This window comes from Ochotona curzoniae, unplaced genomic scaffold (assembly GCF_017591425.1).
Source record: "Ochotona curzoniae isolate NIBS_2020 unplaced genomic scaffold, NIBS_Ocur_1.0 scaffold_3890, whole genome shotgun sequence".
Taxonomy (NCBI): domain Eukaryota; kingdom Metazoa; phylum Chordata; class Mammalia; order Lagomorpha; family Ochotonidae; genus Ochotona; species Ochotona curzoniae.
Window position 1 is genome coordinate 29,173,431 of NW_024467115.1, and position 144,179 is coordinate 29,317,609.

Genomic DNA, 144,179 nt, shown 5'->3' on the forward strand with positions numbered 1-144,179 from the left:
GACTTTCAAAAGTCTCTTTTTAGAGGTAACAAAAAGAACAGAAAGAGGTCAAGGACAGAGGGTATAGACAGAAGGCCTGTCTAGATGGTGACCATATCATACAGCATAGTTGTAGTGGTGGGACAGAGGCAGAGAAGCTGGCCAGGCAGTAATTTGGGGAAGACAGAGAGGGTGGCACCCTTGAGGAAGGACCCTAGTCTAGAACACGCAGGGTGTGGGGGATAGCCTGGCCACAGGGGTCCTGAGATGAACTTGTGGGCACAGGGAAGAGAGGTCTCAAAATGTTGCAGGTTGGAGTACTACAAGGCTCTCCGGGGTCTTTTGTTCAGCAGGCCCCGAGACCACCAAGGGGTGAGATAACAGTATTCTTCTGCAGCAGAAACACTGGAGACAAATGGGTAGTTGAACGAAGTCCCACAAGCTTATGTAGAGTAGGAAAAGGGGGCAGGCAGAAGGGTGGTTCCGACAACACTTCCACCCAGCAATGACATTGTGACAGGCTAGTAAGTAAGTCTATCTGGGCCCTCCAGAGAAGTTATAAGTCAGGAAGCACAGGACCTGGTTCTCAGGGCAAACTCATTACCTGCTGAAAGCAGGATGAATGTAACATTTGACTTCCTAGAGTTGTTTGCCAAGGAAGTGCTCGCACAATTTCTTCAATAGCAGAGAAGAGACTTAGGTCCAGCCCATCACTCTTGCTGCATGCCCAATGAACAGGTCATATTGGGGTCTCAGTTACAGAGATTCCTGTTAGGGGTTCCCCCAGGGACGTGGTGTGCCATGTGCCTATGGCCTCCCACACCGGCTAGGCAGGCAGAGATCCAGGAGCAATCTCCCACATAAGGCCAGTACAACATTGGGTAGACTGAGAGGTGAAGATCTTGAGGGCAGGTTAGGGAACATTTGAACAGATCCTGGGGCAGCCAATGGGTGCTTGTTATAGGCTTGCAGCTTTTAAAGCTGAAGCATCCTGGGCTATGGCTATAGGGCTGCGGAAACATGGAAGGAATGTCTAGCATTATGTTAAACCAGGGAGCAATAGGATCACATTCTGAGAGGGCACAAAGACAAGCCAGGGGCCTATGGGAGAAATGCAGGACAGAGAGGATGGATCTGAGACTCAGATAAACATGGTATCATCCAGGGATACTTGTTGACTACACATGATGGCCAGGAAGAAGGTATGTGACTTCTGGACTGAGCAAGAAGTGATGAGGGCCAGTTTTGGCAAAAGTGATACAGGAAATGAGGTGTGTTCAGTCTGGGAGGGTCTTAGATTATTTCTGCTGCTGCAATGAAGTAGCACAGAGTGGGTAACATGTGGAGAATAGAAACCAGTTTTCCCCCAGTTCTAGAGGTTGGGAAGTTCAAGATCAAGGTGCTGGCAACCAGTATCTGCTGAGGGGCCTTCTTGCTTCACCCACACAGAGGAAGAGGTGGTACGTCAAAAACGGCCTCAAAACAGGGAGGGAAGTAGCTCCCTGGAACCTGCTTGGAAGAGCCCGGCCCTTGTGAGTTAAATCCTCTATCTCCTAAAGACCATCTCTTAGTACCCTCACATTGACGATCTAGTTTCAACAGAAGAGTTTTGAAGAACTCATTCAGACTGCACTCTGAACTTTTTTCAAAACATGTATTTGTTTTTATTAGAAAAGCAGATTTACAGAGAGAAGTAGAGACAGAGAGACATCTTCTGTCTGCTGGTTCACTCCCCGAGTGGACACAATGGCTGGAGCTAAGTCTGTCTAAAGCCAGGAGCCAGGAGCTTCTTTGGGGTCTCCCACGAGGGTGCAGGGTCCCAAGACTTTGGACCATCCTTTACTGATTTCCTAGGCTACAGGCAGGGAGCTGGATGGAAAACAAAGCAGCTAGGATACCAAATGGCATCCAATTGGGTCTTGATGCTTAAGGAAAAGGATTGGCCAATTGAACCATTGTGCCAGGCCCTGAACTTGGAACTTTCGAGGTTGTGGCAAAGCATCCAAGGGGACATGCCCATGAATGTTTGGATGTATGTGCTTTCCATCACTTGTTGGGCCTTGTCAGTGGATGAGAGCAGTAAGTAAATGTGGAGCAGGATGTTTTCCCCTTGTCCTCTGCCTATCTCTGAAGGCAGGATTGCTATTGGCTATGATTCTTCTGGGATATGGCTGGTACTGGCTGTCAGGCTTGGAATCATTGCATATAGCAGTAGGTGCTATCCTGGGAGCCCTCTTGCCAGTTATCCATTGGGTTCTCAGAACAAGATATGAGATAAGCAGTAGATGGTCCACAAAGGGGTTCAATAATTTGTCCCTGTCACCCTGGGTTATGGGGCAGACACTGGATCCAATCTAGACAACTGGAATCCAGGTCCATGTTGATGATGCTGCAATGTACTTGCTCTCAAGTTGAGGAGCTACGAATTCCTTCTTTCTGTTCTGTGCCTGCCAACTTCCTCACCAGCTCCAGAGGAGCTGCAGAGACAGCCAACATGAGTCTGAATGTCCTGAAAAGTTATTTTCAGTATTTTTGAAAATACTTTGCAGTATTGTGCACAAGTATTTTAAGAATCTTGCAATCATGGATTGCACTCCTTTAATGGGTTGGAAAATCAGCATAGCTGGTTATGATCTGCATTCTTTAAACATGATAAACAGAAGAGGAAGTATCTGAGTACAGTACACAGTTACGTGTGAAACACTGGATGATATTTGGATCACAATATAAGATCCATTTATTCTTAAAACATCTGACAGGAAGACAAATAGAGGCAGATATCTCCCATCTATTGGATCACTCTCCAAATGTCCACAATGGTCAGGACTAGAGCCAAGAGCTGGGAATGAAATCTAAGTATCACATTAGCATGGCAGGAACCCACACACATGAACCCTCACTGTTGCCTCTTAGGGTCTGCACTGGCAGGATCTGGAGTCAGTAGGTTCAGCCAGTACATATACCTTTTTTTTTTTAGTATTTATTTTTATTGGAAAGTATGATATAGAAAGAGGAGAAGAGACAGAGAGGAAGATCTTCCATCTGCTGGTTCACTCCCCAAGTGGACACAATGGTTGGAGCTAAGCCTCTCTAAAGCCAGGAACCAGGAGCCTCCTCTGGGTCTCCCATATGGGTGCAGGGTCCCAAGGCTTTGGGCCATCCTCAAATGCTTTCTCAGGCCACAAGCAGGGAGATGGATAGGAAGGGGGGCCACCAGGACATGAACTGGTGCCCATATGGGATCCTGGTACGTGCAAGGCAAGGACTTTAGCCACCAGGCTACTGTGCCAGGTCTGAACCCCAGTATTTCTATGGGACTCACAGATGTCTTAACTGCTGGGTTACATGTCTGCTCCACAAGATATACTTGCTACTGTGGTAAGAAAAATGTTTCAGGAAACACTGGACCAGAACATTCCTTACTGTGCTGGCCATCCATAGCCAGACAGGATTCACTGTGCTGTTTACGCCCTGATGAATTGATAAGGATGTGCATTTGTGCATTTCACACTCATAGTTGCCTTGTGCACTGGTACTAAATATGGGGTGCAACCTGGCTCAGAGATCTGCTCAAAGGTCTGAGGAGACCATGGCGGTGGGTTGTATTTGAAGCTGAGGAAGACGCACACAGGCCAAATCCCAATCTTACACAAGATAAGCCACAGAAAACTCACACAGATAATACTTCTCCAAGGACATCTGCCTAGGATTCCGTGTCCAACCTTGGATGGGTACCACCCTTGGTAATAACGCTTGTAACCAAGGACTATTGTTTCAGAGCAGCTCATGTCATCTCCCTGTTTGGCCTTTCCAAGCTTTCTCTTTGGAAACCTCCAAGTGCAGCTATATACACTAAACTCCATTACTCCAAACTAAACTCATCTTGCAGAATATGTACGTTTGTATATGTGTGCACGCGTATGCTATTCAGGCCGACAGAAACAACAGCGCTGTGAGTAGGTGTGGGAGCTTCCTACCTAGAGGCAGGGATCTGGAAAAAGCAATTCACAAAACCCACTGCAGTGCAACAGATAAATAAGTGGGAGGAAAGTTGGGAGGGTGTCAGCACTGGGAGTCAAGAGAGAAGTTTGCAAAGCTGGCAAAAGTTTAAAATCATGCTCTTTGCCAAAACCGCATGGGTTTGATATTTTTGTTTTTATTTTCCTCAATTTTTTTTTTTATTTCTTCACTGACTCATGGGTTATACAACAGCAGCATTTTAAGAAGGCTTTTCTTTTTCATTTCTTCAGTGACGCATTGGTCATTCAGTAGCATGTCATTTAAATTCATGTTGTTGTAATTTTCGTATTTTTATCCCTTTTTAAAATTTTGTTTTATGGCTTTGCATTCAGGGGAATGTATAGTAACTATGTAATAGGAACTATCATATCCAGATGTGAGGATACAATGCAGTATGCATCTCTACTTCCAAATCAAAGATGAACTCACAATGAAATTATTAAGTATATCTTGAAAATGGGGGATGGACTGTCTACCATTGTCCATATGTACAATGTCAGGATAAACTTAAAAGAGCAGAATGACTGACTTAGGACTGTTTATGAAGGACTATACTACTGTAATAATATGCAGGGAATCAGTGGGGAGGAGGGGACTTGGGGATGGTGGAAAGGAAATCCCAGAGCCTATGGAACTGTATCATTAAAAAATAGATAATAAAATAAAACCTTAAAAGAATCATCGAATGTAGCAGAAGGTCAAGTTAGATAGAAGCTGAAATGCCTGCAGGACCTTAAGAAACAGGATGAGGTCAAGGAGTGATGACCAGCCTGCTGAGGGCTGAGTGATGAGCAAAAGAGACAGCAAAGTGGACGGAGGCTTGGCAGCCAAATGGAGGCTGAGAGGTCATGGACTAGAACAGGAGTAGCTTCTTTGAGAAACCAAGTTGAACCTAATTTTACAGAAAAAGACAAAATACAAGTTGGGTTTACTGGAAGAAGCAGGGATATTTAGTATTTATTAAAAGCCATGATAAAGTTATGGATTTTTTCTTTTTATCTTGCATCCTGTCTGAACAGTTAGATAAGAAATTCTGGTAATTACAGAGACTTGTGGCAATGTGTTGCTGCTCTGGGTGTTAATGCAAGCAGAGATGAGGTATCTTGTGCAGCTATGATTCTAAATGGTAAAGCCTGGTCCAATAAAAATCAAAATTCAGAATAAAGAATTTATTTAACCTGCACATTTGGGGGGATGGACCAATGGATGGGAAAAACAACCGAGAATTAGAAGGGGAAAAACTGTACTAAGCCACTGTAGGCTGTTCTGCTGAACTCTTCTACAAAGCACAGAGATAACGATCTGTATTCTGAACGCTGGAAACGGTGTGGGTAGTTGGTAGAATCCCAAAGGACAGGTCCTATTTCTTTGTGCTGAAAACTAGATTTGAAATTACTTTGTATTTGTTTGTTTGGTTTATCAAATCATTGACAGCATTTAGATCTTGACACATAGGACTCTAAGTAAGAATATGAAAGTCAGGTTTGTGGCCAGAGGTTGTAGTTATAAAGGCAGCTTACCAGGTGTTGCATAATGATAGACATCTAGTCATTAATGAGTAAGAAAATTTGCATTTACGCAAAAGGATTTATGCATTAGTTAATTGTTTAGGGAGGGGGCAGTGGTGAAGGAGGCCCTGGGACTAAGTGAGTCAGCCATCTTATCTGACAATCTCTGGGTATAGTGATGGGATTCAGGACAAAGGGTCTATATAAATCCTAAAAAGTAAATTCTTTCCCCAAGCTGGGAGCAGGTGAAAAATGCCTAGTTAAGAAAACACAAACCTGTTAAGAAAACACAAATCTGTGACAAAAAAAAAAGTGTCAAGGAAACTTTCTTGGCTGCTCTCACAGCAGGAAGGAGCAGCCTTAAGGTTACACCTCTTGTTTGGCATTCTAGAAAAGTCCCCAGACTATCTTCAACCCACTCAGAGCTGTTCACTGTTTTTGAGTCAGCATCATTTTTTAAAAACTTGCCTAACAGGTTGAAAATAAAAACATCTGCTTTGAACAAACATGTGTATTGATCTGGTAAAAGAGAACTAACCTTGGTTAGTTTTCCTGAGTTTGTATATTCGCTTTGGCTAAGTGAATTCCTAAATTAAAGTCTTCAAGTTTGGAAATTTGCAGCAACAGTTTTTCTACTGTCTGTCAAGATTTGAACATTGAGGTTTTGTTTTAAGATTTATTCTTTTCTATTGGAGAGGCAGATATAGACAAAGAAGGAGACACAGAGAGAAAGATCTCCTCTCCACCAGTTCACCCCCAAGCAGCCACAATGGCTGCAGCTGAGCTGATCTGAAGCCAGGCACCAAGAGACTCTCCCAGGTCTCCCACGCGGGCCACAGGCAGGGAGCTGGATGAGAAGTGGACCAGCTGGGATTAGAAGTGGTGCCTACATGGCATCCCCATGCATGCAAGGTCAGCACCCTTGTCACTAGGCCGCTAGGCCACTGCACCAGTCCTGGACATTAAGTTTTAATTATTCAGACATGGAATGAAGTGTGTGTGAGTGTGTGTGTGTGTGCGCGTGCTGGGGAGGGGATGCATAGAGGAACTTTCAGGCCCTTTCAATCCTACTTGCACGTCAAGGTGACCTCTTCGGGCCTCTGAAGGTTAATCTACTCCTAGAAGGAGACTAAGTTACTCACCAGCTGTTTTCTGCAAGTCGGATGCAGCATCTTTTAAAGCTGGCATTTCTGAAGTTGGAAGTAAAAGCTGAGTACAAAAAAAAAAAAAAGTACAAAGGAAAAAAAAATCCTCTGCAGCAAGGACAAAATTAACACAAGAATTTCTCTGAAGGAACTTTGTGAATTTTCATTACTTCTTTGAAGTTATTCTTGGATGACTGAATTCATTGTCCAAACTCAAAAGCAACTGAGTTGGAATATCCCACTCTTTGCCATACTGCAGGATCACACAATGTTTCAGAACAGTCCTATCGCCGCTCCCAGAGCCAGGAGGCCAAGATTTGATCTGGTTTGTCCCTCATTGCTAAAATGTTAGCTGTTTTTGACTGAAGCTCTCCCAGCAAATGCAGTTGTGTAGCTGATGCTAGCCAACCTCCAGGAACCGCAGCTGGGGAGACACAAGCCTACTCCCTGTGCTGTGTACAGGGACCCTCTCACCTCTTCCCCCTGCAGACTGAGCTCCATCCTGTTGAGACACTCACCCTCTTGGCCCAAGGTTCAGGCTTGAAGCTGACCTACCTTACAGGGCAGATGGGGTGAGGCAGCTGTGGAGAACGGTCACCTGTTCCTAGAGGCCCATCACAGTCATTTGTCTTCTGAAGGACAGCTGGCCTCACCCAACGCCACCCCTTTCTCATTATCGCAGTGGTCAGCGGGCAGCATCAACCACCTTACTTCCTGAAGTCCTCCCTCCATCCTTCCAGCCGGCTCTTCCTGGCCTGGCTTGTCTTTGGGAAGAGCGTTGGGCATCGGGCCACTGTGGGAAAATCCCTACTTAGGATCTGGCTGGAAAACTCCAAACCTGGGTGAAGGAACCCCGGGGAACCAGTTGAAGTTCCCCAGAGGAGACTGTTGGTTACATCTTTCATTTCCCCATTGTAGTTGTCAATCTGGAATTCCACTCACTGCTGGGAAACCTGAGTAGCTGCCAGATTTTTGAATGTTCATAAAATTGCTCACCTGTATCTGAACCTTTTTGTAGCTTATTTCAGGTGCCTGAACAACAACATATTGTTACGGAGAATGGAAATGTGTGTCTCCCTGGGATTGAGTGTGCATACACACACACACACACACACACACACACACACACACACACACACACACACACACACACATCCACCCCCACACAGTCCCCTTCCACCTCTTTGCCCTACATCTTATAATCAGCTCATTCATTTGTAACTCCTCGGTGGCTGATGTTTAAAGGAGTCCGCTAAAGCGCGGCTTTCCCGGGAGGGATTAAGAGGCCGTTTAGAAATGTTGTTGCCAGAGGAAAGCTGGCAGTCAGAGCGTACAGGTCCGGAGACAGGAGGCCGCCCCGCGGCACCGACCCCACCCCTTCATAGAAATGTAGACTATCTCGTTGTCCTCTCAGCCCCAGCGCCGCGCGACCCCCCAGGCATCTGCTATTCGGCTGCAGAACCGTCTTAAGATTCCTGCGTGTCTCCACGCTCCGTGGCTCGGCGAGCAGAAACTCCAGTCTGCAATGATTTCTCGAGCATGCCGACAGCACACAGCGTCTAGCCAATTTTTCTCGCCATCCGAGAGCGCAAGTGGCACCCACCCGGAGCCAAGGGGAGTCTCTGTTTGGAGTCTTGGGGAGGGGCGGGAACCCCAGTCCCGGGTGGGGCGAGCAACCTGCCACGTCGGCTCCTCCCCGGTCTCCTTCTCCCGCAGACCCTCGCCAGAGGCATCCGGGCAGGAGCAGTGCGTTTCGTGCGCTCAGGTGGCCACAGGCAAAGCCGATTCCCATTTCTCCAAGAGGCGAGGCCACCGACTCCAGCGCCGGGGACCATCTCTGGGCACTCGAAGCTGGCCAGTGCCCTCCCGGGCAATACACAGGCTAACACCGGTTTCTACGTGCCGGGCCACCGCGGGCGATCCCCACACGGGAGCAGGCGCGGGAACCCTCCTCCCGGGCCAGGAGGGCGAGGGTCCCCGACTGTGTCTTTAAGCCCAGCGCTCCCCGCCCCTCCTCCTGGCCCGCCCCGCTCCCGCCCTCGCGGTCCCTGCCGCCCTCCCCGCGGAGCGTGGCTGCCGGGCGTGCGCGACGCGCAGAGCAAGTGCCGCTGAGCCCTCCGCATGCTGCTGCCCGGCCCGAGGTGGTAGAGGCGCCCGCGCGCTCTGCCCTCTGCTTCTGGGCCACACTGGGCTCCGGCGCGGGGCCATGTCGCTGGTGACTGGCAGCAGCGAACCGGCCGGCGGCGCCGGCGGCGGCAGTGGCGGCGGCGCGCGGGTTTTCTTCCAGAGTCCCCGGGGTGGCGCCGGTGGCAGCCCGGGATCCAGCAGCGGCTCCGGCTCCTCCCGGGAGGACTCGGCGCCCCTGGCCTCGGCCGCTGCTGCTGGGCAAATTAAGGAGCAGCAGCAGCAGCAGAGGCGGCACCAGCAGGGAAAAGTGACAGTGAAATACGACCGCAAGGAGCTTCGCAAGCGGCTGGTGCTGGAGGAGTGGATCGTGGAGCAGCTAGGTCAGCTGTACGGCTGCGAGGTACCTGGGCGCTGGGCCGGGAGGGTCGGGACTACGCTCGCCCTCCGCGCCCGTACGAGAATCCACCGGGACCCCGCGCCCCGCGTGCGCACCGCTCTGACTCCCTCGGGCACCGAGCGCCTGGAGTGAGGCGCGGCGTGTGCTTTCTCCCCGTGGTGCCCAGTGACACCGGTTGTAGCGGCTTGGACTCGCTGCTGCTTGGGTTCAATTGCCCCGGTGCAGGGGAACTGGGAGCCCCTTAATGGCTGGGGGCTGGTTTGGTCCAGAGAAGGGCTTTGTTTGGGAACGCCCGGTCACTTCTCGGCTTCTGGCAGCTATGACCAAGTGGGTTTCCCAGCGGCCCCGTCCAGTTGTGTCCCAGGCACCGACGGGAGACGGCAGCGAACAGCGCTTACTGCAGGGCTCCGGGTTTTGGAAAGAAGGAGTAGGGAAGGGGCTCAGTGGAAAGGAGAGGTTCTGGGAATCTCACGAATCCCTTCGTTTCTAGAATCAACTTCAAAATCACGAGATGATCCATTTTCCCTTTTCCAGCCAGCCCCTACTCCAGTGCCCATCGCTCGTCCCTGCATTTCCAAGGCTGGATATGTCGGACTTGGTTACATCAGTTCTCTCTCCAAGCGCAGCTATCCACGTAGATGGCACAAAAGGAGCCTTGGGCTTCCTCCCAGAGTGCCTGGGTGGGAGGCAGGCAGCCCTGCGGGCGGTGCTCGGCGCCAACCAGACCGCCCACAGTTCCAGGTCAGGGTTCTAGGCAGCTCGGACTGCCGTGGACACATTCCGTGGAGGGAGATCTGTGAAGAACAAGCTGCCACAAACATGCTGGGAAAATGAGGCGAAACAGTCTCCCAAGGGAGTCTTTAATAACAGCACTTGTAATTGAGCTGCACGCTCCACTCTTCTCAAGGGGTGGAGTTTAGAAAGGCTGGAAGCAAGAAGAGGGATTCATGAAGAAGGATGTGGCTTTTTGGTGAAAGCTAGGTTTATTTTCCTGCTACTGATGGCTGCTCAGCAAGATGAAAGCCACAGGAACGCACTGGCTTTCCCTAAACCTGGTTCTAGGCGTTGGGTATTTCACACGTTTTATAGCCTGTTGTGAATATGGATCTGGCTGAATGGTCTCATTGCAAAGGGAAAATGTATTCTCATTGCTGACTACTGATGAATGATTATGATACAGTGAAACCTGGCTGTATGACTAATGAGCTTGTAAGAGTGTTTCTCCAGTTCGCTCTCACAAAAAGCCAATTTAATTGCATAAGTAAAAGCTGGCAGAAAAATAGGAAGTGTTCATGGGATTTTTATAGGAAGTTGGCAAAACTCTGTGAGAACTCAGTTATATTTGATTTAGACAGGATTACTGTTGGGTGAATGGATGTGTTCTGTCTTGCTTCTATAGACTTCACATAATTTTTCTTTATTTTTTGATGATCTTTATACTCCATTTTGGGTTTGGAGAAGATCTGAGTTAATAGAAAAGCTATTGTTGAAATCAACAGTACACCAGCCTTATTCATTTAATGGGACACCAATAAGAAGTAGCTTGGGAAACTGGACATGATGGTACCCACTTAGTGAGGTGGCAAATGACATTTTCTAAGAATTCTTTAGAGTAATGGGGAGGGGGTGGAGGTTTGAATGTTCACTATGTTGAACACAAGGGATTAGGGTGAATGTGACCTTGAATCTTTCCCATGTACTTGGCTTCTCCAGTTATAGACCTTCAAGTCAAGGCAAAGACAGCCATATGTTTGAGAGAGAGACTGTGTTAAAGTCACACAAGATGCTGTATGCTGCCTGCTTGCTATTAACATATGGCAGGTATTTCTTCTCAAGTTGTCTGTTCAGTCCCTGTGCCTTGCTGCAAGTTTGTAATTACTGTGCTGGTGTGATGACCTCTGTTTAGTACTAGAGAAATGGAAGGACTAGTAGGGAACCAAGGAAAGGACATCCCTTCCCTTTTGTTTCTCTGCTGATAGAGTTCTGCTTCCATCCTGTCTTCTTGCCTGTTGGATTTGTCTTCCCGATTCTTTCTTGTTGAGTTGGAGTAGTTGTGAAACACTTTTTTAATTCACAAGGACCTGTACTGAGCAGGGCAGTGATTCCATGACTTGATCTTTTCAGAATGGAAAATTATTCCCTTTTGGAGTGGCTAAAAGCAAGTGTTTGCATTGAGAAATGAATGGGGAAGAAGAAAGGCACAAACTCACCTGGCTGAGTGAGGTCTTGTCTAGAAGTCTGTGGAGGCCAACTTTGGAAGATAGCATGATAGACCACATTTGTGAGATGTGAATTATGTGTCAGGTGCTGTTGTGGCACTGTGGGTGTATCATTTCCTTCATCTTCCCAACAACCCCACAAAGAGGGTCCTCTTATTGTTCTGATATTACCAGTGCAGACATTAGCACTGAGCGAGTGGCTTATGGTGGAGCTCTGAATCCAGGCAGTGTGTCCCTACCTCCACACTCTGACTACCAGGCTGCCTGTAGTTTTGCAAGTTTCCTTACAAGGGAACTAATGGAGGCTCACACCAGATCTGTCTCAGTTCTTGAAGCTTACAGATGAAGCCAACAGGCAGCTAGAATTTGTGCTGTCCATCCACCTCGACAACTGCATCTTCATAATGAAGGTTGGAATTTTGAGTTCTTGTACTTCCAAGACCTTTGAGTTAAAATGCAATTGGGAGAGCCTTTGGGTTCTCTTCCCTTGGTACAATTCCACCTGGTGAGGGATGTTACAGCCTTGGGTGTGGCCAATTGTAGTACACGAATTCCACCTGGCAATGGGCATCATTTTCATGGGCACGGCCAGTTGTGGTACACGAGACCCACCTGGTGAAAGATGTAGTGTCTATGGGCATGGCCAATCATGGTACATGTTTTCTGTTGCTCACATCAGATCAGATCAGACTGGGGAGATGCTTGCTCATCCCTGGCTGCTTGGCATTTGATGAGTGGCCCCATTTGAGCCCAGCAGGTCTTCAGGAAGATGGAGTGTATATGCCAGTGTGCTAAGGGGGCTGGTTTTTAGATTTTATCTCCACTTCAGGAATTGGAAGGATTTGGAAGATAAGGGGCTGGCACTAAGGTATAGGATAAGCCACTACCTGTGCTGCTGACATTCCGTATGGATGCTGGTTCAAGTCCTGGGTGTTCCACTTCCAACCCAACTCCTGCTAATGTGCCTGGGAAAGCAGCAGAAGGTGTCCCTTATGCCCCTGCATCCATTGGGAGAAAATGCTCCAGGATCCTGGCTTTGGACAAGCCGAGCTCCAGCCACTGCAGCCATTTGTGGAATGATTCAGTGGATGGAAGAGTTCTTTCTGTCTCTCCTGTCTCTATCTGTAAATGATTGAAGTAAATGATACAAAGTTTTTAAAGAGAATTGGAGAACAACACAAAAGTGAAACGATTAGCAGAGGGACATAATCTATTGTTAGCTAAATGAAAGCACACACTTGAGAGTGTGAGGAGTATTCCAGGATGATCTGTGCGCAGCAGCATTGGGGCCATTCCTTCATGTGATCTAGAACACATATGGATGGTGTCTGGGGCAAGGTTTAATTGAATATTCATGGAGAGTGGTGCAAGGATTGAGAACTGCTCATTGCCTTGTCCTTTTTTGGAAGTGTTGGAAGCATGATGACTTCAGGTGTGTTATGGGCGTAGGAGTGCCAGTCATGGCAACTTTGATGTAATATTACAGTTAGGCTGTTGGTCATCATGGAAGCTGGGGGCAAGAGCAGCCATGCAGCACCCTTTCTCCTAGTGATAGTTCCACATGGAGGTTTTGTAGAACCTGTGGTTTTGCACAGTATGAAAAAGGTGATGGTGTTTATGGGAGGGGAGTTGGCTGGAATAAGCGGAGTTGTAGGAGGGGCAGAAGACTTCAGCTCTTGCCAGGTAACTGCTTGCCTGTATCAGCAATGGCCACTCTTCTGCAAGAGGCTAAGTGGCACTGGTAAATATCACGTTGTAAAGCGTCTGTACATGTTCCAATTAGATTTGAAAATGATTAGCTCTATGTTTGTGTTCTTTTCCCTTTCAGCTTCTCATGGGAAAGCTTGTTCAGGTAATGCAGTTTTCACCTTTTCATCTAGGAACCTGGCTCTAATGGAACAGTTGGGTTAAATCGACACTGACATTCTGGCTGTTTTAAAACATTTCCATGCCTCTTCCTCACCCTAATAGCTTTTCAGAGAGTTTGATATCTGGCATTGTGTTGATTCTGACAAGTGTTGCAAGATGACTTCCTGGATAAGCCATATTAATTGTTTTCAATCTTGCCCAAAATCAAGATAGCATCTGGGGGCCGGCATGGTAGCCTAGTGACTAAAGTCCTTGCCTTACATGGCCAGATCCCAAATGAGCACCAGTTCATGTCCCAGCTGCTCCACTTCCCATCCAGCTCCCTGCTTGTGGCCTGGGCAAGCAGTTGAGGATGGCGCAAAGCCTTAGGATCCTATACCCATGTGGGAGTCCTGGAAGAAGTTCCTGGCTCCTAGCTTTGGATTGGCTGAGCTCTGGCCGTTGTGGCCACTTGGGACGTGAACTAGTAGATGAAAGGTCTTTCTTTCTGTCTCTCCTTCTCTATAAATCTGACTTTCCAATAAAAATAAACAAATCTTAAAAAAAAAAAGATAACCTCTGTACTTCCAGGTTTGCCATTTGGTTTGCTTTGGAAACAAAAGCATATTGCTAGGCATACATTATCAAAATGTCAGTGGTAGTCCACACTTAAACTGACTTGCTATGTTTTCCTGACTGCCTGTCCAGTGAGGCAGTCTTCCCATTTGGTGCAGGTGTCTGTTGTATAAAAAGTGGCTTCTGGCTTATTTAGCCTGTGCCTCTTCCCTAAGTCCTCAGTATCTCCGTTCCGTAAGGCAGTGGTTTGTGAGAGTTTCTGATGGTGACACAGAAGGAGAGCCCTTGAGGATTGCTGCCTGGGACATACATAGAAACGTGGATGCTGTATAGATAGGTGCATGAGCTTCCCCTTAATGTTCCTATGAGAAATTCAGTAGTGATCTACAGTATGAATTCATTGCTGTGCACAACAACATTCTACTCTTACTTGCTCTTCCAGAGTGCTGGTTGTGATTCTCTGAATTGATTTCATAACACGTTTATGAGTTATGACCTGCAATTTAGAAAAATACTAAGAGGGAAGAGCCCAAGCATATGTAGCAGAATTAGCTGTCATCGACTGGGTATTTTGCACCAAAGGACTTCAGAAGGGCTGTAAAAAATGTAATTAAAATATAAGCTTACCTTGGTGGAAAAAAAAAGAAATATGTGTATAGTTTTTTCTTCTTCTTTTTTAAAGATTTATTTTTATTAGACAGTCAGATATACAGAGAGGAGGAGGAAGATCTTCCGTCCAATGGTTCACTCTCCAACGGGCTGCAACGGCCAGAGCTGAGCCAATCCGAAGCCAGGTAACCTTAGCCTCTTCTGGGTCTCCCATATGAGTGTGGAATCCCAAGGCTTTGGGCCTTCTTTGACTGCTTTACCAAGCCATAGGCAGAGGGCTTGATGGGAAGTGGGGCCACCGGAATTAGAACCAACGTCCATATGGGATCCTGGCATGTGTGAGGTGAGGACTTTAGCTGCTGGCTAGGTTATTGCGCTGGGCCCTGTGTATAGCTTTTTTTTCTAAAGGAGATTTATTTATTTTTACTTGAAGAGCAGAATTGTAACAACAGAAGAAGAGACAGAAAGAGCTCGTTCCCTCACTGGTTTGCTCCCCAAATAGCCACAATTACCAGAGCTGGGCTGATCTGAAGCTAGGAGCCAGGAACTCCCTCTGGGTCTTTCACATGCATGCCAGGACCCAAGCACCCAGGGTGTCCTCCACTGTTCTCCCATGTAAGTAGCAGGGAGCTGAATCAGAAATAGAACAACCAGGACTTGAACTAACATCCACGTGGGGTGCCAGCATGACAGGTGGAGGTTTAACTTGCTGTGCCATGGCACTGGTCCCCATATGTGTATTTTAATACTATACGTTTTTTATGAACCTTTGACTATGTTGTTCACAGGGACACTGTTGTTGCTTTAGTTCTTGGACCTGGGAGAGGTCCCTAATTTTAAGTTCATGTCCTTGGTTTGGATACAGTTTCCCATGTTAAGGCTTCCAAAAAGCCTGCTTTGCCACCCCGTCATGACCTCAACTGGAAAGTAGGAACTGCTACTGCTGAGTATCCAGTAGTCTGTCATTTTGGGGATACCCATGTGTTTGGATATTTAACAACAGATTTTTAAACAAAACTGCTCTTTAAAAAAAGCTCCACAAATTCAGCCTGCAAAGAACCAAGGAATACATTAAGTATGCTAAAATCTGCGGAGGAAAGAATTCTAAACTGCCGAAAGAAGAAAATGTGTCAAACGCACATGAATCACTGGAACAGCGATTAGGGTGGTTTGAAGTGGGAAAGTGGTTAAGAATCTGAGCTTTGAGCCTGGATTTATACAGTGGCCCTAATACTTAGCAGGTGTTTCAGATTAGGCCATTTCCTTAGCTTCTCTGGGCTTCACTTCATTCATGTGTGTGTAAGCATCCTGGGACCTTGTGGCATGATGTAGGTGTTTGGCAGAGTGGTTTTGATAGCGTTTTAGATGCCCATGTCCCATACAGGAGTGCCTAGGTTAGAGTCCTAGCACCATTTCAAATTCCAGCCTCTTGCTAATACAGATCCTTGGAGGCAGCAGGCATCAATAGTTAGGTCTGTGCCGCTTACACAGGAGACCAGGATTGCACTGCTTGAGCCTAGCCCAGCACCAGCTCTTGCAGTTTTTTGGGAAGTTAACCAGTGGATGGAAGAACTCTGTGTGGTTGCCTTTCCAATAGAAGCAGATACTAATCGGAGAACTAACTGGTAAGCTCTGACCTCCAGTACCTAGAGTGGACTGCACATGTGCTCAGTGTGAATGGAGCCATAATTGACCATTCACTTCCACGATGTCAGCAGAGAGAAGGAGAGATACGAAACAAGGTCTTCACCTCTCCTGAGTGCTAGAATTTGGGAAAGGTTGTGTGGGCCCTTGAGACCAGAGCTGTTGGTAAGTATTGGAAAGTGAATGTGGAAAGTGAATGTGGGAAAATTACAAATGCTCTAAAGTATGCCTGTTTTTCGTAGTCTTTAACATCGCAGATGTTTAGATGGATTTTCATATGTGTGTTGAAAAGTGATACCTTCACAATTTGAAGACAGAAGCTGTGTTAATTTCCTTGACATTTACTTTCTAGTCTTCAGACATTGAGTGTTTGTTGGAATGGAATCTTCAGAAAATGTCTAAAAATTCATTGATATATTAGTAGTTGGTGGTGTTGCCTTATCAAAGACATGGCTAGAAAAAAAATGGCTACATAATTATTCTCTTATGCCAGCGCTTATCTGGTTCAACCCTATACCTGGCTTTTCAGAACACCTCCAGCTGGTGTCCTGACTGCTTCACCTGTCCTGCCCAGCTCCATGCCTTGTCCAGGTCCTCACTTCCTGTCACTGTGTTCCTTTCTTGGCTATATTGCTTACCTTCTTCATTCCTGTCTTCCCTGACAATTCGACATGCACATAAGTTGAAGATTTTCTCTTCTGCTCCAAACCCACTACCAGGAGCAGGCTAAGCAGTGTGGAGTGCCTGCGTTCCATGTTGAAGTTGCTTGGGTTGGCATCCCACCACTGTACTTTTGATCTAACGTTCTGTTAATGTGCCTGGGAGGCAGAAAAGGTGGTTCAAGTACTCAGCTTCCTGCTGCTCACATGAGTGACCTGAATGGAGTTTCTGGTTTCTGGCTTAAGCCTGGCCCAGTCTGGGCTATTGTGGGCATGTTTGGGAATGAACCAGTAGATCCTCTCTCTCTCTCTCTCTCTCTCTCTCTCTTTCTCTCTCTCTCTCTCTCTTTGTGTGTGTGTGTCCCTGCTTCTCTGTTGATTTGCCTTTAAAATAAGTAAGGTTTTTTTTAATAAATAAATAAGTTTTATAAATAAAATAAGTAAGTTTTAAAAAACAAACAACAAAATAAAGCTTCCTCTTCCTCTCTGCAGGGTCCCCTGGCTACCACCCTATTCTCCATCCCTTACTGTTTTCCCCACAGGTCTTTGTCCTACTTGCATAGTTTGAACTCTGTAATTCACATCATGTTATGTCATTCATGTTTTATTTTACTTGTTGGAAAGTACACCTCCTTTCATTGTCTTAATTGGACCACAGGAGAATGAGCTCAGAGCCAGTGTTTCCCAGGTCCGTCTTTGGCCCCTGCTCTGCATGCTTTCTTTGCCTTCCTGGATGTCCTTCCTGGGTGCTGTCACTCTTCTCTGGGTGTCAGTTGCCGTCCCTGTGCTGACATCTCCGAAGTCGGTATTTTTAGCTCCAGGCTGTCTCCTTAGTGCCAAGCGTATTCAGGCAGCGTTGAAATGGACACCTCCACTTAGCTACCCCAGGGGCACCTCGCTGTCAACTGGACTGTGAGTTCCTTGCTTTCTCTTGGCTCTCTGCGTGGCAGCCACTCCCGGCTACAGTTGCTCCAGCAAAAGCTTCCATGGCATCCTTATCTCTTGCCCGCCACACCCAGTAACCTCTGAATCTTGCTGGTGCTTGTTCTTCCCTGCAGTCTGACTCTGGCTTCTCAGGCCCATGGCTTTGGCCAGCACCTTGTCACTGCTTTCTGTGTTAGAGCAGTGGCTGCTTGAGCCAAGTTTCACTGGAATGACTAGTATTGGTGTCCTCTACTATTGCTCCTGTCAGCCCTGCAGCTTCTGCCACTGCCACAGCTCCCGTACCAGGGCCGGATGGCTGACACATCTTCTCATGTGCCCTTTGAAGGGAGCGGAATTGTTTTGTTTTATAGGGGAAGAAATTGAGATCAGTGAAGTTCCTTCTTGTTTTTGTCCACAGTCACACAGATTCCCCAAATCACTGAGCTATCATGTGCCGGCTGCTGCGGCAGCTACACTTAATAAGCTCTTACTGCACACCGTATGCTTTGTGAGTTACCTGGCGTGGCCCTGCAAGGTGGTAATGACTTGGTTTACGACTCTGGTGTTTGAGTTGAGACCTCCTTTTGTTTTCACTTCCAGCTTCTTCTCCCCATGGGTCTTTAGGAAAGCCACTGTCCATGCCACCACCTGTATTTTCTCAAACTTAACAGAGTCTTATTATCCCTCAGCCTCTGCCCCAGCTATGGGAGGGAGCACAAACACCTTGGCAGGTGGCCTGGGGCTGTGCTCTGCCACATCTCTAGGTGTGATTGTCCTCTCCCTACTCCTTCGGTTCTCAGTTGAGCTCCTATACATGTCATCAGGAGCCCCTCTTGCCAGCACCATATCACCACCTCTGCTGTCTACCTCTTACCTGTTTTCCTAGGTGGCATAGGGCGGGATCTCCTCTGGAACGCCTTTCTGTTCTGTCCCTTGTCATCAATCTGACCCACCAGCCTTTTTGCCGTCCTTTCCCCTGTCCTCCCAACAGCAGAATCTTGTGTATCTTTGCTGCCCTGGTGACCATCACACACTTGGCTGCACCCACGTGTTCCTGCTGTGGACTGAATGGTTTTCATCTGTCCCCTAGTCCCTGTTCCTAGGTCAAAACTCTAACCTTCCAGGTGATGATTTGGAGCAAGGCTTCGGGGAAGTGATCTGCGTTAGATAGGGTCGGGAATATGGAGACTCTGTGATGGGATTGCTAACCTTCTAAGATGATGAAGAGGCCAGAGCTTCCTCAGCTGTAGGGAGATACAGCAGGAAGACTACCCCCTGTACATCAAGGAGAGTGCTGGTGCCAGAACTTGACCCTGATCTGGTTGGCTCTCTGAACTTGCACTTCTAACCTATGAGTAGTGGATGCTGGTCTGTGGTGTTCTTCTATAGCAACCCTGCTAGACAAGGTGGTCCTTTACCTATCAAGAGAATAAGGCAGAGACTGACCATGATGGACAGTGAGTGGACCAGAAGGTTTGCAGATGTGCAGTTCAGAAATGCTGAGCTGTGTTGGTGTAATCTGGCTCTGCCTGTTTTGGAACCTTGCCCCCTCACTTGTGGATTTCAAGTTGCATTGCTTTTCTGTGCTCAGAAGGTGCAATTCTGCAGTCCTTGGAACCTGCAGTAAATATGTATAGAATAAGTCAGGAATGCGGAGATGCTAAAAGTCTTCCCAGGAAGGAGCTGCAGGTCCCTGTGATTTTTGTCATTCTGAGTTTTCAGCAGGTACATGAATTCTAGTTTATGTAGCCAGGAATTGGCTCACTGCTTTGGGAGTGGAAATGTTGGCATGTGCTTGGAAGTGATCAGTGTTTTCCACTTGTAGATGAGTTGCAGAGTGACAGGTTCGCACACGTCCTAGTAGAATGGGGAGTGAGAGCCCAGGCTCCCGCCTCTGCTTTAAAGTCCAGGACTATGCATTCTCACTAGGGTTTTCTTGGTCAGCACTGACATTGTGGAGATCTCTTCCCCGGTGTAAAAGCTCGGATAAAAAAAGGAGACCATATGTGGACTAGTTGCTAAAGCTTCACTTTAGAGTTGAGGCTACGTGATCAAACAGGGACTTGTCCTGTGTGAAAGACTCCTTATTAGGGCAGGCTGCAAGGAACTGTGGAGGGTAGGAAAGATCGCCCATTCACACGATAGATAGTGACAGAAGGGAGAGAAGAAGACATCATCATTTTGAACTGTGCCAGGGCCTGAAGGAGTCTCTGTGATTGAAAGCTCTTTGAGGACAGAGCTCCACATGGAGCTCTTCACGAAGTTTGGAAAATCTCTGTTGTGAACAAAGTATGCTTAGATTTCAAAAAAACTTTGCATCTACATAAGCTCTTTTTTTAAAAAAAAGTCGTTTTCACGAAGCTCTGGGAAGTGCCTTTTCTCATGTCTTGTTCGTGGTTCTGTCAGTCATGTTATCTGTGTTCTGTTACCCAAAGTGAGGACAGGATCGGTTCACTGATGCTATCCTGTCAGTGGTTAGAAACCATTGTCCTTCCTTTTCACTGCAAGTCAGTTCTAGAGAGAAAGTCATCCTTCGCTTGCTGAACCTGGGGGCTGAGAATGGCAGGGCAGGATGGATGGTAAGCTGGGGGAGCCATCTTGGCATCTCTGTGGTCAGGTGCCCTGGCTGTTCCCCGTGGGAAGCAGTGGGAAGGGCCCTCGCCCCATGAACGTGCTCTCACTGGGGCTGCTGCTTCCCCGCTGGGTCTCCTTGGCCAGTCCCTTTCCTCTCAGGCCTCTGTCCACTGGTGTTTCTTCCTCATCTGAACAAACATGGGGAGGTTTGGGACTTTGCAGTCACACACATTAGAGATTTTGTGATGCAGTCGGCACAACAGAGAGAGAGGGAGATTTGTTTCTGAGAGTGATGCTGAAAGCAACAGTTCAAGTGCCTTTCCAGGCAAACCCAAGATGAGAAAGAGACTGGTGCTTCAGAGGGGTGTGTAGTTCACACAGCCTGCTTCTTGCAGCTAGAGTCAAAGTGTGGATACTCTCTGCAGGGTGAGATGTTTTATGGGGTGTTGTTCCTCTAGGTCCCAGGAAAGTAAAATTAGTTGGAGAAGCTTTTTTTTTTTTTTTTTTTTTTAAATCATCTTTTCCCCTCTACAAGCTGTCCCTGATTGTTGGCCTAAATTTAACTCTGACAGTACTGATACTCATAGTCACTTGTCTGCTACGTCTTCTGTATTTAATTGGACTAACCTTTAAGAAAATCTGGCAATATCTAACTTTGTTGTTGGCCTGTAACTTTTGATATTGGCTGCTGGGTGGGGGTACCAGGGGGCTTTTTGCTTTTAATGATCCTTTGTCTTAGCTGCCCCTGTGGGCTGATGGTATTGTCTAATTTGAGGAAGGTTTGTGTCCAAGCATAAAATGAGTATCAGATGGGGAGGATCATAGTGAGCTTATGGAATAAAATTAAGAAAGGCAAAACACAAATTAGCCTGAATAAAAGCATGAATAAATCCATATTAAACAAATTAATTTTTGCTGGGGAATTTGTTCCTGGAATGTTACTTTATAATTAGTTTCAGAGCTAACATGACAGACTAACAAAAATTCTAAAAGATATTTTATAGATAGTACTGATAGGAAGTGGAAAGCAGGATTTATTGTTTTTATTACACTTATTTGATACAGAAGAAGAATCATAAGACCTTCTTAGATAATTCCATTCAACTTATGCAGCCACTATGAACAGGAGCTACTTCAGTAGTTATTTAAGATAAGGAAATGGGGGCTGATGGGCTAGAGTAGGAAAAGCTTCCACCTGTTATCTTGGGTGGGGTTGCATCTGGGCATCTGTTTTTGTCCTAGGTGCCCCACTTCTGGACTAGCTCCCTGCCGATGTGCCTGGACCCCTGTGCCCACATGGAAGACCTGGCAGAATGTCCTGGCCCAACCTCCATCATTGTAGCCATTTGGGGAGGAAACCAACAGATGGGAGATCTTTCTCTGTCATTCCCTCTCTGTCTGTAATTCTGCCTTTCAAACCAATGAATCTTTTTTTTTTTTTTTTCCCAAAAAGGAAGAAATTAAGGGATAGAAGGGCTCAGTAACATTCCCCTGGTCTAAAGAAGAAGAAAAAGAAGACAGAACTGTCAGCATCAGTTTTGCTTTCGTTCCTTGATCATTTCCATGTTTGTTTACACATTTGGTTCATCCACGAGGCAGGGCTTCTCTGTATCTTTCCTGCATTTTCAAGTGCAAGTGTAAGTGGAAAATGCATATCATGAAAAAGCTATGCATGGCTTTCCAGCATAATTTGTTGCACTAAAGTAGACTCATGTAATTCCATTTTCCATGTGTATTTTGAAGAACCCTGGTATGGCTAATTTTATCAAACCATTTGCAGGATTCGGCCATTTCTCTAGAAAATGCCACATCCCTTAGCTCTCAAGTGTCCATCATGGTGTGTGTGTGGCTCATCCTTGTGACTGCCTGTTTGCAAGAGCTGTTAGTCACAGAGCCCCAGCGCCCCAAGCACCCCTTGCTCTGTGCTCAGTCACCTTTAAGGCTGAAAGGTAGATGCTCAGTGGGCAGAAGTTGTGGGATACAGAGTGTGCATTTTATCCTATGTAATTGAAAGTAGCAGATATTACCTTTAACATGATAAAGACATAATACTGCTTCTCAAAAAATGGTGGAAAACTGGTAACGTATTTGTGCTCCAGCTGCTATAGCTGGTTGGAGCTGAATGTCTACCAGATCTTCCCTGTTTCAATCACATATAAGCTACCTTACTCCTCTCTGCTAATACTAATGGAGTCACATCTTTTTTCAGGTGAGGAGGTCAGATGTTCAGTTCTGAGGTTGGACAATGTGGCTCTTCTGGTTTGTTCTATGCTCCATGGAACAATGATAATTACTCAACTGGTTGTGCTGCTGTCTGCCACAGGGTGTGGCAGCTCTCTGACAAGTCAAAAGCAAATGAGTCATTGATTTGGTGTTAAAACATGATTATGCTTGCTATAATGAAAACACCCTACAAATATTACAACCCCAAAAAACAACTTGTACTATTTCTGGGAGGCAAGTGCCTTTTGTTAAGCTAAAATATTCCATTTCTTCATCAAGCCCCAGATGGTGCAGCATTTAGCAATCTGATGCTAGCAGCATTTTCTAGGGGTGGGTGTTTAGCTGATGACATCCTGTCTGTATTTGGATAAACATCACCTACACTGGCCTAAGACAACATCTCCCTTTGGCTGCCATCCTGCCCTTGACCTCTGTAGAGAGCTGGCTGGTTGGCTGCAGTCTGAGTGAGTCAGCCAGAGGCTGAGTTTGCTCTTTACTCCCCTCAAAGTGAGTTTGGTTCCCATTGACAGCTTCCTACAAACCATGGAGGAGGACTAAGCATGAAATACTGAAGGTATCAAATATTTACTAAAATGGAATTGAAATTCTTGCACTGGCCATTATAGCTAAGGTATTGGCCCAGCCTTGACTAGACTCCAGGATTGCAAGACAAGAGCAGGGTGGGCGTGGATCTGACTTTCTCCTCAGAAACCCAGATCCCTGTCTTCTCTGCTCTAGTCCCAGTTTAAAAATCAAAATCCCAGGGGCAAGCATGTGGTAGAGAGGGTAACACTGCTCCCTGCAATGCCAGCATCCTATATGGGTGCCAGATTCCACTTCTGACCCGGTTCTCTGATAATGCTCCTGGAAAAGCAGTAGAAGGTGGCCAAAGTGCTGGGACCCCTGCACCTATGTGGGAGACTTAACTCCTGGCTCAGGGCTGTCCCAACTCTGGCCATTGTGACCACCATTATTATTATTTTCCATTATACAGTTCTGTAGGCATAGGGCTTCCCCCCATCCTTTCTTTTCCTCCCTTCCCTCTTCTCCACTCTTCCCCTGTACTTTACAATAATACAGTCCTACAGTTGCAGTCATGATTCCAACATTCTGCTATTTACATATGACATGACACTGTAGCTATAAGCAATGGTAGAGAATTTAGTACCTTGTTGTCAAGGTGTATTTAACCATTTGAAAGTGAACCAGCGGGTGATTCTGTCTCTCTTTCTCTGTGACTCTTATTTTCAAGTAAAAAAATGTTTTATGGAATTAATTGACATAGTATTGGGTACTACACAATACAGTGTAAGCAACAATAAAAAAAAATGTTTTAAAAAGAAAGAGAGAGAAATGTTTCCACACTTAAAAAAAAAAACCACCCAGAGTTTCTAAACACGGCTTCTTATTGATGGTGGGAAACACATTGCCTCATTTCAGGGCTTCCAGTTGGTTGGTCACAAGTTCCTTGCACGTACTATATGCACCACGAGAGAGAACTGCTTCATAAGATAGAGGTTCACATTTCTCAAGGGCAAGTTGTTTGCTCTGCCCAGCAAGATGGAACCGGCTGCCCTGCCCACTGCCTACCATATTCCCAGAGTGATTATCAGTCGTCATCCTTGACTAAGTTTAATTTCCATTTTTAAATGATCCATCCCTCCCAGGGATGTTTTGAGGATTTATAATATTTGCAAGAGAAGTCCAGGATGTTTATAAAAGCACTGTTAGCAATTTGTACCATCTTTTTCAAAACAAATTCTGCATTGTGAACACATATATTCAAATTCAAGGTGTAGTATTTTTAGTGAATTTCAGCCTTTATTGCTATTTTTGCTCCTAGATCGAGTTTTATGGATATAGAGTGATTTAGTTAATACTGCAGAATGAAGTCTCCCTGTTGGTTTGCTGCAAGAGGATTATCTCCTATAGCATGAATCACAACATTTGAATTAAATGAAAATAGATGAGGCCCGTGTTGAGGGACAGCAATTTATGCTGGCAATGGCAATGGTGATGCCAATGTCCATTATTAGAGCTCTGGTTTGATTCCTGGCTGCCCCTCTTCCAATCCAGCTCCATGTTACTGCTCCTGGAAAGACAAGACAGTCCAGCACCTCCAGTGGTGCTATCCATGTGGGAGACCTGCATGAGTTCCAGGCTCTGGGCTCCAGCCTGGCCAAGCCCTGACTGTTCATGGCCACCTGGGGAGTGAACCAGCGGATGGAAGATCCCTGTTTGTCTCTCCACCTTTTGGATAAACACACCTAACCATAGCAGTAAGAGATGGGCTGCATTGCATTTAAGAATCTCCTTTTCTTAAACTGCCTCTTCTATTTGTCCAGGAAAAAAGATTGCAATCATATGTGAGAAATATTACTTGTGCCTTTTTAGTGTCATGCTCTCCCCTGCTGCCTGTGAGGGTGTGCATTCGCAGGAAGCTGGAATAGGAGGCAGAGCTGAGACTCAGACCCAAGCCCTCTAGCAGGGAAAGCGGGCAGCCCAAGTGTTGTGCCAAGTACTTGCCCTGAAACGTTTTTTTTACATGATTTTAGATGTACAAAAAAGGGCAGGGAGCGCAGGTCCCATATTCTCTGAAACTGGTTTGCTTACATCTCATCATTCTTGAGACATTTTTGTCACACTGGGTGAGCCATATTGATGTATTACTGTTATGAAGCCCATGCTTTCGTCATGCTTCTTAGGTTTTCCAGGTGTCTGTTCTAGAATGCCATCCAGGATACCACATCACCATGGCTCAGGCCACGGTGGCCACCTGGGGAGTGAACCAGCGGATGGAAAATCTGTGTCTTTCCCCCATCTCTCTGGAACTCTGCCTTTCAACTCATTAGCTAGCTAAATAAGAAAAATTTTTTTAAGAAAGAAAATGATTAATATAAAGATGTGAAACTGAACAGGAAGAGCCTCTCTGGAAGCTCCTTGCCTTTGAACCTGGACCTGCTCTTGCTTTTTAAATGAGTTTAGTTAAAGTGAAGACTACAGGGCAAGACCCCAACCAGGCCAAGAAAACTGAGAATAGAAAGAAATCTGAGACAAAATCATGAGTGGGAGTATTTTCTGAAAATATCCCTCTCCCATAAAACTCATAAATATTGAACATTCAACATGAGAAGTCCATAATGTTTCTTGAATTGAACCTACCATGTGGCTACCTTCTAGATGAAGAAATGGACCCACTGGTGTTGGCATACAGGACTCCCCCATGCCTTTGTTAGCTCCTGCCCACATTTCGGCTGTTTTCAAAACTTTTATGTCTGTTTCTTTTGCTCCACTTTAGGTGTGTGAGATCCATGTAAGCGTGTCTACGTCTTGGTGTTATTGCAGGATGTTGACTTTTTTTCACTTGAGTTGCCACAGACTATTCCTGCAATGAATATAGCTGAGTGATGTTTTTTTTTTCTTAAAGATTTACTATATTTATTTGAAAGGCAGAATTACAAAGAGAATTTTTCTTTCTGCTGGCTCACTTCCCAGATTGCTGCAATGGCTAGGACTGAATTAGGCTAAAGTCAGGTGCCTGAAACTTCTGGGTCTCCCGTGTGGGTGCAGGGGCCCATTGCTTTTTCAGGCACATTAGCAGGGAGCCGGGTTGGAAGTGCAGTGCCTGGGACATGAAGCTGCACCTACATGGGGTGCTGGTGTTTCGGACAGTAGCTTTACCAGCTACACAAGAGTGCTGGCTCCCAAGTTTTTGTTTGTTTGTTTTTTCATTTGTTCTGCTTTAAATGGAATTTAGGATATTTTCTATTTGGACTATTCTGAATTAAGGTGCATATGAAGCAGTTACCTGCAACCCCATGTTAATAAAAACACAATGAATATTGTGATGACTGGATAAAGAAAATGTTTCATCTTTAATACCTGTAAACCACTTGAAATTCATGCGTGTGTGGTATAATGTAGGAATTAAGGTTAATTTTATTTTTTCCTACTTGACCATCACTAGAAACATTGCTATGAAAAGAACATGCTTTTCCACTGCATTGTGGTCACTTATCTGGGCACACCATGGTGTCCCCTCAAAATTCACTTGTTGAAATCTTAACCTCTAGGGTGATGGTATTAGGAGGCTGAACTTGTAGGAGATAATTAGATCATGAAGCTGGAGCCCCTCTTGGCTTGGATTAGTGCCCTGGTAAAGACATGGGAGAGAGCCTGTTTCTGTTCTCCAGCCTGTGAAATTGCAGTGAGAAGGTTCCATCTGTGCTAACGAGCCTCAGCATCTGTTGGTGCTTCCCGACCTGTAAAATGCCAGCTAAGAAGTTTCTGTTTTGGAGGCCTGGGGTCCATGGTATTCTTCCCCACTGCTCTGGGCTGAGCGGGCCAGGACCTCCTGTTTGCGTGGGTCTGTGTAGAAGCTGGCTATGTTCTGGAGTTGATCGAGTTCTTCCTGCCTTGCCTGCATGCGTCCATGTCCTCTTCCATCTCCCTGGCCAGGCATTTCTAAATGGTCAATAAATACTGGCTGGTTGAAGCACAGGTCTGGACTTGCCCTGAAGCAAGGGTATTTTGAAGTCTCTAGTCTTGGGGTCTTAAGAAAAAATACATTTTATTGTAGGGAAGACTTGCTGGCTAGTTAATTGTACTGCTTCCACAGGTCTGAGTGTGTTTCTGGACAGTCCTGCTGGCCAAAGCCTTTGGGGGCAGGCCCATGGGTGGAACTGACTGAATCTATTCTAGGGGCCAGCTGGCTACCCGCTAAATCTATTATTGATATGCCTGCTGTGTGTGAGGCATAAAGAGGGGCTGAAGTCATGGGATCCTTTCTGTAGTCTCTATTCACAATTTTAGATCATTGGTTATTTCCTTCTTTGCAAATTAAACACTGAGTGCCAGGGTGGTAATTTTGGGAATTTTATTTGGGGGATAGATTTATTCTATTATAGTTATTTACAATGTTTTTATGTAACAGGGCTGAGTAAACACGTAACAGGCCTAAGAATTAGAGCTTTTATGTTGCTACCAGATTATTTTAAAACAAATAAAACCCTAGAACAGAGATTTTCTTTTAAAAAATTAAGCGCGGTATTTCATACAGTGAATTTGGCAAGCAGTTAAGTACTTTTCTTGTCTTCAAAATTTAGTGCCAGATCAAAGACCAAGTTCAGAGAAAGTGGGAACGGAGTTTCAGACAGTTAATGTGTGTTCTGTGTACATGAGTCCGTACCATTTCACTAGGACGTGCTCTGAGTGGGTGACGAGCAGGGTGCTGCCGTTGCTCCTGGGAACTGCCCACAGGGGTGCGGCTTCCCTCACAGCCACAGTTCTGTGCAGTTAGACCAGGCTCTGGACTAAACATCATGAGGACTCTGTGTTCCCTCCTCCCTCCAGGAGTGAAAGTCCCCACACATGAACTGTTTCAAGATGGAGCTGCTGGTTTCATTTGCTCCAGAGCCTTTTATGGGCACCATGAGAGGCAGCCAGGGCTTTAGGAAAGGAGTTGGAATGGGCAGAGAACCAAGTCTGGTGCTGTTGGCTAAGACAAACAAGATTTGCTTTCATATTTAATGAACGTCATTTTCACTTGTTTTGTTTTTAGTTTGTTAGTTATTTTATGTAGTTAATGAAACCTCTCCTACCTGGAAGTCATTGATTCTATTACCTTATTTATATGGAATACAGTGATGAACCGAAAGAAAGCAGAATTTAAACAAATTTTTTGTTTGTTTGTTTCAAAGGAAGAGTTAGAAAGATAACACCCTCTAGCTCTGTCCACTGGTGTACTTCCCAAATGTTTGCAGTGACCTGAGCTGGGCTGAGGCCAAAGCCAGGAGCTGGAAGCTCATGTAGGTCTCCCCTGTGGGCATCAAGAACCCGGTCAGCAGAGCCCTCATTGCTGCTTTCCAGGGTGTGCATTAGCAGGGAGCTGGAATGGGAACTGGAGTCAGGTCACAGAATGCATGCATTTTGACCTCCAGGATGTGTCTCTGCTGCAGAAAGAATCATTCTGAGAAATTAAGAGATCTCGGGAGTTATGTTCTGTTTGTCAGGAGAGCGTTAGCTGCTCGTGTAAAGCTTGCCCTTACTGTGGCCACAATGCCGAGAAGGGTGGTTTCTTGGCTTCATGGCTGACTGTGATTTGGAAGCAACTCATGGGCTGCTAGATGTAAGTGCTGCAAGAACGTGTAGATGTGACAGCTGACAGCCTGACGGTGGAAAGGAAACAGAATCTATAAAAAGCTCCGAAGACTGCAGCCCTCTCGCATGTACAAAGTGGGGAGAGCTGAACTTATGGCCCAGGCCTGGGAGAACACTTGTAATACAGTGCAATGGCACATGTGATCCGTTGGTCACAAGGGAGATCTGAGTTACACTGCAGAAGGCAAGCACCCAAGCAAACCATTGGAGTGAGTTTATAGAAAGAGTTTAAATGATCATCTGGGATAGTGTGCTGATGTGAAACCACTACTTTCCTCATGATGCTAAATACATCAAAGTATCCCCATCGTCTGGGTCATTCCCCAGATGGCCATAGTGGCCAGGGCCTGGTCAGGCTGAAGCCAGGATACTGGATCTCCTGGTAGGTGAGAGAAACCCAAACACTTGGACCATCTTCTGCTGCCTTCTCAGATGCACTGGCTGGAAGCTGGATTGAAAGTAGAGCAGCAGGGACTCAAACCAGAACTCTGATACATGGGAAGTCAGCATAGCAAGCAGCAGCTTAACTCTCTGCATCACAGCACAGGCCCCCTCACTTCGTTCTCTTACCCGGTGGGATGGATGCTACCGTAGCTCCCTGTCTCCTCACCCCACCCCTAATCCAGAGTTTTGCTTTCCTATGGATACATTGTCCCAATGTCAGCTGTGGTCCAAAAGCATTATATATGAAATACCAGACAAATAATTCATACATTTTAAATGGTGTGCCACTCTGAGTGTAATGATGAAATCTGCTGTACCTAGACCCAAATGCACATGGAAGACATGCCAACTAGCCTGTTCAGATCATCAGAGGATATTGAGGTCTTGTCAGAGGATGGAAAGCAAAATAAGTTGGACAACTTTCCTGGCCAACTTGTAAGTGTCTGTGGATGCACTAAGGTGGATTTTCTCAACCCTAGTGCAATGAGGCCTACATCCCAGAATTGTTAAAACCACTCAAGTGACACCCTCAGAGCATTCTTGCTCATATCGGGGTGTCTGAGGCGTCATTAAATGACTGCCCCCATCACCAATTATTGCTGTTGTAGTTTGTCAGAAAGGAATGGTCCTGTCCGCTTAACCTACCTGAGGAGTACAAAAGAAAAGAAAATAACAAAGATTTATCTCACCCATTTTATTCACACCTCCTAATTAGAGGCTTACATGAGTACACATCCCTCTCAACTATGTAATCAGTATTAAAAAAAAATTTAAAAAGAAAAAACCCTGCTGTCCCACCCTATCCTGCCTGGGTGTGAATCACCCTTTTGTTCAGGATATCTGTGCTGTATATACCATTCACCTGCTGGTCATTTCCCAGCCATCCTGGCCCAATATGGAGTAATTCTGTTCAGGTATCCCCCTGTCACTTAATGATGGCCTTCAAACACAATATGCAGAGGCAGCAATGCATAAAGGAAAGCAGATTCACAGTGCTACTATGGTATCGCTGCCAGACAGAGAAATCAGAGTATACTTAAGGTCTGGTATTTTCCACACTTTCCTGATCTCAGGCGTTCACTGGGAGTTTTGTTGTTCCCAGCAGGGGGACTGTTGCAGAGTTCTAGAGAGATCACACTGGACCCAAGTGTAGGATGTTAGGAGAAGTCTTTATTTCCCAAGCTTGGTGATAGCAGCTCCCACTCCACTCCAGGAGCCACTGTGCTGATCACCAAAGTCAGGGGTCATTAAGCTCTCATCCTCCAGTCAGATTAAGAGCCACTCAGTACAAGCAAAGTTTTAGACAGGAAGGGAGTTACCGGAGCCCAAAGTTACATCTAACTAACCTAAGGTGGCACAACGGGAGGCAGGAGGGGCCATGTGTGTGGAATCTCGGAAGTAATATCTGCACTGTTGGTTGTTCTGAATGGTGGGGAAGGAGGGGCCGGGTACACGTCTCACACCTTCAATTAACTCCGTTTCCGCGCCCTGTCTGCTGTCAGTTAACCTGACAGGTGGGTGCGTGCCATCAGTGGTGGCACCCCATTACAGGACAACACTATTTCTAGTTCTTTAAGAATGGTAACTGGTTAGGAAAAGATTCAGTGCTTGCTCGGAGCCATAGAGGAAGTTGTTGAGTCCTAAGGGTTTCCCCTGTGGACTGCATCTCTGCCAGGAGAGGTCACAGGTGAACCCAAAAGCGGCTTTTTTTTTTTTTTGATGGGAGGCGGGGTGTGAAGTCATAATGGACACTTTTTTAAGATTTATTTTTTAAATTATTTTTATTGGAGAGTCAGATATACAGAGGAGAGACAAAGATCTTCTGTCCGTTGATTCACTCCCCAGATGGCCGCGAGGGCAGGAGCTGAACTGATCCAAAGTCAGGAGCTGTTATGGGGTACAGCCAGCGATAGCCAGCACCCCTTGGCATTTGGGCAAATGGAATGTGGCTATGCCCCCTCACTCTCCGTTCATAGCGTGGTGGAGTCTGTGAAGCTAATTGTGTACTCACAAGGAGTTCCTGAAGAGGGGGCTAACAGCACTGAAATGTTAATTATATCCTTCGTGGGGAGTACGCAGTGCCTCGGGACCTTCCCTTCCTCCTTCCTGCTAAGACATTGTACTGTGTACCTTTCAAACTAATTGGAAGGTGAGGGCTTAAAAACCCCTGGCTTCTGCCATGCGGTGCGGTATAGTTCCTGGAATGTAGCGGGAGCTGCTGTTCCCAGGCCTGGGCAATTAAGACTTCTCCGGAACATCCTACAGCTGAGTCTGGTGTGATCTCTCTCGCACTCTGCAACAGAGCCAGGACTCTTCCGGGTCTCCCATGTGGGTGCAGGATCCCAAGGCTTTGGGCTATACTCGACTGCTTTCCCAGACTACAAGCAGGGAGCTGGATGGGAGTCGGAGCTGCCAGCGCAAGAAATGGTACCCTATGGGATCCTTGCGCATGCCAGGTGAGGACTTTATTCACTAGGCTACTGTGCCATGCCCATATTGGTTACTTTTTGAAGGCCTGCACTTTGATAAGCTGATTGTATCTTCAGAGAGAGTTCATTAACATTGTGAGTCTCTTAAGCACCTTTTGCTTTTTATGACTGGTTAGTAATATCCTTTGTAGATTATTGCTTCAGCAATAAAAAGCACAAATAAAGGCAAATCCCTTAGTGTGGAACTAACATTTATCTCTGAATGAAAGGAAGTGTTTGTGACATTTTCCTGGTTCAGGTTGCTTCTGGACAGCATCTAAATTAGGGAATTCAACTCAATTTTCCCCTTGATTGAATGTCCCAGCACCAAAGCCACAACAGGAAGCTTTGTTTCTGTTTCTTTCTGACTTAAAAAGGTTGACTCAGTTCAGGGCTCTGTGAAGTTGTGGTGGTGGTGGTCGATGGGGATGCTCTTGTTTGCCTTCTCTGCAGGCATTGTTCTTAGAGTCAGTCCTGATCTGCATCCTTCCTCCCGTCATTGATGTCCTGCTGGATTAGGGCAGGGATCTTGTTATTGCCTTCAGATAGTCTGCACTCAAACAAGTCTCCTTTGCATTATAGGAGTGAGACTATTGTGTTAAGCTTTCACTGGGAGTGGGGCCTGTGCCCTCGCTCCAGGTGGTTAGGCTAGACTGGCAACTTGGATTGGAGAATCCTGCTCCGGGTGGTGGATGGGATGGGACAGGGAGATAGTTTCGCAGGGCAGTGGGATGAGAGGTGACTGGGAACAGTCCACTGCATAAGGACAGGCCCACTGCTGATGGGACGTGGGGAGTCTGGGCTTGTCCTGCGTGTTGCTGGCCTGTTTCTTGCTACCTGGTGGCTTCCACGTTCCTGACTCTGCTTCCTGGCTTTGGTTTCCCTTCCACCAGGAACCTCCGTCTCCATGTTTCTAGTTGTCTGTCTGTCCCCAGCTCCTGAGGCGGGTTTGCCAGGTAGCTTTGTTGACAACACTGTTGACACTGCGCATCCTTGGTGCACACTCAAGCCGGTCTTAGAGCACAGGCCTTCCGCACCCTGTCTGTCTGAAAGGAGTAATGCAGTGGAGAATTCTGGAAGTCCTGGGCTAGGCCGAGAAGGCATCTGGGGTAAGAGCAGTATATTGGTCAGTTTTCCATGGTTATGATGAAATATCCGAGAGACATGGATATTCTTTTATTATTTTTTGAAACATTTATTTATTTTTATTGCAGAGTCGGATATACAGAGAGGAGGTAAAACAGAGGGGAAGATCTTTGGTCTGATGATTCCCGAAGCTGAGCCATTCCGAAGTCAGGAGCCAGTAGCCTTTTCTGAGTTTCCCGCATAGAGACAGGATCCTAAGGCTTTGGGCCGTCCTCAACTGCTTTCCCAGGCCACAAGCAGGGAGTTGGATGGGAAGCAGGGCTGCTGGGATTAGAATCGGCACCCATATGGGATCCCGGTATGTGCAAGGCGAGGACTTTAGCTGCTAAGGTACTGCACTGGGCCTGAGACTTTTTAAAGAGGAAGATTTTATTTAGCCCACAGTTGGGAGGTTTAAGTGCAAGAGGAGGTAGGCCCCACTGAGTCCACTATTTTGTGGGGCCAGAGGACAGCTGCTGCAGATGTGCCCAGAGGGATGACCCCACAGTAAGCTGGGCCAATGCTCTAGTGAGAACGCTTTCCTGAGGTTCATGCCCAGAGGCCTAAGAACCTCCCCTGAGACCCATCTTCCTTGTACTGTCTTACTGTCATCAGCTGGTGTATTTTGGGGCTCAGACATCTGCATGAGGTCAGGGTCGTTTTCTACTTAACCCACAGCAAGAGGGGAAAAATCTAAGTGACAGTTTAGGGTCCATGCATGGGTCTCCTTGCTCGGAGCAAGTGTGAGGACCAGGTTTATATTGGGAAAGGAACCACATGGCTTGATAGTATGCGAAAATTCTTGCCGATGTGACCAACCTGGATCCAATCTGTCAACAGCCTAGAGGGCAAGCAAGGGCATGGTGAGCCCGGGCCTTTGGGGACGTTATTGGGGACCCAGTGATGTCAAAGTAAGGTCAACCTTTCCTGTCTCTCTCTCTGCCTTGCCATTCCTGGTGGGGTCCAGCACACAAATACCTGTGGGGTACCAGTACGTGCAGCACATGAGCTGTTCTAACTCAAGGTCTCCTCTTCTTATCTGACCCCAGCTGCCCCAGCCTTGCATCCTTCTGCAGACTTGTTTGATGCAGCACTCTGGGAGCACCGGGGCCTACCCTTGGGGAATTACGTGAATGAGGCCAACTGGACTTGCATTTGAACTTTAAGGGCCCATGGAGCTAGTGCTCCATGTACTAGCACCCCATAGATAGGCTGCACAAACAGGATGCTGCATCAAACAAGTTTGCAGACCAATGTAGGGCTGTTACATCTGGGCACAGCAAGAGGGTCTGTTCCATAACTCCCCAGCACGTAGGCTTGGGTCACCCTCATCACTGGGGACCCTGCTCCCCATGAGGTGGATGGGCTTCCTTTTTTGTTTCGTTTCCTCACTGCTCTGAAGGCTGCTCCCGGCTGGATGCTCTGTGGTTAACCTTGACCTTGCTGGTGAAAGTGCTTTTGTGAGTTTGTACACCTGTCTCCCAGGACTGTGAGTAGCTACCTTCTGCCTTCTATCTGGTGTAGAAGCCTGTGGTCAGTGAAGGATGCCTTGTTGGTGGGGTTAACTGTGATATTTCTCAGGCTCAGCTGGGAGCAGTCTCCTGTAGAGGGCTGTGGAAACTCCAAGTGCGGGCAGCAGAGCTGGACAGGGGCCATCAGAAGCTGGTCCTGTGGGGGAAGGCCAGCAGAGAGTGTCAGGGGTCTCAGAGCATGATTGGAGAGGAAGGGGCTTCAGCAGATGCAGAATGGTCCTGTGATGTTCTATCAGAAGCATCTTAAAGCAACATGATGGTGAAGGCTACCTCTGACCCGAGCAGAAGTCTAGCTACTTCATTTTGCCTTTCATTTCTTGGAATCACAAAGGTTTGCCCAGCTGTCAAAATTGCTGTAAGACTACAGATACCAGATCCACAATACTGGGGAGAAGCCTTTGGCCATTAGAGATGCCAATTACAGGGGGCAGAGATGGATTTGGCTTGTCTCAAATTGATCTGCCCTGAGCAGGGGTGAGGAGCTGAGGGGAACCTTGGCTGTGTGGGTTTCTGGATCGCACAGGTGCCTGAGCCCTGCTTTCTTAGAGCAAGGAGCGCAGAGGAGAGGATGCCTGGCAGAAGACTTGTTCTCTGTGTGATGCTGGAGGCAAAGCCAGCTCTCTAGGGAGAGCCACACGGCTGTCCTTGTTAGCTTTCCAGATCCCCCCTGTCACTACCAGTCTCTTTGTGTTTCTCAAAGCTTTGTTCTGCTCCCTAAAATACCTGCAGCCAGCTGTGCCTGGGATTAGAGGCAGCGTGGAGACATAGGGAGCCTGGAGAAATGAGCTTGCTGGCTGCAGGGTCCTCATCTCTCCGGAGCTGCAGAGGCCAGGGCAGTGCACACAGCTGGGATCTTTGCAGAGTTGCTTCTGACTGGAATGTAAGTTGCCAAACATGCAAATCTCTGTTTCCTGAGCTGTTGAAAAGGTGGGTATAGGAGTAGGCCTTTGGCTCAGAATCCCACATTGGCGGCCTGGGTTCTCTTCTCAGCTCCTGGGGCTCCTGACTCCAGTTTCCTACCAGAAGACACTGAAGGACAGCGCAATGGCTTAAGCAGTTGCAGTCCTGCCCCACACGTAGGAAGCCTGGGGCAGCCTCTGCTTCAAACAAATAATTAAATACATGAAAGTATATTTATATAAATATATGTACAATGTTCATTATGATTTCTTTTTTATGTGTGGTGAAATAGCTGTTTAAAGTGAAGAATAACATTCATTTATAGAGTGAGAGAAAGAATTGAAGTCCCAAATCACATCACACGTGACTGTGATCTTGGAAGAAATGGCTGTTTCTGGGTTTCACATCTAGAAAGCATTTGTGTGTGTGTGTGTGTGTGCGTGTGTGTGTGTGCGCGTGCGTGTGTGCGTATATGTGTGTGCGTGTGTGTGCGCGCGCATGTGTGTGCGTGTGTGTGTGTGTGTGTGTGGTGTAGGGGGTGGTAACAAGGAATGTTGTGAGAGTTAAAAGAGATTATCTGTTTAATAAAACATTTATTGTCAGTGTATTAGATAGCATCTCTGTGTTTAATGCATTTAGTGCAATTTGGCTGCGAATATATATACACGATATATTATGTCTATATCTCTGTGTGCATGTCTTGGCTGCACTGCACCTGCCTGTCTAGGACTTACCTTCTCCGTCTGGACAATGGGACTCTTAGCTCCAGCTGCAGGAAGCAGTTGTTTTGGGAGCTAGGCATGGCAGTGTTTGGCACAGTGTGGTGAGTGTGCCCAAGCAGATTTAAGTTCATGCTGTTCATGCTGCAAAGTGTGTTTGGAATTCATGTGTGGTTTCTTTCATGCCCTGTGTTTTCCATGTGCTCTTTGAAGATCCCTTGTAGAAGCTCTTTGGCCTGTGAGATATGATATATGATTCTTGGGTGGGAAGTTCCCACCGGGTAGGAGAAAGGCCATGGTGGTGTGTTACCTTATGTGGGGTGATAACACATGCTTATAACATATGTCAGGAAGCTAGTACATATATATATAAACTTCATCATGAAGAAGTGTAAGTAGTTGAGGACATAGATATACTTCCCTGATTGTAATATCGCACCATGTATACATGTATTGAAACATTACCACGACTCCTTAAACATGTACAGTTTTTATGTGTTTAATAAAAATGCTCAAAAAGGGGATATTTATATATTTGATCACATGTTTCTTAAGAAACTACACATACGTAGACAAATCTCATGGGCCCCTTAGTTTGCCTTCTGTATTTTATTTTTTTACATATTTGAATGGCAGAGAGAGGGAGAAAGAAATCCTGTTTGTTCATTTAGTCTTCCTACCTCAAATATTCTACAGCTACGGCTGGGCCAGGCTGAGGTCAAGGGCTGGGCACCCAATCCAGGTCTTGTAGGTAGATGGTAGAACCCAGACACTTTGATCATCACTGCTGCCTTCTATAGTGTTCATTAGCAGGAAGCTAAAGCTAGAAGCAGACCTGGGACTTGTGTTAGATGATGACCACTGACCGCCTGCGCGCTGGTGGAATAATATCAGCAAGTTGTTCAAAGTTGTAATGGAAGCTTTATTGGAAAATCCACTCCTGGGCCCCCTTCGCACAGAGGGGAAGGAAGATGGAGGCGAAAAGGGCAGCTGAGATACATGTTGAGGAGTTTTATACTCCTATACACGCATGGGCTGGCAAAAGGGCTTTCTATGCCCCCAACTGTGTAAGGAATGTCCATTCAGGTGTGCCATTGGTCGGCTGGAATCCCACCAGGTAGGTGACGTAATTGGCTCCTGTGGCCCCTCCTGTTCCAGGCTGAAGCCTGGGAGACATGCCGGGTCCGGACCAGACCAGCCCCTTGTCTCCAGTGCCCTGGACAGCCATCACTTTGAACCCAGGCATTCCTACCTGGGAAGAGGGCATCCTAAGTGGTGTTTTAACTTAGGTGCCAAATGCCCACATTTGCCTTCTGGTGTGTTTTCTGGTATAAATGTGATTCTGCATCTGAAGACTTTTCAGTGATCATTTCTTCTTCTTTATCACTTTTTAAAATTTCTTATTTGAAAGGCAGAGTTACAGAGATAGAGCTAGAGACATAGAGCAAGGTCTTCCATTTACCTGTTCAACCCCAGCAGCTGGACTGGCTGGAGCTGGGCTTGTCCAGAGCCAGGGACCAGAAACTTCATCTGGTTGCGGGGTCTCAAGCACCTGGACCATCATTCTGATTTTCCAGGTGTGTTAGTAGGGTGAGTTGGATCAGCTGTGGAGTAACTGGGACTTGAACCGGCTCCCACATGAGATGCCAGTACCGTAGGTGGTGATTTTACCTGTTCTGCCACAGTGCCAGCCTTTCCTGTGGTCGTTTTAGTGGATGACATAGTACAAGTCTGTGTGAGCTCTTCTAGAACATGTGATGCAGAGGTCAGAGTGACACCAGGAGGCTCTTGGGGGTGGTTTAGGAGTGCCACCCAACAGTGTGGCCAGGACGGGGTGCATGAGTGTGAAGGAGTCCTGGTTGTTCAGCTGTTTGTGTGGAGGAACACGTTTCATAGCTGCTGAATGATGACCTTGGCCCATATCTGCTGCTCTGGGTTGGCTGTGGGTAAAATCAGAGAAGAGAGGTGCATACCTGTCTTGTCACCAGAGGCATTCCTCAGAGTTCACATTCCACTGACAGTGCATTCCAAATAGGGACAGAGAACCACAGCTGGGGTTTTGGGTGAAAGGGCTGCAGGGCGACGGTTTAGTAGTTGGTGGTGTGGTTTTTTTTAGTGCAATGGAGCTACCTTCACAGAAGCAGTGTTTGTCCTGCTGTCATTTGAGGATGTCTGCAAGACAGGTGTATCCTGGGAGGTATCTTCAGGAGGGTGGCCTAGCCACCAATGTCTGCCTGATGTTATGGCTCCCCAAGTCTGCTGTGGGGAGAGGGGCAGTGGTGAGCATGATCCCTTCTCTGCTCTTGCATCGGATCTGTGGGACACTTAATAATATGTCTTAAAGGCCAGACTCCACTATCCCCATCATTTACTATTATCCTAGCTGTTAAAGTCACTTCCTGTTTCCAGGTAATCCACACCTCAAATTACAAAGTGGTCCTTCTCACATAATGATTTGGTTTTTGTTTTGTTTTGTTTCTCCTGATATCTTAGGTAGAATGTGGCATGTAAGCCTCACCTTTTCATTTCTAAACATTGCAGGATCCTTTGTCTCTCGCCCAAATGGCACCCTGTGACAGAGCTAATCTGTTGGTTTCCTTTGAGCCTGGGTGACACAGACACAGCACCCTTTTTCTCTCTCTCTGTTAAGATCTTCCATTAAGACAACTTGATTTATTTATGGTTTAGGACTCTGACAGGTTTTCCTTCTCATTGCTTCTCTAATTTGTCTTGAAATGGAATTATTTTCTGCAGGAAATTGTTTGCAGTGTGTTTATCCACTGTTTTCATAGCAGCGGGAAAGAGAGAGCTCAGGGGTGGAATAAGAATTAGTTTTTTTGGGAAATGGTTGAGTTTCAAATAAACTAGGTGGCTGCCTAACTTGGGTGTGAATGGTATTGGAGAAAATAATCTTGTCATTTCATGCAACTCAGCTGTTTTCACCAAATTGCTCTAATGCTGGTAGATCTTTGGGTCATGGTCAGCAACAGAGTGTTTCAGTGTGGTGGCTGAGATCAAGGACTGTGCGTCCAGAACTGGTGAGTTTCAGTCTGGCTCCACCATTTCTAAGCTATGTCCTCAGAGCGGGTTATTCTACCCATCTTCCTCTATGAGAGAATGCATGGAGTTGGGCATCTTAAGCAGTATGTATTTTTTTTGTATGGTCCTGGAGCCCGGGGAGCCCGGGATCTAGGGATTAGCACATCAGGAGGCAGGTAAGATTCCTTCCTCATTTGTAGATCATCTCCTCCTCCCTGTATCTTCGCGTGACCGAACATTCGAGATTATTTCTCCTGTATTTTCTTTCATAAGGGCACTAATCCCATTCATAAGGAATCTATCTCATGACCTGAGGACTTGCCCTAAGATCCTGCCTCCAAATACCATCACACTGAGGACTGGGACTTCCACACAAACTTCTTTTGAGGGAACACAATCATTCACTCCGTAGCACTCTAGTGGCTCAATGTAAAATGGGGATAAGACCTTACAGGGTTGCTGTCGGGATTCAAGGAGATAATGCGTATAGGGTGTATGCATGATGTGATGGAGAAAACCAGAAATATTCTATTCAAGAAAAAAGTCTGCTGCTTTGTGAATTCTAGTGTTCGTGATTACTGTGATAGATTACACTTTATGCATTTGAAAGGGAGTGTTTTTTATGAGTTGTCTTGCAATAGTAACACACAGTTGTGGCTGATGTTAGTCATAAGCTTTAACTTTCCATAGCATGATTAACCTTGAAGTTACTCAGTTGGCAAAAATGGGTTAGTAAATTCAACTTCATGTCTCTACTTTTGCTGGAAGTGTTGTGCCCAGATTTTACAATCCCCAGAAAACCATCACGAGTCTGAAGTCGATGCAGACGCATAAGGGCAGTTTATTCAGACTAACCTACGCTCCCAGCTGCCACCCCGGCCCAGCAGTTCTGGGGGACAGGTGGCAGCTGGAGGAGCATCAGCAGCAGCAGCAGAAAGGGCTGCTGAAAAAGGGGTCAGAAAAAAAGAGCCTGAGGTTCAATAGCACAGGGTTTTTATACATTTCAGGCCAATTCCACACAATTATACAGTCATGATTGGTCAGTTTAACTGTGAACTTACAGATCGCTTCTCTGCCTTTTGGCTAAGATCAAGTGTAACTGTTAACTTATAGAAATAGCAAGTTGGCAGGCTTCTATTGGTGGGTTTGAAGCAAGCAACTTTCAAAAAATAGAAACTGGTGGGCTATAGGGCAGTGAGCAACTTATCTAACAAGCACACCAGGGACCCCCTTCCTGAGGAGCGCTCTGCCTACGTGACCTGCCAGGTGTTACGTAGACTGTTAGGCAGGAGTTCACACAGCTCCCGGCCAAACCAGTAAGGCAGAAATCACAAAAGCAGAAAATACTGAGGTTCTTCAAAAGGAGGTAGAAATTAGCATAAATGTGGTTTGTTTATGTTGTTGCTTATGGTGTTGTACAATGTTCAATGAGAAAACATGGCAGCAACCTCGTTTCTTGTCTCACACGAGAGAAGAATTTTCATGCGGACAATTCCAGTTTACAAAGCACAATTTATTTGGGAAGAAAAGGGGAAAAGGGTTATCCTGCCCTGGACCAGGAGGAGGATCCACGTTTCTCGAGGAAAAACCCCAGAATGGGGTTAATGGTGGAAATGGTGTCTTTTAAGCCCCATCTCATAGGAATTTCTCCAGGAATAATGGAAAGGATTTGTTCTCAACAGCACCTGGCTCTGAAACAAAGAGCCTCAGAAGGATGGGATCCATTAACTTCCTCATTCACTTCTAATGGTGAATTGATCATTCAGGTACCATCTTTTTGACAGTGACCTGGACATGCAATTAGGTGGGTCACTTTTAGATGGTGAATTGATATGTTAATTCTGCCCCTGTGTCCTTTGAAGCAAGAGGGTGTCCTTGGGAGAAATGTGCTCTGGGAAAATTAAAACATGGAGGAGAAATACAGTTTTATATAAAAAAAATTCCCCAGGGACCAGAACAACCTAACCCTTACTGTTTGCTATACCGTGTGACTCCTCACACGTTAGGACTTCAGGGAAATTCACTGATCAGAAGCTGCTTTAGTTGCCATAGATGGAAAGTTAATCCAGATTGACTGCTTAACCGTCCTAAAGATGAGTAAGCGAGACAGAAACGCATCAGTGGTTTGTGTCGACTCTCCTGCTGGTGTGAACATTTGTCAGAGTGTTAAATAATGAAGAGAAGCAGGGGAGACAAGTTTTTTTTATTTTTTGGTGGTTCGCGTGTTTCCCAGTTCTGAGTAGCACCTTTTCATGGTGGGTCGGTGATTTTTGGCTGTTGAAGAGGGAGTAGTTGTGAAGTCCGGTGAGCTCTAAGCTGGGAAGGTTCAATGTTATTGAGTTGCACATGGACCCACAAGTTGAAATACAGACTCTGGTAGCTAATTTACAGATCCAGTCACATGTCCGGTGTACCTGGCAAACGTGTGTGGCAGATTGCCTATGCTGAGAACACAGGAAGATGCAGCATTTGGCTGAGGCAGCTCCTACACAGTGCAAGAGGAGGCTGTGTCTGCTGCCTGTGCTGCTCAGAGGCAAACCTCACCTTTTGGACAGGGCCAGCTGCTGCCTCCTGTGGTCAACAGAGGTGCACATGTGTCTGTCTCCCCTCGCCGCTCCCCTTTATGGTCATATCGTATGTGTTACCATCAGTGAGAGAGGGAGATTGATTAATTTCCACTCCTTCTGTTTACTCCCCAAATGCTTGAAGTGGCTGAGGCTGGGTTGGGCCTGTGGCGAAGAACTCTATCCAGGTTTCCTGCGTGGGTGGCAGGGTCCTAGCTCTTGGGCCATAGCTGCTTCCTGCCAGGATCTGTGTTAGTAGGAAGCTGCGGTCAGGAGCCAGAGCTAGGAACTGAAATCCCAGATCTCTGATGTGGGACATGGGGCCCTGAATACCAGGCTAGACACCTGCTCTGGGGAACGGTCCTTGTTAAGTGTGTTTTGAACATGTCTCTGCCATTGGTGTGTGTAAGTGACTCTTATATTGTGCCTGTGAGCCTTTAATTCCAGGTTCTCTTTTTCCTTCACTTAGATGGAAGGTCCTGAGTCACATCAGTTTGTTCAGCACTACCTTGCAGATGGCTGCTGCCCAGAAAGCTGGCTGGTGGCAGAAACTTGTGAACAAGTTCATGAGTGAATGAATTTATCTGTTAGAGCCAAAGGATTTTTGCACGTGCACAGCCACACAGCCTGGAGAGGACATACTTGTCTGCGGGCTTTGGGTCTGTTTTCATCCTTCAGGTGGAGTTGACTGAGTTCCCCTTCATACCTCTCGTCCCCAAGCTTCAGCCACTGGGTCTTTCTCTCATCCACATGCTCCACACCACCTGTTACCGTCTAGGGCCCACCATTGCTGATGTACAGATCTTTCCCCATTTCATTCCAGGAGCAGTTCCTGCTAGAGTATTGTTACTTCCCAGCTTCTCAGCCCCACTGATTGTTTGGGGTTAGCTATTCCACATGTCTTTCCCTAGCAGTGAGAAGATGGTCATGACATTGCCTTGGGCTTACAGGGTGGTTGTAAGGACAGAAGGGTGGACAAAGCATTTTTGAGAAGTGCCTAGCAATTGTCAGTGCTGGGAGCTGATTGTGTCACGTGGATGTGACATACACACATGGAACAGCTCCTGCCATCTGTCCTATTCCCTGTCCCTGCCAGCTGCCTCACTGACTTGCTGGCTGCCTTCCTCTTGCCGTGGGGACCCTCACCTCAATCACACACACCTGTTATGTCCCCTTGTCCCCTCCGAGTGACACATCAAGTGCTGCAGTGACAGGCAGATGCTAGTGTCTTCTGCCTGGCACAGCTGCAGGGCATGGGGCTCACCTCCTGACCATCTGAAGGCCTCTGCCCCAGACCAGATCTGCAGCCTCGCTCTGCCACGGGATGCACGTGATCACTTGTTGTTCCAGTGTTCAGGGGACTGGTTGGCTCCTTGTGTCAGCTAGGGTATGCCACCTGCAGGAGTGACCTTAAATTTCACCAGCTTAGAACAATGAACTTGAGGGTGGGTGTTTGATGCAGCAGTGAAAACTCTACTTGGGACACCTGCATCCCTTACCCAGGTGTCTGGAGTAGGTCCCAGCCCAGCTGACAGTTCCACACACTGGTCGGTAGCAGGTGATGCTTCAAGCCCTTGGGTTCCTGCTACTCATGTGGGAGACTGGAATGCATACTAGGTTCCTAGCTTTGGCCTGACCCAGCCCTAACTGTTGCAGGCATTTGGGAAGTGAACCAGCAGATGGTAGATTCCTCTCTTATTTCCGCTCTGTCTCTCTCTGCCCTTAAAATAAATGCAAAATTAAGAACAAAAGAAAACTAACTAAGTCAATAGTTTTCACTCGTATGGCGTAGATAATGTTGGCTAACATAAGAGTTCTGCCCTCATGGTCAGTCTGGACCCAGGCTGGTGAAGCTCCATCTGGACACACATACTTGGTATCAACCTCAATGCTGAGCAGACAGAAATGTTTCTGAAGAAGCAGGGAGTTCATATGGACAGGATGTGAAGCAGGGATCCAAGCGCTGTGTTGGTCCCAGTATGCCAGAACAAGGAGAATGTGTAGGGTTGTGTAAATTTTTTGGAAACAATGAGCCGTGGGTGGCAGGTGATGTCAGTCCAGGGTTGAATGGGCAGTTGTTAGGCAGATATTCTTAAATCGTGGACTTCCTGTAATACTGTTTTTCTTTGTACAGGGTTGTGATTTATTGGAATCACTTCCTGTTATCAGGCAAATCATAAATACATTCCCTTAAAGGCCCTTGACTCCATTTTATTAGAATCTGACATAAGTGACTCCATTAAAAAAAGAGCTTATTTGAGAGAAAGAGAGATTCTGTCCGGTGGTTTACGTCTTAAGTGGTCATAATGGCTGGAGCTGGGCTAGTCTGAAGTCAGGAGTTTCTTCTGGGTCTCCAACGTGAGTGCAAGGGCCTGAAGACTTGAGCCAGCTTCTGCTGTTCTTCCAGGCCTTTAGCAGGAAGCTGGATCAGCCGTGGACCAGCCAGGACTGGTGCCCATATGGGATGCTAGCACTATAAGTAGAGGCTTCACTTATTATTCCATGTTACTGACCCCTTATTAGTTTTTTTTCTTTTAATATATGCTTTACTATTTTGGAAAGATTTGCATTTCCACAACTAACTACTTTCTACAATGTTCATTTTAAACCTGAGGATATATTATTATTTTATGTTGATGAGCTGTGTGACAAATCTAATGCTTTTACTATTTTTCACTCACAATAATTCAGTAGTATGAAAATGCTGAAGTGGAATAGTAATTTCTAACTTACTTTTAGTCTCGATTGAGAAAGTTTTTTTGTTATCAGAGTTTCTGTGTCTCCAGGTGATTGCTGCAATTCATTGGTTTGTGCAAATGTAACTGAATTCATGTATTTAAGGCATGAAGGGTTTCTAGCCTAGAGTAATCTACATCCGACTTCTGGTTTGGTGGCGAGGCTTTCTATTTACTCGAATTTTTCTTCCTTTGATAATAGGTTAATTTCATTATCAGACTAATGTTTGTCCGACACACATTTAACACTAAATTTTGTTCCCAAGTTGTTCTGGGCAGATATCAAAGCTTAATAGAGACCCCACTGCAGGTTGGGGAACATACTGGAATGGGCCATTCTAATGGCCAAGATAGCATTAGGGGGCCTTGTGAGAGCCAGGAGGTATGCATGTGGCCTGGACGTGCCTTGGGCAGGGGACACGGATGAACATGGGCACAGTGCTCATGTGCTCAGGGCACGCTGTCCTGGAACGAAGGTCCCCTTGGGATATTAGAAGACCAAGCAGAGACTGAGTAAATGCGGACAGAAGATATGCAGTCCATATTGAGGGGATGTTGTCATTAACCTTTGCATGTTGAATTCTCCTTTTGTGTAAGCTTTCCCCCACCCCTTGGGATACCACCAGGATCAGTCCCTAATGGTCTCAGCAGCTTGGTTCCTCTAAAGTGCCAGGTGAGCAGGCTTGGCACCAGGTGCCTCCTGCTCGTGTCATTCTGTCAACACGGCAGATTCCAGTGTTCTTGGGACATCATTTGCATTCTGAGACATTTTTCTTGGCCTCTGCTGTTGGAGTTGAGGGAGATGCTAATCTTTTGATTGGCTGAGGAAGATCCTATTGTGCTTGAATGAATTTGCAAGACATCCCGGACTTTTAGAGGATGGGGATCATCCTTTAATGTCCTCTGTAAGGGATCATCAGCCATCTTTTATGTGGGAAGCGTATCTGGTGACAGCGTTTTGGTAATGATTGTTTTGGCTTTTGTAGGAACATTTTTTCTGACTTTTATTTCGAGGGCTGCTCCTATTTGGAGCCCATGAAAACTTTCTTCTTGTTGATGTATGCTTTGTGCTCCCGCACAAACTTGGATAAAGTCTGAAGTTACAGAAACCGTGACACCAGCTGCACAGTTTGGAATCCTGACCTTGTTGAATGTTGTCCCAAATCCTGCAGTCACAGAGAGGTCTAGGTTGTAAACGGCCACCCCTGTCCCCCAAAACAGGGCCCTTCAGGAATCCACAGGAAGTGAAGGGCCAACATCGGCACTATTCAAGGCCTTCTAGGCTTTGAACCTGGCTTTGATTTCCACTTATCGCTAAAATAAATTCCTTCCACCTGCCTGACACAGGGCAAATCTTATCACCGTGCAAAGACCTCCTTGTGTGTAATAATAGGACCTACTTCTAGAGCTGATGTGAGCTGTAATTAAACCCCCGATTGCACAAGCTGTTGGCACGGTGCCCAGCGCAGAGGTGCTGGTGCATGGAGGTTATTATTGTTTTGTAAGAAAAGGGCTAACTGACTTGTTTTTGTGCTTTTTGGCCAGACCTCGGGCAGTGTGGTGTGAATGATCAGCACATTGACTCTAAGTCACCGATTCATATCTCATCTGTGTTCAGGAGGTTGTATTTTATTACTAATCCATGGACATAATGATCGCTAAGGACCTAGTGACCCCTGGAGGATGCCTGGTGGGATAGAAGCCAGTAACACTTGAGACCTGCCCGATGGAACTTTGATTTTGGGCTTGACAAACAGAAGCATCACCCAGCCAGGCTAAGGAATTTGAATCCCAGGCTAATTTCTCGCCTGGCCTGGATCTCCTGTTTACCTCCTCAGGTCACTTTTGGTGGTGAAGCACTTCGTGGCAGACAGGTGAAGTCACCCTGAGTGGATCCTGAATGTAACTTAGCAGGAACTTCAGAGCTGTGTGGTCTGTTCACCCACATGTTTCCCTACACAGCAAATTTATGCTGTTCCTCCCTCATGTTTTCCAAAGCTGCCTCCACCATCCTCATTTCACTTGATAACCTTACTTCCAATTTCGTTAAGAAAAATAGGAATGGCTTTAGGAAGCTTGCATTAGCTCCCACATGCTCCTGCTGGCATCTGGGTCCACACATGCTGCTTTTCCACCCCCCAGCAGTGAATGAGCTGTCTGGGTCCCAAGGGCCCTCACTCATGTGCGAGGCTCTGCTCTCCTTGCCCACTCAGAAATGATGAATCTCTGTCTCCTGCAGCATCGTGATTCCCTATCTGCTGGGTCGTTCCCATCAGAATATAAACAAGCCATTATCACATTCTTAAAGACAACTACACATGTTTTCTTAACCCTGCTTCCTTTGGAGTTTAGCTCCCTCTTTTGCTTTTCTTCAAAGCAAAAGTCCTTGAAAGAGTATTCTGAATTCTTGAAACTCCAAGCTTAAACTAACTCAGGTTTGGGCCCTAGCACTTAAGCCAAAGCAGTTTTGTTAGGGGGCCAGTGTCTTTCATGCTGCACAATCCAGTACACTGCTTCCAATCCCTTTCTCCCGTATGGGGTTGAGGTTGGTCTCCCAGTTCTCCCACAGTTGTGCCGTGTCCATGCGCTGTGAGTCTCGGGAGTTATCCTGCATGGTTTTGTCCTTTTGTATTCCCTCCCTTGGGGTTCTTAGTCTCCTGGCTTATGATGACACTGGTGAACCCTACATTTGTACCTCTACCTTAGACTCCCCTCCTCCAGACTCTATCTTTGCATCCAGTTGCCTCTGGATGTAGGGTTCTTGATGTCCCCACTGGATGCTGTTCAGGTAACTCAGCCAACCATGTCCAGAGCCCACTTCTGACCAACCTGTCTCTCCCCTAGCCACTCCTGCTGCCCTGTTTGTGCATCTCGGGAATTGCAAGTCCACCTTCGTGGTCACTTAAGACAGGAATTGCAGTCCTCTTTGACCAATCCCTCTACTTTTGCTTCTCTGCTCATCAGTGAATCCCTTTGGCTCTGCTTTGATCCAGATCACCAGCTTCTTTTGCTTGGATTATTTTGTAGCTTCTACCTGTCGCTCCCTCTCTTGTTCCTACTCATTTATTTGACACAACTTAGATGCTAGAATAAATCTCCTTGAGGTAAGTCACATTTTATGCAGAAAGGGTTTCATCAGATGTGAAGATACAATGCAGTGTGCAGCTCTGCTTCAAATCAAAGATAGACTCCCAATGAAACTGTTAAATATATCTTAACAATAGGGTGCTGGACTGTCTGCCATTGTCCATACCTACAATGTTAAGATACACTTAAATAGTAGAATGATGTGCTTATGGCTGCTTATACTATTATAATAATATAGGGAAAATCAGTGGGAGGGGCAGGATTTTTGGGGAAGGGGTAAGGGAAATTCCAGAACCTATGGAACTATAAAAAGGGGGAGGGGCTTCAAAAAGTTCACAAAAATGGAATTAAAGGATTATACGGAGAACCAGTGTTGGGCTGCAATGGGCTCTTCTGCCACCTGTGGTACCAACTTCTCTTATAGGTGCTGGTTCAAGTCCTGGATGTTTCACTTGGGATCCAGCTCCCTGCCAGTGAACCCAGGATAAAGCAGTGAAGGACCAAGTTAAGTACTTGGGTTCCTGCACCCCATGAGGGAGATCTGGATAGATTGTCAAGCTCCTGGTTTCCACCTGGCCCAACCTAGGCTATTGTAGAGGAACGAACCAACAGATGAAAGATCTCTTCCCCTCAACCTCTGTAACTGTGTGTTTCACATGAATAAATTGTAAGGGAAAAAAACAAAATGAATACACATTTTCCATGAGCATTTTGAAGATCCCTATGTCCTTACATTGTAATAGGCAGCCTGTATGAGCTGATTGCCCACATACTTCTTTGGTGTCTCTGTTCTCTCTTCCATTTTACTTGCTTCTTTGGAGGAACTCTTTATTCCTGGATTCTCATGCATGTGTTTCCTCCTGAGGGCTTTGCAACCTGCTGGTTCCCCTGCCTGGAGTTTTTCCTCCATTGCTCACCTCCTTCAGGACTTAGCTCTCCCACCAGCCCCCTACTAGACAGATCTTCCATGATCTGCTGTAGTGGAGACTTCAGATTCCTCCACACTTCCTGTCTCCTTCTGCATTCCTCTTACTGGCGGCAATCTCCACCAGATGTTATTTTACATCCCGTAGCCCCAGGAGGTCAAGGATTCTCTATCTTGCTTCCTGTTCTATCCCTAGCATGTGGAACAATGCCCTGTGTACAGCAGGCACTCAATATGTGTCTTTGGAATGCGTTAACTCACCCAATGTTTGCTTGGTGTTCACTGTGTACAAAAAAACAGTGCTTGGAATGGAGAGATGCAAAAGTAAATGGGATGTGTGTTGAGCACACAAAGTGTTCATGTCTCTGAAGTCCTGGCTTGGATTACTCGCACTGTGCCTAGGATACGGCACATTTGGTTGGCCTTTTAGGGGAGGGGCAGTTGGCACTGGAATCTATGTGTTTGATTTTCCTTTTTTCCCCTCCAGGTTTTACTTTTCTAATCCCTTGCTTAACTACAAAGTCAAGATCATTTTTGCAGACTGCCCTGGCAGCCATGCGCCAGGCTTTGATTCATGGAGAGCAGGAAGCTTAAAGGTTACTGAGACTGGGGTTTCCCAGACCTAATAATTTTGAGAATCCTTGGGGAGCTGTCAGATTCCCTCTAGGCTTACTGAATCAGCATCTCTAGAGAAATATATATATACTTTATTTTCCATTATATAGTTTTGTAGGTGAAGGGCTTCCCCTCTTGCCCTCCTTTTCTTTCCCCTTTCCCCCCACTCCATTGTCTCCTATAGTTTATAATAATATAGTTCTTCAGCTGTAGTCTTGACTCTTGTATTCTGGTCTTTTGTGTGTAGTGACATTATAGTATAAGCAGTGATAGGGAGTCTTGTATTTATTTGTTAAGGTATATTTAATTTTTATTGGGGGCTTTTTAAAATTTTTGGAGTAGACAAATATCATGTTCTCTCTAATATAAGCAACCTTCATCCAAATGTAAAGCTAAAAGATATGTAGGTAAAGCAAGTATACACTTGTAATCTCAAAAATGAATGGTGTAACAGAGACCAGAGTAGCAGGGAAAAAAAGAAACCATATTGACAAAGGGGGTGGTGAGAAGAGGAGCTGATGGAGTTGCTCAAAAATTTCTGTGATCCCCTGTTCCTGCTAGGACAGGAGGTGGACTAGGTAGGGCTGGCCCATGGATCCCATGGTGTGCATGAAATCTGGCATTGGGAGAGAACTGGATGGGGGAGCATGGGGAACTTCTGTCAGGACTCAATCCCTGCAGGTGAATGCAAGAACAAAGACGGGGACCAGCACAGAATGGGCCAAAATATGGTACCCACCGGCATATATTTGGTGTAGGTTGGAGTAGACCAGACTGGATCAGTCCATATCAACTGACAAATCCGAGTGCCAGAATGGAGTGTGGATTGGGCTGGGTACCAGCCAGTCCACATGAGGGCCGGGATTGGGGGCTGGCAGGGCTGGGCTATGCTGTAGCCCCTACCAGTGTGAGTTGGAATTGGGGGTGGGCCTGGCCTGGCCAGACTACAGCACCTACTGGCAAATGCCGAGGTGCAGGGACTGTGCCAGACTGGGCCACAACACCCAAACAGCACATATGAAACATGGGGGGTGGGGATGGCTCCAGTGAGGGGGCTGCAAAGGTCTCTCTACTAGGCCACTATTCCCACTGGTGAGCATGAGAACTGGAATGGGGCAGACCAGGCCGGGCAGGGCCACATCTGATGGCTTACATGTGAGCTGGATCAGGGAAAAGCCAGGCTGGGCTGACTGAACGTTCTAGTACATGCACAAGCCAATATTGGTGTAGATTGATTGTGCTTTGCCGTAGCATCAGCTGGCAGATGCTGTCACAGGGGCCAAATTCTGTCAGGCGCAGGGATGGCTTAGACAGATGGTGGCACCGGCTGGCACCGGTATGAACTGGGTAGGGGGATTGGTTGGGGACGAACTGGGCTTCAAAACCCATCAATATGTATGAGAGCTGATGGGATGTGGGACAGACGGGACCAGTCTGCTGTACATACTGGCAAGCACAGGAACCAGGACAGGGCGGACCTGGTGGGAGATTTTGTGGGTTGCTCTGACTGGACTGCAGCTCCCACTGATTTATGTGAAGGCCAAGTATGTGGTTGGCAGGATCAGGCTGGGCGCCAGCACCCATCGGGTTTTGTAAAACATGGGGCTAGAGACAGAACTGACCCAGCAATTGTAACTACCAATGTGTGCGTAAGCTGACTGAGTGACAGACTGTGCCAGACCCTGAACTAGCAAACACACACAAGAATCAGGTCTGGGTTGGCCTCAGATGAGGTTTCTTGGGTGATTCCCTACCAACTTAACTGCTGGACTCAGAACCCTAACCGTGGAGAGAATTGCAGGTTTTATGGGCTGACTGTGGGAGTGGATGTGTCAAAGCTGTTAAAGCTGAACCTCTTCAGTGGCTCAGATGGAATAGTGGATGGCATATCCAAATGCACATGGAGAACATGGCAGTACATCAGAGCCTACAGAGGACACCTGGTACTATGGCAAGGAATGGAGGACAGAACAAATTGATCAACTACCCCGCCAATCATTGGCAGTGAAGATCTGGGCAGATGGAGACACTAAAGTGGACTGTAGCAACCAGTGGATTTGGGAGAGATTTCATCGTGGTTGGAGTGGCAGGTTTTCCAACATTTCAGGACTGTTGAACTATCGAAACCTCTGGAGAAATTCATGGTGTTGTAAATTTCTGTTTTTCTTCCTGTTGTTGATTTTGTGTTGTGGCTTTTCACTTAAGAGGGTGTCATGTCCAGATGTGAGGCTGCAATGCAGTGTGCATCTCTACTTCCATATCAAAGATGGACTATTAATGAAACTATTAGCTGTTTCTTGACAATGGGAGGCTGGACTCTGCCATTGTCCATGTCCGCGATAATGAACATATGACTGTTTATGAAGAGCTATGCTATAGTAATAATATACAGGAATTTGGTGGTGGGGAGGGGACAGGGAAGATAATAAATAAATAAATACATATTAAAAAATTATAAAAAGAAATTTCCATGGTCTTATAAATTGCACGCTGCACAGGAGAAGAAGAAAAACAAAAAAACAATGTGCTTGCTTTGCTAGAAGAGGGATTTGGGTTTGTCTTTATGGAAATCTGCATTTTCCAGAGGCTTCTTAGGGATGGGAGATTAGGAAGACAAAGGGGGCCAGCTAGGACTGGACACAGGACAAGGGGAGGAAATGAAAAGAGGGAGTGGGACCGCCCACTGCGGACAAGGAGAAAGCCTTGGGTCTTTGCTGGGCTGCTCGGATCTGACACGGCTTGGCCATACAGCCCTTTGTGGTTTGGATCTTAGTGAGCACATCCCGTAGGCCTTGCCCTGTGGCTCACTGGACGTGCCTCTGGAGCCCACTGTTCCACACATCTGTCCCTGGCTCTCCTCTGTTTCTGCAGCATTTATTGAATGCCTAGTGTGGGCAGAGTCTGCTTACATCCTTTTGTCTTGGAATCCCTCTTCCCTTCTGCTATCTCACTCTTGTTCTAAGAAATGATTACTCAGCTAATCCAAAGCACTTTGGAGAGTTTGAACACAGCTTGAGCCAGATTTACCTTTGTACAGAAAACCTCGGTTTTGTTTCGAGAGAATGTGTACAAAATGATACTGTCAACAGGATTTTAAGTCTTGTGTGTAACTTAGATAAGACAACCAAGCAGTGTTCTGCCATTGACAATTTGCATGCCAGTTGCAAAATCTTTTTTCCAATAATTAAATGAAAAAAATCTTTGTCTATTGAGTAGTAGCAAAGAGTTTTAAATATATTGCTTTGAAATAATGAAATGATGCTTCCTTTAAGCATCTTAGAATTTATTAGACCATGTGAGCGACTGAATATTATTGCTTCACTTTTAGCACAGAGATCTTTCTTCTGTTAATCTGGTAAAATGTCTTGATTAGCTTACTCTAATTCAAAGAGATATTTGCAGCTCATGTTTATTGCAGAATTATTTGTAAGAATCAAGAAATAAACTGAAATGTTCATCAATGTGTAAATGAATAAAGACTGTTTGCTAGGGCCAGTGTTGTGGTATAGTGAATAAAGCTGCTGCCTGTCGTGCAGGCATCCCATATGAGCACTGGCATTCCACATGGGTGCTATCTTGAGTCCAGCTGCTTCAGTTCTAATATAATTCCCTGTTAATGTGCTTGAAAAAGCAGCAGAAGATGGTCCAAGTCCATGGGTTATATAATTGCACACATTTCTAGGGTACAATATGATGCTTTTGATGATGTGTTTATACTGTATAATGATCAAATCACAGTTATTCACATACTCTTCACCTTAGATTTTACCACTACTTTATGATAAATGTGTTAAAAATCATCTCTGAGCTCTTTCCTCAGGGTAAGTCCACCATGAGGGTACTTGGGAACTGGGTTAAAATTCCTAGCTCCGCCCTGCCGCTAAGATCTGGCGGCTGGGTGAGTTTGGGAGGAGTTCGGGCCTTGGGCTTTGGGGCAGCTGATGCTCCCTGCAGTGTGGCGACTGTGGGGGGTACCCCTGCCGGGTCGGACCCAATGCTGGGGACTCATGCCAAAGACAGTGCCGCAAGGCAGTGAATGAGTCCTCGGCCTCCCCCAGGGCGGCCAGTGCACCAAGTGGTGCCAGACTTTGCCTGCTGGCCACCCGGAAGGGCGAACTCCGGGGTTTTCAAGATATGTAGTTGCTGCCTGTGGTCACTCTTGACTAAGACTAGTTTGAGTGTAGGTGCGAAGTGAATTTTTGGGTATTCTCAGTGACAGGGTCATGAAAGATTTAAGCATGCGAGGGGACCAAGACCTGGTGATTTGGAGTGAAGTATCCAGAAGATAATATTAGTAAGACAGATGCAACAGCTCAGTTATGAATACAGAGATGGGATATTAGTATAGAACATCACTGATTGCCACACACTAGCCCACACCAAAGCTATGGATGGGGGCCTCTTTGGCAGTGTTGGGTACCATTGCCCGACTGAGTGTTGGAGTTATGGAGTGGTCACATTTGGCAGGATCAAGACACTATCCAGCACGCCAGAGAACTTGGGCTGGGGGTCGACTGTGGGGTTGTGTGGGCCCAACCCTTTGGAATACAAGTCCCCCGGTTTAGCTCGCAAGCTGGGGTTGCAATGGTCTAAGCTAGGTGTGACCATGCCACCTGCCATCTCTCATGGGTAAAGGAATCCACAACAGTCAGGGTAGGTCAAGGCAGCAGCACCCAAATGTGCATCTTTAAACAGGATGTGGGGTGGGCTGGGCTGCCACTGGAAGGGGGCAGAATGGGCAGGGCTGAACAAACCTTAACTCACAAGAAACAACAGAAATCAGGTTGGAGCACAGCTCGTGCCATGTAGGACCTTGCATATACTGATCTGAGTGAGGCAGAGGCACTAAGCCACAGCATCCAAGGGGCCAGGACAAGTGAGGGGCTCTGCCAAGCGGAGACAGAACAACCACCGGCCTGCACCTGATCTATGGCAGGGAAGAGGCCCGGTTGGGGGAATAACGGGACACCCTAGCTGGGTTGAGTTTCCCACCAAGGAGCGCATGGGCTGGAACTGAGGCTGCATTCTGATCAGGATACGATTGTAATCTCACTTGGCACAAGTGTGGACTGGGACGGGAAGCACCAAGCCAGGCCAGATTCCAACACCATCTGGTGCTCTGGAGGACCGGGGAGAGATGTGTGACAGACTAGGCTAGGTCTCAGCCCTTACTGAACCATGTGAGAGCTGTGTAAGGGTATGGAAGAGCCGTGGTTGGGTTGAACTAGCCAACAACAAGAACCAGCTTGGGTCAAAGGCCAGTCAGGAAAAGCCACTGTTCCTCTTAGGACAGGAGGTGAACTGAGTAGTGCTGGCTCTTGGACCCACTGGTATGCGCAAAAACTGACATTGGGAGAGGTTCTGGTGGAGGAGCCTGGGCAACTTCTCTGGCAGGACACAGTCCCCTGCAGGCAAGTGCAAGAAGCACAATAGGGAACAACCCAGAACAGGCCATGGAAATTATCCCACTGGCATACACATGGCATGGGTTGGGGGCAGACCAGGCTGAACCTGTTCACATTACCTTCTGGTGAATCTGAGCACCAGAACAGAGTGTGGGTCGAGCCAGGTTCGGTTGCAACACATACCAGTACACAACAAGTAATGCCAAGGTGAGATGAGCCGTACCAGATGTGGTTGCAGCGCACAAACAGCACATGTGGCAATCAGGGAGGAGGCAAAGCTGACAGGGGAAAGTGGGCTCCCCTGCTGGATAACTACTTCCATTGGAAAGTGTGAATTGGGATGGGGGAAGTTCAGACTAGGCAGGGCTATAGCACCTGTGTGCCTCACGGGGAGCCGACTGTTCTGACTTGTGCAAGGAAAATTAGAGTGGGTTGAGGGGTGTTTGGGCTTAGCCACAGCATTAGCTGGCAGAGGCTGGTACTGGGAGCTAATTCTGTCAAGTCAAATGCCAGAACCACCTGGAGACTGCATAATCTGGGAGTGGGTGTGGCCTAGTAAGGAAATAGTGGGCACCTCCCTCAGGGTTACCACCCTCACTGGACAGCACGAAAACCAGGAGAGGGGCAGGGGTGGCTAGACAGAAAGGCACCTGCCACTAGGTGTATGGGCTGGATAATAGGTTGGTTGGGTTGAGCTAGGCTTCAATGTTCATTGACGTGTGCGAGAGCTAAATGGGATGTGGGACAGACTGGACAAGCCTGCGGTACATACTGGCAAGCATGGGAACCAGGGTAGGGGGCAGAACTGGTAGGGGTTTTGGGGAGTCGCCTCAACTAGGCTGCAGCTCCAACTGGTTTGCATGAAGACCGAGTATGAAGTGGGTAGGATCGAGCTGGACTACAATACCCGTTGGTTCACGAGGAAGACGGGGCTGGAAACCGAACGGACCCAGCAATCTCAACCACCAGCATGTGCATAAGCTGATTGGTGTGACGAACGGTGTTGGAGTCTGTACTAGTAAACTCATCAAGAATCAGATCTGGGATCAACTCAGATGAAGTTTCTTTGGATATCTCTCCAACTGAACTGCTGATCTTGGAACCCCAACCCTCAAGAGACTGTCAGCCAGTGGACTCTGAATAGGTTTCATTGTGGTTGGGACGGTGAGATTGGCAGCAATCCAGAACTGATGAACTATCAAAACTGTTTGAGCAGGACCCTTGGAGCGCACCTCATGTTGGGGATCGGGGATGGGTGGGAAGTTGGGTGGGGCTTTTCCCTTTGTTACTCCCCTAACCCTAGATACAGGGAAAAATGATTATATTAGTGTGGAAACAATGATATTACCCACTTTCACCCTGTAGCCCTTGACCCTTTGTACCCTAATCAACTAAGATTATTAAAAGAAATTAACGAAAAAAATCATTTCTGAAAACCTTTTTAGATCCCATGAATTAGTGTTAACCCAGTACACCTTCTTGTACAATAGAATATCAGAACTCAATCCTGTTATTGGATCATTGACCAAACGCTTTCTAATCCTCCTCTCTATTTTCTCCAGCCTTTGGTGATCAGTACTCTATTTGGAATACCACTTTTTTGACTTCTGTATATACTGTTTGTTTTTCCCAGCCTGGCTTGTTTTGCACAACATGGTATACTCCAGATGCAATTTGTTGTCGATGACAGGATTTCATTCTTTTTCAAAGCTGAATAGTGTTTGTACGCATATCAAATCTTTCTTCTTCTAAATATTTTTTTCTATGTATTTGGAAGGTAGAGTTAGATAGAGATACCTTCCATTTACTGGTTCACTTCCAAAATGGCTACAATGGCTAGCACTGTGCCATGCCAGATCCAGGAGCCAGGAACACCATCAGGGTCTCCCATGTGGGTGTCAGGGGCTCAAGTGTTTGGCCCATCTTTCACTGCCTTACCTGCTGCACTAGTGGGATGCTGGTTCGGAAGTAAAAAAGCTGGCACGTGAACAGTACTCCAGTTTGAAATACCAGAGTGGTTTGCTGTGCTGCACCACAACATTAGCCCCAGTTACTGCTTTTTCTATAACCTGTGTGATAGTTTTGTCAACCGTTCAGAGTCAATGTCAAGAGCATGTTCCGTGTAAGTGCAGGTACATGGATTACTCTGAATGTGAACATTCTAGAAAATGGATTTATGGAAGGTTTTAGGCCAAAGCATCTAATTGGGAAGCTAGCTTGTTATTCATTTCAGAAACAAACACACAAAAAAATGTGTTGTGTGTGTTGAATGCCATCCTATATAAGAGCATTTTAAAAATACATAAAACAGGGGCCGTTGCCATGGAATAGCAAACTAATCCTCTGTCTATGGTGCTGGTATCACATATAGATGCTGGTTCTACTTGTGGCTGCTCCATTTCTGATCCAGCTCCCTGTCTGTGGCCTGAGAAAACGGTAGAGAATGCCCAGTGCTTGGTCCCTGCACTCATGTGGCAGACCCAGAGGAAGCTCCTGGCTTCTAGCTATGGAGCAGCCCAGTTCTGGCCGTTGCCATCTGGGGAGTGAAACATTGGATGGAAGATCTCATCATCATCATCATATCTCTCTCTCTCCCTTGCTCTCCTTCTCTCTGTAAGTCTGCCTTTGCAATAAAAAAAATCTTTACAAGTAAGTAAAAAATAAATAAATAAATAAATAAATAAATAAATAAATAAATAAATAAAACACAGCCGCTGCTGCAGGAAGCTCTTGGTTCAGTGGTGGAGACAACTTATGGACATCTTTGTTTTGTTTTTCGATTTTGTTCTGATTACGGTAAAAACATATATGTAGTATCAGAGTTACCACTTTAAAACATAGACTGCAGTGGCAGTAAGAACATTCACACTGTTGTGCACCCATCCTCCCTCCATCTCTAGAACTTTCTAATTTCCTAAGCTGAGACACCTACTCCATTTTGCTTCCCCCATCATTCCTGATGGGCAGAGGGCACTGAGAACCAAAGAGCCAAGACGTCAGTCTGGCCTCTGACTGTGCTGAATAATAGGCCCCAGAGAGGAGGTGCTGGGATGCCCCTCTCCTGTAATCCGGATATGGAGACCTCCTTTACATAGGGGCTACGATGGACTTCAGAACAGAATGATCATGACACTGTTCTTGCAGCTGCCCGGCTGTTAGCTGGGCTTCTTGACACAGCCAAGAGGCTGGCAGGGATTTATGGCCATCAGAGCCAACTGGGCAACCACAGATTTTGAGAACTGCTTGCCCTTTTGTGCAAGTGAGTAAACTTTCTCATATGAAGACCATGGGGACTGCAAGTCATTCAACAGATAATTACCCAGCACCCGGTAGGTGAGAGACATTCTGTTTCTTCTTTCTTTGATGTACAAATATTTAGCAGGAGTCGGCGCAAGGCATCAGAGTCTAGAATCTATTTTCGGTTCCAAGGAAATGATTTTATTTTTATCAGCAGGAGTGTTTTGGGTATGTCATCCTCAATCCAAATTGTTCCTTGCTCCAAGAGAAACTAATACAGCTTTGGGGGAAGATGGCACCCTTTAACACCTTGTTCTGAGAGTAAAAACAGATTGAGATGAAGAATTTGCTCATTTGGCATGAGCCGCCATGTTTTTCTCTGTGAAATGGATGTGCAGTGCAGCCAGCTCTGCTTGTTACCATGTGTGGTATTGCCGTCTCCAACCCATCTGCCGTTACGTGTGCCTAAATTGAGTGTCTGTTCTCCTAACAAAAGGAGCAGATGTAGGTGAGATAACAACCTGCTGCTTTAATGGCTGAAAATTACTTTGTGACTGAGTCAGAAGAACATTGGGGTTTGGGAAATTATTGGAATTGTATTGTATGCTGTTTGCCTGGAGTCAAAGCGCCACAGCTGTTATTGTAAAACTTGGATTATCCTCATCAGTGCTAACAGCATTTATGGAACAAAGTCAGGAATGTCCCTGGTGCCAGAAACTTGCTGCTTCCTGCACATACCTCAAATGTCACTTTCCACCTCAAGGATTGAAGGCTGCCACTTCTGGTACTTCACCCCTTTAGTTCCCTGACATGGAATCCATCAACTTGGGGTGCAATTCACTTGAACACTCATGGACTGTGGAAGGGTGCAGGGATTTCCAGCTGCCCTTGTTTTCCCAAATCTTGAAGAGGTGGAGGATGGGAAAGTGTTTTTGTGGAAGTGGAAAGAGCTGGAAATCAACCTCAGAGTAGGAGAAGCAGCCCAGGCTGATGAATGCCCACTACACCTGCTGTGAACAGACTGGCTTTCTAGTTACTGTCCATTGCCTGGGAGCTTAAGCCCCAGGCCTCCTCTTTGCAGTGGTCACTGCCAGAAGACAGCCCTAGAGCCCTGTCCCCACAGGGCATTTGTCACCCAGGGAGAGGCAATAAGTGTTTGAATTGAATTTCCTGTCCCCTGCTTGCCTGAGGTCTGCAAGGTGAGGGAACATGAACAGGTGCTGCAAGTGAAAGCAGCTACTTCAGAACTTGGCACAGTGCTGCCCTCCAGACTGCCTGGTTCTGGGTCTGGCTGGTTGGAGCGTGTGGAGATATGCTTTCCCATGTGGAGACAACCTGGCCCTGACACCTGTCTCTCCCACCTGCCGCAGGATGGGGACCTGAGGGCCAGAGTCGCCTTCTAAGGGAGAGTGTGAGTGGCTCAGTCCCTCTCCTTTAGGGCTTTTTCTCAGGATTTTCACTCATTTTTTGCAGCATGCTGGGCTTAAGACTAACTGTGATTACAAAAGCCATGGGGAATGGTTTTCTTGGCTTGCTTGTTGAAATGGCAGTGCCGTGGTGGGGTTGGGGTGGGGACTGAGAAACAGTCAGGGGACTCAGTGGCGCCATCTGTTCTCAGAGGGGCTTGGGAAGGAGGAGCAGCATCCTTCTGAGCCAGCCCAAGCAGCCCCCAGCCTCGCCGGCCTCATGCTACTGCTGAGCTTGCCTCCATGCCAAGGAGCAGGACGGCCTGGTTGAGTAGCCATCTGACCCCTCGGATCTCTCCTTGCTGTGGGTGAGGGTCTTGCACCCTGCCAGGTTGGAAATCATCAGGGCCCTGCTGAGTGTCCTGTGCACTGGCAGCCAGGGAATACAGTCCCAGTCAAAGTGTCTTCTGGAAGCCACATGGGGATCAGGGGATGCTGGCTTCCTCTTTGCTGTTATCACTGCTTGGGGGAACAGTGTCTGCTAGTTTTCAGGATGACATATTGGTCTTCCATGACTGTTTTACAACAGCCAAAGTGTTCAGTGTATGTTTTCCATGCTCAACATGGTGGCTGGGACTTCTCACTTAAGTGTCAAGATGCAGGACCCAGTAAGGTAGCCTAGTGGCTGAAGTCCTTGCCCTGCATGAACCAGGATCCCATATGGGCACCAGTTTGTATCCTGGATACTCCACTTCCTTCCAGCTCCCTGCTTGTTGCTTGCCTGGAAAAGCAATTGAGGATGGGCCAAGGCCTTGGGACCCTGCACCTGTGTGGAAGACCTGGAAGAGGCTCCTGGCTTCTGGCTTCAGATCAGCTTAGTTCCAGCTATTGCAGCCACTTGGGGAGTGAACTAGTATATGGAAGTTCTTTCACTCTGTCTGTCCTTCTCTGTAAACCTGACTTTCCAATAATAATTAAAAGGAAGCATCAAGGTGCAGTGCCATGGAGGGGCTGGAGTGGGGCTTCCTCAGGAATCTGCATTTTTCTATGTTCATCCTCTCCTCTGAGACATTTCTGTGGTGGAAACATGTTTTCCCCAAATTTAGGGTTGAACTGAAACTGAACAGCTGGTGCGATGCTAGTGAGGGATGCAAAGTGAATCATAGCCGGTGTGTGTGTGTGTGTGTGTGTGTTTGTGGAACACCAGGCACCTGTGGCACAGAACCTAGCAGCCCTGGAAGCCGCCGTATTTGGTAGTACAAAAGCCTGCCTGTAGCGTGATAACTGTAGGTGGTTCCAGCTTTCCCTCCAAGGAAGGCAGCCTGGGAGAACTTTCTTTACCAGGTGCCAAGCGGGATATGCCATTTGATGGCACTGGGTAACCAAGTCTTGACAAGAATTTCACCAATCTCACACCTGGCAGACCCTCTTGTCCAGGAGAATGAAGCAAGCAGGAGAAAGAGCCACTGAGCTTCACGGGGCAGGAGATTGACCTCAGCACTGAGATGGCCAAGGATGTTTTGCATGAAGTGGTGTTGGCATGAGATGAGGAGTGCCTACTTCATGTGTGTCCAGTGTGTGCAAAGGCCCTGGGGCAGCTGAAGATAACAGGGGTGATGAATGATTGGAAGAAGCCAGAGTGGCTGGAGCTCAGAGCTTAGAGAATGGGATTTTCAAAGGAGAAGAGGCCAGCAGCCCAGTATACCACTTTGTAGGTGGTGGGAAGAATTTTGGTCTTACGAGCAGTGTAAAGCCATTGAAGGGCTCTAAGCAGGAAATGACAGCTTTGTGTTCCTAGACTTGCTACTCTGGCTGGCAAGTGGTCACAGAATTGGAGGAGGAAAAGAGAGTGGACATGTGGAAGCTGGTTAGGCAGCCGTGGCAAGAGACCGGGCAAGTGAGGTTTTAGCTTCACTTGGGAACAGTGCAGACTCGGAAGACACTGAAGCTGTGGGATTGGAATTCTTGGCAGTGGATTTGATGGTGAGGACAAGAGAAGTAGGGTTGGGATGGAGAAGTGGGGTCAGGGGTGAGGCATTCTGGGAATGGTCGTTCTGCCCACACAGAGCACACAGCATGAAGTGTAGATGGCCACAGTGCGTACTTATAAAGCAGCCTGCCCTTTGGACTGCTCATTGCACATAGAGGCTCTGGTCACATGACGATTATTGTATAGTAGCGCACCTCTTTTCCTTAGAGCAGAAGTTGACTGAGGATAGCTGGGCCCGTGCGTCCAGGGTCCTGGGCTCTGACCCCGGAGTGGCCTGGCACCAAGTGTGAGCTCCTGTCTCCTCCCGTCCATGTGGTGTGGAGGCGGCTGGTTATCCTCATGTGAGCAGTCCTTCAGGCTGCCAGCCTGCCCATCTCTCTGCCCCTTCCCTGCTCCCTACTCTGCAGTGCAGGCTGGGCATCATGCTTTCCTTGGATGGGATGCACATCTCCAAGCCCCCTGCTCTCCTGGCCTGCTTCCTATTTGGCTGTCATCTCATCAGCCGTAATGAGAAACCCTGGCTTCTCTCAGTGCCCAGTGGGCGAATCCCCTTCAGGAAGAGTGGCCTGTGGCTGGCTAGGCAGCTCCTTTCCAGATAGACCTACTCCCTTGGTGCCTACCCCACAGCTTGTGCCAGTTGCACGGTGCAGGGGGGATCTGAATCCATCAAGGTGACTGAGCGTTGTCCTGGGACCTTATACTCATGCATGAATCACACAGGAAGACTCAGCATGGCCATCAGCAGGAGGTTGACTGCCTGACTTCCTATATGCATGTACCACCAAAGCCACCAGGCTTGTTTTTCTTTTTAATTCCTGGAGTTTGTTCTTCAGAACCTTTTAGGCGTTCCAGAAATACTGAGCGTACAATACAGCGACTTCTTTCTTTCCCCCTCCCCTCCAGCTTCCTCCTTTATTAGCACCTTGGTTTGAAGTGTTGCCTTTGTTCTAGTTGATGAGCCAGCTTTGCCCCATATCACTGGCAAAAGCCCAGAGAGTTTTACACCTGTGGGTTTGTGGGTGTGTATCTGAGTTTGGACAGATGTGGAATGACAGATATCCTCCTGCAAATAAGCAACATGGAATGGGTTAAAGGATGCACAGCGCTCTGCCTGTTCATCCCTCCTCCCCACCAGCCCCTGGAAACCACCCATCTGTTAGCTGTCTCCATAGCTTTGCCTTTTCCACAGTATCCTCTAGTTGGAATCCTACAGGATGAAGCCTTCCCAGACTGGCTTCTTTCACTTTCTAACAAGCTCTGAAGCCTTTCCCCTGTGTTTTTGTGGCTTGATGGCTCATTTCAGCAGTCATTTCCGCAACCGGAAGATGCAATGTGTCCCTTACCACCTGCTAACTGGATGGAAGTCACAGTTTCCTTTCAGCCCCCCCCACCCCCCAAGTGCTCTTTTCACATAATCTACTCAGTCTCCACTCTCTGTGGGCTTGCCAGTCCGAAATATAGTTGGCCCTAGCCAGTTTAGGAGCCTTCCCAAAAGAGGAGGTGGAAAATGCCTTGGTTTAGCATTCTGTGTTAGGACGTTGGCCCTGGGCAGTTGTCAAAATGGCTCAGTCATAGGTGGTGCAGTGAAAGCTTGCTAGTCTGTAAGCTGTCCTCTTTCTAAGAATTGGCATTTTCTGGGCCCGGCGCAGTAGCGCAAGTGGTTAAGGTCCTCACCTTGCACGCCCGGGATCCCATATGGGCGCCGGTTCTATCCTGGTAGCCCCGCTTCCCTTCCAGCTCCCTGCCTGTGGCCCAGGAAAGCAGTCAGGATGGCCCAAAGCTTTGGGACCCTGCACCCGCGTGGGAGGCCCGGAAGAGGCTCCTGGCTTCGGACTGGCATAGCATCGGCCGTTGCGCTCACTTGGGGAGTGAATCATCGGATGGATGATCTTCCTCTCTGTCTCTCCTCTCTGTATATCCACCTTTCCAATAAAAATAAATAATAAAATAAATCTTTAAAAAAAAAAAAGAATTGGCATTTTCCCACAGCCCCTGCCTTTATGCTTGGTCCCCTAGCAATTCCACTAAACAGAGAGGTGTGGACCATCTTCTATCAGAAGACAGGTCAGGCCCTGACCCTAAAATAACGGGAAGTGGACAGAATCAAGTGTGACTTTTTTTTTTAAAATCATCTATTTATGTGAGAAAGCAAGAACGTAAATGTTCCCATTTGCCAGTTCACTCCCCAAGTGCCTACAATGCTGGGGTTGGACCAAGACTGGGTATCCAAGCCAGGTCTCCCACTTGGGTAGCATGGACTCAATGATTTGAGCCATCCTCAATCTGCCGTCTGCATTGTGGGAGACAGGAGCCAGAGCAGGGTATCTAGCTTAGGTTGTCTGGTATGCAATGCTGATATTTTACCTGCTTGGCTGGATGTCTGCCCCACACAATGTGACTTCTTAGAGTCATGCTGTACTGTGGCCATCTCCTCCTCCCCTTGGGAAATAGTGATGGGTGACAGCAGTTTCCTTTTGAACACGCCTTTAGCCCTTCCCAACATGCTCATCCATTGCTTATCACCCAGCATCAGCTTGAGCTAGCTGTCTGTATTCATGAGTTCCCAGCCTGTTCTGTGTAAGTTTGGGGTTGTGTCTTTGTAGGATGTAAGTTGGTTAGCTGCCTCAGTAGGTGATCAGATGTTTGTACGTGATGTTCTCTCCCTCCAAGATGTTTTGATGTGGGTCTTGGTAGGGAGCTGGGGTCTCCAGGAGTCTCTGATCGGGAGACTCCAGGGTGTGCTCATCGCCCTCATGGATGCCATGGCTGGGCAGGTAGTCCTGTCACCTCTGAACAATCTGAGTGCTCACCTGCTTTCACAGGCCTTGTGGGAGAACACTCTCTTGATTTTCTCGCCACTTTGGCATGATTACACATATGCAGTGTCCCTGGGCAGAGTGGGCTATCAGTTCCAGAAACCTTTGCCTCTAGCTCTTTTTGCTGATATTTTCTTTCTTTTTAAGTTTGTGGTTTGGAGTAAGGTAGTAACATGCTACGTCTTTCCTAGCAGATTCTCACCCAAGGCCTCTCCTGGCCACGAGGGATCTACCACCATTGATTCAGTCATCTCGCCCAAGCCTGTGAGACAGGGGTGCACTTGGCTCCTGTAGGGCTTCAGCCCCTAGCAGTACCTGGTATACGGTCCATTTGCCCTGAAGTTCCTTGGGATCTGCCTGAGCTGGGTTAAAGCACACTGTGAAGAACGGAGCAGGTGCATTATGCTGTTCATCTAGGTCAGGGCCATGTCTTGCTGACCTCTTTACTCATCTGTTTACTTAACCCTAACCACATTTTTTACAAAGCAGTCAGAGTAATCCTTTTGCGGGGCAAACTAGATCCTGTCAACCCTCTGTCCTAATCTACTACCCATGGTTGGTCTCTCACTCAGGAACTGGGTAGAGTCTTCACAGTGTCCCAGCAGCTGCATGCTTTCTCATGCCCAACACCCAGTCCTGGCTCTGCTGCTGTGACCCCAGAGCTCTAGCACAATGCCTGTCATTCCCCACTGTGAACCTAGCTGCCTTCCTCTCCTTCTCTCTCTTATTCAGGTATCTATTTCTGAGCCCACCCTGTTACTCTCCTATTTAAAATTCTAGCCATAGGTTCGGTGCAATAGCCTAGAGGTTAAAGTCCTTGCTTTGCATGTGCCAGGATCCTATATGGGTGCTGGTTCATGTCGTGGATGCCCCATTTTCCCTTCTGTATCCTGCTTGTGGCTTGGGAAAGCAGTCAAGGATGGGCCAAAACCTTGGGACCCTGTACCTGTGTGGGAGACCTGGAGGATGCTTCTGGCTCCTGGCTTCAAATTGACTCAGCTCCAGCTGTTATGGCCAGAGTTGGGGAATGAATCAGTGGATGGAAGATTTTACTCTGTCTCTGCTTCTCTGCAAATCTGCCTTTCTAATAAATCTTTAACAAAAAAAATGTCCACCCCTTGGCATTGTAGTATGCTGAACCTCTCTGTCTGTGACACCAATATTCCTTATCGGTGCTGGTTCAAATCTTGGCTGTTCTGGTCTAGCTCCCTGCTTATGTGCCTGGAAAAACAATAGAAAATGCCTCAAGTACTTGGGTTTCTGCACCCATATGGAAGACCTAGAAGAAGCTCTAAGCTCCTGGTATTAGCCGGGCCCAGCTGTGGCCATTGCAGCTATTGGAGAAGTGAACCAGCAGATGAAAGATCTTTTTCACTCGCTCGCTCATTCATTCTCGCTCTCCTTTTCCCTGTCACTGCTCCTTTCTCTGTAACTCTGCCTTTTAAGTGAATAAATAAATAAATCTTAATTTAAAAAGTTTAGTGCTTTGACTCTCTCTACCTCCCCCCTTGAGCCCTCCTTCCTCTTCCTTGCCTAGTTTTCTCCACAATATCCATCACCATTTGCCACATGCTGTAATGCATTTGTTTGTCAACTGCCTGTCCTATTCCAGGCGAGCTGAAACCCCTCAGGGGTTGTATTCGTTGTTCATTCTAGAAGAGCAGCTGGCTGTGCTAAGCAGATGCTCAGTAAGCAGATGCAGCATGGACTGGCCCAGTGCTGTCACATCCTAGGGTCCATGTCCCTGTGCAAGAACTATTTGGCATGACTAATAATGGTAGCCTTCATGCCCTCCAGCTGGCGTTTGTTTTAGATTGTTGGTAGTTAGGTCAGTAGGGCTCCGCTGGGCTCCTAGGACCCATGGGTGTGTCCTAGTAACAGTGACATTACTAAACAAAACCAGTGAATAATCACGGCCAGTTCTAGAGTATTTGCAAAGTGACCTTCTGCTCACTCTTGCACCCTCAGGTGTTGCCATGAGCAAGAAAAGCGGTAAGTATCCGTGAGGAGTGCTGGGAAAGCAGGGCCGGCTCCCACTTTGCTACACTGAGTGCTCACGGAAGGGCACCGTATCTGAGGGGTGCATGAGATAAAGCTGGGCAAGACCTGCTAACCATGCACTGGGAAGCAGGAGCAGAGATCCAGTAGAGATAACTTTAAAAGCCCTTCACTTTAACACAGTCAAGTTCTGTCAGGTATGTTGGATTTGTGTTAGGGATTTTTGTTATCTGACCCTTGGCAAGCTTCAGCCACTGGAAGCTGACTTTTTTTTTTTTAAACATTTGTTTATTTTCGTTCATTAATGAACAAAAATCAACAGCCATAGTGTACGCAAACAGCCCCAAGATGGAAAAAGATCTAACCAGCAAGATACCATTCAAAATAACAGAGAAAAGTATGAAGTATCTGGCAATAAAGATCTAACCAAAAGTGTAGGAGACCTATTCGAAGAAAACTACAAACTATTCAAAAAAGAAATTGAACAAGACCTCAAAAGATGGAATAACATCCCATGCTCCTGGATAGGCAAAATCAATATCATTAAAATGTCTGTATTACCAAAAGCAATACATATTTTCAACGCAATTCCAATCAAATTGCCCAAAACATTCTTCACGGAACTGGATACAATAATTCAAAAGTTCATCTGGAAGCACAAAAAAACCACAAATAGCTAGAACCATCCTAAAGAACAAGAAGTTAGCAGGGGGAATCACAGTTCCGGACCTCTGGACATACTATAGAGCAGTGGTTATCAAAACAGCCTGGTACTGGCACAAAGATAGAGAGGAAGATCAGTGGAACAGAATAGAAGCACCAAAAGGAAACCCACACAGATATAGCCAATTAATCTTTGCCAAAAAGACCAACGACAGTCCAAGCAAATGGGAAGGCCTCTTCAGTAAATGTTGTTGGGACAACTGGCTGATAGCCTGCAGAAACAAAAAGATAGACCCACATCTATCACCATACACTAGGATCCAATTTACATGGATAAAAGACCTAAACCTACATCCAGAAACCTTCAAACTCTTGGAAGAAAATGTAGGAAATACCCTGCAAGACCTAGGAGTAGGTCCCGACTTTCTAAGAAGGACACCAAAAGCAATAGCAGTTGAGAACAGAATAAACAAATGGGACCTCATCAAACTAAGAAGCTTCTGTACAGCAAGGGAAACAATCAGCAAAGTAAAAAAGCAACCCACAGAGTGGGAGAAGATCTTTGCACACTACATAGGTGATAGGGGGCTAATTTCCAGGATATACAAAGAACTTCAAAACAACCAAAAAACCAAAACAAAGAAGCCACTCAAGAAATGGGCACGGGAAATGGGCAAACATTTCACAAAGGAACAAGTCCAAATGGCAAACAAACATATGAAAAAATGCTCCAGTTCCCTGGCAATAAGGGAAATCCAAATTAAGACATCGATGAGGTACCACCTAACACCAGTAAGATTGGCCTACATAAAAAAGAACACCAACGACACTTGTTGGCAAGGATGTGGGGAAAGGGGAACCCTACTCCACTGCTGGTGGGGCTGCAGGTTAGTACAGTCTTTATGGAAATCAGTATGGAGAACACTTAAACAACTCAAAATCTGCATACCATATGACCCAGCAATAGCACTCCTAGGAATATATCCAAAACACCTGTTTTACGACAAACCAACATGCATCCCTATGTTCATAGCAGCACAATCAGTAATTGCAAAAACATGGAAGCAACCGAAATGCCCATCACAGAAATTGATAAGAAAGCTTTGGTTCATCTACTCCATGGAATACTACTCAGCTATTAAAAAAAAACAAAATGCAGTTCTTTGTGGCTAAATGGGCCCAACTGGAAACTATAATGCTAAGGGAAATGAGCGAATCCCAAAAGGTTAGATACCACATGTTTGCCTTAATCTAATCTGTATTTTTTTGATCCTGTCATTGATACTGTCTCAACACATGTGTTTCGAAAAATTGAACTTGCATTATTGTTAACATATTGTTTACTCAATACTATGTCAATCAATTCCATAACACTATATATTGTTGCTGATGTTTTTGGGGGCTTTTAACTGACTGGGATTTTACTCTGTTAGCTTTGCCTTCAGACCAGGGAAGGCCTCCCCAAGAAGCCGTTAAATGTTATCAGGACAATAAGATGCTGGACTCAATGCTGGGTATGTGCTTGCAATGAAGGAATCTCAACTGAACTTGAACTGTGGTTATGCACCATGGGGGGAGGGTTGTGGAAGGAGCGGAGGAAATCCAAGTACCTATAAAACTGTATCACATAATACAATGTTATTAACAATAATAAAAAAGAAAGAAAAAAATGCTAATGCTGTAATGTTGTAAATTGATGTTGATGTTACGTTGTGGCTTTTAATCGATCGGGATGATATTCTGCCAGCTCTGCTTTCAAACCAGCGATGGTCTTCCCAAGAAACCGTTGAATGTATCTGGACAATAAGATGCTGGACTCTATGCTTGCAATGCAATGAAAGAATCTTAACTGAATTTGAACTGCAATACTGCAACAAGGTGGAGGAATCCACCATGAGGGGAGGGTATAGGGTGGGGTTGGGGGAATCCCAGAGCCTATGAGACAGTGTCACATAATGCAATGTAATCAATAAAAAAAATAATATTAAAAAACCATTTGTTTATTTAACTTGAAAATCAGAATTATAGATAGAGGTGTTCACTCCCCAAAGAGCTGCAACAATGAGCACTGAGCTTGTCTGAGGCTGGGAGCCAGGAGTTCTTCTTGGTGTTCCATGTGGTACATAGACCCAAGGAATTAGCCATCTTCCACTGCTTTCCCAGATCATTAACAGGGAGCTGGATCACAAGTGGAGCAGCAGGGACTTGAGCTGGTACTGATATAAGATGCTAGTGCCGCAGCACTACTGCACTGGCCCCGAGAAAACTGGTTATTAAAGTGAAGAGTGAAGAGAGATCAGTAACATGGAATCACATGGAAATGACATACGTGTATCCACCTATTGTGTTCCCTCTGTTGAGTTCTGAATGATCTCACCCAGCCCTGGCCCCTCTGGGAGGCTTGGCTGCCCACGTGGTGTGTGCCCACCAGAGTAGTTTCCTCTCCAGCTCCCTAACTCTCCAGCACCCCAGACCTTGTTGGCTGTTTTTCTCACTTTCAGCCCTGCCATGCCCTTCCTCTGTCTTGACTTCCTTCTATACTCTTTGGTCCTAATGAGCCGTCACCACAGTTGGTTCCCTTTATTTGTTTCCTGAGTTTGCTGCAGCATGTCTTCCCCAGATGGGAAATAAATGTTAGAATCCAAGATTTTGTGTGTCTTCAGATGTCTGATATTTCCCTCTGACTCTGTTGGTGGTTTAAAAGTAGGTGTTGAAACTGCACAGCATTGTTTCTCAGTAGGACTCTGGAATCATGGCTTGCTATGCTTTGGATATGGGTCGAGTGCCTCTCCCCAGGTGCACCTGCTGGAAGCATGGTCACAGGGTGCCTGGACAGAGATGATGAAACCTTTAAGAGGTGAGGTCCAGTGGGAGGTGATTAGGTCACAGGAGCCCCACACTCCTGAATGGACTATTTCTGTTATTTTTTAGTGTTTTAAATTTATCCATGTGTTTGAAAGACAGAATGACAGAGAGAAGAGGGATAGAGAGACACAGACAGATCTCTACCCACTGGTTCATTTCCCAATGGCTGCGATGGCCAGGGCTGGGCTAGGCTGAAGCCAGAAGCCAGAAACTCCATTCTGCTCTCCCATGGTGAAGAAGCCCAGGATCTTGGACCTTCTGCCGCTTTCCCAGGTGCATTAGTGGGAAGCTGGATCAGAAGCAAAGCAGCAGAAACTTGAATTAGCACTCTGATGCAAGATGCTAGCATTTAAGTAGCGATTTAACCTGACGCATCGCAATACCAGTACTGCTTCTGATCTCCAGGAGTGGTTTGAGTCTCCCTGAGTTAGATTAGCTTTCCCTAAGAGGTTGTTCAAACGAATGAACCTAGCCCTCCTTGTGTATCTCCCTGTGACTTCAAGCATGTGTCCTACCCAGCCTCTGGTAGTGAGCCACAGGAAGTGAACCAAGACATTGCCCTGGCTCCCAGCACCAGGATTAGCTGTTGGGAAGCTTAATGATGCTGATTCTCTCTCTTTCCACATGTAACATATTTTCCTTCTGAAAGCTTCTAGGATTTTCCCTATTTCCTCAGCCGTGTGGTATTTTTGTAGTAATGTACCATAGGGTAACTGCGTAGCCCCATTTTTAAATGGGAAAAAATGCCTTGCAGATTCCAGGGCTGATTTAGATGTTTAATAGGATAATCCTGTTTAAATGTGCACCATGTAGAACCAAGTATAAGCTCCTTATGCTTATGGCCCTTCCAAGTATAAAATCACGTCGGAATTGCAGATTAAACATGAGGCGTCCAACTGATGACACTCAAATGTACACCATTAATTTGCTGTGGTGGTGACTTCCTGCTTTCAGTTCAGGATTCAGGGGCTGCTTGCTGGAGCTTGGTGTTCTATAAGTGCTGTCTCTGGCTTCATTTGGTGCGCGTGAGACATTTATGTGCAATCTGCCCTCTGACTTTCTCACTGGCCCTGGCAGCCCCTGTGATTCTGCTCAAAGCCGGTGCGGAAACACAGGGTGGCCCCCGGCACAGTGGTTAGAGCGTGGCCATCCAGGCTGATCTCAGAATGTAAGCTTGCTTGCTCGCAAGAATTTGGGGGGTTGTTATTACCATGAAAGTTTGATAGGGGAACTCTTTCATTGAGAGCTCACATTATCCCAAGGATTCAGTTGCTTTTTAATGTAACTGAGTTTGTTTTCATTTCATTTGGAAGTCAGAGAGACATAGGAGAGGCAAAGATAAAAACAGACAGAAATCTTCCACCCACTGGTTCGCATCCCAAAGGCAAAGAACAAGTGTGAGTGGGCCAGGCTGAAGCCAGGAGTGCCCAGAACTCAATCCCCAGTTTTCATGTGGGTGCAGGGACTCCTTTAAGCATCACTTGCTAACTTCCAGGGATGCACTCACAGGAACCTGGGCTTGGGTGTGCAGCAGGACTTGATGCAATGTCCTATGCAGCATCCTCACTGATGAGCCAAACACCTGCTCCCTAGCTCCTGCTCTTCCTGCCTGCCTTCCTGTCTCAGGCTTGTACAGAAAAGTGCACAGTAAGAGTTCTGGCTCTTTTCCCTGAGTGTTTGGACGTCCCCCCCAGCGCCTCATCTCCTGCTGGCCGGGATTTCTCCATCAGCTGTCATGGTATTCACAGGAGCTTAATCCCACGGTGCTTTTCCATCCCTATTTTGAGAGGAAGACCGCTGGGAGCTATTTGCCACTGTCGATTTCAGGGAGCCGTTAAGCTGTGTCTCATAGAACTTGACAGCTATGGTCTGTTCCCCAGCTAAGTTTTGTGCCTACGCATTCCTGCTAGCACGTTCACCCGGCCAGTGTTTGTAGATTTAAAAGCTGACATGGCACCTGCCCAGGCTTGCAGTGTCGATTTTCCAACTGGTTAAAAGTGTGTACATGTGTATGTGTGTGTGTGTGAGAGCTTGTGCGTATATGTGAGTGAGTGTGTGTTATCCTGCAGATTAGCTGTGTTCCAGACTCTCCTGCCAATGCCTGAGCCTGTGTTGAGCTCCTGGCTGTTGCAGGCCTGGCTGTGCATTCTGCCTGCCCAGGGCAGTGCCTCTGTTGCTGAGCACAACACTGTGCACCTGTGCAGTGGTGGCGTGGGTGAGCCCACCTTCACTGAAGAGCTGGGCAGGAGGGCTGGACATGATGGAAGGCTCATTGGTGTGTGAAGTGTCTTCAAACCCCTGGGGTGTCCCTCTCATGGTGATCTTGCTGCAGAGTCCCCCAAAGCTCAGAATCAGGTCTTTTTTCATACCCACTTCAATCCCCAATTCAATCTCTTTCCTCCTATTTCTCACTGTTTTAGCGTTTTCTCTGGCCATGACTTGTGTTACAGACCTCTTGCCTTACCCCCGCAGCTGCACCTCCCCCTTGTGCCCCTGAAGCCTGTAGGTGGGACTGTTCTCTCCACTGTGCTCTCCTTTCCTTGTTCTACCACCCTCAGTGATTTGGCTGCAGGGGAAGGGAAGCTGGCAGCTGTGGGTGGATGGATTTGTTCTACACAACACCTGTATTTAAAGGAACTGGTAGGCAATTTTGGACTTTTACATTATAAATCTCCATTTTAAGCTTTTCCTGAAAACTCGGGAGCATCCAGCAGCCGTTAGCATGTGTCCTAAAAGGTGACAGGTGGTAGGCATTGGTCATTCCCACAGACCTTTCTTGAACAATGTTTTCACGCTCCTTACTCCTCCCTATAGCACCTCAACCTAGCGTGTTTCTGCCACCTCTCTGGCTGCCCAAGGCCTCCCGACTTGCAGAGTAAGGGTCTTTCCACACCCTGGGATCAGAACACACCTTGTATTTTTACTACCTTGTATTTCTTCACCCTAGTGAGTATTGTCCCTCCCCCTCTATCCCTGTCTGAACCCTGCCCTTTCACAAGGCCAGCTGGCCTCTGTTTTCCTCTGTGGGACCTCCCTGCCTGCACCAGGTGAAAGTATTCTCTCCCCGAGTCCCCAGCATGCTCTGGGTTTGTCTCTGGCTTTGGTGCTAGCTGTGATCATAGCTGCCAGGGCCTTATGGTCCTGCCTTGTACACAGTGGGTTCCCGGGAGATGCACACTCAGAAAACTGCACAATTGAACCTGGGCCTTATTCTGTGGGTGCAACAAGAAGGGCTCCTGACTAATGAAGACGGTTACCTGCTGACTTCCCCAGCCACTCTGGAGACCCTGGCTTCACTGCTTGTCATATGAGCCACTGTTTGGGGCCACTTATTTGTCTATTTATCTTGAAATTTTGTTTGAAAGGAAGGGAGAAACACATAAGCAGAGGAAGGTTGGGGGAAGGAACCAAGCAGAGGTATTTCTCATCTGCTGACTCACATCTCAAATGCCCGCAACAGCCATGGCTGCACCAGACTGAAGCCAGGAATCAGGAATGCAGTCCAGGTCTGCCATATCGGTGGCAGGGACCTGGCTACTGGAGCCGTCACTACTGCCTCCCTGGGTCCTCATTAGCAGGAAGCTGGAATTGGAGTGCGATCAGGAATCAAACTCAGGCTGTGAGACGTGGGATGGGAGTCTCCCAAAAGACATGTTAACTGCTTATCTCTGTTTGCTCCTGCCACTACGGCAGGCTTATCTTTACAGTCAGACACAGTTGCATCAGGGTGGGCTGTGGATATGTCACTCCTTGTCAATTATATGACAGTCATTAAAGTTATGCAGAGACGTTGACACAGGGATGCCCGTCAGATTCTGCATTGGGCCCGTACTCCTAACTGCCAGGTTGATCGTGGGCTCTTCCTACACCTTCATGAATGTGATTGGGGAAAATGAGGGACTGATGGGTTGGTAGAAAGTGAGTATTGTGCTTGCTCAGTGAGCACTTGGTTTGCATCAGCTTTCCCATTTGGAAGCTGAAGCCCAGGGGTTCCCAACTCCATGCCCTTGGAGAGTGGGAGTGAGCTTGAGCTTCCAGGCATCTCCTTTACTCCTGTCAGGCCCCCAGAGAGGGGAAGGGGCTTTGACTGCCCACTTCCAGGATGAGAGGGCCAGCGGATAGTAGGACAGCACTGATGTCTAATGGGACTTCCCACAATGACACAATGTCCTGGGCTGTCCAGTGCAGGGACACTCGCCACGTATTACTGTCGAGCCCTTGAACCACACTTTGTGTGAACGAAGAACTGAATTCTTTTTCCTACATTTGAATGAATGTGGCTATATGATGTGAGGGCTGGGGAGGAAGCATCAAATGTAGTAGCTAAGGAGAAGATCCCTCCTGCACTGGGTGGGAGGTAAATACCATTACCACATGACTAGGTAAATCAAAACCCGTGGGACCGTGTTTGGGCATCTGTGAGATGTTTATGGGGAAGCCCATGCCTGTGCTTTTTCAGAGATGTCATTTACTTATAGTTCTTTCACGTTCTTTAAGAGAAGCAGACAATAAGTTCCCCTTGGCTATGATCCTTTGAGCAGATTTTCTTTCTTTTTTTTTAAAGATTTATTTTTATTATTATTTTTTTTATTGGAAAGGCGGATATACAGAGAGGAGAGACAGAGAGGAAGATCTTCCATCCGATGATTCTCTCCCCAAGTGAGCGCAACGGCCGATGCTATGCCGGTCCGAAGCCAGGAGCCTCTTCCAGGTCTCCCACGCGGGTGCAGGATCCCCAAGGCTTTGGGCCGTACTCGACTGCTTTCCCGGGCCACAGGCAGGGAGCTGGAAGGGAAGCGGGGCTGCCAGGATAGAACCGGCGCCCATATGGGATCCCGGGCGTGCAAGGCGAGGACCTTAACCACTTGCGCCACTGTGCCGGGCCCAAGCAGATTTTTTTGAACCAGTTTTCTTGACTTGCTTTTGTAGCAGATTCTTTGTTTCCACAAAGGACACTGAACTGAAGGGCCATGCTTGGGTGTGAGGTGATGCTGTGTAGACCTTTCCGTGGATTGCACCTTGTGGATTAATCTGTTTTATGACCTGAGTCAGCTGGAACAGGCGGGGGTGTTGTGGCCTTATAAGGTAGCTATGAAAGTCACACCAAGCTGTGAATGCAACTGGATAGATCTCTGCATTTCCCAGAGATGCTGCCAGGCACAACACAGCTCTTCGGGGGCTGGCCCCCCACTGGCCTAGGGAGACTCTGCGTGGGTTCCCTGCCGTGGGGAACCGCTGCTCTACCTCCACCTGGCACTCTGGGTTCCTGTTGATAGCCTTCTGTGCAGGTGTTGGAGTCCCCACCAATCCTTTGCTAAGGGAACTCTGGCAAGCCCTGGGGTGATGCCCCTGTCTTTGGAGTGTACCTGGCAGCTCTGCCTGCTGCTCTCTTTTGTGGTCCTAATAGATGCCCTGCTCCCACACCTCACTGTCCTTGCAGAGGTGATTTCAAACGCATGGAATGAGGAGGCTGGGCACAGAGAGCAGCAGGACCTGAGAGGTAGAGGGCAAGTGGCAGTGGCTGGGGGCGAGGGCTGAGAGGCAAGCAGCACCCACATTCCCAGCAGTGTGACCTCCAGGCACAGATGTACCCACCTCCTGCCCTGTGCAGCCCTGCCCTGTCCTAAAAGGTTGTAAGTGGCCTTCCACTGGCAAGAGCTTCTGTGGACCCATCTGATAATCTGACTTGGCTGTATAGAGATGGTGGGGTGCAGGGATTCTGGTGAAGGAGGGAAAAACCACAGCAGCTCAGCAACATCCAATCAGAATGCAGTGATGTTGTAAACCACCTGTATTCATTGGCCCACACAGATCCAGGGCAAAGACAGGTGCCCTCAGCCGTTCTCATAGCCAGGGCACAGCCTCCCTACCGCCACGGTATCCTGGGAGCCAGGTGTTTATATGGTAACTTTATTCTTACTGCTGTTACTTTCAGCAAAAAAAACAGTTAGCTGTCCCGTTCTTGGGCTTTAGAGTTTTCTGAGGGGTACTTCTTCTTCTTTTTTTTTTTTAATCTCCTGCTATCTTTTGTTAGTATTGTAATCCTTTGAGATGTTAATTCTTATAAGACTAAGGATGTTCAAGCTGCCCTGTCTTCATAATATTTGTTTGTCTTTCTGTTTTAAAAATTCTGTTGTAAGAAAAGGATTATAGTACTAGTAATCAGAGTTCAGGAAATCTTAGCTTTGTGCTAGGTACTATGCTGAAAATTTCACATCAGTGAACTAATTTAACCTACTGGTCAACAGTATAAAGTGTGGATATTTGCTATTACACCTAAAATATGTATTATTTAAAGGCAGAGAGACTGAGGGATAGACACAGAGAGACACTCAGACTGCAAGAGCTCCTGTCTGCTGGTGCACTCCCCAGATGCCTACAAAGGCTGAAGATAAGAAGTGAAAACTGCATTTAGATACCCCACATGGGTGGCAGGAATGTGGGTACTGAAGCCTCACACCCCCGTGTGCCTGAGTCTGCAGAGGCAGAAAGCTGGGGGCAAGGGCGAGAGCTGCAGATTAGCCCAAGTACTCAGGTGGGGTACTAGGGACTTTAAAAAATCCTATTTTAAAAATTGAGTTTGAAGATTTATGTGTTTGTGGGTGTGAAAGACAGAGTGACAAAAGATGGAGAGACAGAAGGAGGAGGGAGAGAGGGTCTGCCAACCTCCATCTAACTGACAGGTGTTATTTTCTGGTATTAAGTGGAAGATGATTGTTTGTGAAATACTTCTTTAAACTGCATTATCACACTTTCTTCTCTTCTGCTCACCCCTCCTTATTTCCCTCCTGTGTCATCCCAGCTTGTCTCCTCTCTTCTCCTCTGCTCCCTTCCTTCCCCTCCCCTCCCCTCTGCTCCCTCCCCTCTGCTCCCCTCCCCTCCCCTCTCCTCCCTCCCCTCTGCTCCCCTCCCCTCCCCTTTCCTCCCTCCCCTCTGTTCCCCTCCACTCCCTTCCCCTCCCCTCCCCTCCCTTTCCCCTTCTCCTCTCCTCCCTCCCCTCCCGACTTCCCCTCCCCTCCCCTCATGTCTTTCCCCTTCTCCTCTCCTCCCTCCCCCTCTTCTCTCTTCCTTCTCCTCTCCTCTCCTCTCCTCCTCTTCCCTCCCCGTCCCCCCTCCCCTCCCCTCTCCTCTGCTCTCCTAATTTCTCCTCTTTGCCCTCTCTCCTGTGACTACTTCCTCTCTCCTCTCTTTTGCACTTCTTCCCTGTCATGCCCTCTTGGTTGATAATTTAGTTGCTTATTTTACTCAACTAATTTGACATGGTTTCTCTCTAAATAAAATTACTTTTATATTTGCCCTTCACAGGAAGAAGAAATGCCAGATGTAGAAATCGACATTGACGATCTTCTTGATGCAGACAGTGAGGAAGAGAGGGCTTTAAAATTACAGGTAAGCAGCTTCCAGCATCTAAAACCTTCTTAATATATGTGCTTACATTCACTTCAGAGCTTGGTGTAAGCCAGTTCTGCCCTGTGACAGTGAGTGTTGGCTCTAGGATTTGGGCCACGGCCCTTGGCAGAGAGGAAGCCAATGCATTGTGCTGTGTTAGTCTGCTTTCATTGCTGTAATAAAATGCTTGAGGCAGAATAATCACATAAAGCGAAAGACTGATCCAGATCACCTCTCTGGTCTGGCTGAGCTTTGCTGAGGGGTACACAGAGGAGAGCATCATAGTTTGAAGCAGGAAGCTATTAAGTCAGGTTCTACAGTCTCTGCTGTGGGGGTACCCCATCTGGCCTAAGAGCCTCTCACTAGGCCCTACTTCTCAAAGTCCCACTTCCCAACATCACCACCTTGAGGACAGAGCTTTCAACGCATGGCACCTTGCGAGATGCGCTTGAACCTCCTGCAAACCATGGCAGGTCCTGCTTCTTCACTCTCATACACTGTATCTCTGATGGCACAGTAGCTCGTGATGCAGCCAGTTCCAAGCACCTGCTGGGGCTGAGAGTCTCCAGCCTCATTCTGTCTGGAGAGCAGTGATGCCCCACAGTTGCTTGCAAAGGGGAGAGACCAAGCTGGGACTGAGATCTCTAAGCTTAGGTTTCTTGGTGTCAAGGTGTGGGTAAGACTCTGTATGACATAATCCTTTGTGATAAAATATCTTTCATAGACCCTACTCATCTTTTAGCACGTTAATACAATGACGGAGGCTTGGATGTTTAATGTTTCCTTAGTAGACAAATAAAATACTTCCCTTCCCACAGGAGGTCAAATCTATCATTTAAAACTGCATTTTTGTAATTTCTAAAAGCATTTCATCTTTGCCATTGCTCTTGGTGGTCACCGGTAATTACTGTGAATGACTGGTTGGTTAGTGCCAGAAGTAAATGGTCACCAAGGTAATCAAAGGACCCTTTTTAATTATTAATGTTTCATGCATTAGTAATTACTAGTGTCCCTTTGGTGGTGAGCAGCCTTCATTTTAACGATTATTGTTGTAGATTTAGATGGGAGAAAATGACAGTATAGTCATAAAAGTTAAAGTTGACAGGGGTAAAGCATTTACCAATCACATGTAAAATATAGAATATATTCATTTTTTTCCCCTTAAAACTGAGAGTGTGGAAAGGGCTTTCCAGCAGGCCTCAGCTTACCTGCTGGGTTCCCAGCTGAGAACACTGAAGCCCATGAAGGCTGTGTGCCAAGCTGGTCTGTGGCTAACTCACAGTCAAACCCCTTTCTCTGTGAGCGCTGTGATCGTCACACTCACCAGCCTGTCTCAACTTCAAGTGCAGGCAGTTTAGTATTAACCAAGTTGGCAATCCCAAAGGAAAGGAGTGTGCATGCCCATGTGTATGCATAAGGAGGGTAAAAAGTCATTGAGCAGGTGATAGGTTTGAAACTGTTTGGGTCCCTCTGGCCTACATGGAGGGGCTGTGGGGCTCATTTGCTGCTGGAGGCTGTGCTGGGCCAGCACCCACTGAGTCAGTCCCCAGCTTCCTGCAGACTACGGCCCAACAGAGCCTTTACTGCACCGCTTCTTCGTTGAAGTAAGCTCTCTTTTCCTCAATGAGTTATTGGTAACCCTGTCAAGGGTTATAGTTTGCCTTGAGCACTGTGGTAGCATGAAAAAGAAATACTTTCTGATGAAAAAAATATTCTGGCTGGTGTGTGTGTGTATTGCTCTGGAGAACAAAGCGTTGCTGCATATTGAAGGCTTTTTTTGGTCTTCAGATGACCAGCTGACATGAAGTGTGATTCTAGAAGGTCAATAAGAAATCATGATTTACTGCTGGAAGAGGAGTACCACAAAGATAAATGATTTTCAGTTTGATTTTTAAAATGAACCTGAAGTGTAAAGCAATAAAACTGACCTTCTGTGTGTTTAATTCTAGGAAGCTCTCGTAGACTGCTACAAACCAACAGAGGTAAACAAATCGCTTTTCCTTAATGCTGTGTTTGAATTGGGTTTTATTAAATCAGTTTGTCTACCTGTAAAAATAAACCACAGTCAACAGTTTGATTAGATATCTACTCATTAGAGATTACTAACCTTGAGTGCATGTGTTTGAATAGTACCAACTTCATTATTCATGACTTTAAATATGTCTATGTCAGGAAGACTTTAAACTAATGGAGTGTATGTGGCTTGTTTTAGATAAGATCCAGACTTCCAAGGGAAATGTGAGAACATTAGAAATATTTTAGTAAAAATATTTTAGATACAGAACTGGATAAAATCAATAGGCTTCAGTTTGTGGGAAATGCATATTATGAAAAATATGCATGGAATTCAAATATATTTGTACTAAAATTTATCATCTAATTATATATTTCTCTAAGCTTTTTGAAGTACTCCCATATATTCTATATATTCTATTCATCTTCAAGTTTGTTTTTTTTTTTAAGGGTGAAGCCAATTCTGTCTCTCACTTTATTGGAAGAAAAAAAGTAGTTCGGATATTTAATATTAGCATAAGAAATGCTGGCTATTAACCTGATTAGACTAAGGTGATTTATGTAGACTTCCTTTACCAAAAGCTGAGAAGTAGAGAGATTAAGGTTTTGATCAGTTATGCAAATATTAGCAGAGGAAGTTATCTTCTGTTTGTTTCTGTGATAAATCAGAGAAGTTATAAGATCATCAGATGTTTTGTAATCTGTTACATCAAAGCACTTATAGTTAGATGACTAAGTTTTGAAGTGGTGAGTTACAAAGGGAGAGGAAAGCCTGCTTTTATGCACGTGTAAAGTTTCAGTGGCTGAGAAGGGTTATGTTCACTGACTTTGAGGCTGGTTATCTATTTGTGTTTTGTTTTTATAACCTCTGGTCTTATGATTTTTAATCAGCGATTTAAAATTTTTAATTTTAATGTTAAATTTTTCTTTATATTGATATAGCACACTTAAAATTTGAAAGGCATAAAATAAATTTATGTGTTTCTAACTTTTATGTGTTTATTTTGTACAACAACATTTCTGGCTTTTTTCTGACATTTTCTCTTGTATTCTTAAATAAATATTTACTAATTTTTTTTATTTATGGACTTAAGGGTAAGATATTGGATCTTTCAACTTTCACATAATTCCTTTCCTTTCCCTTCAACCCCTCAATAAAGTTATTTGACAATATTTGTTAACAGTGATTAAGGTTTAAAATGTTATGATGCAAACAAATAATCTTCACTGTTGAACCAATAATGAGATATATCCATGGCTTCTCTTGTGTAGCCCTTTGTTTTTACCTGGAGTTGCTATTGCATTCTCTTTTATTTTGACAAGTATCTATCACTATTTTTCTTGAACCCCCCTAATGTCTGTGTCACACATGTAATATATTTTCTGTATACTCAAACACATCATTGCAGCCCCTCTCCCCGATTTTCCTACTGGACCCCTATAAAGGATACTTCAAGAAGATAAGAATGTTTAGGCAAAACCAATTTTTAATTCCATGTGTAGTTTTTTTCATAATAGACATTTCAATGAACTTCTAAAAATATTTATTTTATTTGCTTGAAAGAGAGAGAGCTCCTGTCTGCTGTTTCACTTCCCACATGCCTACAATACTTGAGGCTGGGCCAGGCCAAAACCAAGAGCCCAGAACTCAATCCAGGCCTCCCACATGCATGTTGGGGGCCTGCCCTCACCTGCTGCCTCTCAAGGTTGCACGTTAACAGGAACCTGGAATCAGAAGTGGAGCCAGGACTCAAACACATGCACTGTGGCATGAGTGCCCCAGGCAGAGGGTTAGCCCCTTTTGTGAATTTTCTGAATCTTTCTTATATAGCCAACCGGAGCACTTATTCCCTGGGCCATTGGGTAGCTATTGTTTTGAGCTTTCTGCTCACTCTTATGAGAGGGAGAGACAGAGATCTTCCAACAGCTGCTTTTTAAATTTTGCCTTAACAGTGTGCTGGATTTTGGCTGTGCTAAAAGGTGTAGTAGTACCTCTTTGTTGTTTTAATTTTCATTGACAGTGTCTTTCATAGGGTGAAATCATTATTTTAATAAAGTAAAGCTTATCATTTTTTTTCATGGTTTGTGCCTTTGGATGTTGTATCTAAAACTCATCACTTGGGGCTGGTGCAATGGCTCAACTGACTAATCCTCCACCTTCAAGTGCTAGTCTCTCATATGGATTCCAGTTCATATTCCAGGAGGACCTCTCTCTGCCTCTGTCTCTCCTTCTCTCTGTAAATGTGTCTTTCCAATAAAATAAACAGATCTTTATAAAAAATGTAAAAAAATAAAACTCATCACCAAACAGTAGGCTATACCAGCTTTTTTTCCTGTGTTATCTTTTATAACTTTTCTAAATTTGCATTTTCCATTTGGGTCTGTGTGCTATGTGTGAAGAGTATAAAATCTGTGGCTAGATTTATTTATCTTTGCAATGTGTGATTGTCCAGTTGCTAAAGCATCACTTTTTAAAGACTGTCTTTATAGCACCGCTTGTTGCCTTTATGCTTTCGTCCAGTCAGTTGGCCATACTTATGTGGGTCTGTTTCTGGACTGTCTATTCTATTCGGTAGATGAGTTTGTGGGTTTCACCAATAGCACTGTGTGTTCTGAACCGATGATGGCTCTCATTCATGTGTACCAATGAATGCTGGAGTCTAGCCCAGTCTGGTACTCCCCAGACCCCGTCCACACCCATGCTGAGGGAGATTGCAGCCACGTCCAGCCTAGACCATTGCCCCCATTCTGACTCTAGTGCTAACTAGTTGGAACTCCAACCCATCTGTGGCATCTCCTTGGCTCCCCAACCAGGCCTGTTCCTAGCCACAGCTCTTGCAGATGATGATGGAGATTATTGTCCCACAGGAGTGAGCACCCATATGCCCCCAAAAGTTCTGCCTCCAGTCCTGATTCACTCACATGCTGCTTAGTGTCATGGCTGAGCCACACATGATCTATTCACTGTTCCTACTCTCCCTGGTGGGCACCTTTATCCAGCTCTGCCTGGTAGGCTCCCATCCCAGCCTCAGTATGTGCCTGTGAATTGTATTTGGTGATGGTAGAAGCCAGCTTCCTCAGTTCAGGCCACCCAGGTGAACTGGTAGTTCAGTCTGACCCATAAAGGTCCTCTTGTTCCCTGCTCCAAACAACCCCGTCTCAGCACCCTTGCATACCTTCTGGAACAGTGGCCGTGTCCATGGAAGTCCCTTGGAAGTCCTTCCTCACCTGGACATGAACTCTCAGGTTTGTACACGCCCCCACCTGTGCCATCCACCGGACCCCTTATTGGTCCACACCCACATGTTCCCAGAGCTTGTCAAGAGGTGGCCAGGAGGCTTCACTTGGCACCACTGGCACCCTGGTCACCCAACCTAAGATGGCACCAGCCACGTTTAAGCAGCTAGCAGTGTGGAAGTTCCAGGTTGGGAGGCTTGGCTGTGCTCCCTTGCACCTGCTGCAAGTACGTGTGTCAGGCCAGTTTGTTGATATCTTTCTGTGATTCTGACAGGGTTTGAACTGACCCTGTAAATGAAGTTGGAGTTATCTGACATCTTGCTAACATTGTCCTTTTAATCATGATTATGAAATATCTCCATTTCTTTCTATTTGGATGGCCTCATTCTTAGAGATTCTTTGCTCAGCTCTATCTATCTAGGGTCCTAATCACTTCATCACAAATTCTATTTATTTCTGTTACAGTGTTTCTCATTTCCAGGATTCTTTTGTTGTTTCTTAGAATTTTCATCTTTTGTCTTCCATTGCCTGTTTGCTTTTGATCTTGGTAACTTCATCTCTTATCACCATTAGCATATTGATTTTAATTGTTTTTAGTTCCTGACACAATGATTCCAGATTCTCTACAATATCTGAGTCTGGCTGTGAGGATCTTGTTGTCTTTTCAAACTTTGTTTTTATCTCTTATGCTTACCAGAATGTGATGAACTGGGTGAAAGCAACTGCTGTGCTTAGGCCTTTGGTCATGTTGGGGTGGAGTTTGGCAGGGGAATGATTCCCTTGCCTATGATTTGGCCTCAGTCTTTCAACATGCCTGCACCCCTGGGATTTGAACTTCCGCAGTGCTCCTCAGTTCCATCCTTCACCTTAAGTAGGACAGTTGGCTGGGGCAAGTTGGAGTTGGGCATTTCCCTTCCCCCAGCTTAGTTAGGTTCACAAAACCCCTGCAGCTGAGGCTATGGTTGGACGCTTTCTCCTAAAAGCAGACCTAATTAAGAACAGATAGCTTCAGAACATTTAAAAATGATTTTCCCTCTTCTCTTGCTGGAAGTGCAAGGTGTTTTGTTTTGTTTTTTTTTTTTTCATAGTTGCTGTGAGGAGCTGGTGGAACTCTGGCAAGTCAAGCTCACAGGAGTGTGGGGGCTGCCCCAGTGACCTGGTACCTTCGGAGTTTTAGCCTCTACGACTTGTCTTCCCCGAGACTGTGGCAATTTGCCAGTTGTAGTTCGGATTTCCCTCCATTTGTCCCAGATTCCCATTGAGAGTGCCACCTTAGGGTTTCTACTCTGTTAAGTCTTCATTCTTTCTGCTCTTCTGCTGATCTCTCCATATTGGGAGCATTGGTTCTTTCTATGATCTCTCTTCTCCCACAGATCTAAAAAGAATAATTGATTTTGAGTTTATTCAGCTTTCTTTTTTTTTTTTTTCTAGCTCATTGTTGGGTTGGAGTAGAACTTTCAGGCTGCTCATATGCCTGAGTAGAAATAGAAGTCTTATTTACTATTTACAACAAAGCTATGCAACGGACACTGTTATTATTATTCTTCATTGGTGATGGCTAGAATTTGAGGCCAGCAGGGTTCTGTAATTTGCCTAAGGTCATAAAATTCATAAGTGGAGAGGTAGGGTAAAGAGGAGAGCAAGTAACACAGAATCTTGATATGATAATTGAATCTGATTGTGAAAAATAATGCTTTTCTATCATGTATTAGAGACACAGAGTGCCCAAATACAACAATGGTGGTCTTTAATTACTAAACTAAAAGAGTAGACTTTAAAGAATTTACCATTTGTTTTTGGTGTGTCATCTTCTGCCACTTGGCTTTGGGTCCATGGTTTCAACCTGTCCATAGGTCCATGGGTCACTGGCCATAGGGAAGAACTTGTTCTCTTGATTTGGGTTCAATATTTGGACCCTTAATATGTACATTTCTTTGAAATTGAACACATCAAATATAGATTATTTTGATGACCACACTAATGTGCTAGTAACTGATTGGTAAGCATGATTTTTAAATGTTTTCTCTTGGAGTAAACATCATTTCTTATGTAGGGTGAAATTAACCTTTTAGGCCCAGCACAATAGCCTAGTGGCTGAACTCCTCACCTAGCATTTTCAGGGATCCCATACGGGCACCAATTCATGTACCGGCTGCTCTATTCCCATCCAGCTCCCTGCTTGTGTCCTGGGAAAGCAGTCATGGACAGCCAAAGCTTTGGGTCCCTGTAACTGTGTGGGAGACCTGGAAGAAGCTCCTGGCTTCTGGATGTGGACTAACGCATCTCCAGCCTTTGCAGCCACTTGGGGAGTGAACCAGCAGATGGAAGCTCTTTCTCTCTGTTTCTCCTTCTGTCTGTAAACCTGACTTTCCAATAAAATATATAAATCTTAAAACAAAATTCATTAAAAAATAAAATAATCTTTTGATATTTATTTTTATTTGAAAGGCAGATTTAGAGAGAAGGAAAGATGTCTGCTGATTCACTGCAGAAATGATTACCATAGCCAGAACTGAGTTGATTTAAAGGCAGGAGCTTCTCCAGGTCTCTGGCATTGGTGTAGGGTACTAAGCAGTTGAGCCATCCTCTACTGCTTTCCCAAGTCACTAGCAGGGAGCTGGATGGGAAGCGGAGAAGGCAGGATGAACAACACCCGTATGGATTCCCAGTGCTGCAGGAAGAGGGGCCTGTTATGGCACTTGCTGGCCCCTCTAATGTAGTTGAAATTATTAAAAGAGAATTGACTTAACCCTAGCAAAATGATAGTTTTATTCTTAAATTAAGTAGAAGAGGGATTTTATTTTTGGCTATTACTTGGATTTAAAGGAAGTCAGTAATAATAGCTTAGTGGAGGTGGTAAAAATCACAGATGAGATTTTAGGGCATGCCTGCCAGGCCGGGGCGGAGCACCTTCCTCTGTTCCTGCTTTCTTTGTGTGGCTTTCAAATCTTGGACTCAAAGAGTAGCACCTCTGGAGAGGAATTTCACTGAATGTGAGCTTGAGAGCATCTGGCTTACCATCTGTTAAGGGAGTCGTCCATCCAGTGGATAGGGTTTAAGGAATCCATTCTAGCAAAATGTGTCTATGCGTCTTTATGTATGTATATTTTATTTTCTGAACCAAAAGTCATGCTATGCCCTATCCTTTTCACAGTCAAAGCCTGCATGCTAATATGCATCAGGCTTCATCTAGGATGACTGAGAGTATGTGGTGAGAGATATTTTCAGGTCCTAGTAGTCCACCAGGTTATAGAATTGTCATGGCCATGCAGTGGGCAGAGAAGATGGGGGGAGAGAGAGAGAGAGATGTGACCATAGCCTTTCAGTAGGAATTTACTTATGCTTTCTGAGACATGAATCTGTTATGCTTTTATTCTTCTTTTATTGACAATCCAGAGGTGATTATGTCACTTGTCTGATGGGCTTTGATGATGATCATTTTAAGTTTACCCTATTCAAATCATATCCATTTAGCATGAAATTTTTCAAAATGCATTTATTTGAGAAGCAGAATGACAGAAAGAGACACAAAGAGCTGTAGGAAAATGATTTCCTATCCATTGGTTCATTGCCCGGAGGCCCATGGTAGCTGGGGCTAACGGGCCTGCTGGGGCCACAGCAGCAGGAATGCAGTAGCAGGGAGCTGGGAATGCAGTCCAGGTCTTCCATTTGGGTGGAAGGGATACTCAGTTATATCCGCTGCCTGACAGGGTCTGCATTAGCAAAAAGCTAGAGTTAAGAGTAGAGGCAGGTGTCAAACTCAGGCTGTATCGGACATAGGCTGCTGGGCTAATTATCCCTGTCTCTCTCACACACATTTTATCCTTCCTTTAAAAATTATTTTTTATTTTATGTATATACATGGGCAGCCTCACAGCCTTTCTTCGTTGAGCTTATTATGTAGAGAGACAATAGAATCCGAGTGTTTTTGATGCAGGAAAACTGTGTGTGACTGGAAGAGACACAGCATGGTATTTTACCACATTCTCTTGATTCATTCGCTTAGCAATGCTTAGTGAACATCTGTGTGTGCTTATAACTAAGCTTACAAATCCATAGCACTGAAGTTCTATGACACTTATTAAAACAGCCTTTTTTTAAGGCCATACTTCACTTTGGTTGAGATTGAAGTGCTCAAAGAATCTCGAAATAAAGTACAAAAGGAGAAAAATGGCAAGCTGTCAGCTTATTCAGACGTTTGGCAAGCTCAACACCTATTGCTTAACACTGTGGGTTCAGGCAATCTGCACCTGCTGGAGGAGACAGCCACCCAACTCAGTTCGGTGGGTGTGAGTGTTTCCAGGCAGGGGAACTCCTTTCTTGGGCCAGACCCTTTTCATCCGGCTTCTCATGGATCTCCCTTTTAAAAAGACTGCAGTCATAGGCTGGGAGTGTGAGTGCGCATGTGAGATGAGTGATTTGAAAAGGTACCTCTTGAAAGCTGTCACTTTTAGGACATATTTTCTGACTCAAGAGAGAATTGGAAGTATCCAAGAAAAGACCAGAATATAATAACTACATTCAGGTGGTTGTAGTCATCGGCTATAAAAGCCCAATTATGATATGATGGAGTGATTGAGTACATAAATATTAAAGGATTGGGATTTATAAATCAACAACATGTAACTTCATCGACTGGCCAAAACATTCACTTGTCTCTGCAAAGAAACACCAAGTGGAGATTGGTATTATTTGTGAACAAGAGCAGTTTGTTTGACAGTAAGGGAACGTACATTTACGTGCGTGAGTCAGCCGCTGTCCACAAAGAACCCAACTGAGTGGGCCAGAGAATTCCCAGAGAGCTGGGGAGGAAAGGGAAACCAAAGTGGTACCTGAAATATGAAAGCTTTGCAGATAGGGATGCGATGATGTGCATCAGAAGAAGCAAGGTTTATTATAAAGAGAAAACAGGCCTAGGGGCATGACACAAGGAGCAGGTGAAAATACACCACCCTCCCAACTTCTGGTCCTTTTATGTCCTCTGCATGTAGGTCCTGGATGCATTATGGGAGAGTAGACATTCTGATTGACAGGTGAGGGGTGGGGGCTTCCAGCTCTGCTCCCTTCTGAGGAGGCAGTGCTGACCATGGCTCAGCTTGCTCCAGGACCCAGCACCTCCCTGCACTGAGAGACATATCAATGCTTGTCCCATGGTCACAGGGCCAAGGCCCCGGGTCAGGCTGCTTCCACTTCCTCTCTGGATCCCACATCAATCCCAGAATGTCAGGTGCTGGTGCTTTCAGAATTATTCATCCTCCAGACGTTTCTTTTGCCCGAGGTGAAAGAGCAGGTGTGGGCTGGGGCTTGCATAGGGGTCTGTGCTTGAGTCTAGATCCTCTGTTCTATCTACACTGATTCTTCCTGAATTGTTCGAAGTATACAAGTGCTCTATTCTGCCATGTTTTTAAAGCTGATTAAGAGTGTCCTTATGGAGAAAATGTTATGGAAGCTTGCCTGAAACTCGCTGTTTTGGCACATAAATCTATATTGATTTCCTGGCCTTTGCCAGGTTAGGAAACCACAAGACTGCCTTTACTTCTGACACAAGTTGCAAGTTCGGGGTCCCTGACCACCCTTATGTTTGATACATTTCTTAGAAGGACTCAGAAACCACTGAAATCAGTAACACCCACAGTTATGGTTCATTCCACGGAGAGGCAGCATTTCAAAGTTAACTACAGGCAGAGATGCCTGGTGTGGGGTACCGGACAGGTCCAGACATGGAACCTGGCATGTCTCCTGTCATGAAATGCTCGGCCCTAACATGTTCAACAATGGGGTGTAGTGGCATGTGCCAACCAGTGGCCAAGGTGGTATCCAGAGTTTATTTTGGGGCTCAGTCACACGTGCTGCATCTACTCCTGAAAGAACCTGAAAAAGGTAGATGGTCAAGAAAGTAAGTGGACAACATGGTGTCAGCAGTTCTGAGTTAAAGAAGGAAAAACTCCCATTTACTTGCATTTAAGTAGGATATTATTCAACAAAAGTCATTGAAGTGAACAACAGCCACAAATCCTGAGCAAGTCATTAGCTTCTGCAGATCATGACAACGGTTTCAGTTAGGGTGAGCCCATTGGCAAGGGAGCCTCTCTAAAGGTCAACACTAGCTCCTCACCCAGTGATAGACAGTGATGATAATGGACGGGGCTTAGTCCTTGACATTGGAGAGCAAATCCCAGGGTAGCTGGGCTGCAGACACCCACAGAGCTATTCATTGATGCTGCCTGACTATGATTCAGAGGCCGTGTCTGTCTGGCATCATGGGTGACCTGGAGCACCAAGCTGATGAATGTGAACTTGAAATGCTCACTAGCTTTTCAGTCAATGAATTTACCCTTTGGCACAGTTGTTTTGGGTATCAGTGCAGTCTTTCAGAGATACTCATCCTACTAGCCCATGTTCTTCAATTAACTCAACTCCATCCCATTCACATCTGACCTGGTTCCCACCTGTCTGTGCAAGCCAGGCTTTATGGAAGATCTGTCAGACAGCTACTTCAAGTCTGTCACCCAAGATGGACAGTCAGGTCTAAGTTCACAATGAGACCTAGGACAGGGGCAGATGGCTTCTGTGAATATGCAAGTATGTTCTATGAATATGCAAATTTGAGCCCACACCTGGTCCTAGGGAGGGAAGAGGTGTGGGAGAGTTGTGTAACCTGCTTGGATGCCAGCCTTCACCTGCTGCTTCTCTCTGCTCCCATCCTCCGCTTGGCGCAAGGATGCATGGTAGTGTTTGGAAAAGCAACCTGAACATTAATAACTCTACTGGGAACTTGCCTGACTTACACAATTACTGTGGCTGGTGAAGCCATTTGCCTAGTGGTAGTTTTAAGTGTTTCTTTTAAAAGTCCTATTATCGGGAAATAGGTCTCATTGAAGGGCTACTGTACAACATGTATTTATGTTATTTATCGTTAAAATGGCTCAGAATGCCTGAAAGCTTGTCTGAAGTGCAGTTTGATTTTGTATGATGCCATGATATGCAGCGATCCGGCAATGCCTTTTCCTCCTGTTTGCCAATAGGCCCCCCTTGCTTTCAGCAGCACATTATCATCAATGAGTGTGACACATTAATTACCCTGAATGACTGGGGAAAGCTGCTGGACACCCAGCTGGGGAGATAATAACGGAATGCGTGTCCGTCTGCTGCCTCTGGCATGAGCATGAGCATACAGTGGAGGTGGCGATAGCCGTGCACAGCCCGAGGCAGAGCGACTCAGGACCTTGTGTCTTCACCACTGCTACCAGACCCCCTGAAACCACACCTGTCCTTCTCCCTCCTTCCCCTTCTCCCTCTCTCTCCCTCCCTCGTTTCTTCCCACTCTCCTTCTCTCCCCTTTTTTCTTTCCTCTCTTTCGCTTTCCTTTCCTTCTTTGTCTCTTTCTTCAAAATACCCTGCAAATCAGTTGCTGCATAAGCTATAATGTCATTTTTCTCAGACCCCTATAAATGTTGCTTTTCATTCCATGAATTTTTGTTTTTTATCTCTTGTGTGTGTGTGTGTGTGTGTGAAAGAGAGAGAGAGAGAGAGAGAGAGAGAGAGATGTTCCAGGCTCCACCCTTACCCAAACAGTGCTCTTCCTCCCTGACCACATATGGCTGCTTCCCTGTGCGCGATCCTCCTGGAACCTTTGAAGTTGCTTGGGTCCCTTGAAACACTGGCTACAGCTTTTTCCTCACTTTGCGGACATGCAAAGATTCTAACGCCCCTTCTTTGTGCCTTTTCTTCATACAGTTGATCCACTCATACAATTTTTGCAAACTGTGACTGGACCCTTCTTGTCTGTTAAGATCTCTCAGAAGCCGAAGCTGACCAAGCAGCCCTGTAGCATGCCACCCACTCTGTAGACTTTCTAACTGTGCTGGTAATACTTCACCAGTTTTCCTTTCTGGCTTGCTTACTTTGCCCAACGTTAGTGTTGGAAATTTTTGCTTGTTGATACAGGTGGCTTCCGTTTATCCATCTTTTAACTGTGTAGCATCCTCTATGTCATAGTATTTATCTGTTCTGTTGCTACATAGACTGTTGAGTTTTTCATTTTTATGAATAATGGTGTCATTAAATGATTTTTATTGAACTTGTGTACAAGAGAAATATAATAAGAAGTCAAGTTTTTAATTTTTAAAGTATTCTTAATGTGTTATTTATTAGTATCAGACAGAAGGAGAGACAGAAAGAAAGAAAGAGAGAAATCTTCCATCTGCTGGTTTACTCTTCAGATGGCCATAACACCCAGGATTGGGCCACATGGAAGCTGAGCATCAGGATCTCCATCCAGGTCTTCTGTGTGGGTGCAGGAGCCACATCACTCGAGTTGTCATCTCCTGTAGTCCTAGGCACAGCAGCAGAAAGCTGCACCAGAAGCTGGAATTGGAACAAGCACTCTAGTGTGTGATATGTTGCAGCAAGCAGCCGCTTACCCTGCATGCCAACGGCTGTTCTTCAGTATTTACACCACTTGCATAATGAGAATTCCCTTTTAACCTCAGTACTCCTACACATTCAGTACTGTTGGGATTTTTTCAGTTTGCTGATGCCCATCACGTTTTCCTGTCTTCACGAGGCTGAGTACTCTTCCCTACCTCCCATTAATTTGGCGGCTCGTGTTTCATTATGTGGGAGTTTCCCTTTGTAAGTCATTATCCACTTTTCTTTTGTGTTGTTAGTCTTTTTGTTGTTGCTTTTCAAGAATTTATTCTGGCTGGCCAGCTTCTGATCTTTTTGTGAGTTGTAAATTTATTTCCCCAAACTCTGGAGCTTGTTTTTACTTGTGCTGTCTTTTGTACCCAGAAGTTTAAAATTTGGAGGTCAGATTTATGAGTGCCTTTTTATTTTTTTTTAAATTGTGCTTGTAAACCAATCTTGTTAAGAAATCTTTCACAGGGCTGATACAGCAGGTTCAGTCACTGCCTGCAATGGCGACACCACAATAGATGTGCCAGTTTGAGTCCTGGCTGCTCGACCTCTGACCCTGGGAAAACAGCAGATGATGTCCCAGCTGTGTGACCCCCTGTCAGACATGTCAGAGATCCACATGGATTCTAGGCTCCTGCAGCAGCCCTGCTGCTGTGGCCATTTAGCAAGTGAACCAGTGGATAGAAGATCTCTGTAACTCTGATTTTCAAGTGAATCTTTTTAAAAAATATAATTGTGTTAATACTTCAGTGTCTTAAATATAGATTTCTTGTCTTTTGTTTTAAAGGTTTTTATTTTTCAGACCAAGTTATTCCGACTTCCTTCGATAAAATTTTGTACATGGTAGGAAGTAGGGATGTGATTTTAATTTTTGCCAAATTGTCCTAGGACCATTCGGTGGGTGGTCAGTCCTTCCTTACCCCACTAAGCTGGCATACATTTCTGCTGAGTACCAAGTTTCCCTGTGTATGGGACCTACTGCCGGCTACTGTCTGTTCTTGGGAAGAGAGTATGGACAGAGCTAACGGAGAAGGTCACACTCAGAGAATAATTTCTAGAATCTCCTTGTAGAACTTAATGCTTTGCATCGTCTGTTATCCTTTCTCACATACTTAAAAACTAAAAATATTGCTATATTTATCATATTCACTTTAAGTTATTTTAATTTAGTTTACAGTTAGGCTAAAAGTCACCTAACTAGGTTACTTAATTAGAGAAAGAAAAAAAGCCTTCTCATCCTAGCTTGGTACAGAAAAAGGAATCCTCCGCCCCAGGGTGGTAGTTCCGGACTCCTTAAACCTTTATAGTAACCTCAGATGTGATGTCAGATGAGCCTCCAAGTCCTCAGGGTCCTGTTTTGCAAGATACGTGTCCTTGGTTAAGTGAGGCAGTCCATGAACTTGTCAGAGTCTGTTCCAGAGAAGTTACCCAGTGTGAGCTGATAGACACGCAGTGTCTACACGAGCCTGGCACCAAGCCAGGCAAGACAGAAATGTGCACATGTGGGACAGAGTGGTCCCCTGGTGAATTCATGAAGACGAAGGCGAATGCAGAACATTGTCCAATTCCATCGTTCCCAGAACTGAGGATTGAAGTAGGGTCTCATGGTCATTTAGAATGGTGTTTAGTAAGGATAATTCTCGATTATTTGAAAGGAGGATAATTGATAAAGAATTCATCTGCAAGGTGATACCAGCAATGTTCAAAGGCTCCAGAGAGTCAGGGGGAGTAAGAGTAAGATGTGGGATGTGCTTGTATTTGTTGATGCTGTGGTGTGTTTGTTCTATGGGAAATACCCCTGGGACAATGAAGAACAAATAGGCTCATTGTATGAAATCGCTGTCTTGGGAAGAAGACACATGACATGGTCCTGATGTGGCTATTGATTCCCCAGCTCTGTATAGACTGCGGAGAAGGGCCAAACAGGGGCTGTGGTAAGGGGGAGGCTGAAGGGACTGGGCCCTCAACCGGGTGGGACAGATGGTGGCTCGTGTGGTGTTCTCAGCAGAGTGCAGCCTCTGCTGCTGACCTGGCCAGCTGACATGCCCAAAGGATAAGGGTTTGCAGGGCCTGTGATGGCTCCTGAAGGTCAAGTAACACACTCCTCCTCTGCCTTCACTGTCCAACTCTGGCGCATAGCTGGGGGAGGTGAGTGGCAGTTGTAGGGAGATGAGCCACACTTACTTTTTAAGTGCAGTCAAAGCTGCGTGTTCTTGATTTCAATTTGTTTTGATGGCCCTAGCCTTTTTGGTGCTGCTGTAAAAAGACGTGACCTGAGACTCAGACTGGGTCTCCTGTAAAGAGTGGAAATGTATTGCTTCTGATGCTGGAGGCTGCAAAGCCCACAGCAGTGTGCCTGCATCTGGTGAGGGTCTCCACGTTGTGTCCTTACATCACAGAGGGGAAGTGAGCGCACAAAATCGTCCAAAGTGAGAGAGGCCGACCTCACTTCTGTAGTAGCCCAATCAGGACCATTAACTCACTCCCATGTCAAGGACGTTAGTCCACATTAGAGGCATACATTTTAAATGACAACTTAAACTCAAGCATTAGTATATGGGAATGTGGATGTCTCAAATACCATCTTTTTTAAAAGATATTTATGTATTTATTTATTATTTGAAATGCAGATTTACACAAAGAAGGAAAAACAAAGAGAATCTCTCATTTGCTGGTTCACTGCAGCCAGAGCTGAGCTCATCTCAAACCAGGAACCAGGAGCTTCTTCCAGGGCTCTCCCATGGGCGCATAGTTCCGAGGACTTGGGTTTTCTCTGCTGCTTTCCTAGACCACAAGCAAGGAGCTGAGCCAGAAGTGAAAGAGCTAGGTCTAGAACTGGTACTCATCTGGGATACTGACACTGCAAGATGGAAGATTAGCTTATTGAGCCAACACATTGGCCCTCATCAGTTGTCGAGCACTGTCTTAACTGATGCGCAGATATCTGCTTCTCTAAGAGATTGATGCATATACTAAGCTTTCATGATCATTAGAAAGACATTCATTCCATTTAAATGATCAAGTTAGTTATGGCTTAGGATATAATGTGCCATGTAGTTTAGGACACATTATGCTTTATGTGATTTTAGCATTTACTTTGTAGAAAATATCATTAAAATAGTGTGGAAAAATCAACAGAGTTAATAAAATAAATTTCAGAATTTGTGATGATCGCTTCTGCTTCTAGAGAAAGGGGAAAGAATTCACACCCAACTGCTGAAATGCCATACAGTCATCAGTTGGATAACAGATCCTGAAAGTAGTAAAGCTGAAAACCATTCACATTCATTTTTAAGGAAGTTTGAATTTTAATATAAACCGACCTGGTGTTCAGAACGCTAGTCATACCACATAGCAAAGGAGACACAACAAAATACATTTAACTTTTTTAGGTGAACGTTGAATATAGGTGCGGAGATATAATACTGTTTGCGCCCAAGGAAGTTCTTTAGATGAGTTAGATAGTGTTCGGAACATTAAAATAAGGTCTGGCTTCTATTTTACTTGCATTTCATTCTGTCTGAATTTGGAAGTGGTGATGATTACAACGTGTGTGTCCTTTGATCTACTTGTGGGCCAGCTTGGTAAAGTGAATAATGCAACCTGTGGCTGGAAATGCTAGTTACAGCATCATTGTGTGTAGTACTGGAAAGCCAGGCAGGAACCCTACAGAGATCCAGGGATGGGGAGTTAAGCAGAATGTGCAACACCCATATAATACAAGAACGTGCAACCATCCGCATTCATTTTTAGGAAGGCTGTTTAATGTTGTGGGAAAAAGCTTCTGGCATAACACTATGTGGGGGAAGAAAGAATATGTTTTTACAGTATGGCCTTAATTAAGTAAAAACAATGCCTATAGAATAAAATGTTAATAGTAATTAATTCTGAAGAACACACTGCTCCTGGTTTGTATTTTTCCAACCTTTCTAGAAAATAAAAGCATGTGGACTTCTATTGCAACAAAAAAGATTATTTAAAAATTATCATGAAAATATGGTATTTTAAAGCTGCTGTGTTTTAAAGCAGCATAGTTGCATAGGGCTCATCTGGTCTGGCAGCTCTTATGGAGAGCAGGGATTAGAACAAAGGGATGGGCTAAGGGTGGCTTTGCAGATCGCCGTGACAGACGCGGTGATTCCCTAGTGGATTTGCTCTCAGGTGGTCCCTGTTGGGCACAGATCTCTCCTCCACTGTTGCCACATCAGGACACCAGGCCAGCTATCAGCCTTGTCTTTGACAAATATCAAATCAAAAGAGGTGACTTATTTGGCAGCAATGCATTTTCAAACACGAAGCAACAAGGACAGATTCTTGTTGCTGTTCGGTAAAAACCATTCTAGATCACTTTCAGTCTTTGGGTTCTGGTCATTCACAGGTCATGAAATCATTATAATGTGTCTCCTCCAATGATGGTTAATAAGTAGGGTAAGAGTCAGAAGAGATCAGAAAAAATCCATGTCATTAGTATTGTTTTAAAAAAATCTTAATTTCAGGGGGGTGTATGCATGTTTGCCCATGTGTGTAGGTATTGAATTTGAACATGAGACATGTCCTTGCTGCACCTGTGATCTGCAGTTAAAAAGTGTGGAGACCTTTGGTGTCATCCGCACCAGTGACTCTCTGCAAGCTCCTGGAGACCACAGCAGGCTTTGCTTGTTGAAACAGTTCCTGGTGAAAACATCCAACCCGATTGGCCAGTGAAACTCCTGCACCGTTGGCATTAATTACTTTACGCAGCTTTTTAAACACACATTTTAATAGCATGATCTCTCATTTTAACTTTTTCTGCTCTATTTTAGGAATTTATCAAAGAGCTGCTGTCTCGGATAAGAGGCATGAGGAAACTGAGTCCCCCACAGAAGAAGAGCATATGATTCCGGAGCCGAGCGGAGTTCTCTGGAGACAAAGACAGGGTCCTGGGATGTAGACTCCATGAAGACTTTTGTTAAAGAATAGTTGTCCTTCTGAACAAGCTGTGTTTGTTTATGTTTTTGGTGTGTGGGGGAATCTTCTAGACATATATGCAAGAGCGTTCTGTTTTTCTTTGCTGTTGTTTTTAAAGGTTTTGGATAGTGTAATATTTCAATAGCCAAGATATCATGACTCTGACCTGTGGCCCAGCCAAGGATTGTCAAAGCAGGTGGACCTTCAAATGTGGGCTGGGCCAGATGGTGTTTTCTGCAAGAACTCAGATGTGAGGACTTTACAGAGAAGATGTTTTTTCTTACCGCTAGTTTGGTAATCCCCTTTTTCTTAAGTTGTATGTTTGACTCACACATTGGATTTCTCATACTTGTACATAGCTACACACCAGTAAGTTAAAATGCGGATGTGAGCTTTATTTCGCAATGACGGAATAAACTTGTTGTCTTCCCTTAGTGGGAGGTCACAGCACATTGGTTTCCAAGAGGCCACCGGGCAGTTCTTCATGTCAGTGCTGCTGGCCTCTGACGTTCACTTTCTGCACCAAAGCGAAAGAATTCGGTGTCTCCGTTATTCTAACACGCTACACTACAACCATGTTGAGTGGGTGAAGGGCTTAATTTATGGACTTTGTAGTATTTCACAGTGTGGGATGCTTTGCCAGGTCGTGTGCTTTCTTGCCCCGTTTGTGATCTTTTCAAGTTTTGTGAACCCTTCATTTGAAGAACTAACTGGATTTCTAGAGAAATGCCCATTCGAGTGGAACAGCATAGGGCAGCAGTGAATTCTCTGCTTTCAGTGAAACACTGGCTATCGTTCTGTCTCCATCAAAGCAGGTGGAAAGGAGGTTAGCAAAGGGAGCGTGTTCCTCCATAGAAATAATCTGGTCCCTTCAGTGCCTGGCTGGCACTGGACTACAATGAGAACAGCACTAGACAAGGGTCAAGATGACAAGTGAATGACACGGCAGTGTTATCTGGTCTGGAAGCATGGAGCTTGGTTTTCCGGCTTCTCTCATTGTCTTATGGTGGGAGCTATGGAGGTGTTCTGGCCTGGAACTCTGCACTCCCGTCCCTGTGTTCTGAGCCCAGCTCAGAGTTAATTCACACTGGATATGAGTGGGGTCAAATGGCAGTGAAGAAAGGGTTCCTGCAGGAGGCCCCTCCTATCTCCCCCTGGAATCCCTACGGGCTGGGAGTCATCCCTAGGCAGCCCCTGTCAGAAGACAGAGGTCAGGCAATTTCTATCAAGGGTGCTCTGAACATATTTTATTTTTTACAAGAACTATGTTTGTGAATTTTCCGTATACTGGCAAGCTTTTGAAAATGTATTTAATTTTGTAATGTTTACCAATGATTTATTTACAAGCTACTTACTCAAATAAATGGAGCTGCTTACAGATCAGTTTGCACATGTGCCTCACACATGGGGTAATGCTGTGTTGTCAGTTCTTCACCAACGAGGGCATGCGGCACCCATACCTGGATTTTTATTTCAGGTAATTTCAGGTACCTAATCCTGGCAGGCTCCAGAGATGAGGCAGACAGCACAGAGCCTCTGGGCCAGATTCTCAAGCTGAACCCTGCTTTGCTTCCCTTCCAGCACACACCACACTGTGCTCCTTTCTTTAAATTATCACTTCCTTTTCCCATCTAATAACATCCCATAAAATGCATCAGAGCTTCCCATTGTTATCAAAGTGCGTGACCAGAAAAACACAGAAATGTTAGGATTTCTATTTGGTGTGACGAGCCTAAGTTACAGTCTTGTGACAAAGCAAGAATGAACTTCTCTGAAGGCCTGTGAGCCCTGCTACTGCCCCATGTTCATAGCCTTGTTCTGCTCCATCTCTTGCTCTGGGCCTGGCTTCACTGATCCCCTTGAGTGACCCCAGACCCAGAAGTTGGACCTCTTCCATGACTCCTAGTCCTTCCCCAAGAGGCCCCCAACTCACCAAATTTGTCTAGGGCTAACACCTATCAAAACTGTCCCTGGTTAAACTTCATTGTTGGCAGCTTGGAAGTATCGACTCCTTCATGTCCAGTCTTGCCCCTCTCTGGTATCTCCTCTACCCAATGACCATAATAGTGTAACCCCTGTTTAAATTCCAGCTGTCTCACCTGTTGGTCTTATGCTAATGTCCAGTCCCACTGAATTCCTTGCAGTTTCTGGAACATTCTGTGTATTTCCTCCTCCTAAGTTGACGACAACCTGTTGCCTTGGTCTGGAGCAGCCTCTCTGGCAGGGTACTGTTTCCAGAGAGCAAGCTTGGACCTATCCTAAGGTTCCACCTGTGGTTGCAGCGTGCAGCCCATCATGCATCCATGCGTCCATGGTATAGCCACCATCTGCCCATCTGTCTCTTCTGTTGGACTCCAGAATCCTTGAGGTTGTGACTGGGAACTTTCTTGATCCTGGGCTTCAAGAAGTTCAGTATGTGTTTACCAATAAAATAAACACGCAACAGATTCTTAAAGAAAACACAACACATCCCAGCAAGGGAGGTGATTTTTAGAGCTGATTGCACATTAAAAGTGAGGGAACTTTGAAAATAAGCAAGGAGGGCCCATTTGTGGTTCATGAGCTGACCTTGTGCAATAACCTAGTGGCCAAAGTCCTCACCTTACATGTGCTGGAATCCCAGGTGGGCGCCGGTTCTAATCTGGCAACCCTGCCTCCCATCAAGCTCCCTGCTTGTGGCCTGGAAAAGCAGTCGAGGACGGCCCAAAGCCTTGGGACTGTGCTCTCAAGTGGGAGACCCGGAAGAAACTCCAAGTTCTTGGCTTTGCATCAGCTTAGCTCTGGCTGTTGCAGCCACTTGGGGAGTGAATCAGTGGATGGAATATCTTTCTCTGCCTCTCCTCCTCTGCATATCTGACTTTCCAATAAAAATAAATAAATCTTTAGAAAAAATAAGCAAGGCCTGAACCTCAGTCAGTCCTAACCAATTAAACCAAAACCTCCTGGAATCAGAGCTGGGATTTTTTTTCAAGTTCTCCAGAATGAAAGCCACTAGGTGGGCCCGGCGCGGTGGCGCAAGTGGTTAAGTCCTTGCCTTGCACGCCCGGGATCCCATAGGGGCGCCGGTTCTAATCCCGGCAGCCCCGCTTCCCTTCCAGCTCCCTGCCTGTGGCCTGGGAAGGCAGTTGAGGACGGCCCAAAGCTTTGGGACCCTGCACCCGCGTGGGAGACCCGGAAGAGGCTCCTGGCTTCGGATCGGCATAGTATCGACCCGTTGCGGCTCACTTGGGGAGTGAATCATCGGATGGAAGATCTTCCTCTCTGTATCTCCTCTCTGTATATCCGCCTTTCCAATGAAAAAATAATAAAAATAAATCTTTAAAAAAAAAAAAAAAGCCACTAGGTTATTGGACTGTTCCTGCACTGCCTGATGCACTCAGTCCGCTGTGTGCATTTATAATATAGCAGGTAGCAGCAATACAGAGGTTTTTTTCTCTAGGAAAAAGGCTCCAAATGATCCAACTGTTAGTCCAGTATCACCTGAACACTCAGTGTTCCATCTAATTTTAAACTTCTTGGAGCAATTATGGTTTATGGCAGTCATTGTCAGAGTTAGGCCTGGGGTTTTGTGCCTCATCCTAGTTCATGCTGACCTTCATTTTTGAAGGCAAATGGACTTTACTCACCACATAGATGAGAAAATAAAATAAAGCAATCACACTGTAATAAGGCTGAAACTGAAACCCAACCTGCCATAAGTAACTGGATGTTTCCTGCCTCTTCAGTTGGTTATGCTAAACGTTACAGGTGTGAGAGCCAGGAGATGCATTTTGGTTGAGCCTGTCGGGTTGAGGTGAAGGCTGCACAGATGGAATGGATGCTCAGCTACCCATGGGTTCCTTCTAAACTTGTGAGATCTGAGGTGCCCCGCCCCTCGAATCTACAGTGCAGCCGACGCCTGGGCTGTTGCCTTGTGCACATAGGACCTACATACCTGATCCTTGAACTATAAAGCTCCCACGCTTGGACTTAGCTCCTGAGCTTGGTATATATACATCTTCTGGGATCTACGTCTTCTGGGAAAACAAGTTTTCAATTCTTGGAACACACGGGTGTTGAGTTCGTATCATCTCGGTCTCCATTAAAGACTACTGCACAAGTTCAGCTCATGAACCACAAATGGTTATGCCTGGGTCTGTGTAGGAAGGCATGGTGGTTGGGAAGGTGTTTACCCAGAGGATGGCTCATCCCATGACCAATGGACAGATGCTCGTCACTAACCTGTGGTTCTGCCTTCCCTGGCATCAGCCGCTTTGGGAAGCTGTCCTGCTGCTCTGTAGACTTCCTTCTGCTCACACCCTGACATGACAGGGCCTCAGAGGTCACAGCAGGAAATACTGTGGATAGTGAGAACCCAGCCTGTGGCCTAAGACAACAAAACTCATCTTTGTAATTGGAACTTTCTACAAGCCATTTTTGAAGTGGATATAGTGGGGACACCAGTATGTTTCCATCTCAATGTCTCTTCAGTTTATTATAATCCAAGTGATCCTAGTCAATGATTGCTAAAAAAAAAAAAAATAATTTCCTTTGGGATTTTGGAGGTATGTCATACTGGGAGTTAGTGATTTGCTGGCAAGTTTCTCTCAGTGCACTGTGAGCTAGAAAGAACTGCCCAAGTCTAGTGAAACACCCGCCCACCCCTTTCAGAAACAAACCCTGGAGTGCTTACTTTATAAATGCATTCTGAATGCTGCCCTGAGAGCTGAATGGCTCCTCTTGTTGATGGGTGTCTCTTGCCTGGGGAAGACTTGTTTTCTTAAAGAGACTGAATTATTGTCCACTCTCTCGGCTCTGTGGGTGTTCCCACCACAAGACACCAGACTTTTCAATAGGCAACAGATATTAGAACAGCTACAAATTAGATACCAGAATCCTGCTTTGCTGCTGCATCCATTGGGTCATTAGCTAAATAAAGCCAGATTTGTGTCTGGTATGTATTCCCTTCACATTCAGGCTTCCCAACAAGAGGTTCAATAAAATGAATTGAGTAGTTTCTTTGGGCTCACCTTATTCTGGCAGATTCTAGATAGATACAGTCTTAGCAAGCATAGACTAGTGCAAATAGTCTCACTTTTAACATATATTGCTATATAGGATATATAGGTTATAGTTTCATAGATGGCATATATAAAATCTTGTGCTGTGATGTTTGGAGTCAATTCTACCCAAGTGTATTGTTCTGTTTTTCCTGAAATGAAATACCTGAGGCTGAGTGGGATATATATATAGATATGTACATATCTATATATGTACATTTATAAATTTATAGATATATAAGGTTTATTTAGTTCATAGGTTCAGAAGATGAAAATCCAAATAGCACTGAGCTGGTTCTTGCAAGGCAACCCCTGGCTGCCTCACATCATGCCCAATGGCACCATGGCAAGGGCATGGCAAGAGCGAATGAGGGCAAGAGGTACCACATAATGAGATAGGAGGCCAGAGGTCAGGGAGGAACCAGGTTTGTTTGCTCCATGATATCTCTTTTAAGAGAACTAGCCTGAATTTCATGAGATGTACTTCATTCCTTCCATGGGAACCACTCCAGGACCCAAGGTTCTCCCACTTGGCCCCACCTCTTGAAGGCCCACCACCCTTAACATCACCACACTGGGGACCAAACTTCCCACCCAGACATCCTTGGAGACAAACCATACGTCTGAGCCGTGGTGATGGGTCTCCAGTGCCTCTTCCTGTATGTGAACAAGCACTCCCTTTGCTCTTAGGTGATCTTTTCAAGAATGCCTAAAGCAAACTGTGTTGGGAGCTAGAGCTTGTTCTTCCCTCTAACACAAACGGTGGACTTGATTATTGCCTATTATAAAAGATTTGGGTTCCCCCAAGTTCAGAGAGTGCAACAACTGCTTGTGCAGTGTCATCTGGCTTTTTTGGTAACACTGTGAGAATTGGGATTTCCTAAAAATTGACCCTAAAAACACTGAAAAATGCTACTACTTTGTTAGTACTGCTATGCGTAGTAAACTCTTCCCGCTTTTACAAGCATGAAGCATCTCCTGCCAGCATCCATGATCCCATGGCAGCCTATTTACTAACTCAGGCTACAGGTTCGGGAGCCACATAAGCCTTACCAATGGTCGGTCTTCTTGATGCTTTTTTGTATTCCCATAATTAATAGACACTTGCCTGCATTGCAGCCCTAACTTGATTAATCATCTCTACTACCTTGGGTTGGAAGTTTTGTTTTAATGAAATTTCATGTCTGGAAATGGTTGTCACATGGACAGAATTTACTGACACAAAAGCTAAAGTCTCTGTCCCTGCCTGTTGGCAACATGAATTGAATGCTGCCTAGCAGATGATGGGCTGATGGAAGAGTCAGGAATGTGCAGTAAATGGCATCCTTCAATGAGGCAGTGAAAGCAAGCAAATGTCAGTTTGGGGCTTGAAATTTTCTCTTTAAAATCATGCCTGTGTAATATGACCACTGCTATTCTTAAGTTCCCAGAGCTTCAGCAGGAGTTGGGTGAACTTAACTCATCAGCAGTATCGGGGCCACCCAACAGTGACTGAAACCAAAAACAGAAGCTGAAGTCTGGGAATGTCTGGGACTACTCATTTGGTTCCCATCAGGTTGGGAAGAGTACACAGAAAGTGTGGCCCTACACAGCCTCTGGTCACAGGTGCTTGAGGGTTAGTCACTTACTGTTGGGTTTTTCTATCGTTAGTAACAGGAAGTTACTCTTTTTTTCTTAAAGGGGACATTTCTGGCTCAGACCTCCATTGTGATAGCTTATGGATAAGGGACAAAGCTAAGATGTGGCAATGAATGAAGAGGTGAATAAATCTCAAACTGATTGAAAAAAAAAAAGAAGTACAAATTGTTCTTTAAATCTTACTTTGTGTTTAAAAGGTACTTCTTGCTGAACTGCAAAGTCCCTGCCTAGGTCTGTGAGCTGGCTGTTCTTGAAGCTGTGTGCACAGAGGCTTCCTGTGTTGTCGGCAAGAGCATCCTCATCTTTATTCCGGGTTCTCATCTCTCATGGAGCTGAGTTTAATGTGCAGACATTTACACAGATGTACAAATAGGAATGAGAAGAGAAATAAAACATTTGTGCAGGTATGGGCCTCCCCCACATACTCAGTAGGCCACAGGATTGCCCAAAGAGAGAAGAAAGCTAAGACATATACTCAACTGTGGTCCATGACAAAAACAGGGTTCTCTCTGTTTCTTGCATGAGGTAGCAAGTAGTGCCACCAGGAATTATATGACATCTCCACAAGTTCCACATGCAGGTCAATACCTGTATTTTCCTGGCAACCCTCCCTTAGGTCCCATGTGAACTCAGGCATCCCGGGAAAGGCAACATTTTGATGAACAAATAGGAAGATAGAATTATTCAGGGCAGAGTTATTGTGAGCAAGGAGCGGTCCAAAATTCTTGTCTCTTTGTTTAGAGAAGCATTCTAAGCACAGGCACAAATGTGGTACAATGAGTGATAATGCTTGATTAAAAGGTGAGGAAAATACACACACACACACACACACACACACACACACACACACACACACACACACACACGTTGCTTAGGAATAGAGTGGACCAGGAAGGGAAAAGGATGAGGGTGAGAACTACAGGGATGGGACCTCAGCACTCTGTCTCATATTTCTCTGCTCAGAGAGTCCCCTCCAGTTGCCAGAATCTTATGAGGTTGGAAGGGAAGTGATTATGTAATACCACTTCCAGATCTGGAGTTAGGGGCGATACATTCAGGGAAGGATATTAGGATATTATTGACTGATACATTGATGGATAGGATTGCATAGAACAGGAAGACATGACTTCCAGTAGATGAACCTAATCTGGTTAGTTACCTGCCTTATCCCATATCTGGGTGATGTGGGCCAGGGATGGGGGTGGGTTGTAGGTATTTTCGGTTAAGTAGATCTAAACTTACTTCCTACCTATTCCACATCATTTCCACCTGGGAGTCTCACAATGACCTCTGCCTGCTGTAGGTGCTGGTGATCATGATGGGTTTTGTAACCTATTCAACTTTGTGTCCACTGCAATTGCCAACACTCTCACCTCCTCCCATGCCCTTCTTTTATCAAAGTAAAATAAGCTTGTACAATCTGGTGTACAATATTAAGCAGTGGATATAAGAAAAACCTACATTTTGCCACTGAGGAAGAGAATAGGAAAGGTAAGAATTATGTCTTACCTATAGACAAAATACTTTTTGTGTGCCTTCTTTTATAACAACAAAAAAGATCTGTTTACTTTTCTTGGAAATGCAAATTTACAGAGAGAAGGAGAGACAGAGAAAAAGGTCTTCCATCTGTGTGGTTCACGTCCCAAGTGGCTGCAAAGGCCAGACATGAGCTGAGCCAGGAGCTTGTTTTGTGTCGCCCACGTGGGTGCAGGGTCCCAAGACTTTGGGTCATCCTCTATTGTTTTCCCACACTACAAGCAGGGAACTAAATGGGAAACAGAGCAGCCGGGACATGAACTGGCACCCATATGGGATCCCAGTGCGTGCAAGGCAAGGATTTAGCTGCTGGGCCATTGCACTGGGCCCTGTAACTGCATTCTTTTATTGCTCCATAGCTGTATAATGAAACAAAGCTATTACTTTCTCTTTGGGCTAGGAATTTTAATTCTGTAGATTTTATAACTTCTAGGAGGTAGTAAATTCTTCATTTCTCAAATCGTTTTGCTTATGCTTCAACACAAGTCTCATTTAGCCCAAAGTATTACTTTTTAATTTATGAGTTTTACATGTAGGAAGTACTAAAGATACTTCTTGGTGTTGATGTGCAGAGAAAGTAGGTTGTACAGTTGGCACCAGGGGTAGAAGCTTCCGTGGTTTCTGCTGTGCTCAGCCTTCCACCATCTGACGTTAAGAATGACTCAGCCTTACAGCCATATGAGCAACCAGACAAAGCCAGGCTTCTAACTTGGGAGCAGAAACCAGCTAAGAGCTGAGGCTCCCTTTTTGTTACCAGCAACAAATATGAAAGTTAGGGTTTGTCCAGAGATTGTCCAGAGAACACCGAGCAGAAATGAAGAGATTTAAAAGCCATAACCAGTCATCAATCTAATCACCAGCTTCTGACATTCACTTTATTACAAACAGGGGAATTGCTTCTGTGTTGTCAGAGCTTTAGGGAAAAGTCCTTGGGGGCTGTTCACGGGTAATTGGGAAAGTAAATGTTAGCATCTGCTGTGGACTGGGAAAAGTGTTTTATGAGTGAGTGTTCGGAAGCTCAGGCTGAATTGCCTGAGGGTGTACGGGGACAATGTTTTCATTCAAGGCTTCCTGAAAGCTTTTTTTTTTTTTTCTTTTTAAGATTTATTTTATTTTCATCATAAAGGCAGAAGGAGAGGCAGAAAGATCTTCCATCTGCTGGTTCACTCTCCAAGTGGCTGCAACGGTTAGAGCTGAGCTGATCAAAAGCCAGGAGTTTTCGCCAGGTCTCCCACACAGGTGCAAGCTATCATGCTTTTAAACTCCCTGCAGTAGTCAGAGGGAAGAGTCTCTCCTGGAAAGTAGATGAAGTTCATGCTTGACCCTGTCCCCATCCCTCCCTTTTCTCATCATTTCAACAGTGATGTCAGGGCCAAGCTAAGGTACCATTTGTTTTAAAATAAAGAAATCCTATAGGCAACAAGCTCAAGTTTTTAGGAGCGCTGGGGTCCACAGACACAGGGAAGCACCTTGCAGATCGCTGTCCCTGCTAGCACACCTCTCGTGTTCCTGGTAGGAGTGCTAAGCTTTGGTCACAGGAGCCTCTGTCAAATTCCTCACTAAGGGGGAAGATTTGGGTTTGGCAGGCCTGGGAGAGGCTGGCGAAAGCTGAAGGAGAGGACCCACGGAAGCTGTCATCTGGATGCCATTGGTCTGCTTCCAGAATGTTCATCAGTGACTTCAAATGGCAGTTCTGGAGTGGGAGCTGCGTCATGCTTGTGTGGAAATCAGAAAATAAGCTAGAAAAGGCTGAGCCCTCGTCCCAGTGACAGAGCAACACAGGGGGACAAATCTGGGCTGTATCTTTGGAGGACAACTTGGATATGGTCTATTACGTCATAACCTCTGAACTCCCTTTCATCCAGTTCTATCTCCAAAGCTGTACCTGAAAAGTGCGCAAATACATATGTAAAGGGATCTTTATGGCTATATTCTAGAGGCAAATAAGTGACAACTGAGCATTGAGTTGCTTTGAAAAAGAGTATGGTATCAAGATGGCATAGTCAGAATGAGAAAAGGAAATAGCAGAGAGGATTTAAGTTAAATCATATTTTACATTTAAAACAACACTTTAAAGACAGTTTGGTATTTCATATGATTATACACATTTCTTGAAGTCTAATATCTTCATTATCACCAGTGTTGTCCTGGGATGAGAACAGGCAGTCAGGAGTGGGAGAGGCCATAGGTTGTCTAGTCTCTTCCCATTATATTTTTATGTTTTCATAATAATATGTTCACTATTATAATCAGGAAGTGACATGTGAAAAAACAGACATCTTGGCAGAATGTCACAGCACTCATGGGTGCTATTCCTGGCCCCAGTGCTCTATGGCCTGGCCTCTGTGACCCTCACACGAGTTTCTAGGTGGGGGTGATCAGCAGGGACTGATGTGTGTATTGGGACCTGTGGCTGTACAGTACCTTTGCAATGCTCCTCGGGCTGTGGGAAGGAAATTGTATTCAGGCCTTGGACACCTGACATCCTCTTCTGATCCATGAAGGACTGCTGCGAGCCATGTGAGAAAACAGGACCAAACTAACAGAAGACACCAGCAGGTGGCTTGCGCCGACCATCAAGGTGCAGGCTGGGGAGCTCTGTATTCATGCCTATCTAGAATATCCCCAGTAGTCACCATTTCAGTTCCCTTCTCTCAGACTCAGCCCAAAGATGATCAATGGAAAATTTGAGAAATGAACTGCTCATAAGTTGTAAATAACTTTTATGATAGTACACAACAGTGGCAAGAGCATCCTCTGTTCCCTTTTCATGCACATTAGCAAGAAGTTGGATTGGAATTGGAGCAGTCAGGACTTGATTCAGCTCTCAGGTATGGGATGCTGGCATTAACCTGTGTGTCCAGGTGGCTTAACCCTGTGTGTCACAATGCAGGCCCATGGAAGTCCCCTCATATGTTTAGGAAAAAATATAGTGTAGGTAGGGTATGTTCCTATTTGTAGTTCCAGGCGTCTGCTGGGAGTTGAGGGTTGCATCCCAGCAGATAAAGGAGGGATTTCTGTATATGTACAAAACAGTGTACATGTGCACTGGACCTGGACAGGCTCCCTTTTCCACCATGTTAAAAAAAAGGGTGGGTTTAATTTCTCTCCAGGATGGAGCAAAGCAGTGGAGGTGAGAACAGTTCCACTTTGCTCTTGATCTTGGATGACCCCAAGCAGCATCCTCCGGGTTCCAGCCTACTGTGTCTGTGCAACTAACACAGTTGTACACAGAATTCGTAGCAAATCCCACTCCAAGCCCCAGTTGCTGTCACATAGTGATGTCATCATCCTCATCACCAAAGCCATGCATGTGACAGTGCCTCCAGCCACCCTTCCTTGAATGCTTAGCTTCCCAGCCGTTGTACCCTTGGATGTGAGATCCATGGAGTCCTCAGTTTTCCTGGTCTCAGGAGACTGGTGCTCTTGCCATCATAAGGTAGAAGGCTTGTGGAAAGTCTTCATATTCTGCAGGGTGTAGATGATAAAGTTTGGATTTCAAGGTGGTCTGACAACAGAGGCTGAAGTGTGTGTAGCTTGTGGGTCCAGGCGCACTTGCAACCCAAGTCTGTTACCTGGGTTGGTGAGGTCTGGCCAATCACATCTGGCTCCTACCTTGTGTTATGACTGCAGCTGGCCCTGATTAAATGTTTGATCAATCAGTCTGTGATTTTGGTTTATTGATCTGAACATACACTCCAGGGAATGGTCCATGAAGCGCCAACACTTTTTGGGAAAAGTGTTGTTCAGAAAAACGTCTAGCAAAGGGATACAGGGCGCTGGGGTGAGGTGGTGCTGTTTTCATTATGACCTTTCTGTAAGCCTCAAGTGGGCAATCACAAGTTGATGGAGGAAGAGCACTTGGGTCTGTCAAAATGCAGCCTGGTGTCTGAGCAAGTGATTTAATCTGTCTGGACTGCAGTCTTTGTAAATTTAAAAACACTTAGCCTGATGTTCCTGCAAAGGAGAGAGGATCAAATGAGCGACTGGCATGAGAAGGCTTGGCACAGTGGGAACAGGCACAAGTGTGAGGTCACTAGTTCATCAGTTTGGAAGCTTGAACAGCTGCAAAGATGTGGTGCCAACCAGTCAACCAGTCAATGAGCAACACTGCGTTTGGAATCAGGTCTGTACTCGCTCCGTTGCTGCAGCCCATTCTCTGTGTGATTCCCAGTGCTGTCCTGGACCTCTGCCCTTGGCCTTCTTTATCTGTAAGATGGAGTTTGCTTGCATGTTGGTATCTAATGGGGTCTTCCAAACATTTGTGGAAAATGTATATTATGAAAACTATGAGCAAACATCAAAATGTTGCACCAAACTTCTCTTTTCACTGCATTTTCCATCAGGTTTTTCAGGTGCTTTTGTATTATAGAAAGCAGCTTGCCACAGTGCTGTAAGTAGGAGCATCCTGCAGGCAGCTACTGAGAATGTTGCCTTGCTCATTTCAAGTTTAAAAAGTAGTGGGCCCAGTGCGGTGGCGCAGTGGTTAAGGTCCTCACCTTGCACGCTCAGGATCTCATATGGGTGCTGGTTCTAATCCCGGCAGCCCCGTTTCCCATCCAGCTCCCTGCCTGTGGCCTGGGAAAGCAGTCAAGGACGGCCCAAAGCTTTGGGACCCTGCACCCGTGTGGGAGACCCGGAAGAGGCTCCTGGCTTCGGACCTGCATAGTATCAGCCGTTGTGGTCACTTGGGGAGTGAATCATCGGACAGAAGATCTTCCTCTCTGTCTCTCCTCTCTGTATATCCGCCTTTCCAATAAAAATAATAATAATAAAAATAAATCTTTAAAAAGTAGTGACTGCAATGCCCAGGTATTTGCTTTTTCTCCTCGCTTTTCCTCCTGGGGCTGTTGCTGGCACTTGTCCGATTCAGTCAAACTGCAAATTGTGGAAGGTCGCTGAAACTGCCCGCTTACCAGGAGTCTGTAAGGTCATGGCCAGATGTCTAGACTCAGGACAAGCCCTGGCCTCTGAGGACCAATGTGTCTCTGGCTTGGAGACATTGAAAAAAAAATGTTTTGAATGTGTTACACTTTCTCCTTGTTAAATTTGAGATCTGTTTGTTTCCTCTCCCTCCCTTGGGGTTGTATATAGCTGGAGATGAGGATGGCAGTTGGACAAAAATCCTGAATCCTGAATCTAGCCCAGTGGGCCAAATTATAAGTGAGCAAGTGACCTGCATCGCTAAAATTTGAAGAATAAGAAAGCTACCTATTTGCACACGTATTTTCCCAAGCCTTCTTAGGGCCAATGTTTTTGCAACGGAGGACAAGGTTATGGAAGATCATCTTTAATTAAACCTGCCGACAGTTCCTCAGGGGCTCCAAGCTGTGCTTGTCTCTAAAACAAATTCTCCAATTAGCAGACTCCTTCCTCCAGGCTGGAGGCTTCATTTGCAAGTTGCACTATTCCCTGGGTGCTGCAAGGTTTTGATTCTATAAGCTTCTGCCTTGCGTTTTCTTCCCTGAGGTCCAAGGTTGCATCTTTGCCCTTTCCCTCTGTGTTTTTGCTGATGAGAATCAAAGTCTAGTGTCTGCCTTGAGCCATCACTCCTCCCTTCCACCACCCCATGTGCCAGTCCACCCCACCCCCAAATCTGCCTTCACCTGCCCACAGTATTCCAATAACAACATTGGCCAGCATTTCCCAGAACTGATGTTCTTCCTTTGGCCAGAGCACTGAAACACAAAAGGGCTTCTAGGAAAAGAGGTGCCAGAGGCCCTTTGATCAAGACTTTGATCAAGAGTTCCTGCTGATCCTTGCCCCTGAGGCAGCTAGAGAAAGCAATGTTTTTTTTTTTTTAGAAGATCTTCATTGCTTCACAAATTAATCACTTTAAAAGGTGCCAGAGAACATGGGACTGCTTTTTCGGTGATCAATACATTATCCCGGAAAGATTTCAGCTCTCCAGAATTAATTTACAGCTGGAAATTACTCAGAAATGTTTAAAGATTATTATAATAAAATGTTTTGAAAAACCTCAGGAATAATAGCCAAAGATTCCTCCTCTGCATCTACTTAACTTTATGTTTTGCAAATGAACCACTGGGGGTTGCTGTGTGACTTGTTAGGTTAGTCGTCTGCCTGTGGCGTTGGCATCCCGGATAGGCATGGATACCATTTAAACTCTAGCTGTGCCATTTCAGATCCAGCTCCTTGCACATGCATGGTCTGAGAAGGCAACAGAGGATGGCTCAAATCCTTGGGCCCATACACTGATGTAAGAGACCCAGAAGAATCTCCTGGCTCCCAGCTTCAGATCTTTTTTTTTTTTTTAAAGATTTATTTTTACTATTTTTTTATTGGAAAGGCGGATATACAGAAAGGAGAGATAGAGAGGAAGATCTTCTGTCCGATGATTCACTCCCCAAGTGAGCGCAACGGGCTGATACTATGCCGATCCGAAGCCAGGAGCCTCTTCCGGGTCTCCCATACGGGTGCAGGGTCCCAAAGCTTTGGGCCGTCCTTGACTGCTTTCCCAGGCCACAAGCAGGGAGCTGGAAGGGAAGCGGGCTGCCGGGATTAGAACCGGCGCCCATATGGGATCCCGGGCGTGCAAGGCGAGGACCTTTAACCACTTGCGCCACCACGCCGGGCCCCCAGCTTCAGATCTTCGTGTCCATTCTGGGAATAAATCAGTATATGGAAGATCTCTCTGTCTCTATGTATCCCTGACTTTCAAAAAAGTGGTGGGGCAAAAGCCCAGCTTAGCTCTCTCTGTGCCACTACCAGGCCCTTTCTCTTACCTCCCAGAGGTTCCTATGTTATGCAGGATGCACAGATACGTGATGAGTGAGTCCTACCTTAGCATCTTCCTGTATCTGTCTACGTGTGACTTGCCTTTCACATATGACGATTTCTTGTGTTAATCCTTGTGGACACATCGTTTATTCTAAGGAAGAGAACCAACCTCCAGCAGGTGCAATCAATGCTGCTAAGACCCTCTTGGTGTTTCTGTGTTGTCAGAGGTCTGTGGACCCTAAGTATGGCTCTCTGAGTTGACCTGCACCTGCTCCCAGTCTCTCACTTCTAGCTGGGAACTATCTGTGAGATGATGAGCGTCAAGACCATAGAACAGGTTGGGAAATCTCAGAGCACCTTTTCCTGTGTAGACCCTGTCACCAGTTGCTAAACCTCTGTGGGCCACTTACAGGCTCTGTCACTCCTCCAGCAACTCGCTTCTTCACAGTCCAGTAAAACACACACACACACACACACACACACACACACACACACACACACACTCCTAACTCAAGAGCTTTGTGGAAACAGACATGTAGGTGGCTATGTCCTGGGTAGTTTTGGACTAAGGCTCTGGATCTTAACTGACCAGATATTGCCATAAGTTTCCAGGGAGGTTATGGAACCTCAAAATTTGCCACCTTCCCTTTCTCCCTATAGTCTATATTTCTCTCTCTCTCTCTTTCTGTACCCTTCATGTCTATGACATGTAGCCTGTGTACTCTACAGTTCTATTGAATTTCAAGTCTTTCTTGCTTGAACTTACCCTGTTTGAGAAGTAGCATGTGACTCCCAGATGGGTGGTAGTAGGACTTCTAATGGCTCAAGCCAGACACTCTGGGCTATTTAAAAATCTGATGCTTATATTATAGGAAAAGGGTTTATTCCATTCAGGCTAGAGAAGAAAAATGTCTTTTCAGAAATATACATGATTTTATTTTCATAAGTTGAACAAATTCCCTGTATTTCATAACACATATTTGGAAACATGATGGTGCTTGTCACCCAGGTGCCCCACTTACTTTCTTCCTTCCTATTTTTTTCAGTTTTATAAGGCTTGCTTTTACTTCACTTCACAGTCATAGTCTTAACCTTTGTTAGGTAAAGAATTCGACCAATAGGAAGTGGAAAAACAAACCTCTGTTTCAAGAGTGTAGACAAAGGCAGCAAAAAGTAATCAAATCTCAAAATATTAATTTTGTTTTACAGATTGTTTTTGTACTCTGTGTAAGATCAAGGAAAGCATATTTGTCTTTTGGAACTAGTTCATTTCACTAGGAATAATGGTTTCCAGCTGCATCCATTATGTGGCGAGAGAATTTTTTTTAACAGCTGAATAGTATTCCATATTGTATATATACCGCATTTTCTTTATCCAGTCATTAGTTAATGGAAATCTGGATTTATTTTATGTATTAGCCATTGCAAATTGAGTTGAAATAAGCATGGGTGCATCATAACTTCCTCAAATGCTGATTTTATTTTGTTTAGGAAAATTCCCAAGAGAGGGATTACTGGGTCATTTGCCAGATCTGTTTTCAGATCTCTGACAAATCTACATACTGTCCTCCATAATGATTATATTAATTTTTATTTATACCAACAGTGCTTTGGTTTACAATTTTCCCCACATCCTAGCCAGCATGTATTGCTTTTGATTTTCAGATGTAAGGCAGTTTAGAAGAGCATGCATCATTTTTTACGTTAAGATGATAGCCATTGTAATTGGGTAAGGTGAAACCTCATTGTGGTTTTTATTGGCATTTTCCTGATGGCCAGAGATCCTAAGCATTTTTGCATGTATCTACTGAACATTTGTATTTCATCCTTTACAAAATGCCTGTTTATGTCCTTTTCCCAGCTTGTAACTGAATTGTTTCACTGTTTTTTTTTTCCCTCAAACTCTTTACAAACCCTGGCTATTACTCCTCTATCAGTTGCATAGTTTGTGAATGTTTTCTACCATTATATTGGTTGTCTCTTTTCACTTTATTAACCATGTCCTTTTCAGTGTTGTAGCTTCTTAGCTTAACGTGATTGTGTGTATTTGTTTTTGCTTGAATTACCTGTCCATATAGCTCTTTTCTAAGAGGTCTTTGCCTTTGTCCATGTCTTGAAACATTTTCCTGACATTTTCCTCTAAGTAATTTGATAGTATCAGGTCACAGATTTAGATCCTTGATCCATTTTGAGTTGATTTTTGCACACTATATTCACTTTCATTAGCACCATTTGTTGAATTGACTATCCTTTCTCCCTGGATTGATTTCAGTTTGCTTGTTAAAAATTAGTTGGCTGTACATATTGTGGGTTAATTTCTGAGATTTCTGTTCCACTAATCTTGATCTGCATGTCTATTTTTGTACTTGCAGTACCAGGCTGTTTTGATTACAACCTTCCTGTAAGACATCTTAAAATCTGCTATTGTGATGCCTCCAGCTTCGTTTTGCTGTTTAAGATCAAAATAGTTGTTTCAGATCTTTTGTGTTTTGATACGAATTTTAGCATCATTCTTCTAGGTCTGAGAAGAATGACATAGGTATTTTGATTGGGACTGAATTGAACGTATAAACTGCTTTTGGGAGTATGGACATTTTGATGGTATTAATTCTACCAATGCATGAACAAGGAGGATTTTTCCATTTTCTTGATGTCTTCTATTTTTTCATCTTAGAGACCCTCACATCCTTGCTTAAATTTATTTCAAGGTATTTAAAAAATTTTGCAGCGATTTTGAATGGTACTAATCTTACAAGTTCTTTCTCAGCCATGAAATTGTGAATATAAAGGCTGTTGATTTTTGTGTGTTGAGTTTATATCCCACAACTTGATTAAACCCTTTTACGAGTTCCAATAGTCTCTTGTTAGAGTCTTTTGGCTTCTCTATTACAGAGAATATTGTCTTCTGCATACATGGATTGTTCGACCTCCCTCCATTAGAATTTATGTCGCTTTTGTTTCTTTGTCTTGACTAATGGATCAGGCTAACATTTCAATGACTATATTGAGTAGCAGTGGTGAGAGTGGGCACCCTTGTCTGGTTCTGGGTATTAGCAAAAAGGCTTGTAACATTTCCCTTTTCAATATAATGCTGGCTATGATTTTGCCATATATTGTTTTGATTGTGTTGAGGAATGTTCTTTTTTTTAACCCAATTTGCTTGAAGTTTTATATGAAAGGATGTTGCATTTTATCAAGTATTTTCATCTTTTGAAATAATCATATGGTTTTTATTCTTCTGATTGTTAATGTTGCTATATCACATTTACTTATTTGTGTGTATTGAATCAGCCCCAAATATCAGAGATGAATTCAATTTGCTCCCTGTGCGTGATATATTTGATGTGCGGTTGAATTCAATTAGCTAGTATTTTGTACAGGATATTTTGCCTCTATGTTTATCAGGGATGTTGGTTGACAGTTTTCTTTTTTTATTGCATCTTTTTCTGGTTTTAAAATTATGTGATGCTCGTCTCAAAGAAGGAATTGGGAGGTTCCCTCCCTTTCAATTGTTTTGAATAGGTGGAGAATATTTCGTTTTTCCTTGGAAAGTTTGATAGGATTCAGTAATGAAGCCATCCAGTTCTGGATCTTCCTTTGTTGGGAGCACCTTCACTACTGACTCCAGCACAACTTGTTTCACAGCTTGGCACATATACACTCCCAGACAACTCCTCCTTCATGCAGTGTCTGCTCAGGGACCACATCCCCTCTGTGAGCTTCTCTTTGCTTCTACAAACTGTTGCTTCTCTTCTCACCCTTCTTTGTCCATGTTGCACATTCGTTGTGGTCATGGGACGTGAACCCAGATGGCTAAAACTACAGCACCTGCAGCAGTTCTTGGGGACTGCCCCTGAATTGTTGAAGGGGAGAGAGAGATGGACTTGCTCTTGTTTCTCTTTTTCTGGAGATTCTTGCTTTTTACCACAATTCTTAATCAAAATCAAGTCTCCATCAGTCTGCTAAAGGAAGATGGTGTCACATGTCCAGATGTCCTATTCTTTGCAGGGCCTTAATTGGGAATATTGTCATGTGCTCCCGATCAGTACATAGAGGACTTCCAGATTTCAACCCAAGTCAACGACATCTTCTGGAAAGATGTAATGCCACTTCTAACCCAGACCCTAACAGACACTGAGAAGCAGGTCGCTATCCAATCTATAGCAACTTTGAAGGGTGGACTTTATATGGCTTTTACATCTTTGCCTGATTAAGGAAACCAGAAACTAAATGATGTATGAAAATAAATCCATTTCATTACTTGGGTATTGGGGGATCTGAAGAGGACCAAAACCAATGCCTGAATTATTCAAACTTCCCATGATAGACAAAGGTGCTGAAGAGAATTCCTCAATCTTTCTGTGGAGGCTGAGAGAGGCTTTGATCAAATATACCTCTCTCCCAACTCTGTGGAGTGATAGGAAATCCTAAAGGATGTTTATTATTCAGCCAGTCTCAAATGAAAGGAAAAAAAGGCTTCAAAAGCAGACTATTGGGCACAGGAACACATCATAAAACTTGCTGAAAACTTCTTCCGCAATCTTTTACAATCAGAACCAAGAGCAGACCCAGCAACAGGAGAGAAGGGACAAGAGAAAGGTCGCAGCTCTGGCAATGGCTTCACGATCTCACCCACCTGAGGGACCCAGAATCCCGGGATCTCTGAAATGCTGCAGCTGTGGTCAGATGGCACCCATCTGGAAGGAGTGTCTACATTCCTATCACTAGCAAAATCTCCATCGTCCTGTCCTATTTGCAATGTGGATCATTGGCAGGCTAACTGCCCGTAAAGAAAAGGACCTCTGTGGTTAGGCTCCCATCCTCATATGACCCAATAGGACTGAAATGCCCCGGGCTTCTCCTATAAACACTCAGGAGCCCCAGGTATCCATATGGTCAAAGGGAAAGGAGTTAATTTTCTCCTAGACACTGGAGCTTCCTTTTCTGTCCTTCTTTCAAATCCATGTGTTCTCTCTTAATACAACTGAGAGAGGCATCTCAGGAAAGCCTTAAGCTGGATATTTCATCCAGTTCCCTAAGCAGCAATTGTGATCATTTGTTTGATCTTCATGCTTACTTGATCATACTGAAGGCCCAAAATCTTTGCAGAGAAGGGTCTCTTAATCCAGACAGGAACTACTGTCCTCTTGCTCCAGGGCAAGCCTAAGCAATTCTGGGAATAGCTCCCACTTTATGTGTGCTAGGTCTTTTTATCTTAACTGCTTACCTGTATTAACAGTACTGTGTCATGGCTAGACTTTCTTCAGTAATCTTTAATCACCCTCTGTGATTCTTATCCTCTTACACTGGCTGTTGAGGATGGCCACCTGAAGATCTAACTTCCTGATTAGCATCTTGGCTTAAAGCCTTGGGACAAGGCCTTTCCAAGTGCTGGATCTGTTTTCTCCAAGCAATGTATTCTTCACAGAATCAAAAACAAAACCTACCTTAAAGCAATTATGGGTTAAAATGCTGTGAAAGATGCTTTTCTTTTAGTTCGGAGGCACTAGAGGACTGCTTTAGGATATAAGTTAGAGGAATCAGCAGGTAGAAAAAAGTTGTGGAGGAAATTCTAAGCATGAGAATGCACTCTGGGTCAGAAGGGTTGTGAAAGAAGATTCATGAAATGAGGGGAAAGTATGCTGTGGAAAGCTTATGGATGTTAAATATGGTCTGAGATTAGCATGGATGAGAATAAAAGAAAATTATTTTAAAGTGCATCTGAAAACTCTAGACAACAAGACCATCTGATTCTCCAACTCTTTGCACCGTGATATGTCTAACTGCCTTAAATAATGGGAGCATGTGCTGAAATCAGGCTCTGAGTCTTAAAGGACTTAGTATTTTCTGCCTATGTGAAAATATTTGAGTTATCACTTTACCTTTAATTGTTTCTTCCCATAACTTTTTACAAAGCATTCAGATCAAATAAATTATTACTTTTGCCCAAGAGATTTAAATCTTTGATAATAGAAGCATGCCGAATATAGATCATAGTTATTTAAACTCTGATAGTTTGCACACTAGAGCCAATCATTGTTAATATGATTCAATTTTAGAGTTGTCCGATCCTCATTGGCTTTGGAATTGTCATTCAGCCAGCTGATGAAAAAAGAGGAGGTGTAAACCAGCAGCTTGCAGTCAGTCCTCAGCTGCAAATGTTATCCCGCAGGAATCAATGGGAACTGTCAGCCTCAAGGGATGTCCTCCTCTTCTCACCCAGATAATTCTTTAATACGAAGAGACTGCACCTTGGGGACAATATCCCTGAAAGGCATTGCCATTTTAAATAACACTACCATTGCCACTGACCTAAAAGCACAACTGGACTAATCACAGCTTGAGCTATGAAAGCCCTTGTCGCTCTCACTCCGGGGGAGGATTCATAAACTGTAGAAAGACTCTTCAGTCCATGACATAATCACCAGACCCACTCCAAAGCCTGTGTACACACTGACTTGACTACTTCAGTCATCAGATTCCTTGGACTGAGTGGTCATGGGTAATGGCCTGCTTTAGACCATGTGTTAGCAAGAAGGGGTTTTCACTGTGATTAATAAAAAGGTTTCACTCAACAACTCAGGGCAGATTGAGACCCACAGGTAGCCACCTGGCTACATGATCTTAGCGAAAAAAAAGTAAACGTCCCCTGGTCCCCATACTACCTAAGCTTTCTTGGCTGTTTTCCCTTTTAGTGCCACTTACCATTATCTTCATGCTTCTATTATTTTCTCCTCTTAGAATCAACTGGTACAAGTCAACTGGCTTAGCCTGATTTGTGGAGGGATAGGCCTGGAACAAAATACTCTCACCTTTCAAAAACAGGACAGAGAAGCTGAAAACAAAGCAGGGTATGGTTACAGCTGGACCTATCCAGCTCCCAATATGTTAACTTCTCAGCAGTGAGCAGGTCATTGGTGACTAAATGACGTGTTTGCAAAAAGGCTGTGCAAACTTCCTTCTAGCCTAAAGTATATAAACCTCTTGATAACTCTCTCCCAGCACTACTTCTGTTCAAGAATGCCTCCCACTGTAGTTTTCTTTTGCTGCAATAAGACTCTATTTCCCTACTTGTCTTTCTGCGTCCCTGTTCCTCATCATCCATAGTCACAGGACATGAATCTGAATGAAAAGAATGAAAAAAATTACACACTTTTGCAGCTTTTGGCGGAAACCAGGGTAGGAGAACCACATAACGCTTTCGCATCTGTACAACACTAAGTTCAGACTACACAGGGTCCCTAGCTTATCAGAGAGATGCAGATAGTTTTGACAATGGGAGAAGAGGAACTCACCCATTGCTGGCTGGATTGCCTGAGTGCTTTTCTCCTAGAAATGGAGTTCTAATGCTTGATAATGAGTGATTCCAAGGGTTCTTCCTTTTGAAAGTTCTTGGCTAGAACTCCACTGACTGACTAGAGTAGATCTTGTTGTTAACTAAGAACAAAATACACAGTACAGTTCACCAAAAACAGTGTTCAAGGCTTGTGGTGAATGGCCCCAGGACGGTTGCCACTGCCACTTTGTCATCACTCTTCTCCTTTTGTGATTAGACATTTCTTCCCACTGAGTCTGTCTGAAGGGCCTGCAAGGTTCTGGAAGAGCAGGGTCCCAAGATGCTATTGGGCACTGAGACATCCATCACTGGGAAGACATGGTCAGGGTAGTGCTATTTGATACGGGAGAGTGTGCTGGGGCTGGCATTCAATAGTAAGATGGGGAGTAGCTTGGGTGTTCTGAGAACCTGAAGCATGCCAGCATGGCACTGAAAGCGTCATTTCCATGGCTTCATTTAGTCCTGCCAGCATTCATGTGAGGTGGTGAGGAAGGATTGTTAAACCTGTTAACAGATGAAAAAATGGAGGCTCACAGTGCTTCAGATTAGAATCTGACTCCTTGTCTGACTCCAGGGCCATGTCTTAACAGCCTCATTGCGGTTGTCAAGGAGTAAACAAAGGCAAGCAAGCCCACAGGAAGAGTGGTGTGATGTGAACTGCAAAGTGAACTGTGATGAGTGCCATCAAGGAGAGAAGGATGCTGAATGAATGGAGTTGTCCAGGTGGGGGTTTCACCAAAGCACTTTCTGAGTTGGGGTCCATCTGTGCGTCACCAAATCATCCTAGGATGGTTAGTTGGAAGCATCAACTTGACTAGGCAGGGAGTGTGGGGCCTGGACATTTGGGTGGGTCTGTGGGGTGTTTGGGGTTGAGATTTCTGCTTAGTAACTAAACTATGTGGAGAGGATTGCCCTCTAATGTATGCAGGAGGCCTCATCTAAACCACTGGAAGTCCACAGAGAGCAGGAGGGCTGACCCACTTGGTGGTATAACAAAATTTTTACCAGTCTGGGCAGAGGGGCATCAGCTCTTCCCTGCCTTTAGACTGGAGTAAGAACGTCAGCTCTTCCCACCTCTCCAGCTTTGCCTATCCATCCTGCAAATCCTGGGACCTGGATACCTCCACAATAATAGATTAACTTTCTTACCCTAGAACTCCACACATACACACAGAGACCTATACACACACACATACAGGCACACAGAGGCATACCTTAGACACAAACATATGCAAATACACACACACACAGAGGAATATACATAATAACACACACATATAGACACATGCACAGATACACAAAGATACACTGAGATAACACAGACATACAAGAAGATACAGATACAACATGGACACACAAAGACATGTACGCACAGGGACACACACTGACACAACGGGCACACAGATACACACATACATGGGTACATATGAACAAACACATGTAGAAACAGACACACATAGATATAGATAACACATAGACACATACCGATATATGTAGACACAGACACAACACACAGGCGCATACACCAACACAACATGGGCACACACAGATACACACCAAAATCAAACACACAGAGACACAGAGGCATACACACACAGACACATGCATAGAGGCAGACAGAGCTACACAGAGATAACACACAAACATGTAGACACAAACGCAACACACAGGGACAAAATGGACATGGATACAAACATACACACACACGAGCCCACAAGCATACACAGTTACACACACACACACACACACATGCACACACACACACACACTACAGGTCCTGTGCCTTGGAGAAGCCTGACATCAGTCACGCACCAGCACAGCCTACTCTCATTCTGTCACCTAGCCTGTCACAGCTCCTCACGTCAGCCTGTTTGATTCTGTCGTTCTGTGGCGCCCCAGCCTCTAGGCCGGCAGGGACCAGGCCTGCTGGTTTTCCCTTTCCAGAGCACACATAGCAAGTCAGGCAGATTTCTCAGACTTAGCTGAACATTAAAGCAAGCAAGTGGCTGAGCAGGCATCAGCCAGTGGAGATGGACGCAGAGGTGAGGGTGTGTGTGAGTCAGGTGCCTGACTGAGAACAATCAAGGTAAGGCTCTAATACAGTAAGTTCTGCAGGGCAGAGCCTGCCAGGAGAGGCTAGGAGTGGGAGCCAGCGTTCAGGGTCACCAAGAATGTCACCTACACACTGAGCCATTAGGACTTCATCCTGAGGCAAGCAGAAAGACAGAAAAACACAGGGATTGTGAGTCCACCTCATAGTGTGGACTCACCTTGAGTTAAGCACTCACCTTGGCAGGATGAGTAGAGGTGGCCCAAGGGGAAAGCAAGGGGTTAGAGGAGGTGGAAAGTGTGGAGGTGGCCAACTGAGGCTCTCATAAGGGCATTCCCTCACCATCCTTCTTTTCCCTGCTAGGCAGGACCACTACAAGACAGGAATATCAGGAGTAACTTGTCACCAGCCAACACCATTTTAAGTTCTGTTCGTCCTTTGGAGCCACCCTGGTGTGTCTGGGGGACATGCGGGGCCTTATTTAAACTTGGCTGAGCAGCTTGGTCGCTGAGCCACGGAACAGGCCAGTCTGCCTCCTGCTGTTCCCTGACAGGGTCACACTAGGGCCAGGCCTGCTGGGAGCCCAGCAAGGGACATTCACTGGCATTGATGCCTCACAGAAGCTAAGGCAGACCTGGCCAGCTGGTCGTTTTCCATGGAATGAGACAAAGCAGCCATATGCTCACTTCTGAGCTCTCCAAGACCCAAGTCAGGACCTGTGTCAGAGAGCTTCAGAAGTGCTGTCCATTTAGCACAGGCTTTATGCACGCGTCATCGCAGGAGCAAAGTCCTTGTAAGTGCCACCTCTATCCTCTGTGCACCTTTTCTTCTCATCACTGATGAACCAGAGGTGTTCAAGAGAAACAGCCAGGACCTGGAGAAGTGGAGTTTGGCAGAGAGGAGAGCAGTGGAGGGGCAAGGATCCTGAGGTGAGAGGTCTGGAAGCAGGTCAGGATGGCAAGCTGGAGCTGCCTAGGATATATAGTGACTTTGGAAGTGAAGTGACAGGGTGGCCCTCAGTCTTCCAACTGTTCCTGAGGTAGTTATGAGTCTCAGGAGCGTTGTTGAAATCTGAGAAATGCTATATGTACGTGACAGTGATGGTGCTTCCTCCTTCCACTCAAGAGCAGGAGAATGGAAAATATATTCCCTCCGAATCCACCAGGGAAGGGAAGGCTAGCAAGATTATGGGAGAATCATTTCAGTTTTTCCCACCTTTGTTGCATTTTACAACGTGGCTCATGTACAAAGGTATTTGAAGGTGCATGTGAGCGAATAAATAGCATGGCAAGCTGAGGCCAAGGCCACCAAAAGAGCAGACACGGAGCACAGAGGATGGCAGTGGGGCGGCAGTGGAAGGATCTAGATGCAGTGGACTCAGCTTCATGCAGTATCCAAGGAAGAGAGGGAGCAGCTTGAAACGATGCAGGGGGTCAATGATCGTGAGATTGACTCCTTCCTCCTTAGCTCCACTTTGCCCTCCCTCAGCTGATTGATTCTTTCATTAATCAAAATGTACCTTCAGGGATTACCTCCAAAAAGAAGGTCTTAAGACAGTGGAAAAGGCCCAGAGAGAGGAGTGGTCAGAATGTGCTTATGGACATATGCACCTTTTCAATCCGTGCTGCATATGGCAATGGCCTGGGATTCTCTGGACGGATGCAGCCCCGTGAGGCCACCTGCTCTCCAGGGTCAATCAGAAGTCTATCTTTGACCCATCTTCTCCAACAGCAGATGGTCCACAGGCTCTACTAAGGGAATCTGCGCAGGAGTGTCTGGGTCCCACCGACTTCATTTACTAGCGCAGAGCAGAGATTCTGGGTCCTTTGGCACCAAGTAAGCCTTTCTGTTTCTCAAAGAGCAGTCAAGGCCAAAGCTGTGTCTCCACGGCGGAAAGGGTTTTTTTCGAGTCTTGGTGCTGCTCCTGTTGGACTGCGCCTGGGGCCTGCAGCTGTTCCCAGGTGCAAGTGCACTTGCTGTTCTGCTGATCTAGAGTTCATGGGGCTGGAACCCAGATCCAAGCCTGGAGTACATGGAGAAGATCACCACCATATGGAAAGGGTCAAACATACTTTAGACTGCATGATTACCTAAGGAAAGGCTGGGAGAAGCAAACAAGTGTGTGATTACATATTCCAATGACTCAAATTGGGCTGGAAAACTTTGGCAGGGGAGCTGTGCCCAGAGCACCCTACATCTTATTTGTCAGGTGGCAGCAGTTCTGTCTGGCACTTAACTTGTTCATCATCCCTTTAGGTCAAATACTAGAGTGACCATGGAATACTAGAGACACCGTCAAGAGAAAATGGCGCTATAGGGATAAAGACACATAGCAGGTTGACGTGGGCTCCTATCCTAAGACCACCTCCTTCCAGCAGGCTGAGTTGGGACAGCTGGCTGTAGCCAACTTGGTGAGAGAAGCGCATCCTTGCTGCGTGATTCCCACCCTGGTGCATGGCTCCACTGTTATTTGTCTGTGGACTTCACGCAATAGCTGGCCTCCCTGTCCAAGGTTCAGACCCCTGGCTGTGGTCTGAGTGCTCCCTTCAAAACTCATGTTGAAATGAATGGCCACTGTAACAGGGCTGGGAAGTGGACCCATATGAAGGGTTAGGGCAGGAGAAATGCTGTTATGAGTTTGTGGGTCAATGATCAGAGGAGTGGGTTCCTGATAAAGGAACAGGCCTTATTTGGTTTGCTCTTTGTCTCCTGTGAGTTCATCTGCTGTGTCATGGTGCAGCATGATGCTATGGCTAGATAGATGGCGGCGCCATGCTCTTGGACTCCTGGATCTCCAAAACCATCAGCCATGTAAAGTTCTCTTGTCAAGCACTCAGGCTGTGCTGCTCTGTCTCATTCCCAAAGCTCAGGACTGCTTGTACATATTGTTTTCTTTTCTCCTCTTTTTATATTTCCCCTTTCTACTCTGGTACCTATTCCTTGTTCTACGCCCACTTGTGAATGCAAAATTTTTGTTCCAACTTGCAAACCAACCTTATGAAGCCATGGTTTATTCCACTTGTTAGCATTTTAGTGCTGTGCCGTGTTATCTCTCCAGTGTTTCCCAAGTGTCTCCTCGCAAGTGCATGGCAAATCCTTCCCTGACACTTGGAATTGATAGGTTCCTTTGTAGGGCAGCACCTTGCACAGTCAGGAGAGGAACTGAAGTGTTACAGCAACAGAACTGAGCTTATTGGCCTGGCATGGTAGTCTGGTGGCTAAAGTCCTCACCTTGCACATGCTGAGATCCCATGTGGGCACTGGTTCTGATCCTGGCTGCTCAACCTCCCATCCCTCTCCCTGTCTCCCTGTCCCTGGGAAAGCAGTCGAGGACAACCCAAAGCCTTGGGACCCTGCACTTGTGTGGGAGACCTGGAAGAGCCCCTGGCTCCTGGCTTCAGATCAGCTCAGTTCTGGCCATTGCTGTTACTTGGGCAGTGAACTATTGGACAGAAGATTTTTCTCTGTGTATCTTCTTTTCTCTGTATATCTACCTTTCCTATAAAAAAATAAATCTTAAACAAACAAACAAACAAGCAAAACCAGCTGAGCTTATCAAGTCCTAAAATGGTCATAAGGCTGCAGGATACTTTCTCTTAACCATGGCAGGAGCCCAGCAGACTGAGCCTAGGCTGTAATATACTGATGCTGGAGACAGTGGCAAACTACACGGGGGAAGACAGAAGAAGCAAACTCCAATCTCACCCTTATCCTTAAGACATGCTGATGTTGGCAAGGAGGTCGTCCCAGCTGCACTTTCCTGAAAATGAAGAAGGAATGCATCATCCATAATTTGCAAGAATTTGAAAGGATTGCTATGCAGAACCATCCTTCCTTACTGCCTACTTTTTCAGGGTCCTGCAGCTGAGAACAGTTTTTTTTAAGTGGTCACAGGAGAAAAATCAAGAGAAGATGTTATTTCACAGTATGTAAAAATTACATGAACATGAAGTTGTAGTGGAACAGATCTTGTGTGCATTTGGCTACATGGTTGTTTCCCATGACATTTCAGAGGAGCTACCAAGGGCTCCAGGTAATCTCACTAACCTTTTCTCTGCAGCTCAGAGCCCATTACAGTGGCAACGTTGTAGCCTCACAGCCCCCAGGGTTGGCAGCTGGCAAGTCCAAGTTCTTGTCAACAATGTCGGAAAGGTTTCGACTAGATAAAGGAGTGAGATTGATTAGACGAGCAAAGTGCACACTCAGGAAGTGTGGGCATGGAAGCAGTGACCCAAGGGCTCAATGTCATCCTTCTCTGTGATCTGGGAGCAAGGCAGGTGTTGCTTTAAGCTGATATTTCTGGAAACAGTTGGGAGTTTGCTGAAAGTTGATGACTGCTCACTTCCTGATTTGTTTATGAAATCTCAAAGTATGGTATCAGGTACATGATGGGAGACGGAGTGTCAGGTTATAATAGGCCACCATGTTGACGATGTTATGCCACGGTTGGTTCTGGGGGGTGCTATCACTGCCATGGTGCTATGAATTAAGTGGAACCCCGATGTATTCATTTGTATCTCCCTGAAGGCTAAACAGCCTGAACCTTTTTTTTATATGTCTATTAGCCATTTGAATGTGTTTTTTCAAAAAAATGTCTCTTCATTTCCTTCACTCATTTCTTCACAGGGTTGTTTGTTTTGCTCTTGTTGAGTTTCTGAAACTCTTTGTAAATCCTGGATATTAGTCCCCCACTTGTGCCTAGAACTGCGTGACAGTAAATCATAGTGACCCCATCATGCCTCTTGTAACTCTGCTTTGATCTGTTTCTCTCTGAGAAAGACACAGACTATGTGGCAGCCCAGCTAGAAACACTCTCTAGCCAGAAAGCTTAAGTGCCATCGCAAGTCTGTCTGCTAAGGTCGGTGGTGTGCCTGAAGGCAAGCTCCTGCAGCAATGTTGCAACATAAGCCTCCACACCGTCTTCCTGCTGATGTGTAAGTGTATGCTGTCTTTCCCCTCTGGCTACCGGAGTGGGAAAATCCTGTTGTCACAAAGTCCAGACACAGCTTATCTGCCACAATCTGGAGCTTGTATTTAAGCTGTACTAATAAACTATTCTTACCTGGAGCTTGCTTCTTCTTTCTTCAGCCACATGATTGTGTCTCAGGTCAGGGGCCATTTCATGCTTTGTCAACCTTCAGGTGAGGACTCTTTGTCAAATAAGACTCAAGACTATTTATTATTGTTACTGATGAGCAGAGAAGAAGAAAGAGACTGTTTTGTTGGTTGAATCTTTTTTTTAAGACTTACTTATTTTTACTCGAAAGACAGATTTTCAGAGAGAGGGAGTGAGACAGAGAGAGACATCTTCTATCCACTGGTTCATTCCCTGATGGTCACAATGACTGAAACCGAGTCAGTCCAAAGCCAGGAGCCTGAAGCTCCTTCTGAGTCTCCCACATAGGTACAGGTATCCAAAAACTTAGAACCTTCCCTGCAGCTTTCACAGGTACATTATCAGGGAGGAGGATCAGAAGTGGTGCACATGGGACTTGAACTTTCACCCAAAGGGATGCCAGAACCACAGGCAGAGGTTTAACCTACAATTCCATGATACCAATCCCAGCCCCTGAATCTTTTTTTTTTTTTTTAAGTCTTGTTTATTTGAAAAGTAAAGTTACAGAGAGAAAGGAAGAGAAAGAAGAAAAAAGAGAAGGTGCAATCTTCCATCCTCTGGTTTGTCCCCAAATAGCATAGATTTGGCGTGGCCAGGTTAGGCCAGGCTAAAGCCAGAAGCCCAGTACCTCTGTCTTGGTTCCCTCAAGCGATTGGCAGTAGTCCAAGTATTTGGTCCATCTTCTGTTTCTTTCCCAAGTGCATTAGCTCAGAACTGGATGAAAAGTGGAGTAGCCAGGAATTGAACTGGTGGTTCTCTTAGGGGATGCAGAGGCTTAACCTGTTGAGCCACAATGCTAGCCTCATTATTTGAGGTGTAGTCTTTGGTGTAGTCTTAGAAGCAGATAGCAATTATAAAAGTAGTTTCCATTTATGAGAAAACATAATAAGCACTGTGCTAGATGTCTCCAACATGCAATATTTAATTATTACAACTTTCCACAGTGGATTATTGCCTTGGTCCTACCTGAAGGATACGCTACCAGAGGCCTAAAGAGGTAACCCAGCTATGAGAATGAAAGCCCTGGACCTAAATGCATTTAACTAAGAAATCCATTCCCTTCATGAGCTCTCTACTTTCTACTTTTTCTAAATTCTGCTTTTATAGTTAGCTGAATCTAGAAACCAAGAGAAAAGACGATGTTGGCCAACAGAACACAGCAGATGGCTTCAGAGTCTGTTCTTTTTTCATAGGATTCCATTTTCATAGTCTTGCCCTGAAGAATGCCAACTTGAAATTATTTCTGTGTGCATTTTCCTTAAGTTTCCACAAATGAGGATGCATGCGTGCTTTCGAGATGCACGTTTTCCCACATTTTAGCATTCTCTAGAATTAAGCGTGTCTCAGAATTGTGTTCAGCTTGGATTGAAAGCAAGTTTCTCAAGATGGAATTTGCAGAGTATTCTGTTTCAAGTTGCCTCTATTGAGGTTTTTTTCTGATTCAATTCAAATTCTTCAGGAACTATTTGCTTCCACTTTCACCAACTGTTGGTGAGATGAAGTTTTCTGTTGCTCCTTTCTGTGGAGTGGATTTCTCATTCATCTGCCCTGACACTGAAAGGTTGGCCTTTGGTAACCCAGCTTCATGTGGGGAGTCTTACTTCTGCTTTCTTGTTGTGGTATGAAATAAAGATGGCCCACAGCCTATGACATTTTAGATCCAATAATGAAACATTATGGAGGTCTGACAGTTTCAAGAAGTGTGGTAGCTAGTCTCCACGATGCTCCCATGACTCTTGCCTTCTAAAATTCACATTCCTCCCACACAGAAGACCAGCCTATGCATGATAGAAATTGCCAAGTGACTTCCAATACTGGGTCACAAAAGATGTTACTGCTTCTGTCATGTTCTCTTTAGGATCACTCACTTCGGAAGAAATCAGTTGCCATGTCATGATACCACTCAAGTAGTCTCTAGGAGAGGCCCATGTAACACAAAGTTAAGAACTGCCAACATCCAGCACAGTATTAACTTGTCAGCCATATGAGTTAATTTAATTAAAAGCAGATTCCAGGGAGGGTGTTTTGGCACAGTGTTTGGGAAGCATGCATCCCCATATCAAAGGGCCTAGTTGTAATCCCAGGTCCTCTGTTTTCAATCCAGCTTCCTGCTAATGCACTTCCTGTGTGGCAGCAGATAATTGTGTCAGTAGATATGTTGCTACCACCTATATGGTAGATCTGGATTGAGTTCTGGGCTCCAGACTTTGGCCTAGTTGAGTCTTGTCTGTTGTGGGCATTTGTATAGTGAGTGGGTAAATGAAAGATCTTTCTCTCCCTCTGTCTTTCAAATGAAATGAAAAATAAAGAAGTAAATGGAAAAGAAAAAGCAGATCTCTTGTTCCCAAACATTCAGGTGACTGCAGCTCTGGCCAACATCTAATTGCAGCCTCGTTAGGGAACCTGAGCCAGACTACCTGGCTAAACTGCTCCCAGATACAATTTACGATAGCTGAGAGATTCTAAATGCTTATTGTAAGGCCCCACATGCAGGCTTCATTCCCAAGAGAGCGATGGGAACTAAAATAAAAGCTATAAAAATATATTTGGAAGCAAAATGTTGTATGTGTCTTCTTAAAAGCCGTTATTAGTTCTTTGTTTCCAAATCATCTCTTTTTGATGCTAATGAAGAATCTTTGGTTCTTAGGATAACTGAAATCTAGAGAAACCTGAACTCATATGTAGTTTAAAACTTACAAGTGGCTTCATGCTTTAAAAATAATTCTTTGTACATGCTTCATATTTGATAGATTCAGTGAAGATATTCTGACAATGACATACTTGTGAATAAAATGTAGGTGTGCATCACTTGTTTGTATTTTAAAAGGGGAAAGAATTAGTTGGGCTATTTTTTAATCCTGATGAAATTTTTAATGAAAAGATGTCCTTAACTACCCAAAAGTGTGTTCATTAGGGGGATCAGGTGAAAGACAATGTTAGGTCACTCCTAAGTGTTGAAGATACCCTGTTGACTCCTGGATGCTACTCTTAGCCATGTTCATGAAGATACTGCAGCTCTGTCCATTGGGCTTGCTTGAAACTATTATATTTTAATGAATATTTAAGGAACACATCTGTTGGAAAGCATCTTAGCTTGGTATGTCATAACCAAGTCAATTTGTGTTGTCCTGTGTGCAAGAGTATTCACTCAATTTTTTGAAACAGATTGATAAACATTAATGGAATCTTTTTTCTTTGCTATTTGGATTGGTTTAATATGCATTTTGGTTATTATTGAGCATTATTAAATTTCAGTGCTTTCTAAACTTTGTTGCTCTTCCAATCATTAGTTTACTCCTCAAAGGACCATGATGGCCAGGGCTGGACCAAGCCAAAGCTTGGAATTCCATCTGGGTTTTCCAGGTGGGTACAGCAGCCCAAGCTATCAGGCCATCTTTTGCTGCTCTTCCAGGCACATTAACAGGGAGCTGGATCTGAGTTGGAGCAATTGGGACCCCAAACAGTGTGCCTATGGTATACTGACGTCGTAAGTGGCAACTTAACCTGTTGCTCCACAATGCCGCTCCTCCACCCCACCAGCTTTTCCTTAATGTACTGAAAATAACTGAGAGGGATAACTTAAGATGCAACAGACTATTTAGGATTAGAAGTTCATAGTTCAGATCAGACTCTTGATGGAAGCAGGCAATAGTGAGACAATCACCTAACAGACCAGGAAGGAGAGAGACAGACAGAGAAAGAGAGAGAGACAGAGACAGACAGAGACACACTGTACCACTATAATCTCTCCTTAGAAAGCCATCATGATTTGGTCGTGAGTCTGCATTCTAGCAACCCGATCCAGTCGAATCCCTTCCCAAGGAATCACCCACAGATGCCATAATTAGATCAAGCAACCACTGTAAATCCTTTAACATAAACCCATTAACCATTAACGGTAAGATTTCAAAAACTTAAACACCTGTATCAGTTGGGGAAGCCAAATCCTTTTCCATTTATAACATCCTGTTCCTTGCCTGAGCATATCTTCCATGCAGCACTTCTTGAGTTGTAGCTTTTACAATGAATGAGTAGTAGTGAGGAAAGTATTTTCCTGAGTTCCGTGAGCCATTGCAACAAATGACTAACCCAAGGAGGCAGTCGTGGGAATCGTCAGTTGACAGCCAGCTAGTCTTAAGTGCAGGAGGCCTGGGATTTTGGTTCACTGCCTGGGGAGTGTGGGATGTGTGGGGGGAACACTCTTGTGGCACAGAGCCCTGATCTGATTCCAAATAGATAGTGTTAAGTTGAGCAGAGCAGGATGCTGGCCTGAGGCAGAGAGTGAGTCCATGGTGGCTGTCTTTTTGGACATCTGCCAGAGACCCGACACCCCCATCCAAGAAAGTCTGGAATACCCTGTCAGGTTCATCCTGGCCTTATCTCATCAAGAATGGAATATCCTACAGGAACCAACCAGTCTGCCCTGATGAGTATATTGGACTATAGATCATAACCATGTATAGAGCAAGGAGCTTCTGCCTTACCTCATCTTCTCCCATCTCTCATGCCTAAAATGTGTAAAACCCCAGCGCTGTGTTCCCTAGGCAACCGTTTTCCTCACAAGATCACCCCGCCATGTGGGAGTGCTCCCAGTTATATTCCCCAAAGGAATGGTCTGCCAGACTCTCTTCCTAACCCTTTTCTTGGACTAAGAGCCCCCCCGCCAAGCACCTCCAAACCTAACAGGACTGAAGTGAATTATACAGCATCCAGGTGGTGTTGGAGAATGTCAGTGTGGAGAAAAACCTGCTCCTCTGACCACAGATGTATTCTGTGTTGAAAAATTAAGGACGAAAAAACAAACAGTTGATTTTTTCCCTATGATATTAATGCTAAGGTTTTTGCTTTTGCCTGAATTGGGCTGACATCTTCCCTTCATTCTCTCAACTTTCAGTAAAATGCCTCTAAACACATTAATCATATAATGATGGTGGCTTGGGAATGAAGGAAGAGGCTATATAGGATGAAGTGAGGAGGTGAGAGAATTCAGTGGAAAAGGAAGATGAGATGGTAAGAAGATGGAGAGGAGTTTCCTCCCTGCAACCTCAGGAGGTACAGGACACTGAGCTTCCTAAAAAAATTTTGGAATGGGCTCAAGTTACTTGATTGGATGCTAGAGGAAAGAGTGGGTCCCCCAAAAGAGCCTAGAGAACTGACATCCCAAGAGCAGGCACACAGACACTTTGCACCCTATGTTTTCTTTGAAATGAAAGACCTCATGTCGTGTCATATCCATGCCCCCTAGAAGCTGAGAGTCCCCGCTCTCAAACACATCCAGCTGTTCTTTGAACCTTTGTTCAGTGCTCCCCAAAGAACCAAACCACAAGCACTCCATCACCAGGAAGACAGATTCACAATAGATGGAGCCAAATGCTTTAATTTAAACCACAGGAGAGGGCCGAGGTTGTCAAGGGAGAAGCGAGGGATCCCCCAGCTCTTCCAGCCTTTGTGTTCTGTTATTCTTCGGAAGAGAGAGGCCAAGTTCTGCTTTGGAGCAGTGATGAATTAAATGGTCTGGCTGTGTGTCAGCTGGCCTGCAGGATCTGGCAGCTGCCAGAGAGGACACAAAGAACTTCCTAAGGAACTGGCTCACTCTGCATATGTGCTGTGTTTATCTATTCTGCTAGCATATGGATTGTATACATCCATGACGTGTAGAGAAGGGCTGTGAGTTCCTAGGAGAGAAAAGAGGCTCAGAAATAAACCATTTTTAGGGTAACACATCAGGTTATGGATTCTGGGCACTCAGCAGCCAAGGAGGCACATGGAAGACAAAGAAAATCATTAACATAATCGGGGCCCTCACCGGAAGTTCAGGCATGAGATGTTGCCTGGCAACAGCAGTATTCCAGTCTTTTCATTCAGCCCTATCAAAAACATGATCTGTTCTTTTTTCATTATTCTCTTGGTCTTTGTTTTTTAATTGAATTTCACCTGAAACTTGTTGGGATCCCAGTGTGATTTGTTTGAAGTCTTCCAGGGATTCATGTCAGAGATAGATCATATTCATAAGAAGCTAAGATCCAAGGGGCTAAATCCCATGCTTTTGTATGCATTTGGTTTGTGCTCTCAGCTTCGCTGGCTTGTGTTGTGGGTAAAATGGAATGATGAAACTCACAGCTGGGAGAAGGGAGGTAACACGGTGCTGAATGGCTACAGAGACAGATGGCTCTATGGGTTTATAGCATTATTCCTGCCACAGGTCATGTCTTAGAGTCAAACATTGCCTTCCAGGCCATGATTCACCTCTGTAGTCAGTCACTTTGCCTCTTGATGCTGTACACGCCCAGTCCCCACAGGAAACCAGCTTCCATGTGTGGCACTGTAGTTCTCTTTGAGATTTGGTAAGAGCAGGAATGAAAAGTCCACTAGATTGTAAAGGTTTGTGAGGATAGGATCACTACTTTTTGTTTCTATGTACTTTATAGGCACTTAGCAATATTAGATTCCCAAAGCATGATCATTCTATTGTATATCAGAAGCGGGCAGACAGCAAGTGTTTGGCCCAGCAGTGAGGAAGTTTGGGAACACCCATGTTCCATATTGGAGTACCTGGGTTTGAGTTCTAACTCTGCTCCTGATTCCAGCTTCTTGCGAATGCACAACCCTGGAGGCCGATGGCTCGAGTAATTAGATTGCCACTACCCACTTGGGAGATCTGGTTTGAGTTCTTGCACCTGGCTTTAGCTGGGGATGATTGGAGGCATTTGGGGAGTGGGGTTCCTGGCTGGTAGCTCTCTCTCTCTCTCCTTAGCTCTCAAATCAAATGTAAAGAAAAGCAAGAACAACCTCGTTTCATTTCTCAGCTGCATAGTCCTTGGCCTTTCTTAGTCCATGACATCATTTAATTGGAAAGTGACACTTCAATATCACATAGTGTGGTTGCATTAAGATGTTTTTCAAAGGTAAGTGTAAGCATCATAGCATGTGTGTCTACCACACTGCAGAGTCCAGAGCCATGCTTACCTGGTGTGTGCAGAACAGTGAAGGCACCAAATGAGATCAATATTCCCCAGAGCTGCAAGTAACACTGGAAAGGGAATTCCCTGTGCTTTTGTGTCCTATCAGATCACCTCAGGATTATTTTGTGGGGAGGGGATGCCCTTCATTTCCTTGGAGCCTTGAGCCTCTGGGCTGAAAAGAAGGGCAGAATGCTGTGGGAAGGAAGCACTGCTGAGCACTTTCTTCCAGGGTGGAAGCCCTGCAGGAAGCTCCCAACTTAAAGCTGAGTCAGTCTTTAAGATTGGGTAGGAGACCTGATGCTTTTGATGAAGGTTCTTGTATCACAACCTCTGGTTTGCTCCACATTAATTTTGGGAGTAGAGAGCAATGAAGATGTCTGTAGTATTTTCCATTGCTTCTGCTGTCAATAGTTGGTGTTCTTTAATCAGTATACTTGTATTATCTTGTTGCAATTTGCAATGTTATGTAGATGGTCTGCTGCTATGGGCTTCATCTTCAACATTCTATCACTCCTCCTTAAAATAATTGATCTAGGGTTGGCATTGTGAAACAGGCATTTAAGTCATCACTTGGGATGCCAGTGTCCCACCTCAGAGTGCCAGTTCAAGTTCTGGTTGCTTTGTTTCTGATTAAGCTCCTTGATAAAGTGCCTGGGATAACAGCTGAGAACAACCCAACTGCTTTGGCCACTGAACCCATGTGGGAGACAAGGACGCAGTTCCCCAGTTGTTGTGGTCAATTGAGGAGTGAACCAGTAGATGGAAAACCTCTTTTTCTCTGTCTTTCTCTCTCTGTCACTCTACCTTTCAAATAAATAGCTTCTTTTATTTTTTTAATAAAATAATTGATCCATTTGTAAATTGCTGACATCTTTGGAGTTTTGTTCCTGTTAACTTTTTGTAAGAAATCAGTGATTTCACCAAACTTCCTCACAAATTCGATGCTTGTTCTTGCTTCAATTTTAACAGAAGTCATTTGGGTATGATCAGGACTCTTTCCAAACTGATATCTTTCTTACAACCTCAAAATGGACCCTGTTCATTTGGGTGCAAAAAATTCTTGAAATTTATGCAGTTTTCATAAAAAAAGATTTTCATGAAGACTCCTTAAATACCAAAACATCATAAATATAAATAATTTTCTTTACCAATTAAAATGAATAAATAATTGAAAACTGAAAAGCATAGATACCTGAAGACCATCTAGGTATGGAAGAACTGCTGCAGGCATATATGGTCTCTCTCCTTGGTTCACAGCTTTCTCCACTTACAACCTTGGGTGGTCCCTTCCTTAATAAGGATGGATTTAGTCATGTGATCTATTTACTTAATGGAACAATAAGAAACACAGTACATGTGGGAAGCTGAAGGAGCTGGTTCCATGGCTCAATAGGCTAATTCTCCGTCTTCAAGCACTGGCATCCTATATAGGTGCCAATTCATGTCCTAACTGGTCCACTTCCCATCCAGCTCCCTGCTTATGGCCTGGAAAAGCAGCAGAGGGTGTCCCAAAGCCTTGGGATCATGCACTCATGTGGAAAACCCAGAAGAAGCTCCTGGCTCCTATTTTTGGATCGGCTCAGTTCTGGCCATTGTGGCCATTTTGAGAGTGAACCAGTGGATGGTTCTCTCTGTCTCTCCTTCTCTTTGTAAATCTGCTTTTCAATTAAAAAGTTGAAAAATGTTTGCACACTGGGTCCTGTGTACTTGGAATTTTCAGCACCACCATGGGAACCACAGTGGGTTGCACTTTGGAGAATGAGAGTTCCCAGTTGTCCCAGCCACTTGAGCCATCTTAGCTGAAGTCACTGGAATGTCATTCAGTGCCAGCCAAGACTCTCTCTCAAAGAGCTGGAGGAGAAGCCCTTGATCTGGAGGGGGATAGGTATGCTGCATCATTAGCAGGGAGCTGGGCAGTTATTCCTAAGCAACAGGTGCCAGAGGCAGGGGTGCAGAAGGGGGGGCTGGCAAGATGGTCTGCAGGGAGTAGAAGGACAGGCCAGGTTAGATAAAAGCCAAAACCTGGAGGAATAGATGCTGGCCAAGAAGACAGCAGTGGGAAGATGCTTTAGGTCAAAGGAGAAGCCCAGGTACAGGTGGCACTGGGGCAAGCATCTCTGTGCTGCTGGGAGTTACTTGCAGGGTTGGCATCCTGAAGTCAGAGATGCTTCCCAGAAGGGACCATGCATGCAGAAGACTCAGTGGGATATTTGTTCAGTTGATTGTTCTCCTGGAAATTTGCTTTTACCGTTGAGATTTCCTTTACTTCATAAGCTGAGTCTTTGAGAGTAGGAGATTTCTCAAGGACCACAAGGACATGTTTACATGACAGAGACCACCCAGGCTTCCTCCTGACCCCTGGCTTATTTGTACTGGCAAGCTCTCCCCCACCAGCTATCCCCTTGGCCCTGCTGGGCAATGTAAAGTGATCAGAGGTGAGAGTGAGCATCATGCTGCTTGTCATTAAGCTACTCTTCATGTCTGCAGTTTCCAGAAGTTCTGGAAAGCAGACTGTAGGGTAATGGCTTTTCCTCTAGCTTCTTGTGTTGCCAGTATCAACAAAGAAGTCATGAGGTAAGCTCTGTGCTTTTTGGAGCACTACCTAGGGTCCAGTGGCCAACAGACACCGGATCATCACAGTCCAATGAGAACCTTAACTGTTGGAGCCAGCATGTCACACAATGTCACACATGCCATGCCTGGAAAACAAGGGCTCACTCATGCTAAATACTGCTTTCATCATCACCTCTCCTGACCTCTGGCATCATAGCTCAATTTGTGGCTTATTTTATAAAAGGAAAAAGATTTGTTTTCTTTGAAGATCTTGAGAAGGATCATTTCTTTTTATTTAGTTATTTTCATAACATAATCATTAATTCTTAGATATTCATTGCAAAGACGAAGGGATGGAGATTGTATACTCATGTGGGCTCTGGTAGAGATGCAGAGGGTTGGTGGGAGGGAGGTTGAAAGAGATGTGTCCTCACATTAGTGGGCATGGGACAGGAATGGGTACAGCTCCTTTTATACTGTTAGTGAGGAGAATGGACATCATGTCTTAGTGCTGCCTCAGAGGCTTCAGTGCAAAGGATGGGAATGCCCTGGGTATGTTACTTGAATGATCATGGTCTAATAGGTGACATAGTCTATCTATACCCCAAGGGCTCTTCATTATTTTCTCTCTATAAGTTCTGAGGCCTGTTGGCTGTCCAAGTCTGTCTCAAGAGTGATCACAGGCCTCGGTGCTTTCCATAAAATTTGGTCTTTAGGTGTTGTGTTACTTGTTTTATTTCCATTCTTTGAAACGGTACTTGAAGTTTCTGTTGAATTAGAGCATCCAGCTGCCTTGTCTTTCATGTGCATCTGAGTGTGCTCTTCATCTCTTCTTTGGAGTCAACAATAGGGATAGCTGATCCCACGGTTTGTGTTCCACAGTCAGACCACATGTCCACAGAATGGTCCCTGAGATTCAGGATCATGTTAGATTGAGATACTCATGTGATTCAGGGAGTCCACTTTCTACCAGGCCACCCTACCTGGCATGCCCCAGCTCCAGTTCTCGTGCTCTTTGGCAGGTGCCTGGGCAAGCAGTAGCTCCAGATGCCAGCGTAGGCCCTGAACTTGAACCTCTGTGCCTTGGTCTAGACTATTTGTCTGCACTATTTGCTGTCTGTAGGTATGTTATCATGGTTGGGGGCTCTTTACAGAACTTCTACCAAGTTATCACCTAGCTCCAATTCCTGAGAATGCCAGCAGGTACAATGATCTGACCTGGCCCATTCCCAGCCCTGGATCTCATATGTACCAGCAGTTACAGTGGCCCAGTCTGAGTGATCCCTTGAACCCCTCCTGGGCCATTCTCCAGGTCCAACTTGTGTCCATCTAGAAGTGCCCTGGCCTGGTGACCCTTCAGAACCCCCAGCAGGGCCAGCTCCTGGATTTGGCTATGGTGTGCCAGTATTTTCTGTGGCATGACCCGACTCATCCCAACAGCTGGGGATGCTGGCAGGTGCAGCATCCCAGTCCAGGAATTCCCTTGAGCCCTTAAAAGGCTGTACCCTGTATCTGGCTCTCGTGTGTTCTGGTGCGTATGGCAACCAAGCTCAGCCCACTCTCATGTAATGTAGTCAGAGCCTTCCACCCCCAGCCCCAGCTCTCACAAGTAATTCCCTAATCAGGTGAATCCCTGCAGACCCTTACCATATCAATCCCCAGACCTGACTCTTGTGTGCAGATGATTGCAGAGTGCATCAGCAAGTATAGCAGCCTAGACCTGGGAAAACCAAGGAGATACGGTCCCTCTATTGGTTCCATCACCTGTCCATACTATCTTGCTGACTTATTCTGTGGAGGTTCCTAACAAGCATTTTATAAACGTTAAGCAGCGCTTGGTGGCCTCCCTGAAGTCCCAGCATTGCTTCTGATTCCAAGTTCCTGATAGTGCACACCTTGGAAGGTAGTAGGTGATGGTTCAAGTATTGCAATCCCTGCTCCCCATAGGGGAGACCTGGATTGAGTATATGTCCTTGCAAAATGAGCTGGCAAATAGGAGATTTAGGAGATCTTGATCTCTCTCTTTACCTCTGTTAAATAAATCAATAAGGATAAGCTGAAAACATAAACAAAAGATGACACTCCTGTAGGCTGGGCTTTATCTGTTGCCTGGGCAAGCAGTCCTGGGTGAAGAGAGGAGATAAAGAAGGGTGGGAGGAGACTGAGAACACTATCTTTATATTTATTTATTTGAAAGAAGCAGAAAATGAGAGAGAGAGAGAGAGAGAGAGAGGGAGAGAGAGAGAGGGAGAGAGAGAAGGAGTGAGATTGCCCATGTGTCAATTCACTCCCTGAGTGTCCACAAGAGCCAAAGCTGAGGCAGGCTGATGCAAGAAGCCCAGAACAAAATCCAGGTCTTCCAATACAGGAAGTTGGCATTCCAAGCAGTGTCTTAACCACTATGCCAAACACTTGTCTAGGAGCAGCTGTGCTCTGACCTCAGGTCTTGGAGGCCTGCGCCAGCAGTACCTCCAGATGCCAGTCTGGACCCTGAACTTGAACCTCTGTACCTAACTCAGGTGCTCTCTCTAACAGACCAGTCCCTGAGAGTGTCAGTTCCTGCTGGCGGAAACAGCTGTCGTAGTGACTCTTAACCCTTTTCTCTAAGGAGATTTTCTCCACTCAGGAGAAGAAATGTGAAGCTACAGCTTGACACAGAAGAAGTCAGAGTCACTGCAACTTTCTGGCTGTGTGGACAAGAACTTGAGATTGGCCTACTTCTCATAGCACTCGTGGCTAGCTAAGGGCTAGTGCCTACTGAACCAGGCTAAAGCATTGCCAGAAATGCAGAGCACTGAAAGCCATTTGTGCACTTGAGAGCCGGGCAACACTCTTGCTTTTCATTTCCTATGAATTCAGCAACTCCCAGCTTTACCCTGGAGTGGGCTTCACATACAAGCAGCAGTCTCGAGTGGGTAAGCACAATTTTTAAATTGGGGAATTGAGGGACCATTCCATTCATCCAACAGCACATTTTGTAAGTAGAGTCCAGATTCTAGCATGTTCCCTGATATCCCCATAGCCACTGTGTTGTGATTGGCAGATCTACTTCTGACTGCTAGGCCATTCCTCTTTCTAGAGATATTTAAGCTGGATTTTGCATGACAGAGAGCTCCCCCATCAAAATATACACTGCAAGGATTTAGAGCTCATCTATTGAGCCACAACAGAGTTAGAAGTATTATTCACCATCCTGGGGCAGGGGATGGAAATGGATTGCTAAGGCTGCTCCTGGATTCCCCCTGTTTATGCTCTATCCTACCCTAAGCTCTGATTTGCATGATGGCATAGGACAAAGTAGAAACTACGTAACAGTGACCAAAGCAGAGAGCCTTGGACGTGGAGCATCTGGTGGCTTTATGTGGCTGGGCTAGGTCCCGGGAAGTCGGTCTTCCTGTAGTCACCAGAGACAACCTGCTTGCCTTCCGCTCTTGAAATCTATGGCTCACAGGCAACCTCAGCCACCAGATGGACTCTTGCTGCCTGTGTCATGCCTGCTGTAGCCTCCCTCCCACCTCAGTCCCTTACATGGGCTGCTGAGCAGGGACTGTGTGCTATCTTTGGATAAGGGCAAGTGGACGGACATCAACAGTACATTGGTGTCAGCTTTTCAGAGTCACATGGGGATGTCTTTGTGTCATGTCCATCTGACAGTGAAGCTGAGTGAATGACTGGCTCTGTTGAGCCTGGGATGGGAGAATGCAGGTGGCAAAAGGAGAACCCTTAGAAAAGGGAGTTGTTCACATGTGGGCCTTGTTTTCTTTCTTTCTTTCTTTTTTTTTAAAGATTTGTTTTTTTATTATTTTTTTTATTGGAAAGGCTGATATACAGAGAGGAGAGACAGAGAGGAAGATCTTCCGTCCGATGATTCACTCCCCAAGTGACCACAACGGCTGATACTATGCAGGTCCGAAGCCAGGAGCCTCTTCCGGGTCTCCCACGCGGGTGCAGGGTCCCAAAGCTTTGGGCCGTCCTCGACTGCTTTCCCGGGCCACAGGCAGGGAGCTGGAAGGGAAGCGGGGCTGCCAGGATAGAACCGGCGCCCATATGGGATCCCGGGCGTGCAAGGCGAGGACCTTAACCACTGCGCCACCGCGCCGGGCCCGGCCTTGTTTTCTTACATTGCTCATATGCCAGGACCCTGGGTAGTACAACCAGGATGGGAGGAAACCAGGACATGCAGCTCCAGGCTGAGGAGTCCCTTGGGTATTTCTGAAGAGTGCTGATGCTGTAAGTGTTGGTGTTTGGTTCCTAGACCCTGACTAGGAGTCACTGACACCCTATACCAGACCATAACTAAGACTGTGTTTAAATGTGTGGTCCCGGTATGTTCTTCCATCCATCTCTCTGTGAGAGAATAGCCATGACATTTATTGCCCAATCTCTTTCTTCTTCCTATTGAAGTGGAGGTAATTGGGGCATAAAGGACTGTTCCTGGTACATGTGGGATGGGCTGGCATAAATCAGTGACTTCAAATACTCCCAGGGACCAAGATCAAAAGCCAGTTGCCACAGGTTTATGGCAAGTATGAGTCTGAATTTTGTTGGCACAGAAATAGCCAGCAGGTAGCAAGCAATTAGAAGGTGTTGTGGCACACAATTACTGGGTGACAGTTCTGCTTGCACAGGCGGGATGAGGGGTACTGGACTTAGCACATTGCTTTATTGGTGTTGGCCAGTTGTCTCAAGGATGCACTCTGCTAAGCAGGATTCCCAGAGACACAGACATAGTGTTGAGGCTGTAAGGTGATGGAATTGTGAAACCCAGTTGGCTCAAAAGGCTTGGAGTTGCTGGGTTGGGACTAATGGTGGCAGATGAGCTGGGTCCCCACAGGAGCCACACTTTCCTCTCAAGATACTACATATGAGCTATATTTCAACAACAAAGCAAATTGGGAGACAAGCTGTTTGTGAAAAAGTGGTAGCTAGCACAGGGAATGGTAGTTTGATCAGTTAAATACAGATTTTTGTGCCTACAGTTTGATTAACCAGACTTATGAACTGTCAAAGATTTCCAGAGCAAGATACCCTGGAACAAGGGTTGGAAACCTGCTGCCCACAGGGGCTGGCAGCCTGACCTCACGCTTGAAGTGTTGCTGGAACATGCTTCTCAGTTCATGAACCATCTGTGACTGCTTTCAAGCTGCATTGCAGGAGCTCAGCAATTTCAAGGAAGACCAAATGGCCAGCGAACCTTCCAGCATGGACCACTCAGCCTTTGAATAAGGAAATACCTCTCCCAAAAGTCTTACTTTTCATTATTCCTAGAAGATGGAGCAACAGGGTCAGGCTGGGCCCACATTCCCACATGGCAGTCTTGGGTTATGTCACAATGCGTGTTATTCCCTAATATGTCCCCAGCAGTAAGACAGTGTCAGCTGCCATTTGTCATGATACTGGTGGTATTGGGCACACAACCCTGAAGACATAATTATCTTCCAGTTGGCCTAAGAATTAGCAACCCCACAAGTGAAATCAAAACTCTTTGACTTGGGCTTGTATTTTCTCAGTTACTCAAGCTTTGTTAGCAATCTTGTTATAATAAAGGTGATAGCTCATATTGAAAGGATAGGGGACCATTGTTCTGAAACAGTTAAGGAAACAAATGTGTTTTCCCATGTTAAAGGTGCATATTCCTGGATCTACCTGAGGCCAACAGATTCAGGATTTGTTGAGATCTTGGAATCTCCATCATGAAGCACCTGAGAGATTGCTACCTGTGCCACAATTCCTTTTTGGTAGAGCTGGGTTGCTGGTTCTTTAGGGGTTCTCTTATTTTATTACCCACATTAATTTTCCTTTACAAGTCCTCTCCATCTGTTACATTAAAACATTAACTTAAAAAAAAAAAAACCTGGAAAGGCAGATTTACAGAGAGAAGGAGAAACAGAGAGAGATCTTCCATCTGCTGGCTCACTCTCCAAATGGCCACAGTGGCCAGAGCTGTCAGTCCAGGAGCTTTTTCCAGGTCTCCCATGTGGGGCAGAAGGGCCAAGCACTTGGGCCATCTTCTACTGCTTTCCCAGGCCATAAGCAGGGAGCTGAATGGGAAGTGGAACAGCCAGGACATGAACCATTGCCTAGATCAGATGCTGGTCCCAGCAGTCAAATTAGCCAATTGAACCATTGCACCAACCCCAATATTATCTATCTTAAAAAAATGTAAAATGGGACCTGGCATGATAGTCTAGCGACTAAAGTCTTTGCCTTGCATGCCCCTAGATCCCACATGGGTGCCGGTTCTAATCCTGGCAGCCCCACTTCCCATCCAGCTCCCTGCCTGTGGCCTGGGAAAGTAGTTGAGGATGTCCCAAAACCTTTGGATCCTATATCCTTTTGGGAAACCCAGAAGAGGCTCTGGGCTCCTGGCTTCGAATTGGCTTAGCTACAGCCATTGCGGCCATTTAGGGAGTGAATCAACGGACGAAAGAGCTTCCTCTCTATCTCTCCTCCTCTCTGTAGGCCTGACTTTGCAATAAAAATAAATAAATATATTTTTAAAAATAAGTAAAAATTGAAGTCAGGAGTTCGAGCTCTTTTTATTGGGAAGAAGTGTGTTTGTTTTTTCTTCAAACCTTGAGCTCCATCCTGCACCTTGATCATACACGTTCTTACATTCCTTAATCCAAACCTTGACTATGACTTTTTTCCCAATATTTCAGCTTCTCTTCCGTATCATTTTCATTTTGTCTCCTATAACATGGAAGGATCTAATGCTTGGGTGTACCTCTTCCTCTTCTGCCTCTGTCAGGATCACGTGCGTCCTTCCAGCAGGCTATCGAGGGGTGTTTTTCTCAGGAGCCTTCCTTCACCCTGGCCGCCTTCCTTCTGCTTCTTCTCCTTCAAGAACACATGAGAATTTTCCACTGTCCCAGACACTTTTCTTCCCATCTGACACGCACTGCCTTTCCCCCATCATTTTTTCTCTGGCTTCAGGACTGGTTGAGAACCTCCATCCTCACTGCTCTGGGGAGTGGTGACTTGTGATGTCTGAGCTCTCCTCCCCATCTTCCAAGTGTAAGTGAGCCTTCATGCAGCATAACTTGTTCCAAGTTCAGGTCTCATGCAACAGGAGCAGTGCAGCCGAGCCTTGCTTTATATTACTCAAGACATTCTTGAGCCTCTTGGTCCGTCAAAGTCAACAGACAACTTGATTTAGGGTTTAATGGATGTGGAGAGCGATTAAAAAAAAATCTTGAAATAACAGCTACTTTTCAAACAATGTAACGAGTAATGTTTTTCAAAGCCTCATTTATAAAATTAAGAAAATCATTTATAAAATGAGGTCTGGTTTTACCCTCATCACTAATTCTGTGACTTCAGGCAACTTGTACCCTTTCTGGCTCAGAGCTTGCTGCCATGCAAACTAGCAGCTGAATGGCTCCATGGGGTAGAGGCCAATGAGGATTTTCAGATGGTTATTGTGCCCTGGTGAGTCCTCATTCTCATTCTCAAGAGTGAATCTCTTGCTTTACTTGGTTTTCAATTCTGAATTATAGCATTTGTCACACTGTATTAGAACCAGCTGCCTGCCAGTTTTCTCAACCAAACTAATGGTCAGATTCTATTATTGTGTTGTCACTAAGAAAAAAGTCTGAACCACACAGGCTCAGGAAAAGAAGACAATTGATTAGTTTGTGTAGCTGGAAGGGCCAATCCTAGTCTGGTCTGGCTACACTCAGGGCTCGTGTACCATTACACAGCTCCAATTTCTCTCTTGCTTATGTTGGCCCATTCTCAAGTTGATATGAGATGGCTGCTTTTAGCTCCAATGATTTTGTAACAATAGGAATTTACACCTGGTTCTTGACTGTTTTCATAGCCATAAGACAAAAAACCTAAGCTGGAAGTGAGAGCATTTGATTAAGCAAGTGAGAGAACAAAGAAAAGTGGGAAAAAGCACAGCAGAGCTCCAGGGTCATAAGACAAGGAGAGGGAACCCTGGAGCTGGATGTCCAGTAGGGAAGTGTGTCCCTTGTTCTTTAACAGGTATTTTAACTTCTTTTGTCTAAATTGCCTGGAATAGCCAGCTAGACAAGGAGTATGGGACCACTGTTGATTGGACTGGCTTCCATTAGGACCCTTACGCTTGGAGAGGATTGGGGTTGGAGGGATTTAGCTGTTTGTGAGCACTCTCTGGTGTAAAAGGCGCATGACAGATAGGGTCCTGGAGGGTGTAAAATGGGGGAGAAGGAGGAAGTCTGCCATCTTCCCACAGCACACTTGCCCCTGCCAGCATTCCCCTGTCCTTACAGCCACATCCATCCTTGGTTATACCCAAAGGGAATGAGAGCATTTCTTCTAGTAGTTCTGGGTGTCAGCGTGACCAGATTAAGGAAGATTTAAAAATGCAGACATGTAACATTTTAGGTGTACTAGTAAGGATGCTTTTTAGTAAGTTCCGTCTATGAGTCTGAGTGGACCTGGTCCTGGTGTAGGTGTTACCCTGAATTGCTTGGGGCAGGAGGTGGGATCTTGAGAGACCAAATGCAAAAGGTGAATCTGTCTCTGGTTCTGAGAGCTGGGACAACCTTGACTTCTACTTTGGACAGAAGTTGCTAGCCTTTGGACTGGATGACCTCCACCTGCAGCCTCCTAGGTGGCACTTAGCTTTCAGGATCAAAGTGGGAGTTACATCTTAGCTTCCCTGGTTCTGAGGCCTATGGACTTGGGCTACACCAAAGTCCCATCATCTCATGGTTGCCACCTGAAGACAACTTGCTGTTCCACCTCTCATCTGTCGCTATCATGTGCGTCAGTTCCACTGACAGATCCTCCTTCCTGTATCTGTGTTCATAATCTTTTGATTGTGCTTCTCTACAAAATTCTAATACAATTCCAATGGAAGGCAGATGGCTTTTCCTTCTAGAAGCCACTGGAAATCTTCACTTTCCATTTTGACTGTGGGGATCTTCTGTGTATGGCTGAAGCCCAGAAAATGAGCTCTGCTAATTAGCAGAAGCTGTCCAGACTGCCTGCCTTCTGGGTGCAAGGGATGGAGACAGCCCTGTGTCCCTGAATGGCTTGGAGCAGAGGAGGTGTGAATGCCCAGCATGAAGTCAGAGTGAAAGAGGAAGGCCAGCAGTGGATGCTGGGAAGGCAGTGAGCACCGCCATCTGCGACACTCTTCACACAGACGTGACACTGCTACTCAAGTTCTCTCAATGGCTTTGTAGAGGCCTTCATCCCTGAATCTTCTTTAAGATGCAGAAATCTGGGTTCGGACATATTTACTGCTGCTCTCCCTGTGTGTGTTCCGACAGGTTTCCAGTGGCCATGGTGTTTGGGTGCCTCTTCAGGGTTCACTTGCAAAGACTGTCCCTTGGCCATCCCTAGGGGACTCTGGAGTCTACCTCCTGCTGGAGGTCAGTGGCATCCACATGGAGCAAGTGTGGTGGGCAGTGACTTCCTCAGTTGTAGAAGCTGTCATTGTTCTGATGATGATGGTGGAAGTGCATGGGTTCCATCCTTTTACCCCTCAAGCAACACAAGGGAACTAGCAAAGACACTGACACTGACTCTGGCATTGGAGCTGACTCTATCATAAAGCAATGCGGGTTGGTGTATGTATAATAAACCCACAGCCTGGCTCCCCTTGTGCATTGATGTGACTTCGCTGATTGGAGCCACTCACCTCAGCAGACCAGGGAAGACAGGTGTGGAAATGAGCTTTCTTCACCATTCTTGAGGTGCAATCTGGCTCTTAGCTGGAGATGCCAGCAGCAAGAAGTGTGTGACGGTGGCTGTGAATGAGAAATGAAATGTCAGGCTTTCCTCCCTGGCAAGGCAATGTCCAGTCAGTGCAGGCAGCACCCCTAGCCCGCTAAAAGTCTGTTTCAAATGCCATTTAATCAACTTGAAAATATCTGCTAACTGAATATAATGGGATAAGATGTTACATGAAAGTGTTGATTAATGTCAGTGCTGTATTTAAAAATACAGGTCAAAATAAGAAAAAAAAAGTCACCCCCAGAAAGTGAAATGGGATGAGACTGATTGTAGCTCCTGCTAATGTGCTCATTTTTTTTTTTAAGATTTATTTATTTATTGGAAAGTCAGA

At 45.6% G+C, this 144,179-nt stretch overlaps 1 protein-coding gene across 1 annotated transcript; it reads left to right on the forward strand.

The window, feature by feature from the left end:
* The first annotated feature begins 8,858 nt into the window (after positions 1–8,858).
* Positions 8,859–95,078, forward strand: PPP1R14C (protein phosphatase 1 regulatory inhibitor subunit 14C). The gene is made up of 4 exons (XM_040965355.1): positions 8,859–9,179; positions 76,450–76,533; positions 78,483–78,515; positions 95,004–95,078. The coding sequence occupies exons 1-4, from the start codon at positions 8,859–8,861 to the stop codon at positions 95,076–95,078; spliced, it is 513 nt and encodes a 170-aa protein (XP_040821289.1).
* The last annotated feature ends 49,101 nt before the right edge of the window (positions 95,079–144,179 follow it).

What these genes read in the sequence shown, in the direction of transcription:
- PPP1R14C (XM_040965355.1), top strand. Translation starts at nt 8,859, where the DNA reads ATGTCGCTGGTGACTGGCAGCAGCGAACCGGCCGGCGGCGCCGGCGGC. An exon ending in GTCAGCTGTACGGCTGCGAG is followed by an intron (nt 9,180 to 76,449) that starts GTACCTGGGCGC and finishes TGCCCTTCACAG; the next exon opens with GAAGAAGAAATGCCAGATGT. An exon ending in AGAGGGCTTTAAAATTACAG is followed by an intron (nt 76,534 to 78,482) that starts GTAAGCAGCTTC and finishes GTTTAATTCTAG; the next exon opens with GAAGCTCTCGTAGACTGCTA.